Raw genomic sequence first — 144,179 nt, 5'->3', positions numbered from 1 at the left:
TGTCATTTTTCCCTAGTTGCTTTTAATAATTTGTCTTTGTCTTTAATTCTGATCTGTTTGATTACTATGTGTCTTGGCCTGTTTTCCTTGGGTTTATCCTGCCTGTGACTCTCTGCACTTCCTGGACTTGTGTGGCTATTTCCATTCCCACATTAGCGAAGTTTTCGTCTAAAGTCACTTCAAATATTTTCTCAGTCCTTTTTCTCTCTCTTCTCTTCCTGGGACCCCGTAATGTGAATGTTGGTGCATTTAATGTTGTCCCAGATGTCTCTTAGGCGGTCTTCATTTCTTTTCATTCTTTTTTCTTTATTCTGTTCTGTGGCAGTGAATTCCACCATTTTGTTCTCCAGGTAGTTTATCGGTTCTTCTGTCTCAGTTATTTTGCTATTGATTCCTTCTAGTGCATTTTTCATTTCAGTTATTGTATTATCCATCTCTGCTTGTTTGTCCTTTAATTCTTCTAGGTCTTTGTTAAACATTTCTTGCATCTTCTCAATCTCTGCCCCCATTCTTTTTCCGAGGTCCTGGATCATCTTCACTATCATTATTCTAAATTCTTTTTTTCTGGAAGGTTGCCTATCTCCACTTCATTTAATTGTTTTTCTGGGGTTTTATCTTGTTCCTTCATCTGGTACATAGTCCTCTCCCTTTTCATTTTGTCTGTCTTTCTGTGAATGTGGTTTTGGTTACACAGGCTGCAGGATTGTAATTCTTCTTGCTTTTGCTCTCTGCCCTCTGGTGGATGAGGCTATCAAAGAGGCTTGTACAAGCTTCTTCATGGGAAGGACTGGTGTTGGTTAAAGCCATGTGTTACTCTGGTGGGCAGAGCTCAGTAGAACAGTCTGCTTGTCTGCTGATGGGTGGAGTTGAGTTCCCTCCCTATTGGTGTTTGGCCTGAGGTGACCCAGCATTGGAGGCTACAGGCTCTTTGGTGGGGCTAATGGTGGACTCCAGGAGGGCTCATGCCAAAGAGTGTTTCCCAGAACTTCTGCTGCCAGTGTCCTTGTCCCCACAGTGAGCCACAGACAACCCCACCTCTGCAGAAGATCCTCCAACACTTGCAGGTAGGTCTGGTTCAGCCTCCTATGGGGTCACTGCTCTTTACCCTGGGTACTGATGCACATGGTACTTTGTGTGTGCCTTCCAACAGTGGAGCCTCTGTTTCCCCAAGTCCTGTCAAAGTCCTGCAATCAAATCCTGCTAGCTTTCAAAATCTGATTCTCTTGGAATTCCTCCTCCTGTTGCCGGACCCGTAGGTTGGGAAGCCTGATGTGGGGCTCAGAACCTTCACTCCAGTGGGTGGACTTCTGTGGTATAATTGTTCTCCAGTTTGTAGTCACCCACCCAGTGGTTATAGGATTTGATTTTATTGTGACTGTATCCCTCCTACCGTCTCATTGCGGCTTCTCCTTTGTCTTTGGATGTGGAGTACATTTTCTGGTGAGTTCCAGTGTCTTCCTGTGGATGAGTGTTCAGCAGCTAGTTGTCATTCCAGTGTTCTTGCAAGAGGGATTGAGTGCACATCCTTCTACTCTGCAATCTTCTAACAGCTGTTTTAAAGTGGCTACTTGTGAAGTTCCTCTTATAAAGGATTTTGTACTGGTCATATTTTAAGTAAAGAGAAAAATAATCAAGCAATTCCTAAGTGGACATTGAGCAAAAATATCCAGAATTAAAAAAAAAAAAACCTGTCAATTTCTTGTATATCTTTGACCCTCATTAAATTACAAGATATTCCATGTAACAGAATTAGTACGTAAGTTGTGCCCTACTGTAAACTGTGAGTGGAGAGTTAATGGTTCCATGAGAAAATGCTCTGACTCTAAAATATTTGTAATTTTATTGTTTACTCTTCACCTCTGATATAATGGAAAGAGAAATCAAAGATAATAAAAGACAACTATTCTCATAAAAATGATATATGCATGTGTTTATCACTAATATTTCAAGACTGGATGAGATACTATCTTGCTCCAAGGTTTAGTGACTTCAGAAATGTCAACATGGCTGCCACACTGTGAGACATATTTGCTATTAATTCTGATGTGTTATATTGTGGAGGTGTACTGGGGATAAGTCTGACTGGCTAATTAAAACTTTATTCTGTGTAAAAGTAAAAAAAAAAAACACTCTTCATTCTTTTATGTTGTTTTCTGACACTGTGTAGATAACTTCAGACACTAATTTGAACTGCCAATATATATATATATATTTTTTCAATGCAACTCAAGAAAAAGATAAAATTTTGCTTTGAATATGACATTTATATGCCAGTCCTTGATTTAGATATGCAGAGGTAGCAAGACCTGTTAGCTGAAAGTAGCAACCCAGCATATTTCTAAACATGATGTCCCATTTATGTTCAAAATGATGTGGATGGAATCAATTAGGATAAACAAGTGAGTTCCAAGACATACTTTTAAAAAGCTGCAGAGTTGCTTAGTAACCTGATGTAATACTTCATTTCCAAAGACAGCTGTAAGGCTGTCAGAGTAGGTAATGGAGCACTCAGAAATGAATCAAATCTCATGGGCTCTGTCAAGATCACACTCATATTAAATATGTTTGATGCCCCCCTCCACCATCAGAAGTTGTATATATATGCTCAGTAAAACATATAGCAGACGGTGATCAGGAAATATGACTTCAAGTTTGCTTTGACATAAAAATCTTGTTTATTTTCTTTACATGCATTGTGTTACCATAAATCACCAAGCCACATATCTACCAGTACTCACGTACATTCAAGTGTTTCACCCTGCAGGATAACTTGCTATATCCTTGGCTCCTCTCTGGCAGCACTTACTGCAGTCTGCACCTAAAATGCTCTGCGTTTGAGGATTTCACACAGGAAGTCACAAGCAGTGTTACTTTTCCTTCACATTGTCCTGACAGCAATATATCCACCCATGTAAATTATATTCTTACAGAGGGACTATACTTATTGAACACTTTGAATAATTTTACTATCTCCTCTGCAAATAAAACCAGGATCATACATACACATAAACTAAGCTGTAAATATAATATAACTTAAAAATTATTTATGCTCATAAAACATTTGAACCTAGGTCCTCTAACAGATGATATATTTTTGTTTTAACTTTCTAAACTCTTAATTCTCCATTTTAATTTGCCAAGATAAGAAAAAAATGTATATTGAGAAAATGCCAGAGTACCCTTCCTGAATTATAATAATTGGGATTTGAGAGTTCATAAGAAATAGAAAAAAAAAGGAAGGTAGAGATGCATTAAATGATTACCTTCATTGGTAAGAACTCATATGACAGGTCTTGATTTTCAAGTTAAAGATCTAAAGAGAAGAAAATTCCTATTATCTCCTCCTCAGAGTTAGCTGACACATAATCATTACATTATTAATTCTTGTATCATCTTTGTGAGATATATTGGGAACAATCATTTTTCTCATTTTTATAAGTAGATTTTATAAATTTTTAGTTATAAGCTAGCATGTGACTGAATCTTAGGAAAATCATAAAAAAATACATATAATATTTATTGGAGTAGTCTGTAAATAGATATTATAATCAATTATCTGATAATAACCATGAATATAATTAGTAAAAAAACAACAACAATAAAACAACTCTATTGATTTGTATGCAACATCCCTGACTGTGCTTGGGCCCATTTCCAACAGTTCCCACTACTTATGATTTAGGACTAGAAATGTAACAGTAATACAGCTTTCATTAAGTCACATGGAATGAGCATATAGGACGTTCCTCCTAAAAGTAATCCTTTAAAGAGGGGAGACAAAAAAGTGAGCGATCAAGAGTGAATCACAAATCACCAGTTTTCTCTAGGATTGTTGCCATATAATTCTTCTGTGATGAGAAAAAACATTTTTTGAGATGCTGCCTAGGTATTTTACAGTATGACAATTCTGCTCGTACCCAGAGTGTGAACATTTAGATAAGGACCCGAGTTTAGTATTCCTCCACAAGTTCCCACCTTGCTTTTCCTGGGCACCATGTAAAATGACCACTCAGTGTTGAGCTCTCCAAATAGTCGTAACCTGGAACCCAGGTGTCTCTTAAGTAACAGGTGGCTGCTCTCTATTTACTGCTGGCTAGTGACCTCAGACAGAAGGCTGCCCTCCCCTGGCTCATTACACCTCCCCTTCTGGGCTCTGTAAGTAATACACTTGTGACTTTACTTCCTTTGTGTGAGTGTATTGAAACTGCACCTTCAATCAAAACAGGTCCCAGGGTTTCCCCTTCCCCAAAGTGGGAGCTCCCTCTAGTGCTCAGGAAGTTACCTACTGTACCCCACCCCCACCCCCACCCCAAGCCCTGCATGTGGATTGTGCCTCCTTATTCAGCAGGTCATAATTTGCATAATCTGCATATTCTTAGCTTAACACACCAGCTCCAGGGTTTCACACACAGCTTCACACTACGATCATCCTTTAAAACAAGAAAAAGGCACTTTTAAAAATCAAGAGATGTAAAATAAGGCTTAATACTGATTTTATTTTTGTTTTCCTTTGAACATCAAAAAATGCATTAATATTGAGGTATTCATTACCAGCCACCCAAAAAGGATCAGGATCTAAGTGGTCCAACAGGCTAGAAATTATTGATTCTGATGTTATTATAGGCTCTAACAGTGATTTAAAAGCATACATCTTACTTACAAAGCAGAAATAGAGACACAGACATGGAGATCAAATGTATGGATGCCAAGGGGGAAAGGGAGGGGGTGGGATGAATTGGGAGAGTGGGATTGACATATATACATTACTGATACTATGTATAAAATAGATAACTAATGAGAACCTACTGTATAGCACAGGGAACTCTACTCAATGCTCTGTGGTGACCTAAATGGGAAGGAAACGCAAATAAGAGGGAATATATGTATAGTTATAGCCGATTCACTTTGCTGTACAGTAGAAACTAACACAACATTGTAAAGCAACTATACTCCAATAAAAATTAAAAAAAATATATATTGCAGTGTTAAACAGCTTATCAGTAAACCCTGCAAATAGCTAGTAATTTATGTATGATGGCTATTCCAAGCATTCAGTTTGATCCACTCTGGCCTCAGAGAATATATTCATGTAATCTGCAAGATCAGAATGAGGAGAAATTTCTCTATTGGTTACTCTCATAGAGCAGCACAAAAAAGAAACGCCATTTACCCATCTGGAAATACATAAGTGCCCTGTCATAAAGTGTGTACACATAATTTTCTGAGTCATGAGTTAAAGAATTGAATTGCTTTGTGATAATTAGACTTATAAAAATGAGTAAATAAGTTACTAGAATTGTTAAGTTTGAAGACCAGTTAGTTATTCAACTGGTGAAGGAAAACAAACTGATATCTGCTGTCCTTTGCAGTTTACAGATAGATGTTGTCTAAGCCCAGTCAAACAAGAGCAGATACAGACCTCGTTCATATTTATTTCCTCAAAAAATCCAATCACACCAGCCTTTTATGATTTTTTTCTGACAGAGATTAGAGGTTTTAATCCCACATTTTAGAGGGCATACATTTCCATATCTCTGGCAGATAATTATTTTTATCCAAATTTCTTTTTGGGGAAGACACTATCTCTTTCCTCCTCTGATTCTTCCATCATAAACTAAAACATATGTCCGGGATTTCCATAGAGCTGGAATTTGTTCTGGACTATTCAGCATGTAGACTGTATGAGAAGTTTTCATATAAGTAATAACTATTGCATTTACAGTGCACCTTACACTGTAACCATCACATAGATTATTTTCAGCCTCATATAAAGTACTCAAAGTTGACATTTTTTTAACCTATTTTACAAAGGCAGGGATCATAGCTCAGAGAGTTTAGTTGAGATTTCTAAATCCTCTGAGCTAGTAATTATGGAGGCAGAATCGTCACTCTTATTTGTCTGAAAGCAAATATGCATGTTCTTTCTTTGGTATCATGCTGCTTCTCTGAGGGGGCAAAAAAAAAAGGAAAGAAAAAGGCATCACTGATAAATGTACAAAGTGGGGGCAGAGGAGGGGAGCTGTCTTAATGTGTGCTATTTCTGATGAAAGAATAAAGCTAGGTCATTTCCATCATAAGTATCCATGTCATTTTACATCTGATTTGATACTCAGAATCCAACTCTGATACTTAAATGATATGAACTTGATTTTAATAAGCTACTGTTTTCTCATCTGTCAATGACAATGGCTTCTAAATCAAAGATCCCTGGTGAGAATTTGAAGAGATAATTAGCACAGTGCTTGGCAAAAAAAGTAAATGCTCATAGAATTTTAAACATGATTATGGTTATGCTTGCCTCTAGAATCTGCCACAACTGGATGTTTTGAAAAGCTCAGTGTGTTGCAAGTGACAAGAGCCTTGTTAGCCCCCAATAGTTATCTCTGCTTCACCCCACTTAAATATTTTTTTTTATCTGCCATATAGTCTACAAAGAAATGTGAGATTCAAGGAGGTTAAGTGACTTCTATAAAGTCATGAAAGTAGAGGATAATACTCTTCTAGAACCCAGATCTCTTGACTCACATGTCAGATCACACAGAAAATACTTTACAATCCCTACATTAATTCACTAATTATTTACCCTAAATTATGTGTTATGTGTGAAGGAAAACCTTGGATGAATCACTACATAAAAAAGAAAAGGTTATTTATCTGTTTAGAATAGTTGGTATGTATCAGAGGTTTTTTTTTTGAGAATTAAAGTACAAAGAAGAAACATACAATACAGCGGATCACAACTTTATGTACCTCTTCTTAAATCTTTTTTTTTGTCAGTACAAAAGTCTATTAAAGAAAAACCACAATAGGTAAGAAAGAAAAATTAAAGAACTTATATCCCATTAAAGTCAAATATTTCTGTGTATATAAGACTGTAAAAGAGGTGTTTATTCAATAATGCAAAAGAGGGAAATATAGCTTCAGTAACCATTTTAACATAAATTTCTCATATCTAGGCCCACAAAGGAATAATGTACCTAACATAATTGTATGACAATGTATTAGAAAACATAGGTGCTCAACTGACAAAGAATTAGTTGACTTAATATAAGGGCAGACTAGAAGGTGAGGTGAGGAAAAGAAGAACAATTCTCTACGCCTCTGCATTTTGGCAAATATTGCTTTATAAGGTACATTGCCCTAAAGTTATTTTGAGTTTGGGATTATCTAGAGGAGGTCATAGGAAAACTAAGTGAAGTTCAGGTTTGTGATAAATTTTGTCCAATGCCATACATACATATAAAAAGCAAAACATGATACATATTTTCTGTTAAAGTTTAATTTTTTGATTATAAGATCATTAATTATGCTAAGTAAATGAGAGGCATACTTGAAATGATTAGCAATGATTTTATTCCTAATATGTAGTCTCCATGGTGTCTTTCATCTCAAAAGTCATCAAATACTGATATTAGATAATGACATGTATGTTCTGTTTAGTCAGGCATTAATAAATAGGGCTAATGATGACATTCAAATATATCAACTTTGATTTGAATAAAATTATATAAATTTATATTTATTTTTAATGTTTACAATATCCATTAATGTCAAAGAGAGAGTGCACTGATTTCAATCTTGTCTAAACATGTAACTGTATGTTTATTTTTACTCTTCCATATGCAAACTTTTGTAAATTCAAAGCTGCATCTTGTCTTTTGATCTTCTAGAAAAAAAAAATTCAACTTTCTTTATCCCTCTTCCAAATCCTCACTTTAAGAATCTTGAGAATGTTAATTCCTATAAATGTACTATCCAAGTGTGTGTGTGGGAAAATGTCGGTTTTGCTTTTTACTTATTTTCTCTCCTCTCCTCTCCCCTTTCTTCTCCCTCCCTCTCTCCCTTTCCCTCTCTCTCCCTCTCTCCATATTACATGTGTTTGTACGTAAGGATTCCATATGTCTTCTTATTTTAAAAGGAGATTTTAATGACTTTTGAAATGAATAAATATTTTGTTATTTATTTATGGTAAGTATAAATTAATAATATAAATAAATATAAATTGTGCTATATAAAGCACCAAGTACAATTGGAAAAAAAATGCAGATGGTGCCATTTATTAACTTTGAAGTCCTCAATTAGGAAGGAAAATAAAGTGTTTTAAGGCCAGATTTGCAGAGAACCACCAAGTAGTAGATCTTGCCTTATAAAATGTTATTTAATTTAGTTACATGTCTATGCTTTTTTTTTTTTTTTGCGGTACGTGGGCCTCTCATTGTTGTGGCCTCTCTTGTTGCGAAGCACAGGCTCCGGATGCGCAGGCTCAGTGGCCATGGCTCACTGGCCCAGCCGCTCTGAGGCATGTGGGATCTTCCCGGACCGGAGCACGAACCCACGTCCTCTGCATTGGCAGGCGGACTCTCAACCACTGCACCACCAGGGAAGCCCATATCCATGCTTTTAAAACCTAGTGCTGCATATTTATGATTTCAACAAAATACAGAGTCGCAAAATTATTGGCTTTCTCTATTCTAATCACTGGTCATTGGTATGACTAACAAATTGTAAACAAACATGAAATTTGAATTGTTATAGATAATATTATGTCTATAATGCTAATGAACTGTGGATTATCAATATATCTGGTTATTATACTATTTAGTTAGTTTAGGAAAACTTTACCATTTTTTTATAACAGGGAATTTTCTAGATGATTTCTATTTGACCTATTAGACTTTTTGATATACCTCTAGCAATTTTGAAATAAATCTCCAAAGTTGTAAACTCTTTTTATTTCTTTCTATATTAAAGATTTAGAGCTTAACCTATGTTTATGATACATTTGTATAATTATAAAATTGTGTGTGTGTGTGTGTGTGTGTGTGTGCGTCAGGCCACTCACTATTAAGAAACTATTTCCTAATGCTTGCTGTCACATAGCTAATAAGATAAAAGGAAGAATTTATACTTAGGACTTCTGACATCTACTTTCAACTGGATGCTGTTATAGTCTATTTACTGTAACTACTCCTAGCTTACCACTTGTATTTGTTTATATGATGTCACTTTTATATATTGTGATTTTATATAGGCTACAACATTTAAAATGCTATTAACACAAAGTATCTCTAGAGTAAAATTTCCTACAGGAACTGAGTAAATTGCAAAGTTATCTGTTGTTCTTTTCCACAGTATGTAGTGTGTGTGTAAAACGGAACATACAGGCATACCTTGGAGATATTCCAGACCATCACAATAAAGTCAATATCATAATAGAGTGATTCACACAAATTTTTTGGTTTCTCAGTGCATATAAAAGTTATGTTTACACTACACTTTAGTCTATTAATTGTACAATAGAATTATGTCTAAAAGACAATGTACGCACCTTAATTACAAATACCTTAATGCTAAAAAATGCTAACCATCATCTGAGCCTTCAGTAAGTTGTAATATTTTTGCTGGTGGAGGGTCTTGTTAATGGCTGCTGACTCATCAGGGTGCTGGTTGCTGAAGGTGCGGCTAGCTGTGGCAATTTCTTAAAATAAGACAACAAGAAAGTTTAGTGCATTGATTCAGTCTTCCTTCCACAAATGATTTCTCTGTAGCATGCAATGCTGATCAATATCTTTTTACCTAGAGTAGAAATTCCCTTTATTCACCAGGAATAGATTCCCTCTAAAGAAACCACTTCCTTTGCTCATCCATAGGAAGCAACTCCTCATTCATTAAAGTTTTATCATGAGATTGCAACAATTCAGTCACATCTTCATGCTCAATTTCTAATTCTAGTTGATTTGCTATTACTACCATATCTACAGACAGTTACTTCTTTCACTGAAGTACTGAACCCCTCAAAGTCATCCACGAGGGTTGGGATCAACTTCTTCCAAACTCCTGTTTATGTTGATATATTGACTTCTTCCCATTAGTCATGAACATTCTTCATGACATCTAGAATGGTCAGTCTTTTCTAGAATGTTTTCAATTGACTTTGCCCAGGTTCATTAGAGGAATCTCTATCTACAGCATCCATAGCCTCACAAAATGTACTCCTTAAATAATAAGACTTGAAAATCAAAATTACTCCTTGATCCATGGGCTGCAGACTGGATGTTGTGTGAGCAGGCATAAAAACAACATAACTTTTATTGTACATCTCCATCAGAGCTCTTGGGTGATGAGGCATATTGTCAAAGAACAGTAATATTTTGAAAAGAATTTGTTTTTCTGAGCAGTTTTTCTCAGCAGTGAGCTTAAAATATTTCAATTAATCATGTTGTAAACAGATGTGGTATCATCCAGGCTTTATTATTCCATTTTTGGAACACAGAAAAGTAGACTTAGCATAATTTTTTAGAGCTGAAGGATTTGGGGAAAGGTAAATGAGCATTGGCTTCAAGTTAAAGTCACCAGCTGCATTAGCTTCTAACAAGAGAGGCAGTTTGTCCTTTGAAGATTTGAAGCCAGCATTGGCTTCTCCTCTCTAGCTATGAAAGTCTTAGGTGGCATCTTTTTTCCAATAAAAGGCTATTTTATCTACATTGGAAACCTGTTGTTTAGTTTAGCCATCTTCCTTCACTGTCTTAGCTAGATCTGGATAACTTGCTGCAGCTTCTACATGAGCGCATGCTGTTCCCCTGTCACTTTTTTGTTATAGAGACAGCTTCTTTCCTTAACCCTCATGAAACAACCTCTGTTAGCTTCAGACTTTTCTTTTTCAGCTTCCTCACCTACTCAGCTTTCACAGAATTGAAGACAGGCCATTACTCTGAATTAGATTTGGCTTAAGGGAATGTTGTGGCTGCTTTGATCTTTGATCCAGACTGCTCAAACTCTCGCTATATCAGCAATAAGGCTGTTTCACTTTCTAATGAATGTTGTCTTCCTTAGAGTAGCACTTTTAATTTTCTTCAAGAATTTTTCCTTTCCATTTACAGCTTGGCTAACTGTTTGATGCAAGAGGCCTAGCTTTTGGCCTATCTTGGCTTTCAACATGCCTTCTTCACTAAGCTTAACCATTTCCAGCTTTTGATTTTAAGTGAGAGACTTGCCACTCTTCCTTTCACTTGAACATTTAGAAGCCCTTATAGGGTTGTTAACTGCCTAATTGTAATATTGTTGTGTCTCAGGAAATAGGGAGGCCTGAGGAGAGGGAGAGAGATAAGGAAACAGCTGGTAAGTGGAGCTGTCAGAATACCCACAACATATAAGGATTAAGTTCACCATGTTATATGGGCACAGCTGGTGGAGCCCCAAAACAATCACAATAGCAACATCTGAGAACACTGATCACAAATTACATTCCAATTATAATAATAATGAAAAGTTTGAAATATTGCAAGGATTACCAGAAAGTGACACAGAGACACTAAGTGAGCAAATGCTGTTGGAAAAATGGTGCCAATAGACTTGTTCAGTGCAGGGTTGCTGCATACCTTCAATTTGTAAAAAACACAGTATCTGTGAGATGTAATAGAGGAAAGCACAATAAAACAAAACAAGGTATTCCTGTATATGGTTCTAATATAAATTTTTCTAAAAGTTAGTTTATTTATGAATTGTTGGTCCAAATCTCTTGGAGGAGTTTCCCAGTAGTAATGCAGATCATCAATTGAATCAGGGACTCATTTGTGGCCAGCAAATGAAACATCATTGTAGTCATTTACAAGTGTAAGAAAAAGGGATGATTTAGTATTAGATCACCATTATGAAACTTACCTCTGAAATTAGCATTGTCTTCCAACAATTGAAATATAATCAGAGATACTTGTCACGCAATGTCAAAAGTGGAAGGGACTCTCTCTCTACACCCAAGTATACCAGGTAGATTTTTTTCATCGTCAGTCTTTTTATTTCTATCACAGCACTTCATCCACCTTATAATATTTCTCCTCTTCCCCTTCCCTCTCTCTCTCTATTCCCTCCCCTTATTTCTTCCTTGTTTGTGTAATGACCACATATGTTTTATTTCTCTTATTAACTAGGAGCTAAGCACACATTTGCTGAACAAATAAACACTGACTGCATGACTATTGTGAAAGATTTTACCAACAAGGATAGTATCATATGTTAGATGTTTTTATTGTTAGAGAATTGGTAGTTTTGAATAAATTATTTACTTCTAGAATTATGGGGCACAGAAATTAATATTAGATCATTTGAGTGTGTTTATTTTTCTCAGCAGGTATCTTTATATATGAGAAAAGCAAATGCTAAGAGGAAATTGCAATATAAATATTCAAATCTATTTAGTAAAACCAATAAATAAAATTACAGGCAATTGATTTAGTTTTTTCATTAAAGCTAACTGAATAGAGAGAAAATTTTTTCTAATTGTAGTCTAACTTTTAAAATTTCAAAGTACAAATGAGAATAATTTGAAAAGCAATATGTTTATCCCATTATTCTTTTAATCATTGCATAATTTCATTTATTATTATTTACATTGACCATTGCTTCAGTATTTTCTATTTTCTACTCTTCAGAAATGTTGATAATAATTTTCTACTTTAACATCCAGATAAAAGGACACTTGACAAGTCAACCAATAGACGGCACTAACAATGGCATGTGCTTAAACACTGACAAGTTTGTTAAAAACTTGAGTTTTGTGGAAATGGATTTAGTTAGCTTTTAGTGAGTGTCATAATAACTGCAGTGTAATGCATGTCTTAAGTGAGCAGTTCATAGAATGTGTTCTAAAACTCATCCAGTTTCATTGGGAACCTGATAGGTTTTACTTCCACCTATACAGGTACAGTGACTCATTGGGAGCAGTGTAGGAAAAAAAAAAATCTTTGAGGATTCAGCCTTGAGTTTTCTGCTCATTGGAAGTCCCAATTGGGAACAAGACACATATGTAAGATTTATATTATGTCTTTCTATTTTAAAACCTAAGGTGACTTATACAGTACCTATTAGAACAAACAATATCCTTTGCAGGTTTAACCATAACTCTAAACAAAAGGGTAAGGATCAAGGAACTGACTTGCCTAAATTAGTCCATTGGAAAAAGATCAGTTGGTATTATGAAATATTATTGTGAGTGAAAGAAATAAACCAATGTAATTTAATAAACATTCGGGAAAGAATGTGGAGTAGCAGATCAACAGAATTTTGGCAGAGGTTTCTGAATGCCATTATGCTGTTACCCATGCCCTAGGCATGATTCACTGCCATTCTATAATATATATATGTATCAAATTGATGTTAAATGTCTTTCCAAGGGATACTTATTTAAAATTTGTATGTGTGATTTTGTACAAAATTTTACGTTTTGTGGTTACAGAGGAAAATATATTGTGAAAGTTGAGGCATCAAGTTCAGAGACCATTGGTTTAATTTTGAATAAAATATTGGCTCAATTTAGAATAAAGTAAACTAACTCACTTAAAATAGAGATTTTATAATTTGAACATTTTAAGTGTCTTATCCCTGAACATAGCGTGATATGTATTATCCAATAGAAAGCACATACATACATTTCACTTGCATACATTATCTTTGTTTTCCAGTTCAGAAATTTAAGGCAAAAGAAAAAATTATGAAAAAATGCACTTTATATATTATTTCCTTAGAAAGCTTCATTCATCTCTAATATCATCAACCATATTAGTATTCTAGATTTTATTGATTCCTCTTTGTTTTTGAAAGGGATTTTAAGAGAGCAGGTTAGTATTTCTTTCCTTAGAGTATGAGGGTTAATACATTTGACTTAATGGAAGACACAGCAAATTTTAAGGTAGCCCCAGCTTTCTCAGTTCTGATGATGATACCCAGCTAGAAATACAGAAATGAGTATTGATTGAGGAGAAAATTCCTTCCATCAATGAAAAGTAGTGTAGTTTATCCTTTTATTGCCCTAAATCACGAATAAAGTCCTTTATCTTGTTGACGCAGTTCCCCCTGCATCAAAATATATAAGTCTGGAGCCGGAGGAAATTGGGGCACGTAAGTGGAAAAGGGGAGCTATAACCTATGTCTTAAGAGCATGTTCTCTGTAGCTACAATACCTATAGCACAAATCTTGCTTCTACCAATGACTGACACCCTTTGCAAACTGCAAGCATCCTCTGTTCTTTAGTTTCCTGTATCTTTAAATAGAAATAATAACAGTAACTGCCTTTTAAGGTTGTTGTAAAACATGATATGTAATAATCTGTAACTTTGATCCTAGTTAATTACTATTATGTTCTTGATATTTTTTTCCCTAGCAAAATCTTTAATGTACATAGTTAGCATGATTTTGTACTCTGCGAAACTTGGACTTGCTCTGCTTTTATAAGGGACACTGAAAATTACAGTCTGTGACACCTTATTAGAGCTGGCAAAATGTAGACAGTATAATGTTCTCTGAGTCTATGGTAGTACTTTGTTTAGATGCTCAAACTGATGTTGTTTATATATTTAATTTTTTAATTAACTGACTAAAGCCTACATGTTAATTTTCAGGTAATATGGCCAGTATGGTCTTGAATTAGCTAAACCAATTTCCATCATGTACCTCTCATTTGACTGGGCAGAAATGGCCTGGGACTACAGTACTATTCACACATTTAAGTTAAATACATTCAGCCTGACTACAGATGTCGCAGGATCAATTATTCTTCCATAGCTTTAATTGGTACTTGGATTAACTAATTACTCCACCAGGTTGAGTTTTTACAAAGTGGGTGGATTTTACTTGCCTATTTTCTCCCTAGTGTTCACTGTAACAACATTATCATGTTAACGTACCATTTCATTATTGTCATGAGACAAATCCTATACACACAAAAAAATTACCAAACCTCACTCATTGGCTAACTTGTTTAATTCTCAGATGAGGTTTACACTGGTTCTTGAAGTTTGTTATGATGGAATTTGTCTTTTCCTAACATCATTGAACATCTTACCAGGAGCTAAAGGGGAAAAAATGGTGTGTAAGGGCAAATTAAAGGATACCTCAACATGAGGTACATACTTCCATAACTGGAAGGCTAAATTATCGATAACTGTGGAAGAAATAATGTTGGTCTTATAAGAGTTAATGAGCTACCATTGTATTTGCACAATAGTATGCAGGAAGATTGGCAAGATACTAAAATACATATACATAAGCAAGGATTGTGAGTTGTACTGGAAAATGCTTGCTAGCTTTTCATGTAACCTCTGAGTTCAGAAATGAATCAATAGTGTTTTTTTTTATAAAAGTTAATACTGTCTAGAGCAATGTGTGCAATAAAGAGTTAAAAGCAAAATTACAGAGACAGTACTTAAGACAGACCACTTTTTTGGGGTCAAAGGATGCTCAGAAGAGATGAAGGAGTAAGCACCATGGAGAAAATTTTGTTTCATTTTGTGAGGTTAAGGGCTAGGGTCGTTGCCCTAAAGCCTGAACTTTCTTACACTGAAAGAAGTGTTTCATATGGGGTTTAGAAAAAAAGAGAAGGGAAGAGTCTTCCACCAAAGAGAGAAGGGAAAATGAACAAACCAAGTTTGAAGAAACTCACTTTATAATAAGTACCATCTAGGTTGCGTTATGAAGCTGGCAAGGAGTTAATGAAGTTGAGGAAGTAGCATACATCCCTTCAGGCAGAGAGAATCCCATGGTGATGTAAAACAACATGGCACATTCAGGGGATGGCAAACCATTGTATGTGGTTTGAATTGTTCCCAAATAATACTCTTTTGTCTAAACTTTCTATTTAAAAACCCCAACTAACTAGATAGCATTTGTAATGGTAGGAACGGCATCCCAGTCAACCACAATGTTCATGCTTAGGCAAGAGGACCAGTCTCTGTATAAGTTAATTTAACCACACCACTTCTTAATGCAACAGATGTAGGTAACAACTTATTACAGAATTGTTACCCAAATCCAGATGGCTACTTACATATTCAACATAAATTTGTTACTTGGTTTAAAAGATATTTTATTTGTTGAGTTAAGCAGAGCTTTGAACATGATAATTGAAACAAAACTATACATGAAAATGTGTTTGTGAGAAAACATTCAGTTGAGGCTAATGTCTATCATCTTCTTGAAAACTCATTTTACATGAAGTAAAAGGAACAGCAGAAGAGAGTGACAGTGACATAAAATTATCAATAGTAGAGTTATGTAAAAAGAAAATAAATAGTGATGAAATGGAAAAAAAATGTGTGAACCCAAAAGGGTCAGGAATCTGGTTCAAAACAAGTAAATGTTTTTCAGTTTGAAAAGTACAGACAAGTAGACCTGAAAAAAAAAATCTGAAGCACATCAACTGGAAATATAACCCGCAAAACAGTAATGTCAAATGAATGTGGCTGTGCCTCACCATAAACGTACCTCCTGGCTGGTGTCTGCAGGTATTTCCTTTTAAAAATTTGCCTACAGGTAAGTTATTGAAATCATTGCAAATCAGAGCATGTCTTTCCTGTGGCACAAATTAAACTATACATGAACAGAGACAAAAGTAAGGACAAGAACACTTAGGGGGCAGAGAGAAAGCTTTCTGTGAATCCTATGTTAACACTGAGGTATGGCTCTAAATAGTTACATTTGATATGAAACAAAATTTCATTTAAAAAAATGCTGTGATGAATTATCTCAAAATAAATGTGTCTGTAAGGTGGTTTTATGCAAAACTGTGAATGATTTGGTTGAGTTTTATTAGTGCTATTAGTAGGTTAGAGAACGTGCTCATAATTTATACAGGGGGATTGTTCTCTGCAGGTGCATAGGGCCAGCCCCAGTTTATGCCTGATGTTCTGACCTCATCATTAATAGGCCCCTCCTTCATCTCAAAACCTCCCAGTTGTAGGGTCTAATTATGTGTGCAAGTGTGCGTGTTTAACCTCATTCATGCCAGTATCATCTCTACCATGTCTTCAGCTATAGATTTCTTCTGATTTCCTTGCTGTTTTGTCTCTAATCCCCAACTCTTTTAAAGCATAGTTTCAAATTTAGAGAGACAGGTTAAAGGTAATGAATGAGTAACCAGATGATAATCAACGTCCTCAGCCTTCTGGAGAATTTCTATCTCCTTGGTTTCTCTATTCCTGTAGTTTCTGGAAAATGTATTCAATAATCTACAATCTACCTAATTTTCTAGAGCACATGAGCAGCAAATACTATGTAAGAAATTATTTCTTGGCTACAAGCCACATTTCTCCATTTAGTTCTTTCTCTCTTACCTTCTCCTGTTCTTCAATTTTCAATAAATTTTGATCAGTGGCTCCTGAACCCTGACAGCTTGTAAATTGCTTGAAAATACCCTGTGCTTTATGTGAACACCAAATATGAATACTAAGCAATGCTGCTTCTAGAGTGCCTGTAAAACTCTAATAGCCAGCATCCAGATGTGCTAATAATCATGTAAGGTGCTTATTGATTTATAGAAACTTAACTAAGTATGGAGCACTATCTGAATTTAAAAAAGGGTCCCTGGGAATACTTGACTTTCTCATGTGGTGCTTAATAATGTTTGATGAGGTAGGCTGAATAGTGAGTTCTCTTGATTTCTTAGGCAGACCTATGAAAATATGTTTAGCATACAGAAAAAAAATCACCTTTAAGATATACAATCAAACTTCCAATCCATCCATACTTTTATATTCTCACACATTTTAACATAATTCTAGGTTGTTTAACAACTAGTCTTAACAAATGCAAAGACAAATTCCATAACAAGAAAGATTCCAGGTCACTGCATTTTCAAAGCAGTTTAGATAAATACTTTAGTGGAAATATTAATAGAGAAATGACAGACTATCATTGTTTTATCTGGGGTAATGGAAATTTTGCCAAGAAGAAAGAAATTGTTCAGGCAATTTCAAGAAGTGAAGACGTTACTTATATACAAATGACCTAAAGATGGAAAGATCAAGAGGTTATAGTGTTCCAACTTTTGAAAAAATTCAGCATCAATTGTCTATAAACTGCCTAGGTTTAGGTATGGATTTCAAAATTTAGCTATGTGAAAAATATCCATAATGTTGCATTCACCTCTATACATGCAGCATGCCACAGTGATGTTCCTCTAGGTCTGCCCCTGTGTCCACTGTGAGCTTAGTCCTTTGCATCCTATCCCTAGAGATGACCTGTGCATATACTTCTCACTGACAGCAGGAGAAGGAAACCATAAACCAGAGCACCTCAGTGCAGCAAACCCTTTGGACATATGTGCAAAGAATGATGTGCAGGATAAACTTAATTCTTTAGAAGAATAAATGAATGTATAAGGCCTTTTGTCAAGCCATAAAATTGTTTAAAAATAGCATTAGAGACTCACACTTATTTGGCATTAGAGACTCTCTTTTTTACATGGTTTCAGTTTATACTTAAGTTATACTTTGTAGGGAGGAAAGAGGAAGCCTAACTTCATTAGGAAACTCATTCATTTATTTAATCCTTTCATGGAGATTTGAATGAATATGCATTACCAAATTGATCTTTATGTCTTCAAAGTCACAACCTATATATGACCTACATTTTACAGGTGCTGAACATGTCAACTCTAAGTGTGCTCAGAGAATCTCTTGTAAATGTTTTAACCTTAGAAATATAGATTTTTAAAATATACTTCTATGACACTCTAGTACATATAATAACACACTAAGAGAGTCTCTTTGACTATGTTGGAACTACATTAATAATTTCATAATTTACGTTATGTAAACATTGACAGTCTAATAATGTATATACAAGTGGATGTTGCTCAGGCAGTCCTACGAAGAAAGGTCATACATAACAAGAACAAAAACAGAATCAATAATAACAACGTGATATTTATTAAGGAATTTCTCTGGACCAGACACCAGACTAAACAATGTACATACCTTCTTCCATTTAAACATCAGATTAGCTTGATACAAGTAGTATTATAATCTTTAGATTATAAATTTAAAATTTAGAGATAAAGCTATACATGAAAATTTAAAAATGAAGTTTTAAAAAAAGCTATGTAATTTGGCTGTTATAAGCTATAAAATGGCAGAATTATGTTTCTTGACTCGATGCTCATATTCTAAATGTGAGGTCAACAAACTTTTTGTGTAAAGGACTGGGTAATAAATGCTTTTGGACTATATGGTCTCTGTCATAAACTACTCAACTCTGCCCTACTCAACTCTAACCCTTGGTCAAGTGTAGGGTTAGTGTTAGGGTTAGTGTTAACAGTTAGGTTTAACTGTGAATCAATTCTGAATGTACATATAGACAATATGTAAATTAATGGGCATGCCCAAGTTCCAATAAAACTTTAATTAAAAGAAAAGGCAATGAATTGGCCAACCCCTCCTATAAATCATTGTGCCATATGGATTCCACTTTATACTATGATGAGAAAATGCAAAACAAAAAAAATCCATATTCTTGAACACACTAGTAGTTAATTTACTTAAAACTATGCCATAGTTATTTTAAAAGTGAATTTCAATTTAAATTATTTTATATAATGGCATCTTTCAAAGTGCTAGAATAGTAGGATAAATGTGTCATATAAACCAGATTCACGATTCCTAACCTGATGTGTATATTGACATGATTACATTTGTATTCCAAGTCTGTGATATTTTTATTACAACTAGTTTAATACTTATTTTAAAATTGCTTTAAAATTAAACATCTAAAGAATAATAAAACAAGGTTTTTATTTATTTAGCTTTGTGTAAATGGAACTGAGGATTATTCATTAAGGATTTTTAAGTGTGACATCAAAATCTCACTGCATTGTAGGGTAGCACAACATCAGAAATCAAGAGGATATGTAATTAATTTGTATTTTTGCTGCTATAATTATCTACATTATGTCTGACAAGATTAAACTGAGCTACAAAGACATAAGTGAGTTACTAAAACAATTGCATATTTAAACACATCTTTTTGTCATAACAAGTCCTAGCTGCACACAGTATGTTGAAAATTGCAAATCAGGCCAGGAAAAAAAAAATAGAACTTGAAGGCTACAAATAAATCAAATTATGTATAAAAAGGATGAAATAAATACACCCTGGACTTTTGACTCCAAAGCATCTTGTAAGTTGGTTTTCAGGTGGAAAACATAAAGCTGATGTGCCTCAAAATGTTTCTCTTGTCACAGCACATTCAGAGAAGGTGGCCAGGTATTGTCTTGTCAAAATGTAAAGGTGATAGAGAGCCACGTCTGATTCCAGTCTCATTAATATTGGAAAAGGTAGCAATGTGGTCTATGAGACCAATTATCTTTTTTTGTTTGTTTGTTTTGTTTTATTCTTATCTAAACAAGGGCCATAAGCCTGGAGTCCTGACAGATGGAAGTGGGCATGGCAGACCATGTGCTGCCTTCTACCTAGAAAATGACATGTGTCTTCTCCTCACATTCATTGATCAGATCAATTTGTGGGATCACACCCAACTTTAAAGAATCTGTTTGCAATCTTGCCATGCGTGAAAACTTAGGTTCAAAGCTTTCGCGAACTATGCTTGTGTTTACCACCACAACACCTGTCTTTACTGAATAATCTACTGTGTGCAAGATAGGGGAGTCAAAACTGTATATACATACTTTTTAAATGATTAATACAGCACAAACTCTTCCAACAAAGAGCATTTGGAAGAGTAAGGAAGATGAGCAGTACATAAAGTCATGATGGAAGCTAAGATGGGTAATATAGCAATATTTTTAAAATTCTATATACACTTAAAGAAGTATGTGCTGGTCATCTCAAAAATTGCAGGGAAGATTTATGAAAGATTTATTTTATGGAATGATTTTTACATTATATGTAGGAATTTGACATGTGATATTTGAAAGGGAAGAATTCTCTTCAAAATCTGGCCTGTAACAGGGAGGTAGCAAATAGCTGATTTTGGATGAAATATGTGGTGAGGGGGATAATTGACATAAGCCTTTGCCCTCATGCCATAAATAAATACCATGAATAAATGACAAAAAGTTGTTTATATCATAAATCATTAGTAAGTTACACATGCATCTCTCTCTCTTTCATGTATCATCATAAAGCCATCATCTGTACATCTCATGTATCATCATAAATCCTTTCAAGAAATAAAGTCTTTTCTTTAAAAAAAGTAATGGCTTCTAGGTCATTCAGATAGAAATTAGGATCTAGTGTTAATAGATATATGGCATTAAGCTATATAAGTTATACATGTGCTCTAAGTTTTATGTTTCTCACTTGAGTACTAGAAATATTAAAATACCTTTTTCAGGGAGGTTTGTGGGGGGAATTGTGTGAAAATATAAAATTCTTTGTACTCTACCTGCCATGTAATAAGCATTCCATAAATGGTAGCTATAATCATTAGCAAAGAGAAACATATACTTTGCTACAATTTATAGTATTGTGCACGTTTTAAGTACCTTCTAAATAAACAAATTTCCATAGGCCATTATAAAAAAGTTATTCTTATACTGAAGATTTATAATACTGTCTAAAAATATTTTTTTCTCTTTATCCCACTCTCTCTCTCCCTTTCCTTCTCTTTATTTGAGTGAATGGTTGACGGGAAAGATTCATATTTAACAGTTTTTTAATGGTAAATGACAACACGAGACTTTCATTGCCCTAATTTCATTTCATTTTATTTAAAAATTAGAATCATCCAATGAAGCACAATAATTATATTTATATTTACACATACGAAGGTAATTTTAGGAGTAAATTAGGGTCTCTTCTTTCACTTTATACTGTGGTTATTTATATTGAATCACTTATATTCCCAATTCTATATCACTTCAAGAACACAACAGGTGGTGATGTCTGTTTCTTTCCACTGACTTCCAAAAAATGCAGAGATGACCTGCAGGGAGCACCAGTCAGCACAGGCTACCCTGAAGAGCTGGGCTTCCTGGAGGCTAACTTGAGCATCAGAAAACAAAATAAATCAGAGAGTAAACTGACATTTACTGATTTCACTGTATGCACTTCTTGCTTGAATTATACTTAAAAAGGCCAATAAAGCTTTATTAATCCTAATATGTACAATCTGTAGATCTTAAGCGTTAAATAACTTTCCCAATTTCATGCATAATCAGTAAAATAAACCTCAGCTTTCAAGGTCTATCCTCTTTCTACTCTAAAAAAACTCTCTGTTTTCCTGAGTCTAAAGTATTTTTCCCTCAAAGTCTTACCTGAACACAATATTACTTGTTTTAAGATAATTTTTTAATGGAAAACAAAACACCAAAAAGGATATAAGGCACTAGGCAGTTTTTGTCCTTTCAAGTCTAAGTGTCTAAGTAGATCCAATCTACTTGCTCACATGCTGAGGAACAACATAGTGCTGCTCCTGGGTAGGAGAACTTTGTCTGCATCTTGGGTTGGTGGAGAGCAGAAATGTAACCTATTATGCATGGAATATATCCTTCAAAGTTTCTCTTCAAGGAGTTATAGTTTTGACTTTGCTAACACTGAATATCCATTACCATGTGCTTGTGCCGTCCTATCCACTTGGGCACAATCCATTTGCTAATCATTAAACATGAGCCTGGGGAAATTGAAAATAGTAACTTAAAATATCTTAATTTACTCCAGCCCTTGTTGTGATTCCCAGTTTCATTCTCATGTATGCCCAGGTTTTAACTCTACCTTGAGCTAGAATTGAGAATAGGAGTCTAGTTCTGTAGTTTCAATTCTCAGTACATGCCTTCCCCTCTAAACTTTTTCCCACTTCTGGTTCTTTCTGGTTGCTGTCCTGTCCATCTGTGACCCCCTAAATTGAAAAGTTGTATCAATGAGAGAAAAATCGGACAATGATCTTGCCTGTGTATACACAATGCCTTCACAGCACTGAAACTGAAATCTCCATCAGCAGTTAAGAGATCCCAAGACACAAATGATCTTGATAGAGGATTTTCCTTCCAACTATTCCCTCTAGATGGCATATTGCTTGCTTTCTCCTTAACACACACACACATACACACACACACACACACACCCCCCAAAGAACATCAAGTGTAATACGTTTAGAAAACAGCAATCAGATTGTCAAAGATGGCACAGATTTGTAAAACTTAGACTTATAATAAACACTATAAATATCTCATTGACTAATCTCTGGTGTCCACTGGACCCCAACTCTTTCCTCATCAATACCTTGTGATGTTACATATCACTTACTTGGATATCTATTTTTAAAAGAATGATGAAAAGTTTTACAAAAATTGTTGACCCAATATTTGTGATGTGTCATATTTACAGACTACATAATTCCAACACAGTGGCCTTTAGAATGCTGGCTACCTTCAAACCATCGACTTAGATGTTTTTCAATAGTTTCACTCTCTTCTAATACAAACTTAAACAAGTTTTTTTCCCACGCTGCCTGAGGGATCTTAGCTCCCCAACCAGGGATTGAACCTGGGCCCCGGCAGTGAAAGTGCCAAGTCCTAACCACTGGACTGCCAGGGAATTCCCCCAAACTTAAACATTTTAAATGCTTGGCTTTGAGACACTTTTTCCTGCTTATTTTTCCCTTCTACTCTATCTCCACTTCCTTGTGTGTGTATAGATATAGATAAACATACAGATATAAAATATTCACGTAGCAAGGGACGAATCTGAAAATAAAATAGCATAAATGGAACATGACTCCTTTTTAAAAATTATGGACAAAGTTTAAAAAACAGATAAACTTCAACCCCTATTATAAATATCATTTTTTATATTTCCAATATTTGTGGCTGGAATCCTTATTCAGGTAAACATATGAGTAAAGTCATAAAGTCCATGGCATTTAAAGCACTAAAGATAAAACTAGTTTAAATTCTAAAACTATTCTGAGTTCAATTTCAAACTTCATGGAGCTGCCATTGCAAATTTTCTATTGGAGAAAGTTTGATCACTAAAACATCTGTTAAAATAATGAGGAAGATTTAGAATTACTTAGAATTTTCTACCTAAATCCCCTTTTTGACATTGTTTTGAGCAAATGTTGCCACAGACACACACTGGGGGAGCATTGCCCTAAGTGTTCCAATACATAGCGACTAACGGTCTACACATTTTTGCAATCACTTTATAGATTGGCACATTCCACCAAGATAAATTAAGTGATTGCATTAAGAAAGACTATCTTAGTCCGTTTGGGGTGATATAACAAAACACCATAGACTGGTGGCTTGTAAGCAACAGAAATTCATTTCTGCAAATACCTTGCAGAACTGGGCTTAGAAGGTCTAGATTCAAGGTCTCAATCTGCAACTCTCTACTTTTGAAGTCTTGCAAACATCTTTTAACTTCTTTAATTCTTGGTATTCTCATTGGCAAATTTTTCATGTGTCTGAGTATGGTTACCTTATGCTCACTCTTTTTCATTCTTTGGCATCATTTCATCAAGGTACACAAGCCTTTCCTGGGGAAGAGAAATGAGAAAATTGGCATGTGAAACCTGTCCTAATTCTCTTAGTTCTCTTGAAAGCAGGCTAGAAAACAGACAATATATGCTCTGCTCTGCTTTCTGCCTTACAGGGAATGGCTGTCGCTCCTTGCATGAGTCAGTTTGACTAATTTTATGAAACCTAGTAATGCCCAGATATGAGCCTTATTCTTCAATATCATATTTTTCCAGTTATAAAGCTGTTGTTTTCTAGTCTTCATATACTGATCCTTTGTGTCTTGATCAGTGTAGAACTTTGAAAAGGAAAATGGTACTATTTATCAGAACATCTCAAACACTACAAACTGGTGATATAGTAGTAGTAACTTTTTTGAGTTTGTTATAAATATTTAAATATCTAAAGAGATAATGAACTAATTCACATTAAAGCACACGTATAATATAAAGCACTAAAAAAATACCAAAATTTTATCAGAATTATAATAAAATTTTCATTTACCTTCCTCTGGAAAATTAGAGATTAGGCCAAAAATAATATATTCTCCTTCCACTGAGAGGTGAGATTTATTTTCCTTCTTTTTGAATTTAGACTGATCTGTGAGTGTGCAATCAACAGAGGAAATAATGTTATGGCAGTTAGAGGTCAGAATTTTAAGAGGACTGGTAACTTCCAGTTTGATCTCAGGGATTCCCTAACCCAGCATGTTAGAAATATGAATATCCTGCTAAGAGATGACATGAAAAGCCCCTGATACTCCATGGGTGATGGGGACAGCTGAACCCAGTCTCCCAGCCATCTGTAATATCATGTCAGACATACATATGAGCAAGCTGTCTTGGATCCTCCAGCTCATCCCACCTGCTCTCTGAAGTCTGTCATGTAACTCCAGTTGACACCCAGAATTGCCCAGCAAAAATACAACCTAGATTCTGAAGCCACATAATAATATAGTGTAATAACTATTTTTAAGTCATATTTTTAGTATGTTATATTGTCATGGATGATCATGACATCTCTACAACACAGACAAAACTGAAGGCCATATGGATAATTGATGTGTGGCTGAAACAGACAACAAAAATCTTTCACAATTCAAAGGAAAGTGCCATGTCCAGAAAGTAAGATGATCTGGTAAGGCTTCAAGAATGTATTAGAATAATATGATGGTATATTTTGTAAAATTAGAAAACGGAAAATAAGCAAAATTGGCATAATCTAGTTATATAAAGAAAAACATTATATTGTATATATTTTCAGGTTTTATTTTTCTATGTAGACAACCCTTAACCTGGGGTTTTCATCACATTCTCTTTAGTAAACTTTTTATTTTACTTTTTCTTCTATAATATAAATAAACAATTTTTAGTGCTAATGTTATCATTATTTTATGCATTTAAATTTCATGCAATTTTTAATGGTTGTTAAATTTTCCATTATGTGACTATATGAAAAATTTATGTTTTAGTGATAAAATGTTACTGTAAGTAAGCAATGACAATGCCATAATTAATCTTCCCTCAAGCTTTTTCTATAAATCAAGACTATATTGACAGAAATGATATTATATATTCATAACATTTATCAAACACTTATGTTATGTATAACCCTGTGATGAGTAATTTAGATCTACTCTTTTATTTAATTTTCACAACAGAAAACAAAGTGTATAATATTATTTCTCTCTTTCATAGACAAGAAAAATAAGGACCAGAGAGATCTTTCATACAGTAAGAATTTTAACTAATGATGGAAGCCTACTAATATTTGACCTAAGGTCAGGAAAGATCAAAGTGTGTTTGGGAGATAACAAAGGAAGAAATTTAAATAGATTATAGAGGTTTCACGAAGGTGAGAAACAAGGCTAAAATATTAAGTTTTAGCCAAACTGTGGAGTCTTTTAAATATCAGGTTTAGTGAGTAGTGTAACAGCATTTGATGCTGAAGTTCTCTCCTAGGAGATTCAATTTTGATATCCTTATGGCTGGACAATCTCCAAGAGTTTACATTGGAGAAGGAATCTATGTCTTTCTCAAAATAGTATGTGAGGGAAACACAACTGGGTTTTCTGCTTGTGCTCTCTCAGTTGTCTGAGGGCACCAATGAAGAACGTGCCTTGGCATGATATATATAGGATAGAAATCAACAGCACATCACAATGAGTAATTTCCACAGCCCAAAAGGTCATTTGCTGACACCCAGTGATATAAGTCCTAAAAGTAAGACCAAGTATAATTTGCACCTTGATATGTAGGGAAAATCAGGTGGACTTGGAACAGTCTAACCACAAGCTCCCCTTCCTGCTCTGTTTCCACAGTTAAGTCCCCTAGCCAAACAAAATTCCTATCCATGGGAATCAAACACTGTTCATGCTTATCACTGAAAAGTGGGCTTCAGCTCCCTGCCTGCCCATGGAATTATGCAAACAAGCTAATTGTATCCACCCATGGGAACCAGAGGTCCCTGACTCTCTCGACACTCTCTTGTCCTTGATTTTTTACTCTGTTCCCAAGTGCAACCCCAGTGGGGCCCTTTGTAGCAATGTAGTGTTCTTGTCCCCGGGGCTGTGAGTATATGTGACTAAAAATATCAATCTCATCTGCCTAGTATCTGATGTCATGTATTTGGCCATCCCCATAATCATAGGATAGGAATCTATCTCTTACCAATGGGGTGAATGGGATTTGACACATCCATAGGCACTTAACAGCAAAACAGGAACTATCTATGAGTGTCTGAAAGGAAATAGTAAAGATGTATCTACCTCTCTGCATATACAGAAAAATAAAGCATGTTCTAGAGTTTCAGGGAGTGTGCTATCTATTTAAGGAAAAGTGAAATGTAATTAAATGAATAGATAAGCTAACAAAGTATTACTGTACAAAATTCCAAATATGTGGTCATAAACTCTAGCAACTGTTGCAACTATAAAATTAGATTTCAATTATTTTACAGAAGTAGTTATATAGAAAATTATAGAACACTGTTCATAATTATTGGACACTATCATTTAGAAACCAACTCTTTCGTGAAACTGAGGCTGGATTAAAGAGATGGTTAAGATCAGGATGAAAAGAGAGACTGCATTAAGAAGTATCTGCATTAGCAAGAAAAACAGAAAAGACAAATAATGATCAATTAGCCATGTATTATATGACATTATTGGCTCCATGCTGTGCCTTATACAAGTATTTAAAATACGTAAGAATAAATATACTGTTAAATATAATTAAAAATTTTTCATCAGCAAATTAAAAGAAAAGAAATATTATTAAAATCTTGCAAGAATCAAAAGCCAATGAACGAATGGAAGCTTCACTTTCAAGAACCACTAACTTTCTACCTAAACTTGTCCCCATATTGCTATGGAGTATACCATGATAGACTTCTCCTACTTGTAGAGATACTTCAGAACACACTTCTGTTCTTTGACTGATATGAAATATTTTATTTTAGATTATATTAGATGCCTATACTGTCCTCTACCTACGTCTAGACTATAAGATTTTTTTGGATGGGCCTTTGTTCAAAAGTGCATGTCATCTGATTAAAGACTCTTAAGATATAAAACCATTCAAACTCCCAATGACAATTATAAACAATACTCTTAAAACATATTCAAAAGTTCATTTATGAACTTTCTACTGTTTTGTCACTGTCATTAACAAGTCTGATTATCAATATCCTATCCATCCTATACTGTTTGATTAGGGGGATGTTTACCATCACTTGAGAAACCTTTTCTTATCATACTTACTAGGTATAGTCACTACCTTCTCCAAAATCTTATGGCTTTATTGTTTTCTCTATATTCATAGAACTTACAGATCATATCTTTTTTCCTCATATTTATTCAGGTATATAGTCTCTAACACAATTGTAAATTCCTTGAGTGCAGGAAATGTACTCTGTATAATTTTATAAAGTATGTTTCCACCAATTATTCATTAATTCATTATTTAATAGATCTTTATTGGAGTATAATTGCTTCACAATTATAATTGCTTCACCGTGTTAGCTTCTGTTGCACAACAAAGCGAATCAGCCATATGCATACACATGTCCCCATATCCCCTCCCTCTTGAGCCTCCTCGCATCCTCCCTATCCCACTCCTCAAGGTCATAGCAAAGCACTGAGCTGATCTCCCTGTGCTATGCTGCTGCTTCCCACCAGCCAACTGTTTTACATTCTGTAGTGTATATATGTGGCTGCTACTTTCACTTCACCCCAGCTTCACCCTCCCACCCCATGACATCAAGTACTTTCTCTATATCTACCTATTTATTCCTGCCCTGCAACTAGGTTCATCAGTACCATTTTTTTATATATATATTCCATATATATGTGTTAGCATACAGTATTTGTTTTTCTCTTTCTGACTTCCTTCACTCTGTATGGCAGACTCTGGGTCCATACGCCTCACTACAAATAACTCACTTTTGTTTCTTTTTATGGCTGAGTAATATTCCATTGTATATATGTGCCACATCTTTATACATCTGTTGATGGACATTTAGGTTGGTTCCATGTCCTGGCTATTGTAGATAGTAATGCAGTGAACATTCTGGTGCATGTCTCTCTTTTTTTTTTTTTTTTTACATCTTTATTGGAGTATAATTGCTTTACAATGGTGTGTTAGTTTCTGCTTTATAACAAAGTGAATCAGTTATACATATGCATATGTTCCCATACCTCTTCCCTCTCGCATCTCCCTCCCTCCCACCCTCCCTATCCCACCACTCTAGGTGGCCACAAAGCACCGAGCTGATCTCCCTGTGCCATGCAGCTGCTTCCCACTAGCTATCTATTTTGCATTTGGTAGTGTATATATGTCCATGCCACTCTCTCACTTTGTCACAGCTTACCCTTCCCCCTCCCCATATCCTCAAGTCCATAATGTAGTAGGTCTGTGTCTTTATTCCCATCTTACCCCTACGTTCTTCATGGCCTTTATTTTTTTCTTAGATTCCATATATATGTGTTAGCATACGGTATTTGTTTTTCTCTTTCTGACTTACTTCACTCTGTATGACAGACTCTAGGTCCATCCACCTCATTACAAATAGCTCAATTTCATTTCTTTTTATGGCTGAGTAATATTCCATTGTATATATGTGCCACATCTTCTTTATCCATTCATCTGATGATGGACACTTAGGTTGTTTCCATCTCCTGGCTATTGTAAATAGAGCTGCAATGAGCATTTTGGTACATGACTCCTTTTGAATTATGGTTTTCTTAGGGCATATGCCCAGTAGTGGGATTGCTGGGTCATATGGTAGTTCTATTTGTAGTTTTTTAAGGAAACACCACACTGTTTTCCATAGTGGTTGTATCAATTTACATTCCCACCAACAGTGAAGAATATTTCACCACACCCTTTCCAGCATTTATTGTTCAGAGCTTTTTTGATAATGACCAATCTGACCAGTATGAGGTGATACCTCACTGTAGTTTTGATTTGCATTTCTCTAATAATTAGTGACGTTGAGCATCTTTTCATATGCCTCTTGGCCATCTGTATATCTTCCTTGGTGAAATGTCTCTTTAGGTCTTCCACCCATTTTTAAACTGGATTTTTTGTTTATTTGATATTGAGCTCCATGAGCTGTTTGTATATTTTGGAAAGTAATCCTTTGTCTGTTGTTTCATTTACAAATATTTTCTGCCATTCTGAGGGCTGTCTTTTTGTGTTGTTTATGGTTTCCTTTGCTGTGCCCAAGCTTTTAAGTTTAATTAAATCCAATTTGTTTATATTTGTTTTTATTTCTGTTACTCTAGGAGGTGGCTCAAAAAAGATCTTGCTGTGGTTTATGTCAAAGAGTGTTTTTCCTATCTTTTCCTCTAAAAGTTTTTGGTGTCTGGTCTTACATTTAAGTCTTTAATGCATTTGGAGTTCATTTTCCTGTATGGTGTTAGGTAGTATTTCATTCTTTTACACATAGCTGTCTAGTTTTCCCAGCACCACTTATTGAAGAGGCTGTCTTTTCTCCATTGTATATTCTTGCCCCCTTTATCAAAGATAAGGTGACCATAGGTCCATGGGTTTATCTGTGGGCATTCTATCCTGTACTACTGATCTATATTTCTGTTTTGTGCTGGTATCATACTGTCTTGATTATTGTAGATTTGTGGTATAGTTTGAAGTCAGGGAACCTGATTCCTCCAATTACATTTTTCTTTCTCAAGATCCCTTTGGCTATTTGGGGTCTGTTGTGTTTCCATATGAATTGTAAGATTTTTTGTTCTAATCCTGTGAAGAATGCCATTGGTAGATTGATAGGGATTACACTGAATCTGTAGATTGTTTTCGGTAGTATAGTCATTTTCACAATATTGATTCTTCCAATCCAAGGACATGGTATATTTCTCCATCTGTTTATGTCATCTTTAATTTCTTTCATCAGTGTTTTATAGTTTTCTGAGTACAATCTTTCACCTCCTTAGGCAGGTTTGTTCCTAGTTATTTTACTCTTTTTGTTGCCGTGGTTAATGGGAGTGTTTCCTTAATTTCTCTTTCTGATTTTTCATTGTTGGTCTATAGGAATGCCAGAGATTTCTATATATTAATTTTGTATCCTGCAACCTTACCAAATTCATTGGTGAGCTCTAGAAGCTTTCTGGTGGTACCTTTAGGATTTTCTATGTATAGTATCATGTCATCAGCAAACAGTGAGTTTTAATTCTTATTTTCCAATTTGTATTCCTTTTATTTATTTTTCTTCTCTGATTGCTGTGGTTAGGATTTTGAAAACTATGTTGAATTATAGTGATGAGAGTAGATATCCTTGTCTTCTTCCTGATCGATCTTAGTGGAAATGTTTTCCATTTTTCAACATTGAGTATGATGCTTGCTGTGGGTTTGTCATATATGACCTTTATTATGTTGAGGTAGGTTCCCTCTATGCCCATTTTCAGGAGAGATTTTAAAATAAATGGGTGTTGAATTTTGTCAAAAGATTTTTTCTGCATCTATTGAGATGATCATATGGTTTTTAGTCCTTAATTTGTTAATGTGGTGTATCACATTGTTTGATTTGTGTTTATTGAAGTATCCTTGCATACCTGGGATAAATCCCACTTGATTATGGTGGATGATCCTTTTAATGTGCTATGGGATTCTCTTTGCTAGTAGTTTGTACAGGATTTTTGCATCAGTGTTCATCATTGATATGGGGCTATAATTTTCTTTTTTTGTGATATCTTTTTCTGGTTTTGCTAAAAGGGTGATGGTGGCTTCATAGAATGAATTTAGGAGTGTTTCTTCCTCTGCAATTTTTCGGAAGAGTTTGAGAAAGATCAGTGTTAGCTCTTCTCTAAATGTTTGATAGAATTTTCCTGTGAAGCCATCTGGTCCTGGACTTCTGTTTGTTGGAAGATTGTTAATTGTGGTTTCAATTTCATTACTTGTGATAGATCTGTTTATATTTTCTAATTCTTCCTGGTTCAGTCTTGGAAAATTGTACCTTTCCAAGAATTTGTCCATTTCTTAGTGGTTGTCCATTTTATTGGAATAGAGTTGTTTGTCATAGTCTCATAATTTTTTTGTATTTCTGCAGTGTCAGTTGTGATTTCTCCTTTTTCATTTCTAATTTTATTGATTTGCCTCCTCTCCCTTTTTTTCTTGATGAGTCTGGCTAAAGGTTTATCAATTTTGTTTGTCTTCTCAAAGAACCAGCTTTTAGTTTTATTGATCTTTGTTCTTTGTTTCTATTTCATTTATTTCTGTTCTGAACTTTATGATTTCTTTCCCTCTACTGACTTTGGGTTTTCTTTGTTCTTCTTTCTCTAGTTGTTTTAAGTGTAGAGTTACTTTGTTTATTTGAAATTTTTCTTGTTTCCTGAGGTGAGATTGAATTGCTATCAACTCCCCTCTTAGAACTGCTTTTGTTATGTCACATAGGTTTTGGGTTGTCATGTTTTCATTGTCTTTTGTTTCTATTTATTTTTTTTATTTCTCTTTGATTTCTTCAGTGATCTCTTAGTTATTTAGTTGCACACTCTGTAGCCTCCATGCATTTATGTTTTTTACACTTTTATTCCTGTAATTTATTTCTAATCTCATAGTGTTGTGGTCAGAAAAGATGCTTTATATGATTTCAATTTTCTTAAGTTTTCCAGGGCTTGATTTGTGACCCAAGATGAGATCTATCCTGGAGAATGTTCCATGTACGCTTGAGAATAAAGTGTATTCTGCCACTTTTGGGTGGAATGTTCTATAAATATCAATTAGATATATCTGGTTTATTGTGTCATATAAAGCTTGTGTTTCCTTATTTATTTTCTGTTTAGATGATCTGTCCATTGGTGTAAGTGGGGTGTTAAAGTCCCCTACTATTATTGTGTTACTGTCAATTTCCCCTTTCATGGTTGTAAGAATTTGCCTTATGAATTGAGGTACTCCATGTTGGGTGCATAAACATTTATAAATGCTATATCTTCTTCTTGAATTGATCCTTTGACCATTTTGTAGGGTTCCTACTTATCTCTTGTTACAGTCTTTATTTTAATGTCTATTTTATCTGATATGAGTATTGCTACTCCAGCTTTCTTTTGATTTCCATTTGCATGGAATATCTTTTTCCATCCCTTCACTTTCAGTCTGTATGTGTCCCTAGGTCTGAAGTGGGTCTCTTGTAGACAGCATATATATGGGTCTTGTTTATGTATCCATTCAGCCAGTCTGTGTCTTTTGGTTGGGGCATGTAATCCATTTACATTCAAGGTTATTATCAATATGTATGTTCCTATTACCATTTTCTTAATTGTTTTAGGTTTGTTTTTGTGGGTCTTTTCCTTCTCTTCTCTTTTCTGCTTAGAGAAGTTTCTTTAGCATTTGTTGTAAAGCTGGTTTGGTGGTGCTGAATTCTCTTAGCTTTTGCTTGTCTGAAAAGCTTTTGACTTCTGCCTCCAATCTGAATGAGATCCTTGCTGGGGAGAGTAATCTTGGTTGTAGGTTTACTCTTTCATCACTTTAAGTATATCCTGCCACTCCCTTCTGGGTTGAAGTGTTTCCACTGTAAAATCAGCTGATAACCTTATGGGGATTTCTTTGTATATTATTATTTTTTCCCTTGCTGCTTTTAATATTTTTTCTTTGAATTTAATTTTTGTAAGTTTGATTAATATGTGTCTTGGTCTGTTTTTCCTAGGGTTTATCCTGTACGGAATTCTCTGTGCTTCCTGGACATGGATGACTATTTCCTTTCCCATGTTAGGGAAGTTTTCAACTATAATCTCTTTAAATATATTCTCAGACCCTTTCTTTTTCTCTTCTTCTTCTGGGACCCCTATAATTCAAATGTTGGTGCATTTAGTGTTGCCCCAGAGGTCTCTGAGGTTGTCTTCAATTCTTTTCATTCTTTTTTCTTTATTTTGCTTCTCGGCTGTTATTTCCATCATTTTGTATTCCAGCTCACTTATTTGTTCTTGTGCCTCAGTTATTCTGTTATTGATTCCTTCTAGTGTATTTTTCATTTCAGTTATTGTGTTGTTCATCTGTTTGTTTGTTTTTTTGTTCTTTTAGATCTTTGTTAAACATTTCTTCTATTTTCTCAATCTGTGCCTCTATTCTTTTTCTGAGATTCTGAATCATCTTTACTATCATTACTCTGGATTCTTTTTGAGGTAGATTTCCTATTTCTTCTTCATTTATTTGGTCTTGAGGGTTTTTACCTTGCTCCTTCATCTGTGACATATTTTTTGCTCTCTCTTTTTTTTTTTATGAGTGAGATTGTGTTTCTGTTTTATTCGTTGTTTGATCTGAGGCTTCCAACACTAGAGTCTGTAGGCTATTGGGTAGAGATGGGTCTTGGTGCTGAGATGAGGACCTCTGTGAGAACTCACTCCAATGAATATTCCCTGGGGTCTGAGGTTTTCTGTTAGTCCAGTGGTTTAGACTTAGAACTCCCACTGCAGGAGCCTCCGTGCAACCCTGGGCTCATGAACCAAGATCTCTCAAGCTGCGTGGTGTGGCAAAAAAAAAGAAAGAAAAAATAAAAGAGAACAATAACAAAATAAAAAATAAAATTAGACTAGGAAACTAATAGATATGTTAGAAAGAATGTGAAAATAAAAAATTGATGAATCAACAACTGGAAGGTATATCAGTATCATAATAGTAAAAAAGAGGAGGAGGGAAAAGAAAAAAACTGGTGGTGGGGGGAAATGCCTTGGCTATAGGGGGCCTAAGCAAAAGCAAGGTTTGGGTGGTAGGTGGGACCCATGATCAGGACCCATGGCCTGGAAAACGCCCTGGGGGCTGTGGGGGCTGTGGCTTAAGCTCAAAGAACAGAAGGGCCCAGGCATGCCCCCCACCCCTGGTCCCAGAGGGCAGGGGACCTCACCTGGGAGCCCAGCAGCCTTCCTGTCCTCCAGTGGGTGGGGCAAGTGCCCTTGTCTCCACTCCTGCTCCTCCAGTCTGGGGTCTGGGAGGAAACCTCCTGCCTGCCTCTCCCGATCTCCCTGGCCTCCCTCCTATGCCTCCAAGGACCCATGTGGCCTGGAGGGGGATTTGGAGGACAGTGGATTGGCCTGGGAGCTCAGCAGGCTCCCCATGCCCAAGTGGGCAGGGCAATCAACATCCTCTCCTCACTCACTCCTTCAAGAGGGCCCCTCCTGCCTGCCTCTCCTGTTCTCCTCTCAGCCTCCTTTCTGTGCCCCCAAGGACCCACATGACCTGGAGGGCTTTTGGAGGGCTGGGGATTGGCCTGGGAGTTCAGCAGGCTCCCTGTGCCCAAGTGGGCCAGGCAATCACCCTCTGCTCTTCTCCTGCTCTTCCCAGAGAGTCCCTCCCAACTGCTTCTCCTGATCTTCCCCAGCCTCAAGTGTGGCGATCCTGTCTGGCCTCCATTTCTCCCCCCTCATTTCCCCTACATCTTACCAGTTCACTCTGGGGTTCCTCCCATCTCCTTACATGTCAGAGTCCCCCACCAGCAGATGGCAGGTGCCCTAGTTGTGGGAACACACTAACTCCACATCTTCCCACATCATCATCTTGACTCCACCCTCCTATTCATTAATTCATTATATCAATCAGCAAACAAAAAGTAGAGTAAAGTATAAAGTATAAAGCAAAAGTTAGCCAACATATTCAGAGCAGTAACTCCTTGCTAACATTTAGAAATTTTTAGCACACCTCTCTAAAGATTTGATAAGAAGAATTATCTCATAAAAAGAGGGTACAAATTATTTTCAAATGAACATGGCATATTTACCAAAATTGGTTCAAGGCTGGTATATTAAACAAGATTTGATGATTATCAATGGATGAGCATTATTTAGAGAGCATTCAATAGCTCAAAAGGAATTGAGCACTCAAGGACAATAAAGGTAAATCAATGACAATAAATGCAAAAACTACAAAAATAATAACCTCTTTCCACTTGGAATTTACCAGTATGTTTTTTAAGAAACCAGGGAATAAGAATATTACATTGAAAATATCAAAATTACATTTTGAATATCAGTGGAAATATTTTGAACTGAATGATATTGAAGGGAGGCATATAAAGATTTGTGGGATGAGGCTTACAGCATGAAAAAAAAGAGAACTTTTAGAGTTTTAAATGAATAGGTTAGAAAAGCTGAAAACAGAATATCTGAGGTTTCACTTAAAAACAAACTCCATAAAGTGAAAGGAAGGAAACAATTAAAAAATAATAGATAGAAGTTAAACGTGCAATAGATGAACTCGATTAATGTAAATTGATTGTACAATAAAGAAAATGATCAAAACTAAATGTTAGTTCTCTAAAAATATTACTAAAATTATAAAACCATAACAAGAGTAATCAAGGAAAAAATACAAGTCACCAATATCAGTAATAAAAAAACAGGGAGTATGAAGGTTTTAGTTACATGAAGTATGAATAATATTCAGGGAAAAAACAAAAGATGCCCAGGAATGTGTTATCAATATTTAGAATATTACAGAGGGCTCATTGAAAGATCTATAAGCGAGTGGAGAAATGAGGGGATAATCAATACAAATGTAGAGATGAGAGGAATTATTTATGATCAGAGAAACCTCCACAAAGGAAAATATTAGATAATTACATCATAGAATGTTGAGTGCTCTAATAGAAAAATAAATGTAATGCTGGGGGCAGGGGGCAAGTACAGAAAATGGTATCTAAGGCCAGCTTAAATGTTACTTATACCATAAGACAACCTTCCTCCCATCTAAGCTCCTAACATATTAATTTGAATATCTCAAGGTCTTATCAGTCATTCATTTACACATTTTTATCTCTGAATTCCATAGGAAAGTTCCTGATTTCTCTTTTAATTGCTATTTCACTGTCAGCGTCTAACACTAATAAAATATTAACATATATTTATTTTTGAATGACCACATATTCTAAACTCTGTGGAGAGTATGATAATGATTAATCTAAAACTTAATTAATTCCAATACTGTTACTAGCTTAGTGATCAGCAAAATGAACATAGGCAACACATATTTGTAAATAAATGAATAAATAAATGATTCAGGAAATTTATTTCTCTATATGGGAGATGAGTCACATTTCCAAAGAGTTATCTCACTGAATAAAACTTTGAAAAAAGCAGAGGATGAGATTTTTAAATATTAGAAAACTGCATATTAATTTTATTTTTAATTTTTTGAGAGATTGCACAGTTCATTTGAAGACTTCATGGAAGTATGAATACACACTTGTTTTCCATGTGAGTGTGGATATTAAGCTGTGCAAACTTATGGATGCAAAACCATGATGTGATTGTTGATATTTCAGCATTTTGAATTAAATTACTGCATGGATAGTGTATATCAATTATTGTTTTCCAAAATGGCAGACAATGTATATTCACAAGTAATTTACAACACAGTTTGAAAAAATATTCTTAAAACTTACTTCAACTTTGAAGAATGGAGGTGTGAGTGATGAATAATGTTTCATATTTCTTTCTTCATTTTCCCTGTTATATTTAGGAAAGTGTCTATCATGGTTTTTCATAGTATATGCATGTTCTTTGACTATAAAATTAATGCATATTTATTATAGAAAATACAGAAATGCAGAAGTAAAAGATTAAATCCACCCATGTTTTCACCAACAAGGAGATAAACAGAAAACTGGGTTATGTTTTATTTTATTGATACATAATTCCATTCATTTTGTGCATAAACGTGCTTATGTATTTTTCTGCAGAAAAAATATAATGTATACATTGCTTTTTTGATTTATCAATATTTGATTAACATCTTTCCATTATTTTAAATAATCTTCAAGGAAATAATTTTTTTCTCATTAAAAATAACCCCTGTGTTCATCCTTATAATTCTATCTTTGTGCATTTCTGTAGTGATTTTATTAAAATTAATTCAGAAACATGGAATTAGAAGGTTCAAGATTTGGAATGAATAGTCTGATATATTTCCATGCACAAATAAAGTATTTGTACAAATTACATTACTATTAATCATATGGGCTTGATGCTGAAGGATAAAGGAAATATATACTATATTGAACTTATACTTGTTTGTGTATTTTGTTGGCTATTGGTATAAATTATTTATTCATATCATATAACATATTTAACTATCAGGAAGGAATGGTGCTGTTTATATTCTTCTGAGGGGTTATAGAAAAGAGTTTATGTTAGTGTGAGTCCTATAAGAAGCATATTCCAAAACAGGATTAGATGGATTAGAGATTTAGTGGGGAAATACCTGTGAGGGGAAAAAAGCTGAGAGGGAGTCAGAGGAGGTAATAAAAGCTGTCCGATAGAAATGCTGGGCTGAGCTTCTGGAAAAGACAGAGAAATCTATGGTAGGGGAAGCTGGACTTTGATGATTTTACTTGAGCTTGGGTATCATTGAACAGAATTAATTGAGCTGAATTGAGATCGAGAGTTGGGGAAATGAGTTCTCATTCTGGTTTTGTTGTTACATTTTTAGTGTCTTAGACAAGTCACTCTATTTATGTAAAATTCATTTATTCATCTTTCAAATGTCAATGATGCAATTTATCAGTAGCACCTATTTCACAGAGATGGGTAAATTAATGACATACAAGTATTTGGCAAATGATGTCAGGGTACTGTCAAGGAAGGAAAATTTTCTCTCTACCACTCTTGGTTCTTTTGTCTGGCTTTAATAATTAAATTGACACAAGGCAGATTAGCAGGAGGAAAAAATAATAATTTCATACTCACAGAGGTCTCATAATGTCGAACCCAAGAAACGACCAAAGTAGGCTGTTTTTATACATTTTATACAATGAAACAATACGTTTATGAAGAACTAATGAGACAAACAGGCTTGGGTACTTATTAGTGAAGAAACCAAGCAGAGTTTGTTTACACACCTCTTTGGCCCTTAATTCCCTATCTCTTGTATAAGAATGTCTCTCTACCTCCTGGTGCAAGAAAGGAGATATATTTCCTGATTTCAGGGGAACAGAGAAGAGGGTCAGAGTTTCCATGTGGCTGCTTCTCCAGTACTGTTAATTCAAAACAATCAATATGCCACCTTGTCATATTTTGGGTCACCTACCCTGAGCCTCATCAATACCTATGTAAATGCAAAATATTATTTTTGCAGGTTTTTACATGCAGTAGTCACTTGAAGAGTACATTTGACTAAAATGATAGCTAATTCCTGCTAACTAAATCCTCCAAACTCCCTGAGGTTATAGGAATATCACACACTGAAGAACCAGAAGTCAGAGATGTTCTTATCTAAAGAGCCTTTCAGTAATGGAAAAAAAAAAAATAAAGTAAAGATAGGTTGATGGTGGAAAAAGAGAAAGAAAAAGTAGTACCAGTTCATTTCTAACCATCTTTGAGTCCTGAAATGTTTATTCCCAGTTGGAGTACAAAACTTCATAGAAATGTAGAATAGAGGAGGTATATGAGCCCTGTGTAGTCAAAGATTTGTATTAACATCCCGTCATAAGCGACTGAAACTGGAATTCTGGTAACTCTATTTTTTAAATGTAGCTTTAGTATTTGTTGTCCAAAATATAAGATTATCGATTTTTTGAGGAGAAAAGAAAAAACAATTTACAAGAGTTATTCTGTGAGATTCTTTCTATTTAAACACATAAAGCCTTCATAATTGCCAAAGAGAGAGAGAGAGAGAGAGAGAGAGAGAAAGAGAGAGAGAGAGAGAGAGAAAGAGAGAGAGAGAGAGGCTAGTCTTATTCATTACTCATAGATTTTTAAATTTATCATCTTTAATCATTTGGGTCCAAAATTTTAAAGTAAAATTGTTCCAATGATTGTTCTCTGAATTATAAATCAATTCATCTTGCTCTTAAGTGCAAATGTTTTTTTAATAAGATTTATGGAATGATAGTGATGATGGCATTTTGTGACATAAAAGACCACTTTTTACACTCTCAAAAAAAATATTGGCTCTTCCAAATGGAAAAGTCATTTGTTGTTGCTTTTGTTGACAACTATTTATGTTTTTACTTTTGCAACATATTTAATTCACATTTTTTGAATGAATCTTGAATGGTTAATCATAATTGAAGAACATACCTGGCCATTTCAAATTTTATCATTTCCTCCATTTTGTAGCACAATTTTCTCTGCTGTTGAATGAATATCGAAAAAAAAATAAACTTACATTTGTTGTTCATTATATATAATCTCCTTCTGACTCTTTGTTTTTTTATACCTGAAAAACTGCAGTACAACATAAGTGAGTAACACAATGCTTGGCTTATGAAACTGGATCATTACTTATGTTGGCTTTGTGATATTCTAAAAAATAATTTGTGAATTTTAAAAATTTGTTTGTGTAGAAATCAAAACAAATTTGTGTAGGAGAGGAAGGATGATAAGAATAGTTCAGAGAGATATTCTGAGTCATATTTTGAGCTGCTCTCTGGTAGTCTGAGGTCGAGGTCTGAGGTACAACCACATTCAGAGACTATATTATCAAATAGTAAGTAGGAGGAAAGTATTTTCATTGTTGTCAAAAATGGAGATATTTAAAACTCCTTGATAAAATATTAATTATTTTCTAAGCTCTTTTCGTTATGAAGGTAGAAGTATAACCTGAAGTAGCTAAATTATCAAAGGGAATCTATTGGCCCATATGAATTAACCAAAGAAGGTCAATGATGTCTCTGGCCTTGTGAACCACTGGACTAGCAGATAGAGTATATTTAGGATTTCCTATTTAGTTACTCCATTATATTAGCGTTAGATTTTACTTTTTAGTGATGACTGGAAATATGGCAATGGAAGTGGTTGCCAGCTCTTTTAGGTTTTTTTCTTAGCAGTTTCATGAGCAGAAATTGAAAACAGCTTCTCTTCTCACATAGAGATTAGGCATTAACAAGGGAGATCCTCTTCACCTATCACAGGCCCATTGACCAATCATAGATCTAAGGAACTGACATATTCTGACTGATAATGCTCAGGATGTATAACATGACCAATCCATTGACCAACAGGGCAGGTGAGTCTTTTATCATAAGAACATGTGGAGGCAGACCACAGTCATGGCCAGTAAAGATGGTGTACCCAGGAAGCTACTCTAAATTATGTCTACTGAAATCTCACACCAAATAACTTCCATGCTTTTACTCCTCAATTGATTAGAACAAACGCATTTTAAAAATAATTCTTCTAAAAATTAAGTAAATACAGTATCTTTAATTGAAAAGTTGCTATATATACACACCAAAAATTTCAAACAATATAAGATGATTTTTAAAAAGTATAGAATCCACCCACACCAAACCTCCAGTTGTCTCCCAAAGGGATTTGATAGTGGTTTGTTTAATCTTCCACAAATTATTCATTCAATAATATCTCTCTGGACTTGTGAAGCACAGAGAAATTTACATATTAATCCGTACTCACCAACAGTATTGTTATTACTGTTATCATCATTGCTGTTATTATTTACAACTATTATTATTTATTCCACTGCTTTTAAGCACCAAAATTTTCCTAATCATTTCTTGAATAATAATTGTGGGAAGCAGAATAATGTCCAAAAGTTGTCCAAGTCCTAATTGCTATAACCTAAGAATGAAGAAGACAGACACACAAAAGTAAACACCAGTGAATTGATATCCTGAGAGAGATGCAGACAGCTATTGCTGGCTTTGAAGGTGAATAAAGAGGACTATGGGCCAAAATATGTGGGCAGCCTCCAGAAGATGGAAAAGGCAAACAGATTCTCACCTAAAGCCTTGAGATACATTGCTGATGCCTTGATTTTGGCCAGTGTGACCCACTTTGGATTTCTGACAGGCACAAGAAAATATGACTGTGTGTTAAGTCACTAAATTCATGGTAATTTGTTACAGCAGAAATAGGAAACTAAAACAATAGATTTTTGTGGGTTTTATTTTGTTTTTAAGAGCTATTTCTCAAGTACTCAAATCATATTATTACCATTTCTTTACTAAACTTCTCATGCATACCTGAAATCAAATACTTTTATGGTATACAAAGCATTTTTTGGTGTGGTCCCAATCTATTTATCAGGCTGTCTTTAAATATTCCATCCTTCTTTTCTTAATTCATTCTTCTGCTCACTTTCATCAAACGTGTCATGCTGCTTTCACTTTTACACATTTATTCTTTCTGCCTGGAATGTTTTTCCACCCATTTTGCACTCAATGCACTCTCCCCACACGACTCAGCTCAAATGGCACAGTCTCAGAGATGTCCCCTTGAATGCATATCTCTATGCATATTTTTTCCATAATACATATTTGTATATATATTGGGTAATTTTATATTTGATTATATCATACTATATTTAAAATGCAGTTGTTGTTTCTGGAAATATGCTGATTTCTACTCCAAAATTTTGCACTTTCTCTTACCTCTACTGAAGTTCTCCTCTTCTGGATACTTATTAGCCACTTAATATGTTATATGTTGTGCTCTGTATGATGATATATAATACATATTTATTTTATTGTTCCATAGCCCACAGCAAAATTGTACATTCTTTCTTACCCTGGATAAAATCTTGGGAAAAATCATATAATTTTACAATTTTTAAATCATTTTAATTTTTTAAATTAAATATCAAATTCAAACTACTATAGGAACTTCTACTCAATTCAAAGCTCCACTCCCAGCTGGATGTACCTTAGACTCTGAGTCACTATGGAGAATGGGAAGGGGCTGTATGTTTGATTTCTTTTCTGTTTTAAATTCTGACACATCCTATCCTCAGTATTTGCCCTTTTCAGTCTTGCCAAGGGTGAACTGAGGGAGAGGGAGAGGACATAAAAGAAATAAAATAATTTTTGCATTTGTTGTTGTTATAATCTGGCTTTGATACCTCCTGGGATTACCAGACTTCAAGATAGGACAGGAGGAGCTTCAACATGGTGGAAGAGTAAAACGCGGAAATCACCTTCCTCCCCACAAATACACCAGAAATACATCTACATGTGGAACAACTCCTACAGAACACCTACTGAATGCTAGCAGAAGACCTCAGACCTCCCAAAAGGCAAGAAACTCCCCGCGTACCTGGGTAGGGCAAAAGAAAAAAGAAAAAACAGAGACAAAGAATAGGGACGGGACCTGCACCAGTGAGAGGGAGCTGTGAAGGAGGAAATGTTTCCATACACTAAGAAGCCCCTTGGCGGGCGGAGACTGCGGGTGGCGGAGCGGGGAGCTTCGGAACCACGGAGGAGAGCACAGCCACAGGGGTGCGGAGAGCAAAGTGGAGAGACTCCCACACAGAGGATCGGTGTTGACCAGCACTCACCAGCCCGAGAGGCTTGCCTGCTCACCCGCCGGGGTGGGCGGGGGCTGGGAGCTGAGGCTCTGGCTTCAGTCGGACCCCAGGGTTGGAGTTGGCGGCATGAACACAGCCTGAAGGGTGCTAGTGCGCCATGGCTAGCTGGGAGGGAGTCCGGGAAAACGTCTGGAGCTGCCGAAGAGGCAAGAGACTTTTTCATCCCTCTTTGTTTCCTGGTGCGCGAGGAGAGGGATTAAGAGCGCTGCTTAAAGGAGCTCCAGAGATGGGCATGAGTGGCGGCTATCAGCGCGGACCCCACAGACGGGCATGAAACACTAAGGCTGCTGCTGCAGCCACCAAGAAATCTGGGTGCCAGCACAGTTCACTATCCATACCTCCCCTCCTGGGAGCCTGTGCAGCCTGCTACTGCCAGGGTCCCGTGATCCAGGGACAACTTCCCCGGGAGATCGTACGGCGCGCCTCAGGCTGGTGCAATGTCACGCAGGCCTCTGCCGCTGCAGGCTTGCCCCTCATCCGTACCCCTCCCTCCCCCCGGCCTGAGTGAGTCAGAGCCCCCTAAACAGCTGCTCCTTTAACCCTGTCCAGTCTGAGCGAAGAACAGATGCCCTCAGGCGACCTACATGCAGAGGCAGGTCCAAATCCAAAGTTGAACCCCAGGAGCTATGCAAACAAAGAAGAGAAAGGGAAATTTCTTCCAGCAGCCTCAGGAGCAGCAGATTAAATCTCCACAATCAACTTGATGTACCCTGCATCTGTGGAATACCTGAATAGACAATGAATCATCCCAAATTGAGGATGTGGACTTTGGGAACAAAGATATATATATATATATATATATATATTTTTCCCACTTTTTCTCTTTTTGTGAGTGTGTATGTGTATGCTTCTGTGTGGGATTTTGTCTGTATAGCTTTGCTATTACCATTTATCCTAGGGTTCTGTCTGTCTGTTTTTGTTTTTTATTTTACTTTAAAAATTTTTTTCTTAATAATTATTTTTTATTTTAATAACTTTATTTTATTTTATCTTCTTTCTTCCTTTCCTTCTTTCTATTTTTTCTTCCTTTTATTCTGAGCCATGTGGATGAAAGGCTCTTGGTGCTCCAGCCAGGCATCAGGGCTGTGCCTCTGAGGTGTGAGAGCCAAGTTCAAGACACTGGTCCACAACAGACCTCCCAGCTCCACATGATATCAAACGGTGAAAATCTCCCAGAGATCTCCATCTCAATGTCAAGACCCAGCTTCACTCAAAGACCAGCAAGCTACAGTGCTGGACACCCTATACCAAACAACTAGCAAGACAGGAACACACACCCATCCATTAGCAGAGAGGCTGCCTAAAATCATAATAAGGCCACAGACCCCCCAAAACACACCACCAGATGTGGACCTGCCAACCAGAAAGACAAGATCCAGCCTCATCCACCAGAACACAGGCACTAGCCCCTCCACCAGGAAGCCTACACAACTCACTGAACCAACCTTAGGCACTGGAGGCAGACACCAAAAACAATGGAAATGACGAACCTGCAGCGTGCAAAAAGGAGACCGCAAAAACAGAAAGTTAAGCAAAACGAAAAGACAGAAAAACACACAGCAGATGAAGGAGCAAGGCAAAAGCCCACCAGGCATAACAAACGAAGAGGAAATAGGCAGTTTACCTGAAAAAGAATTCAGAATAATGATAGTAAAGATGATCCAAAATCTTGGAAATAGAATAAATGCAAGAAACTTTTAATAAGGATCTAGAAGATCTAAAGAGCAAACAAACAATGATGAACAACACAATAAATGAAATTAAAAATTCTCTAGCAGGGATCAAGAGCAGAATAACTGAGGCAGGGGAACAGATAAGTGACCTGGAAGATAAAATAGTGGAAATAACTACTGCAGAGCAGAATAAAGAAAAAAGAAAGAAAAGAACTGAGGATAGTCTCAGAGACCTCTGGGACAACATTAAATGCACCAACATTCACATTATAAGGGCACCAGAAGAAGAAGAAGAGAAAAAGAAAGGGACTAAGAAAATATTTAATGAGATTATAGCTGAAAATTCCCCAAATATGGGAAAGGAAATATTTAATCAAGTCCAGGAAGCACAGAGAGTCCGCTACAGGAAAAATCCAAGGAGAAACACGCCAAGACACATATTAATCAAACTATCAAATGTTAAATACAATACGGTATTTGTCTTTTTCTTTCTGACTTACTTCACTCAGAAAGAAAAAGACAAATATCGTATGCTAACACATATATATGGAATTTAAGGAAAAAAAATGTCATGAAGAACCTAGGGGTAAGGCAGGAATAAAGACGCAGACCTCCTAGAGAACGGACTTGAGGTTATGGGGAGGGGGAAGGGTGAGCTGTGACAGGGCGAGAGAGAGTCATGGACATATACACACTAACAAACGTAGTAAGGTAGATAGCTAGTTGGAAGCAGCTGCATGGCACAGGGATATTGGCTTGGTGCTTTGTGACAGCCTGGAGGGGTGGGATAGGGAGGGTGGGAGGGAGGGAGATGCATGAGGGAAGAGATATGGGAACATATGTATATGTATAACTGATTCACTTTGTTATAAAGCAGAAACTAACACACCATTGTAAAGCAATTATACCCCAATAAAGATGTTAAAAAAATGTTAAATACAAAGAAGAAATATTAAAGGCAGCGAGGGAAAAACAACAAATAAACAGAAGGGAATCCCCGTAAGGTTAACAGCTGATCTTTCATCAGAAACTCTGCAAGCCAGTAGGAAGTGGCAGGACATATTTAAAGTGATGAAGGAGAAAATCCTACAACCAAGATTACTCTACCCAGCAAGGATCTCATTCAGATTTGACGGAGAAATTAAAACCTTCACAGACAAGCAAAACCTAAGAGAATTCAGCACCACGAAACCAGCTTTACAACAAATGCTAAAGGAACTTCTCTAGGCAGGAAACACAAGAGAAGGAAAAGACCTAAAATATTAAACCCAAAACAATTAAGAAAATGGTAATAGGAACATACAAACCAATAATTACCTTAAATGTATTTGGATTAAATGTTTCAACCAAAAGACATAGACTGGCTGAATGGATACAAAAACAAAACCCATATATGTGTTTTCTACAAGAGACCCACTTCAGACCTAGGGACACATGCAGACTGAAAGTAAGGGGATGGAAAAAGATATTCCATGCAAATAGAAATCAAAAGAAAACTGGAATAACAATTCTCCTATCAGACAAAATAGACTTTAAAACGAAGACTATTAGAAGAGACAAAGAAGTACACTACATAATGATCAAGGAATTGATCCAAGAAGAAGGTATAACAATTGTAAATATTTATGCACCCAACATAGGAGCACCTCAATACATAAGGTAAATACTAACAGCCATAAAAGGGGAAATCGACAGTGACACAATCATAGTAGGGGACTTTAACACCCTACTTTCACCAATGGACATATTATCCAAAATGAAAATAAATAAGGAAACACAAGCTTTAAATGATACATTAAAAAAGATGGACTTAATTGATATTTATAGGACATTCCATCCAAAAACAACAGAATACACATTCTTCTCAAGTGCTCATGGAACATTCTCCAGGACAGATCATATCTTGGCTCACAAATCAAGAATTGGTAAATTTAAGAAAATTGAAATTGTATCAGGTATCTTTTCCGACCACAATGCTATGAGACTAGATATCAATTACAGGAAAAAATCTGTAAGAAATACAAACATATGGAAGCTAAACAACACACTACTTAATAACAAAGAGACCACTGAATAAATCAAAGAGGAAATCAAAAAATACCTAGAAACAAATGACAATGAAAACAAAACGACCCAAAACCTATGGGATTCAGCAAAAACAGTTCTAAGAGAGAAGTTTATAGCAGTACAAGCCTACCTTAAGAAACAAGGAACATCTCAAATAAACAACCTAATTTTATACTTAAAGCAATTAGAGAAAGAAGAACAAAAAACCCCAAACTTAGCAGAAGGAAAGAAATTATAAAGATCAGATCAGAAATAAATGAAAAAAAAATGAAGGAAACGATAGCAATGATCAATAAATCTAAAATCTGGTTCTTTGAGAAGATAAACAAAATTGATAAACCATTATCCAGAGAAAAAAGGGAGAAGATTCAAATCAATAGAATTAGAAATGAAAAAGGAGAAGTAATAACTGACACTGCAGAAATAAAAAGGATCATTAGAGATTACTAAAAGCAACTATATGTCAATAAAATGGACAACCTGGAAGAAATCGACAAATTCTTAGAAATGAACAACATTCTGAGACTGAAACAGGAAGAAATAGAAAATATGAACAGACCAATCACAAGCACTGAAATTGAAACTGTGATTAAAAATCTTCCATCAAACAAAAGCCCAGAACAAGATAGCTTCGCAGGAGAATTTTATCAAACATTTACAGAGGAGCTAACAACTCTCCTTCTCAAACTCTTCCAAAATGTAACAAGACGAACACGCCCAAATTCATTCTAAGAGGCCACCATCACTCTGATACCAAAACCTTACAAAGATGTCACAAAGAAAGAAAACTACTGACCAATATCACTAATGAACGTAGATGAAAAACTCCTCAACACAATACTAGCAAACAAAATTCAAGAACACATTAAAAGGATCATACACTATGATCAAGTGGGGTTTATCCCAGGAATGCAAGGATTCTTCAATATATGCAAATCAATCAACGTGATACTCCATATTAACAAATTGAAGGAGAAAAACCATGTGATCATCCCAATAGATGCAGAGAAAGCTTTTGACAAAATTCAACACTGATTTATGATAAAAACCCTCCAGAAAGTAGGCATAGAGGGAAATTTCCTCAACATAATAAAGGCCATATATGACAAACCCACAACCAACATCACCCTCAATGTTTAAAAACTGAAACCACTTCCACTAAGATCAGGAACAAGACAAGGTTGCCCACTCTCACCACTATTATTTAACATAGTTTTGGAAGTTTTACCCACAGCAATCAAAGAAAAAGAAATAAAAGGAATCCAAATAGCAAAGGAAGAAGTAAAACTGGCACTGTTTGCAGATGACATGATACTATATATACAGAGAATCCTAAAGATGTTACCAGAAAACTGCTAAAGCTAATCAATGAATTTGGTAAAGTAGCAAGATACAAAATTAATGCACAGAAATCTGTTGCATTCCTATACACTAATGACGAAAAAATCTGAAAGTGAAATTAAGAAAACACTCCCATTTACCATTGCAACAAAAAGAATAAAATATCTAGGAATAAACCTACCTAACGAGACAAAAGACCTGTATGCAGAAAATTATATGACACTGTTGAAAGAAATTAAAGATGATACAAAAAGATGGAGAGATATACCATGTTCTTGGATTGGAAGAATCAACATTGTGAAAAAGACTCTACTACCCAAAGCAATCTAGAGATTCAATGCAATCCCTATCAAACTACAAATGGCATTTTTCACAGAACTAGAAAAAAAAATTCACAATTTGCATGGAAACAAAAAAGACGCTGAATAGCCAAAGCAATTTTGAGAAAGAGAAACAGAGCTGGAAGAATCAGGCTCGCTGACTTCAGACTATACTAAAAAGCTACAGTAATCAGGACAGCATGGTACTGGCACAAAAACAGAAATATAGATCAAGGGAACAAGATATAAAGCCCAGAGATAAACCCACGCACATATGGTGACCTTATCTTTGATAAAGGAGGCAAGAATATACAGTGGAGAAAGGACAGCCTTTTCAATAAATGGTGCTGGGAAAACTGGACAGCTACACATAAAACAATGAAATGAGAACACTCCCTAATACCGTACACAAAAATAAACTCAAAATGGATTAAAGACCTAAATGTAATGCCAGACACCATCAAAGTCTTAGAGGAAAACATAGGCAGAACACTCTATGACAAATCACAGCAAGATCCTTTTTGACCCACCTCCTAGAGAAATGGAAATAAAAACAAAAATTAAAAATGGGACCTAATGAAATTTCAAAGCTTTTGTATAGCAAAGGAAACCATAAAAATGACGAAAAGACACCTCTCAGAATGGGATAAAATATTTGCAAATGAAGCAACTGACAAAGGATTAATCTCCAAAACATACAAGCAACTCATGCAGCTCAATATCAAAAAAACAAAAAACCCAATCCAAAAATGGGCAGAAGACCTAAATAGACATTTCTCCAAAGAAGACATACAGATTGCCAACAAACACATGAAAGCATGATCAACATCATTAATCATTAGAGAAATTCAAATCAGAACTACAATGAGATATCATCTCACACGAGTCAGAATGGTTGTCATCAAAAAATATACAAACAATAAATGCTGGAGAGGGTGTGGAGAAAAGGGAACTCTTTTGCACTGTCAGTGGGAATGTAAATTGATACAGCCACTATGGAGAACAGTATGGAGGTTCCTTGAAAAACTCAAAATAGTACTACCATATGACCCAGCAATCCCACTACTGGCCATATACCCTTAGAAAACCATCATTCAAAAAGAGTCATGTACCAAAATGTTCATTGCAGCTCTATTTACAATATCCAGGACATGGAAATCACCTAAGTGTCCATCAACAGATGAATGGATAAGGAAGATGTGGCACATATATACAGTGGAATATTACTCAATCATAAAAAGGAACAAAATTAAGTTATTTGTAGTTAGGTGGATGGACCTAGAGATTGTCATCCAGAGTGAAGTAAGTCTGAAAGAGAAAAACAAATAGTGTATACTAACACATATATATGGAATAAAAACAAAAACAAAAACAAAAACAAAAAACAATGGGAGGGGGAAGGGTAAGCTGGGACAAAGTGAGAGAGTGGCATGGACATATATACACTACCAAATGTAAAATAGATAGCTAGTGGGAAGAAGCCACATGACACAGGGAGATCAGCTCAGTGCTTTGTGACCACCTAGAGGGGTGGGATAGGGAGGGTGGGAGGGAGGGAGATGCAAGAGGGTAGACTTATGGGGACATATGTATATGTATAACTGATTCACTTTGTTATAAAGCAGAAACTAAGACACCAAAGATGTTAAAATAAATAAATAAATAAAATGATAGGACATGTTCTTTCACAATACATTTTTATTAATTCTTCAATGATCCCCTGTCTCTGGGAATCTCCCAGCTGTACACACAGGGGAGAGAGGAGATCCTAATCCAGCAAATACTTTGCCTGCAAACCGTGTATCCTGTGATTTTATTTTATTTTATTTTATTTTTTTCCAAAAGGACGATATCCTGTCCAAACCTTGTCTGCATGGAAATTTATCCAACTGGTGAGTATACAATTTTCTAATTTGAGAAAAAAAAATAAATCAAAATAAAAAAAGCCTCACTAGGTTGAAACCACCTAGGAGCTTTCAACTGCAGTTTCTCTGACGTTGGCAATGTGTCTCCTGCCTAACCTCTGAGGCCTGTCATATCAGGTCCAACTATGCTAGTGATCTAATCCTCTGTTGGAGACGCTTTCCTCCAGTTGGATGTCTAAAGCATAGGAGTCATCAAAATGACTCAAATCCCATTCAATTTTCAGGATACACATCCAGGTTACAGGAAACACATCCTGTTTCTCCAATGCCGCCTGTATCTTTGTTATGCCATCTGTATGCCTATCTAAATCCAGTTGTCTTTCACTGATTCTAATCTAAATTTACCCCATTATGTTATGTACTACTAAAAAATGTTGTTCATTGATTAAACAGGACAGTATAATGAAAAATAATTTCCCATGAAATAACAATTTAGGCTCTTATGATAGTCCTAGTAATGGTCAAAAGAACATATTTAAAGTTCAAAAGTAATACTATTAGAAATTTTGTGTTTAATATAAATGTTGGAGTGATTCTGCTCTCTATGAATTCACAAAAATTTAAACTGTTTATTAATTTTATAATAAGAATCTACATAATTATTAGTCATTAATAACACTAAAGCAGCAACTATAATTCATTGATCATCATTTAGTGAGAGATGATTTGGGGTACTTTGCTATATTATGCTTTTTTAGCCTCACAACAGTTCCATAATATAAGTCTTATTGTCAATATTAAACCAATGTGGAAATGGGCCTTCAAATTGCTTACATAACATGCCAAAATATACATATAACTCAGAAGAAAATATAACCCAACAGCAAGTATGGCTGATTCTAATGACCATACCATGGTCCTAGAAAATATTTTACAGTCTTAAAAACAGAATTTTTCCAGATTATTTATTTTTGCATGCCACAAGATTCTGTTGTCTAACTTTTAATTTTAACTACAAGTGTGAGTTTTATTACCTTTCTTCTGGATTCAAGTTGTAAGTATGCTTTATATCAGCCAGGAATTTTAATCAGTCCCAAATATAGTATAGGAATCATAGGAAAATAGTGATGAAAATTTTAAAAACATGATTTTATCTTATAGATGCATTAAATATAAATTTAGAAATAATTTTTGCTTACAGAAAGTATTCATATAGATCCTCTATGGGTAAAAAATTGGCTATGATTTCAGATGTATAGTCATATATTAGATGCTTTTATAGTTGTCAATCTGTCCTTGTCTGGTTTTAATATCAAGGCAATACTGTCATCATATAGTTTCCTAATTTTTAAGGTTTAATTAAATAATTTGGCTCCCCAGTTACTAGTTCCTCTAGAAGAATTTACATACAGTTGATTTGTTACTTCTGTGTTTAGTGCAAAACATCTGTAAAATCATCTGTGGCTGTGTGTGGGCAAAATCACACAAAGAAGCATACACATACACACTCATAAAAAGAGAAAAAGGAAAAAAAAATGTAAAAATAAATAAATAAATAATAAAAATGAAAAAAATTAAATAAAAACTAAATTATAAAGGAAGAGAGCAACTAAACCAATAAACACATCCACCAATGATAATAAGCACTAAAAACTAAACTAAGATAAACATAAACCAGAAACAAATTAGATGCAGAAGGTAAATTCCAAGTCTACAACTGCTCCCAAAGTACATTGCCTCAATTTTGGGAACATTCGCTGTCTATTCAGGTTCTCTTCAGATGCATAGTTTATCAAGTTGATTGTGGGGATTTAATCTGCTGCTTCTGAGGCTGCACAGAGAAATTTCCCTTTCTCTTCTTTGTTTGCACAGCTCCTGGTGTTCAGCTTTGGTTTTGGCCCTGCCTCTGCATGTATGTCACTCTCAGGAGTCTGTTCCCCACCCAGATAGGAGGGATTAAGCAGCAGCTGATTAGGACTCTCTTGCTCACTCAGGATGTGGAGAGGGAGGGGTACAGTAGTCATAATTGGAATGTGGGGCGAGCATGAGGTGGCAGAGCGTGGTGTGACATTGCAACAGCCTGAGGCACGCTATGTGTTCTCCCAAGGATGTTGTCCCTTGATCTCAGGACCCTGGCAGGGGCATGCTGCACAAGCTCCCAGGGGCGTGTGGACCCTGGCAGTGTCATGCTGCACAAGCTCCCAGGGGCGTGTGGGTAGTGACCTGTGCTTGCACACAGGATTCTTGGTGGCAGCGGCAGCAGCATTGGCAGTTCATGCCTGTCGCTGGGGTCCAAGCTGATAGCTGTGGTTTGTGCCCATCTTTGGAGCTCACTTATGTAGTGCTCTGCCTTCTGTGGCCACATGGGGAATGAATTCCCTCTCCTCACGCACCCCGAAATAATGGTTTCTTGCTGCTTTGGCAGGTCCAGACATTTTCCCAGACTCCCTCTGGGCTAGCTGTGGCACATTAGCCCCTTTCAGTCGGTCTTCATGCAGCCAACCCCAGTCCCCTCCCTGGGGTCTGACTTCCAAAGCCTGAACCTTGGCTCCCAGACCCCACCTGCCCCAGTGGGTGAGCAGACAAGCGTCTCAGGTTGGTAAGTGCTGGTCAGTACCAACCCTCTGTGTAGGAATCTCTCCACTTTGCCCTCTGCATTCCTGTTGCTGCACTCTCCTCTGTGACTCCAAAGCTTCCCCACGCCCATCCCCCATCTCCACCAGTAAAGGGGCTTCCTAGTGTGTGGAAAGCTTTCCTCCTTCACAGATCCCTCCCAGAGGTGCAGGTCCTGTCCCTATTCTTTTGTCTCTGTTTTTTCTTTTTCGCTTTTGCCCTACCCAGGTACATGGGGATTTTCTTGCCTTTTGGGAAGTCTGAGGTCTTCTGCCAGCATTCTGTAGGTGTCCTGTAGGAATTGTTCCACATGTAGATGTAGTTTTGATGTATTTGTGGGAAAGAAGGTGATCTCCACCTCTTACTCCTCTGCCATCTTGAAAGACGACCCCTCGATAATTTTTTACAACATGAAAACACTAGTGTAATCTCCACCCATATTAATAAATAGAACTTGAGATTCCTTATGGAAGCATCCCTTGTACTCCATCCCAATCACTACTCCTCAAAGAAAGTAATTAATTAAAGATGCTTATATTTATTTTAAAAAGAGAGAAAATAATTTACAGAGAAGGTCTCAAATAATTTATTATATTATGGAAATAGGTTTTTACAACTACCTATGATAATTCCTTGTTTTGTTAGCAACATGTATTAAAAGTTAACTCATTAATATTGTTGATTAATAATTTTGAGCCCTGACTAGGAAATTTTAGTTATTTCAAATATTATAAGTATCTGTGTGTGCTCTGGTTTTTCCTACAATGGGTTCCCATACCTTTGAGAAATTTTGATAACATGCAAAGTCAATTTAACTTCAATTCATTTCACATTTTAAAAGTGCTTACTTTATGTCAGGTTCTGAACTCTGTTTTGGAAATTAGCAATATAAATAATGTCACTATCCTAAGAAGAATAGTTTGCTTAAAATTCTTACTTTGTCTACTGCCAAAAAAATAGCATTCTGTAACCAGCTGAAAGTTAACTATCTAATTAGACATTTAAAAAAATTTTTCTAGTATCTGTGGATAACCATGTTCTTTTCAGGTTTAACCCCAGCAACATGTCTCATACATCTTTACTCCCATAATCTCTATTCAGTTGTCTTACTGATCTCTTCTTCTTTATAGTGTCTATTTCTTTATATTGCAGATGCATGCATAAAGATCTTTTCAGTTGGTTATATGGTTTTAGCATCACCATCCAATCATTTTTATATAAAACACTTACTTTTCCACCCTGTGATTAAGTTCTGATTGTTCGAGATTGAGAGTGGAAGAAGGATAATGGGAATGGTGGGGCCCTTAACAGACTCTCAGTGTTGTAAGCTTTGGGTACAACTTGTGAACTTGAAAAGATTTCCCAGTCAAGTCCTTCTATTACACACACACCTACTGCACAATCAAATCCTCCAGAAACATATTTTCTCAGTTATCATTGAGGCAAAGAATGCATCCATGTTAAATGATTTAGTTATTTAGTTATAACAATTTCATGATTAAGATAAATGCACCCATGCAAACTCTCTGTTTGCGCTCTCATTTTGGTTCATTATAGACTAAGTTGATGATTATAATGAATGGAAATAGGCCCATTAAGGTAATAACCCACAAGTACATCAAGTATGGTATAGCTTCATGTCATACAAAACTAAGAATTTGTACAAAAAGTCAGAACCTTCTAAGATAGATAGCTCAATATGTTAAAACAGATGACTATTTTCTGGCTCTTCAAAAACAGATACAAAAACCAAATTATTAAAATGGACATAATCAGAAGATACTTATTTATGGTACAAGGCTATGGGCATTCTTCCTTATGTTTTTTTTTTTTTTTTTTAATTTGACAGTTTCCTACATTACCTCATTCACTGACTCACCCATGACTTAAATGTAGATTCAATAAATAAATGCATGTCTTGTGCCTGAGGTACAGAAGGTAGAGTGTGTGTTAACACATTTTGAGATGGGAAAGATTCTATGGCATAGAAATTAAAAGTCTTTATTGAATTCAACCATAAGAGAGTGTTTTTGTCCCCTTAACTGTGAAATAATAAGAAAAAGTTCTGAAATCTGGTAAATTGTTTCCAACAGAAACCTTGAAAATTAACTAATATAAAATACCTTCAACTGAATAAATACTGCATATGTGAAAAAACCCTGTAAGTTCTTGACAGACATATCCAAGTGTTTGGAATGACATAGTTAAGCTATTTTGTTCAGGGATATTGACATCTGTCAATTGACAGTTTAAATTTAGAGGGATAACTTGATCATATAGTAGCAGTACAGTTTAAATAGAAGGATTTACAACCAGAGACAGGAAGCTAAATTAGGAGACAAATCAATTCAATAAAACAAATATGTGTTAAGATTGGTGCAATATTCTTGGTGATGGATCATGAGAACCTAAACTATGACCGTTTTCCGTGGACATAGAGAGGTTAAGGATGGAAGGGTGATAGTTCATATGTGTTTAAGAAAAAAAAACATCAAAACATTATGAAAGTTTGCGTGTCAATTAGAAGGATAGATGAGAGTGAAGAATAAAACTTTTTTCCTAGATATTTAAATTAGATCATCAAGTGAATGTATTAACTAAAGTATAATAAAGGTTTTGGGAAAAGGGTTAATTTTATGTATATTGAATTTGAAATACAGAAAATACAAATGGAATTTCAAATAAAAAGTTAGAAGAGCCTAAATATCAGAAGATAATTTTTATATGGAAATAAAAATTTACCAAAAATTAATTTAAAATTCAATATTGGCATATAAAGTAAAATATTATGGCTACAGGGGAAAGTGCAGTTGAGCAGATATGACTAAGGACAATTGAGTAACACCAACAATTTCCTATGGGAGTACAGAGAAAATTTGAAATGGGCACTTAGAATATTTTTGTTAAAAATGTAGATAAAAATGTAGGAGAATATAGGGGCATGGAAGCTAATGGAGGCAAGTTTCAAGGAGAAAGAATGGATGAAAATGACAAATACATCAAAAACTTCAGCTGTGATTAGAACTGAATAGGGAACTGGTAATTATTAATGACCTTCAGAAGGACATTCACAATAATAGGTTGGGTAGGAAAGGACCCATTTGAGAAGTCTGGCTCTGAGTGGAAGTAAAAAGAGGTACAAAAGGCACATACCATAGTAGGTGCAGATCACACAGGTTTTATTAATTTATTTTTTAGGAAAATATTAAGATAACAACAGTTGTGGAGTCCAGAAGTATGTCATTGGAACATGAGCCAGAGGAGGTCATAAGTTCTGATCATAAAGATTTCAGGACAAGTTTTTTCCTCAGAGAAGACTCAGATGTCTGATAAGACAAGACAGTGGGAAATAAATCTGCAAGAGTTCATTTATACTGCACTGGGAACATTTATAAGGTTCAATAAATATTCATGGATGGATGAATGGCATCCATAGAGATAGAATGTATCTATGTGACAAAGAGGGGATCAATGGAAAAGAATATATAGCCTTCAGATTAATATAATTCTAAATATTGCTGAGATGTTCTTCTAATGCCATGAAGCAGTTTCTCTCCATGGTATTGAAAGAGCGTTCTAAGGATGCTGTCCCCAGTGATGTGGGGCTGCAGACCCAGAAATACAAAGGGCTCTAAACTCTCACTTTCTCTTTACCCAGAGACCTCCTCCGTGTGCTGAGGTTTTCTTTAAGGAATTTTTAAAAGAAAATAAACACAAATTAATAATAAGCTCATAAACCACTCTAAATTTGGTCCTATAGTTTTTAATCATGTTACCTCTTATGGGTTGAATTTGGATTTGTGATTTTTGTTCCTTATAGCAGTCTCCATGGCCATGCCTCAATGGAGTAGTGGCAATTTTATTAACTATATAAAACTATACAATGTGTGTAAATTAATCAAAACTCACATAGATATGTGTACAAGCAAACTCCTGACTTTGTCTAATCTAGAATAATTTAAAGTCTTTTGTAACCATTGTTAACATTTGTAGTATCATTTTTAAATTGGCAAAAATATATTAAATTGAATGCAGTTGTATCTTATAAAACACATTGAGATATGTAGTGTCAACTATTATAACCACTCACATTTAACAGATAAGGAAACTCTGATTGAAAGAAATTAATTTGCTGGATGAAGAAAGAAATAACAGAAAAAAAATTGGGATCAAAATTAGGCATGACATGGAAAATCTTATGTGCTTCTGCCCTATAGCATCCTGCCTTGGACAGCTCATACAGGTGGTAACACAAATGCATGTATTGAAAAGAATGTGTCTTAAATTCTGATATCCCTTCATTTTCTCTACCTCCTAGGATATGTTATGCAGAATTTCTCTTAACCTTATTTTTTCTTTGTATTCTCATTTTTGCTCTAATTCACCCATTTTATTTCTGCTGCTAAATCCTGACTCCTTCTCCTGATCAATTCAAGGAGGACCAACCCACAGTGTTCTCTCTTCTATATCTAAACCCCTTTCAATTCTGGCAGGTCTAACCATGTGTTCCTTTACTCACGCTTTTCAGTGCTCTCCCAATGCCCTCTGGATCAAAAACCAGCATCTAACTATGGTGCACAAAGTTGTATGCAGCCTCTCAGCCCCACTCAAACATGACCTATATCTTCAAGCTTACTGTTTTGTGTTCTAAATCTCGTTGCTTGTTCTAACTCTTTCCTCTTCATGTCTGAGTTGTATCTTCACTCTCAATGTTTATGAAACAGCTTTGATACTCAGTGTCAAATTAGACAACTTTTCTTTCTGTTACCTGGTGAATAGCAGTTGTTTCTGATTGTCCACGTTATTGCTAGATATGGTCAATTCAATACCCATTCTTTTTCTACATTTTTATTCACTCTTGAACTGATTGTATATGTGAATGCTTATTACATATTTTCATGCTTTTTTGCTACCCTTGTTTTAAGCTTCCTAACTATAGATGTAATATCTGTCTTATATATATATATAGCAGATATTAAAGAATATTTGCCATCAGAGCACAATGTCACAGACATCAAAAACATAGTATTTATAACAAAATAAGAAATACAGAATATAAATATAATAGTTTTAAATTATAGTTTGTGAGTTGATACAAAAATTTTAAATGCATTGGAAATTATGAAATAAGAGAAAACATTTTAAGTGTTTTTAGTGTATCTAGAAATTATCTTTTGATTGCCTCCAGTTAATATGTTGAGTATTGTTATTACTGTCAAAATCATGAGGAAATTTATGTAATGACAATGTATTACATTTTATCCTTTGGAGCTCACAATGCAGAAACACTCTGTCTAATAATTTATTTAATGAGGAGAGTACTTTGTTTTCCAGGTGTGTGTTACTTAGATAGCTAATTACATGGTTGAAAACCAAAGTAAAATATTTGCTGAATAACTGGCAGTGAAGAGAATGAAAATAAAGAGAAAGTTTCTAGGGATCTGTTTACACATGTATATAAGAACTAAAAGTGACATCCGAGTGTTCAACCACATTTTTCTCTCAAAGATCTTAAAATTCTTTCAACACATGTAAAATATACGAGAAGGCCACTCTAGTTATTCTATACTTCTAGCACTCCCAGAGGTTTTAAAGATAGAATGAGTATGAAAACAGAGAAGTCATTTTGAAAAGAATGATCTCAGAAAATATGACAAATATCAAGAAATGCCTTTATCAGTTAGCCATTCCTGTCTGGGTACACATAACTTGCATATTTATATTTTCACTTACCAAACATTACATCTTCATGTGGTACATTTCTAATACTTATTATAAAGGTAAAATGAAACTTTTGGTTACTCTACATCCAGTCACTCTCACTTTAGTTAGAAGATGACTTCCCTAAGCCAAACCTTGTTCATATAAGTTTCTCACTGGGAGTGGAGGTGGGGAGAGAAAGGAACTTGTAGAATAAAAATTAAATACAGAAGTTAATTTTTTCCCTTAGCAAGAATTAAGTCCACAGAAATAAAATATTTCCAGAATAGGTCTCCCTGAATAGAAGAATGAGATTAGGTTCTTCCTTCATATTTCAAGTAATAATAACTAAAACATTTAAGGTTAATTTTATTAATTATAGGATATATCAGGTTTCTGATGACTTTCATGAGGACAAAATTTGGGAAAATAACTATGCAAATAATTTGCAGTTCAAAAATCCTTCTACAGAAATCATAAATAAAGTCAAATTTTAAAAAGTCAATATTTCCTCCATTAGTACATATGGAAATTGCTTTAATGAATCATTAGGTTCCTACCACTGGTTATTGGTTTGTTTGTTTGCCTTTTTAATATTGTGATCATTCTAGAGTTTTATAGCTTTCTATTTAAACTGACTAATTGATGATACACTGTTATTTTTTTAAATGTTAAAAAACATGTTAAGAAAGGCAATCACCATATATCATATATCTAATTAGAGACAATATTTTTCATATCACACAAACTTCTCCCTCCCTCTTCTCTTTCTCTGTGTATCCCTCCCTCTCACTCTCTCTTCTCTGTCTGTATATGGTTGGAGGTTAGAAGCATCTGGGAATAAGTTGGTAGAAGTAGATTATTTTGTAAAATATTAGAATTCACTAATAACCATGTCTTTTTGACTCAGAAATATGTACTTAATACCTTACATAGCTACATCCTTTGATATGTAGATATGTAAGAGGAATACGTGTGTGAGCTAAATGTTAAGTTTTAACTTAGGAGAGGAAATAGAGCAGAAAGAATTGAAGTCTCTGGAAAAAAGCTGTCTTTTGCTTTAAATATACACAAAAACAAGCCTGAACTAATCATGAGTGGTTAAATCAGCCACTGCCATTGTCATGATTAACTGTCATTAAAGCCATCACTGAAATGAATGAGCTCCTAGTTAAAAGGGACACTATTTTCTTTCTGTTAAATGACAAGAAAAAAAATTAATCTTAAATGATATGTTTCCCTATTCCTAAGTGCAAACTAGCACATTTACAAAATATTTTATTGCTAAACTAATTGTTACTACACTAAACAATGTTTGGAGACAGAATGTTTTCATTATTCCCTACACTTTCCATTTCCCTTTCTATCTTTCTCTTTTCATATTTTATCTTTTGCTCATTTGGGATCTTCACTGTGTATCATTTATAAATATATCCACCTCATTGGTTTCAAAATGCCTTTCTTTTCTCCATTTGTTTTTCAATTGGAATGTATAATAGAAACAAATCTTTCATATAAGACACACACTTCTGGTGTTTTGAAATCTTTATTAAATTTTCATCTTATCAAAGAGACCAAGGAGCCCAACAGTGTGTTTTCTTTTAAATGGTATTTGTCATAGTAATTTGGGGATGCACAGATTTTACTATTATGCCAAACATTTATATTTTTTATATCTAAAATTACTGTGTTAGATTGCTTTTTCCTGACTACACTTTCTTAAAACCTTTTCAATAGTGAATGAATATTATGTTAATAGATTTATTAAATATTAGAGGAAAAAAAGAACACTTAAAGGTAAATTATTTACTAACTTCTTACTTTAATTTATTGTGGAATGCCACTGCCTCCACTATAACCCCAAAGACTTCTTCCTCAACTACTGCCAAGCTAACTATTCAATACATTTTGTGGTAGCGCTGGTTCCTAGCCAGTCATATAGGTGTGTGTGTGTGTATTTTTAATTAGTTATTTTTTTGTATATATATATATATTTTTAATATCTTTATTAGAGTATAATTGCTTTAAAATGGTGTGTTAGTTTCTGTTGTATAACAATGTGAATCAGCTATATGTGTACATATACCTCCTTATCCCCCCCCTCTTCTTGCATCTCCCTAACACCCTCCCTATCCCACACCTCTAGGTGGTCACAAAGCACTGAGCTGATCTTCCTGTTCTATGCAGCTGCTTCCCACTAGTTATCTATTTTACATTTGCTAGTGTATATATGTCAGTGCTACTCTCTCACTTCATCCCGGCTTACTCTTCCCGCTCCCCGTGTCCTCAAGTTCATTCTCTACATCAGCATCTTTATTCCTGTCCTGCCCCTAGGTTCATCAGAACCATTTTTATTTTTTTTTAGATTCCATATATATGTGTTAGCATACAGTATTTGTATTTCTCTTTCTGACTTAATTCACTCTGTATGACAGTATCTATGTACATTTACCTCACTACAAAAAACTCATTTCGTTTCTTTTCAAGGCTGAATAATATTCCATTCCAACAGCTTTTGCTGCATCCCACAGGTTTTGGGTCATCGTGTTTTCATTGTCATTTGTTTCCAGTTGTGTTTTGATTTCCTCTTTGATTTCTTCAATGATCCCTTAGTTATTTAGTAGTGTATTGTTTAACCTCCATGTGTTTGTATTTTTTACAGTTTTTCTTCCTGTAAATGATACCTAGCCTCATAGCTTTGTGGTTGGAAAAGATACTGATACGATTTCAATTTTTTTAAAATTTACCAAGGCTTGATTTGTGAGCCAAGATATGGTCTATCCTGGAGAATGTTCCATGAGCACTTGAGAAGAAAGTGTATTCTGTTGTTTTTGGATGGAATGTCCTATAAATATCTATTAAGTCCATCTTGTTTAATGTGTCATTTAAAGCTTGCATTTCCTTATTTATTTTCATTTTGGATGATCTGTCCATTGGTGAAAGTGGGGTGTTAAAGTCCCCTTCTATTATTGTGTTACTGTCGATTTCCCCTTTTATGGCTGTTAGCATTTGCTTTATGTATTGAGGTGTCCCTATGCTGGGTACATAGATATTTACTATTGTGATATCTTCTTCTTGGATTGCTCCCTTGATCATTATGTGGTGTCCTTTTTTGTCTCTTGCAATAGCCTTTATTTTAAAGATTATTTTATCTGATATGAGAATTCCTACTCCAGCTTTCTTTTAAGTTCCATTTGCATGGAATATCTTTTTCCATCCCCTCACTTTCAGTGTGTATGTGTCCCTAGGTCTGAAGTGGATCTCTTGTAGACAGCATGTATACAGGTCTTGTTTATGTATGCAGTCAGCCAGTCTGTGTCTTTTGGTTGGAGCATTTAATCCATTTACATTTAAGGTAGTTATCAATATGTATGTTCCTATTACCATTTTCTTAATTGTTTTGGGTTTGTTTTTGCAGGTCTTTTCCTTCTTTGTGTTTCCTGCCTAGAGAAGTCCCTTTAGCATTTGTTGTAAAGCTGGTTTGGTTGTGCTGAATTCTCTTAGCTTTTGCTTGTCTGTAAATGTTTTAATTTCTCTGTTGAATCTGAATGAGATCCTTGCTGGCTAGAGTAATCTTGATTGTAGGTTTTTCCCTTTCATCACTTTAAATATGTCCTGCCACTCCCTTCTGGCTTGAAGAGTTTCTGCTGAAAAATCAGCTGTTAACTTTATAGGGATTCACTTGTGTGTTATTTGTTGTTTTTCCCTTACTGCTTTTAATATTTTTTCTTTGTATTTAATTTTTGATAGTTTGATTAATACGTGTCTTGATGTGTTTCTCCTTGGATTTATCCTGTATGGGGCTTTCTGCACTTCCTGGACTTGATTGACTATTTCCTTTCCCATGTTAGGGAAGTTTTCAACTATAATCTCTTCAAATATTTTCTCCGACCATTTCTTTTTCTCCTCTGCTTTTGGGACACCTACAATTCAAATGTTGGTATATTTAACGTTGTTCCAGAAGTCTCTGAGACTGTCTTCAATTCTTTTCATTCTTTTTTTCTTTATTCTGCTCTGCAGCAGTTATTTCCACTATTTTATCTTTCAGGTCATTTATCCGTTCTTCGGCCTCAGTTATTCTGCTATTGATTCCTTCTAGAGTGTTTTTAATTTCATTTATTGTTTTGTTCATCATTGTTTGTTAGCTCTTTAGTTCTTCTAGGTCGTTATTAAGCATTTTTTGTATTTTTGCATTCTATTTCCAAGATTTTGGATCATCTTTACTGTCATTACTCTGAATTATTTTTCAGGTAGACTGTCTATTTCCTTTTCATTTGTTTGGTCTGGTGGATTTTTACCTTGCTCTTTCATCTGCTGCATACTTCTCTGTCTTCTCATTTGGCTTAACTAACTGTGTTTGGGGTCTCCTTTTCACAGGCTGCAGGTTTGTAGTTCCCATGTTTTTTGGTGTCTCCCCACAGTGGGTAAGGTTGTTTCAGTGGGTTGTGTAGGCTTCCTGGTGGAGGGAACTGTGTTCTGTTTGGTTGGGCTGGATCTTGTCTTTCTGGTGGGCAAGGCTGTGTCTGGTGGTGTGTTTTGTGGTGTCTGTGAACTTAGTATGAATTAGGAAGCCTCTCTGCTAATGGATGGGGCTGTATTCCTGTCTTGCTAGTTGTTTGGCATGGGGAGTCCAGCACTGGAGCTTGCTGGCAGTTGCACGGAGCCGAGTCTTAGCCTTGAGATGGAGATCTCTGGGTGAGCTCTCACCAATTGATATTATGTGGTGTTGGGAGGTCTCTGGTGGTCCAATGTCCTGAACTTGGCTTTCCCACTTCAGAGGCTCAGGCTTGACCCCAGGCCAGAGGACAAAGACCCCATCAGCCACATGGCTCAGAAGAAAAGGAAGAAAAAAAGAAAGAAAAAAATTAAAATAAATAAAATAATTAAAAGAAAACAAATTTAAAAGTTATTAAAATAAAGTGTAATAATATAAAAAGAGAGGGCAACCAAACCAATAAACAAATCTACCAATGATAAAAAATGCCACCAATGATAACAAGTGCTAAAAACTATACTAACATAAACATAAAAATCAGAAATAAGTCAGTTGCAGACAGCAAACCCCATGTCTACAGTTGCTCCCAAAGTCCACCACTTCAAATTTGGGTTGACTCATTGTCTATTCAGGTATATCTCATTGTCTATTCAGGTATATCTATTCAGGTATTCCACAGATGCAGTGTTCCTCAAGGTGATTGTGGGGATTTAATCTCCTGCTCTGGAGGCTGCACTGAGAAATTTTCTTTTCTCTTCTTTGTTTACACAGCTCCTGTGCTTCACCTTTGGTTTTGGCCACCTCTTCATGTATGTTGCCCTCAGGCTTCTGACTCCACTCAGACAGGACATGGTTAAAGCAGTGGTTGATTAGGGGGCTCTGGCTCACTCTTGCAGGGGCAAAGAGAGGGGTATGGTTGTTATAATTGGAATGCAGTGTGAACCCAGCGTGACTTTACAACAGTCTGAGGTGCACCTTGTGTTCTCCTGGGGAAGTTGTCCTCAGATCACGGGAACCTGTCAGTGGCGGGCTGCAGAGGCTCCCAAGGTGGAGTGTGAGTAGTGACCTGTGCTTGCACATAGGATTCTTGGTTGCTGCAGCAGCAACATTAACGGTTCATGTTGTCTCTGTTGTCCGAGCTGATAGCCGCAGCTCGCGCCTGTGTCTGGAGCTTGTTTAGGCGATGCTCTGCCTTCTGTGGGCAGATAGGGAAGGAATCCCCTCTCCTCATGCACCCAGAAACAATGGTGTCTTGCCTCTTATTCACTTTTTCCTGGACTCCCTCCTGGTTAGCTGTGGCACAATAGCCCTTTCAGCCTGTGTTCACGGAGCCAATCTCAGTCCTCTCCCTGGGATCTGATCTCCAAAGCTGGAGCCTCAGCTCCCAGGCCCCACCCGCCCCTGTGGGTGAACAGACAAGCCTCTCAGGCTGGTGAGTGCTGGTGGGCACCGATCCTCTATGTGGGAATCTCTCTGCTTTGCTCTCTGAACCCCTGTTGCTGTGCTCTCCTCCATGGCTACATACATTCCCCCCCACCCTCCCCCTGTCTCTGACAGTGAAGGTGCTTCCTAGTGCATGGGAACTTTTCCTCTTTCACAGCTCCCTCCCAGAGGTGCAGGTCCTGTCCCTATTCTTTTGTCTCTCTTTTTTCTTTTGCCCTACCCAGGTACATGGGGATTTTCTTGCCCTTTGGGAAGTCTGAGGTCTTCTGCCAACATTCAGTAGGTGTTCCGTAAGAGTTGTTCCACACGTAGATGTATTTTTGATGTATTTGTGGGGAAGAAGGTGATCTCCACGTCTTACTCCTCTGCCATCTTGAAGGTCACCCCCATCTATACTTTTTTGATTCAGAGTTTGGGTCAATGATCCTTCCTACTTAAATATCTTTTATTTATTTCATTCTTTTTTGACATTTTATTTTATGGAAATATTACATTATTTGACTTTTTACTATATCTTATCACATTTATACTTAACTCTCTAGATTTTTAAAATTATTTTAATTTTGAGAACAGTAAATTAAATTCCTAGGTTTTGAATTTATTGGATACCATCTTAGGACCAATTTTCTTCACTGAGTTTGGAATTTCTCTCTCTCTCTTTATTTATGGGATCTTAGATTTTCTGACTTTATTTTTTTTCCTGTCACCTTTGGGGTCCTGTCTAGTATTAGGTCAGACAATGGCATCTCAGAATATCAGACAATTTTATTAGGGCAATCAGAGATATAGCAACCAAATCTTGGTTCAAATCTTACCTCTGATATACAACTGTGTTCTCTACTTCCTCTCATATAAGATGCAACACTAATATTCTGTAGTAGCTTTTTTGTTAACCTCCATATAAAAGCAGGAGGATGCCAAATCAAAACCCTAATAAGTAAAAAAAATGGAACACCTTTAATCTCATTACCTATATGAGCCAAACTCCCAATTTTCTTGGCTAATTCTGAGTCAATAGGATATATATTTTCACCCAGGCTCACCACTTTGTGTTTTTGCTTTTTGTTTTTCCTTCTTCTTCATTTGTTATTAAAGCTATGACTTTTCAATATTTTTTATTGTAATATCTCATTGTTTTATTTTATCTATCATTGCTATGTGTTTAGAACCAAGGAAAGGCTTTAAAGCATGAAATTCAACACCATCTTGACTGAAATAATATTAATGATATTTTTTACAGTAAGTTGAGAATAAAGCATTTTAATTAATAGAGGCCTTTTACTTGGAGAGGTGAGGTAGATTGCATTTTCTTTGTTATCTTATGGTCCTCAAAATACAGTTTAGTTTCCTAATTAGTAGGTCAAATTTAGCTTGGAGGAAAAAAAAGAGAACAGAATAGCTAATACTTTCCTAAGAATCTCAATTTGTGCTATATCCAATGGGTCACTCTCATTTTCTATTTTAATATTTGCCAACATTTTTCAAGCTGGGTAATGAGTTTGCCAATTTCTATTGTAGATTTGAAACTGTTATTGCTGATCACCCAAGGAAGAGCTACTCCTTTGTCTTTGTTTCATGAATTATATTGAACATCCATCAGATCAAGCACTTTTGGCCTCTGCTAAAATCAGCTGGATTTGAACTGGCCACTAGGAAAGGTTTTGTTTCTAATTATCAAAGATCTTTGTCATTCTGTTCCTCAGAGACTTAATTTTCTTATTTTATCTACACTCTTGTCATTTTCTAATCACAGTTCTGGCATTAAAAAAAGTTTTACTTTCAAAAGTCAGGAATTGAAGCAAAAAGTAAGTTTTTTTCTCTTACTTGATCTTTCTGAAAATGCCTTAAGTCTTATGAACAATATACTTATGATTTAATTATGATATCTATCTATCTATCCATCATCTATCTGTCTATTTATCCCATTTACACTTTTGTTTTGTCATTAGGCAAAGAGAATATAGCAGGTTGCAATATACCTTGAATTTGTAAACTTATTAGGTTAATTAGCACTAGCATAAAATGTTAGTTAAATTAGTTACAGCAGTCATACTGTAGTCAGAGTCTAAACAAATGTAAGTCATACTACAATGGGTGAAAGTCAACTCCAAATCTTAATGTAATACATTTTGATCTAGGCTTAAGCACTAAGCAACTTTCTCTCATGGTCTAAAGGAATCTTAAGATCTAGAAACAAAGCCAGGTAAAATTTCTAATTTTCTATTCTTTACATTAAATAAACATATGAATCTTGGATCTCATTACTCTTCAATAATTAATGTTAATCCATAGCTACCCAACCTGAGATAGAGAATGAGCATTTGTCACATTTCTTTAAACAGTCATCTTAGGCTTTCAGAGTGGAAAATAGAGGTGATGATGACAGATAGTGGTGGAGGGGACTCTCCCAGATATGAGTACATCTGAACATCACACATAGTAGAGAATAGTGAAAGAAAAAAAAAGGAAAAAAGGAAAAAAAAAAGAAAAAAAAAAAAAGGAAAGCAAGCTGGACCTTCTTGGGAGGAACTTGACATCCCCTTACACATAGACCTTACCACACCACAAAGGTTATCCCACATTAGCTGAAATCTCCATCCCTGGGCTTATTGCCCAGTACAACCTAATTCATGTCTGTCTTTCACTTTATAATGCAAGTTCTTGAAAGGAAAAGCTGCACTGTCTCTTCAATTGGTCAATCTGCCATACCAAACACCATGCCAGGCTAATAGGAAGTGATAAGTGCATACTAGTTAAATGCTTGAATGAATGACTAGTTATCCAGCTATCTAACAACTTTAAAAAAAACATTCTACCCTCTTAACTCACTTTTGTACATTTATACTTTGGAAAAATAAGACAATAATATATACCCTCATAAGATACTGTCTTGCCATTGTATGATTACTTTTAGCAATATAGTGCAAATTGTTTTAAAGTTGTTTTCAAAAGCTTTGGTAATGGCCAGATGTTTCCTTGGTTTTTCAATTATCTCCTTAAAGTCAAAAGTATTCACCTCTTCATTTGCTGTATAGTACTTGATAAGTTCTAAAAAAATTGCATTTATATGAATTGATTAATGTGGAATATATATAGTCAACAAAGACTCAAAAAAATATATATATATTTTTTCTTTTTTTGCAGTACGTGGGCCTCTGACTGTTGCCGCCTCTCCGGTTGCAGAGCACAGGCTCCAGACACGCAGGCCCAGTGGCCATGGGTCAAGGGCCCAGCCGCTCCGCGGCATGTGGGATCTTCCTGGACCGGGGCATGAACCCGTGTCCCCTGCATTGGCAGGTGGACTCTCAACCACTGTGCCACCAGGGAAGCCCTCAAAAATATTTTTAAAAAGAAGTTGTTTCCTAGTTACCTTTATTTTATCTTACATTGAATACTTTCATCTTCAATTATTTGGCAGAGTAGTTAAAATCAGGAGTTCATTCTTTGCAAACTGGTATATCCTAACAGCACACTTACTTCTTTGAAATTAGTTGCTGCTAATAAATACATGTAAAAAAAGAAAGAATGACTAGTTGGACATATTTCGATATCAGGATCTTTTATTAACTCTATAGTTCTATCAATACTACTCTGGTATATAGTTTAGGAAATGCTTCTGATTGTGTATCCTTGCTTCATAGAAATTTATCAAAAGAAAAAAAAAGGTAAATCAACTCAGACTTCCTTGTAATGATTTTCTAGTGAGACTCAGGCAATGTAAAGAATTTCACAAGGTTCTTCAAAATTCTAAGGTGGTGAAAACCAGATTGTTGTCAATTTGTGGCTGAATATTTACAATAACTAGCATATCAGATTGTTGTCAGAATCACTAAAATGTAGAATTATATTTATTGCTACTTTTACACTTTACAGTGCTTTAAAGTCATCATGTACTGTACATTTGTACCACACTTTTAGGAACTTGAGTTTAATTTTATTATTTTATAAAATTTGAGAATTTATAGCTCTGACTTTATTTTAGTACTATTTTGTTATAAGCCTTGTACATAATTTTATAAAAGATTTACTCCTACAGAAATCCTCAACCTGGATTTCAAATTTTGTGGAGAGCAGTTAGGCTCTAACAAGTGTAGAAGGACAGATGCAATAGAAGGGGTAATAGAGTGAATGTGTACTGCATATAATTCAAAATGAATGCCTCTTTGAAGAGTGCTGTGTTTGAGCCAATCTGCACACTAAGACAAGGCAGAGTTCACTCAAAGACAGAAGAGGAAAGTACTTGAGTGAGCTATTTCATTCAAGTCCAATTGGTTGAATTCACATGACAAATAAAAGGGAACTTTGGGGGGCTTCTGATAATCAGATGGGAGAGAAGCAAAAGTTGTCCTAAGAAACTGCTAAAAGGATTGCTGAAGTGATGATTAGTCAATAATTAGGTGAGTTGATTTACCTGGATGAACAGATTATGATCTGACAGGCCCAGTTTATATCCTCCAAGAAATATTACTTTTCTGTGATTTTTCAACACTTGAATACACTCTATTGAAGGACATTGGAACTGTTTTTGGGAAACAGAAACATTTAAAGTAAAAATCTACAGAGGGAAACTCATCTGACATTAAATATAAATAGAAAGCCTTAATTTAGTCATTTGCTATGGCAATGTTAATTAAAGATAACATATGCTTAGATCATAATCTTTGAATGTTACTCAAATATGACACATATAGGCAAGGATTAATGATTATTTTGCACAAATAATTCATAATTCCTCAGGTTTCTGTAGTAATATTATTGATCTTTAGATTCAGATTACATGACAAATATTTATTTTTGCAAACATACTAGCAGGACATCTGGCCAGGTTGATATTTACCCAGGATGCTTCTGTGGGGCTGTATCAGCTGAGGATGGTTGGAATCCATTCTGATTTGTTGATGCCTAGATGACATTGTTCAATATTTGAAATCACCACTACACCAAACAATGTTAGGGAGAGATTGAAAGCTCATATAAGCTCAATGAAAGTTTGAAAAATTGTAGATATGTCAAAATCCAAGTTAAGGCTGAGTACATTTGGTCTGTGGAAGCATATTATATCCACAGGCTACATTTTGATTTTGGTGTTTACCCCATTCCTTCCCACTTAGAATAAAATATAACTTGACAGATCTATCTAAATAAATTGACTCGGGAATCTCTTTCTCAATCATTTGTCTTTTTTCTTATTCTCTGTCAGTGGAATGGCCACTTTTGGATATTATATCTTTATTACTAATCAAATATCATTTACTTAATAGGTAATATTACAAAAAGTGTATTTTAATCAGAATCCTCATTAATTGAATTAACATTAAAGTTTGCTTTCCCCGGTATTCTGTAAAAGAAACAGTAGTTCGTTTCATTTGAACATTTTCTTTGAAAAATAATAACATATAAAAATGAAAAATCTTATTATACAATAAAAACTCAATTAAGTTTTACAATGCAAATATGCCCATAGAACAAACATCCAGATTAATATGTAAAACTAGCACTAACACATACTAACACTCTGGAAGTCCCCCCTTGTGGTCCATCCCAGTTATTACGCACACTGCAGAGGTGCAGACTATTCTGATTTCTATCACCATTGGTTCATTTTGTTTATTTATGAACATTCTATAGAGGGTAATTCCACATTTTCCCATTATGTCACTCATTCTTCTATGATACTCACCACTATTAATTCAGGTAGTTTATTCTATTTCATTGCTGTATAATATTCTGCTATATACACACACACTGTTTTATTTATTCCTTCTGTTATTGATGAATATTTGAGGTGTTCTCAATTTTTTTAACATTTAACAACAATGATTGTTGTCATTGTTTTTAGCCCCTTAGCAGCAGTTTCTTTCTTTCTTTCTCCCTTTCTTTCTTTCTTTCTTTCTTTCTTTCTTTCTTTCTTTCTTTCTCTTTCTTTTCTTTTTCCTTTTTCGTTTTCTTTTTCTTTTTTTTTCTTGACAACATCTTACCCTGGAAATATACACATTGGAAACATCAATTCATTCAAACAGAAGTTAGGTACAGAATACCATAACAAGTGTGGTTTTCTGAAGTTCACTTTTATCTAAGATGTTTTGTTTGAAGTCTTATCTTCCTTGGTGACCATGTATACAATTTTGATTTCCCTGTCCCAGTGAGATTATAACAAAGTCTAGAGTGTTGGTTTGTGTTGTCTTTCTGCATTTTGCACTCTATGCCTGTAACTGAGAAGAAACAAATGCCAAGTGGTGAAATAATCCTAGGATAGATCACATCTTTGATATCTCTATTTTAATACTACACTTCAAGCTGACTCTGCTAAATTTTAATTGTGGGGGGTTGCATAGCTTTCAGTTTTGCAAGAAAAGTTAATCACAGTTCGGTTGTTGTCACTATTTTCAACCATCATGGATGTCATGAAATTTCAATATAAAAATAGCAACTCTATTCATTCCATATAAATCCATTGTTTCAATGTTAATCACTCCATATTGTCTGAAAAATGAGCTCTCTAATAGTAAAATCACACCAGGAAGACATAAATCATAAGATTTTAAACTATTTTTCAAATAGATATGGAAAATCTAGTTCCATTAAAAGGAGATCTCTACTTTTAAACATTTTATTTTGAAATAACTTCAGATTTTTAGAAAATATTTATATCCTCAGTATACCCTTTATACAGAGTCCCCATATGCTAGCATTGTTTTCTGTTTGCTTTACTGTTTCTTGTAGATATTATCTTTGAATCATTTGAGAGTAAGTTACATATATGATGTTACTTTACATCTAAGTACTTCAATATATGTCTCTTAAACACAAGGGAAATCCTCTTCTGTAACCAGAAGCCAATGATCAAAATCAGGAAAGTATCAAAAATTAGTACTATTTTCTAATCTATAGATCTTATTAACATTTTTCTTATTGGCCCAATAATGTCTGTTCTTTACAGAAGAAAAAAATGTTTCTGGTTTTACATCCAATTCAAAGTTACAGGTCGCATGTAGTTCTCACATTACTTTAGTTATATTTAATTTGGAATATTTCCACAGTCTGTCTTTCGTGACCTTGACATTTGTGAAGAGTGCAGGACATTTGTTTTGAAGAATGCCTTTCAATTGGAAAAGTATGTTTGCTTCTGAAGAGAATCATATTATGAAATTTTAGCAATAATACCATAAAAGTTATGCTAATTTTTTCAGTGTATCATCCATAGCAGGAATAATATGCTGCTCCATACACCCCTTCCAGGCAATACTAGCTTCTGTGATCAGTTTAAGTAGTATCTGACAAGTGATTTCACAGTAAAGTTATTGTTTTACTTTTTGTAATTAGTAAGCACCTTGAAGGGAGAGATTTTGACACCATGTAAATATCATATTATTCTTCAAATTCTCACTTAGTAGTTTTAGTGTTAACTGATGAATCTTGCCTGAATTTATTATTATTGTAATGGTTGTCAAATGCCAATTTTTCTCAACCTATCATTTATAGTAAATTTCTTAGCATTCTACTCTAAGGGTGATTTATTTATTTGTTTTTGTCAGTATGGACATGTGCATTATGATATTCTATCTATCTATGTTATATCTATCTATCTATCTATAGATAGATATCTATCTATCTATATTTATATAGATGTCTATATCTATATCTATCTATCTATCTATCTATCTATATCTATCTATGTTATAACCTGTTACAATATTCATTTTCATGCTCTAGTCCTTGTTAGGCAATGTTGATTTTTTTTTAATATGGCTTGTTAACATTTTATTAATGCTTTTACCTTTAATTCATAAATGATATTATGGGATCATTTACCTTTTGTATACTTTTTTATCAGAGTTACATGCCAAGATATGCTTGCTTCATGAAAATAATCTTTGAATCCTTCAATATTCTGTATTCTTATATTAGTTAGGGTTCTCTAGAGCAACAGAACTGATAGGGTGTGTAAATATAGAGAAAGAGATTTGTTATAAAGAATTGGCTCGACTGATTATGAATGCTGATGAATATCAAGATGAGGAGGATGAGTCAGCAAACTAGGGACCCAGGAGAGCTGATGGTATAGTTCCAGTCCAAAAGCTGGCAGGTTCCAGATAAAGTAAAATCTGATGTTTCAGCAGGAAAATTGCCAGGGTTCAAGAGCAGTCAGGAAAGAATTATTATCTTACTTATGGAGGGTCAACCCTTTTGTTCTATTTAAGCCTTCAAGGCCCTCCTACATTAAGGAAGACAACCTGCTTTACTCCATCTCCCCATTTAAATATTAATCTCATCCAAAAACATCCTCATAGAAACAACCAGAACAATCTTTGACCAAATTTCTGGAACTCCATAGCCTAGTCAAGTTGACATATATACCCACCACAACTCTGAAAAAAAATTTGAAGACTTTTTAAATTCCAATTTTAAACCATTTGGCTTGGTGTTTTTTGTGCTATAGTTTATTAAAAAGTTCTCCATCTCCACTACAGATATTTGCTTCTTGGAACTTTATATTTCTAATCAGGTAAACTCAATTTCTCTAATATATTATCCATTTTATCGAGATTTTATGATATATGAAAAATGCTTTTTAATTAAAAAAATCCTAATTCCACACTTATTTCCCTTAATTACATGTTATTTTGTTAATTGTACTTTTCCTTTCTTCATTTTGATGTAATTAACAAAGTCTTTATCTACTTTATTTAATCACTTTTTAAAAAAATTCAGGATATTGAATTATTAATTATTTCTTAGGAGGTTTCTATTCTCTATGACATTGATTTTTATTTTATCTTTATATTTCCCTTCTTTCTCTTTCTGGTTTGCTGTTGTTTTTATTATTTTCTTAGCTTATTGAGATGGGAATTTAGTTCAAATATTTTTATTTTTAAATTTTTATAAAAATGTTAGTAAATAATTCATATCTGAACACTTTTTCAAATAATTTAATTATATACTAAAATATGTGGTTTTGTTATTCTGAAAGATGATAATTTCAGTTATCTTTTACCTAAGAGGTTTAAAAAATGTTTTTAATTTTATTTTTTCAGGTTCAATCTTTTGGCTGTTTTTTCTGCTTTTCTATAATATTCCTTTTTAAGTTTTTATTCTACTCTGTTCTTCCTAAGGCACTTTTAAACCAAGTCTTCATTTTTTTTATGATTTTCTTTTTGTCATCTATTTATTGATATTTAATAACTTCAATTCTAATTTTTCTTCTACCTTTTCGAGTTCTGTGTTTAGTGCCTGTTTTAAATATTAATGTTTTATCATATCAACATATTCTTTTGTGAGTATAATTTAGATGTGCAACACCTTCTGTCGGTTTGATAAATCAAATTTCTTTACTAAATTCTTTTTTGGCGTGGTGGAATGATGGGGAAGATATTGAATGCCTTTTGATTTCTTATGTCATTTTTAATTTTCTTTTTTTGGAAAGACTCATTTTTTCTTCTCTCTCTCTTCTTGTCACAGTGCAAATTTTATGCTTTTGACATTTTTTTGCCTTACAGTTATAGTAAGTTATAGTATGTTTAGTTTTATTTTCTCTTCATTTTTAACTTTCTCTAAAAATGACTTGGAAAATTTTGAATTAAACAGACACCATTCTCCTCAAGAATCCTTAAGGAAAAAACAGTTTGTTTTATTTTTATTTGTTCTCTTTTGTTCTACTGAAATTTTCATATCATGACAAAAATCCCACAACCCAGGAAGACATATTCTATCCTAACTCTGGAGGAAAGTAACGTACTAATACTTCTCTTATACCACTACTCTCCACTTGAAAGATTATATCTTTACTTTCATATGCTGAACATCAATGAATATATCCATAATTAAATTAAGAAAGAATGAGGGACAGATGAAATATTTGCAGAAGATGAGTGCAGGCTTTATATTATTAGGAAGTAAGGAAATCATAGGCATCTTCAGCCTTCCAAATATTTTTTTGAAAATGATTTTACAAAGGCATACACTAATGATGGATTTGAAATTTTGAATGTTTAAAATACTTCTGAAATGTGTCTTCAGTTATAAATATAAATACATATATATTTCTACACAAAAGAAGGTATTTTGAAGCAGTTTGTACCCAGAGGAAACATGGAGAAATTCAGTTTTTAACAGGCATAAACAAATTATGGAAGAATCAGTATTTGTTAAAGATAGATACAAAAGTTTAAAAGAAATTTAAACAAAACAGAATAAACCATGGTAATGGTCCATAAAGAACTGGGACTTGTTCATCTGTACCATTTCTCTACATTCCACATATATGTGTTAATATATGATTTTATTTTCTCTTTCTGACTTACTTCACTCTGTATGACAATCTCTAGGTACATCCACGTCTCTAACAAATGACCCAATTTCGTTCCTTTTTATGGCTGAGTAATAGTCCATTGTATATATGTACCACATTTTTTATCCATTCATCTGTCAAAGGAGATCTATGTTGCTCCCATGACCTGGCTATTGTAAATAGAGCTACAGTGAAGGTTGGGGTGCATGTGTCTTTTTGAATTATGTTTTTCTCTGGGTATATGCCAAGAAGTGGTATTGCTGGGTCATATGGCAGTTCTAATTTTAGTTTTCTTAAGGAACCTCCATACTGTTCTCCATAGTGACTGTATCAATTTACATTCCTACCAACAGTGCAAGAGGGTTCCCTTTTCTCCACACCTTCTCCAGCATTTATTGTTTCTAGATTTTTTTGATGATGGCCATTATAACCGGTGTGAGGTGATACCTCATTGTCATTTTGATTTTCACTTCTCTAATAATTAGTGATGTTGAGCATCTTTTCATGTGCCTCTTGGCCATCTGTATGTCTTCATTGGAGAAATGTCTGTTTAGGTCTTCTGCCCATTTTTGGATTGAGTTGTTTGTTTTTTTGATATTGAGCTGCATGAGCTGCTTGTAAATTTTGGAGATTAATCCTTTTTCCATTGATTCGTTTGCAAATATTTTCTCCCATTCTGAGGGTTGTCTTTTCATCTTGTTTATAGTTTCCTTTGCTGTGCAAAACTTTTAAGTTTCATTAGGTCTCATTTGTTTATTTTGGTTTTATTCCCATTACTCTAGGAGGCGGGTCAAAAAGGATCTTGCTGTGATTTATGTCAAAGAATGTTCTTCCTATGTGTTTTCCTCTAAGAGTTTGATAGTGTCTGGCCTTATATTTAGGTTTTTAATCCATTTTGAGTTTATTTTTGTGTATGGTGTTAGGGAGTATTCTACTTTCATTCTTTTACATGTAGCTGTCTGGTTTTCCCAGCACCATTTATTGAAGAGACTGTCTTTTCTCCATTGTATATCCTTGCCCCCTTTGTTTAGTTGACCATAGGTGCATGGGTTTATCTTTGGTTTGCAAGGCAGAAATGAGACACAGATGTAGAAAACAAATGTATGGACACCAAGGGGGGAAAGTAGGGGGGTGGGGGGTGGGATGAATTGGGAGATTGGGATTGACATATATACACTAATATGTATAAAATCAATAACTAATAAGAACCTGCTGTGGGCTTCCCTGATGGTGCGGTGGTTAAGAATCTGCCTGTCAATGCAGGGTACACGGGTTCAAGCCCTGGTCTAGGATGATCTCATATGTCACGGAGCAACTAAGTCCATGAGCCACAACTGCTAAGCCTGCTCTCTAGAGCTCATGAGCTGCAACTACTGAGCATGCATGCCACAATTACTGAAGCCCAAGTGCCTAGAGCCCATGCTATGCAACAAGAGAAACCAGTGCAATGAGAAGCCCACACACTGCAATGAAGAGTAACCCCCACTCGCTGCAACTAGAGAAAGCTCGTGCACAGCAATGAAGACCCAACAGCCACAAAAAAAGAAAGATAGCACAAAGAGCTCTACTTCAATTTGCTGTACAGTAGAAACTAAAACAACATTGTAAAACAACTATACCCCAATTAAAAAAAAAAAAACACCTCTGCCCCAATATAAAATTACATTTTTTTAATAAATAATAAATATAAAAATTTTAAAAGGATAAATAACCATCAAGTACCTACTATAAAGCACAGGGAAATCTGCTCAATATTATGTGATAAGCTGTATGAAAAAAAGATCTAAAAAAGAATGAATATATGTATATGTATAACTAAATCACTTTGCTGTACACCTGAAACTAACACAACATTGTAAATCAACTATACTCTGATAAAATTAAAATATTAAAAAAAAAGAAGACCTAGTAGTGGTGAAATGACTATTGAAGTAAAAACAAAGACATGGTAAATTGATATTTTAGTCCAGATAGAAAAACATTAATAGGAATATCCATTTAGATTTTTCATATTTTTATTTTACACCCATTGTGTTTCATGTATTTTATTAGGCACATGGACTGTAGTTTTCATTCTCACAATGATCATCATGAACTCTATCAAAATTTGTTACACAATGAAGACATGTATTAAGTTAATTTGGGGCTTCCCTGGTGGCGCAGTGGTTGAGAGTCCGCCTGCCGATGCAGGGGACACGGGTTCGTGCTCCGGTCCGGGAAGATCCCACATGTCGCGGAGAAGCTGGGCCCGTGAGCCATGGCCACTGAGCCTGCGCTCCACAATGGGAGAGATCACAACAGTGAGAGGCCCGCGTACCACAAAAAAAAAAAAAAAAATGTTAATTTGAATGCACTAAGTGGTTTAGATATGAATACAAAATATAGCACTTTGTTCTGAATTCACTAGGAGGAAATGTGGTTAAAGCTACTATATATATTTCAGTTGTTTAGTTCATGCCCCTTGGCATTTTATTTCAGGGAACTGTTTTTTGTTTTTGTTTTTCTATGTAGAGGATATCTTTTAAAAAGAGTAAAATAGCATCTTTATGATCAGTCTTGTTTTTTTTATTTCTTCCCTTGTTTTTATCATTTACATAAAGAAATTTCCCATGAATCTTTACATATGACTCTAATTCAGGGACTAGATCGATATGCAGTAAAATTTTATCACAAAAAGTAATAAAATATAAAATAATAAAATATAATTATGTTTACCATGACTAATTTTAAGATAGGACAAAAATATTTAACTTCTATAAATTTACCATATAAATAACATTTTGACATTTTACAAAATCTCATAATTTATATTTCTATGGTCAATATTAAGTTTTAATAGAGTTTTTAAGCTGAAGTAATTATTTTTCAGTTTTATTTAAAAATATCAGGAGATATCTACACAAGTTTTGATTTCTAAAAACTATTATGACTGAAATTTGCTTGGTTTCTCTTAGCAGGATTTTCTTATTCTTTTTTCTTCCTTTTTTTTTTTTTTAATAATAGCTGAAGACTGAATAAAGAACTGCTCATAAGATTAACAAAGGAGTTGAGCATTCAAGGGAGGAATTTGCATTTTTAGAAAAGTCATTTCTTGATATACCCTCTGCCATGTTACAGGAGAGAAATACCTAAGGTGAATTAAATATTCATGGATCATAATTTGCCACATACTAGTTACCTGCTTTTGCAGGATAGTAAAACTAATTTGCCCCATCTTTAGTAATTATGGTCTCTTGCTATTCATTGTAAAAAGCTTTCCTGATCCAAATGTACAATCAGCAACCATATATTTTCTTACTCAAAAATCCTATTTTTTCTTAACATTATGAGAATTATATTAAGATATTAAGTGTTTGCATATCTTTCTATAGAGAATAATTGGAGAGTTTTTAAAAGAGAAAATAATCTTTCTGGGTGGTTGTAATACAGTCCAGACTGGAGGCAGAGCATAGAAGAAAGAGTGTGCTGACATTTCTTTGACCTCTATGATCAGAACAGCTGCCTAAAGGGTCCTGATTTTTTTTCATCCATTTTTATAATTGCATATGACTTTGATACAAAGTATAACTATGCTCAAAGGCCAAGCTTCATTTGAGAAAAATTATAGACCTGTACTGCTGAATGCATAGAGACTGAGTTCATAAATGCAATTTAGCAAATTCTTTTTAAGTGGGGCATTTTTGATATGGTCCCTAAGGGTATTGGAATCTTCTACCAGGTAAAAATATATGTCAAGAGGCTCTGAAATAAGCCTACTCTTGCAGTTGTTAAAATTTGAATGAGAGTTGAAATGAGGTGAATATAGTAATAGAGATATAGAAAAGTTGGGAAAGAACTAGCTTCCCTGGAGATTCCATATTGACTTTCCATATGACTTAAAAATCTGATGGGTCTGCAGTTATGAGAAAGGGCCCTTAGGGACAAAACTTCCCTGTCTTAGCAGGGTTTGTGTTTTGATGGATTTAACTGGGACAACTTCTAAATACTATGTGAAACTAGGTTGAAACTAATGGGTATTAGCTATAGTTATTTTAGTTTAATACACTTCTATGCTTTTTTCAGGGGTAGCAGGGGGCAAGGTTGTCAAAATACTTCACAGCAGTGTTAGACTATCTCAGATTTATAGTTTTATCAGTTGTATTTCTGAATTCCCTCATTATGTCAAGATGTTAAGAAAATCAATAATGAAAGAATGTAAACAAGGTTAAGCAGTTTTCTATAGATTTGATATCAAGCATTTCAAAAATGTCTTTTTGCTTTTATTGGAGAAATTTATGTAGTTCATTTAATTCAAAGCAGAAATACAATAAAAATAGAATTATTCTCTCAAATCATATGTCAGAGTGAATGAGCATCTTTAAATAATAAGGTCAGAATTATAGGTAACATTAAAGTGAAGTCTGTTTACTGGAGGGTAGATAATTTATGGCAACAAGGACCTGATTCCACATTGTTACAGGTTGTTTCTGTCTAAAATTATAAATATACAGTTGATCCATTTCATTGTTGTCATTTTAGCTCATGGATATTTTGTTTCAAAATTCTACCTTCATTATGAATAGGTAGATAGATATATAGAGAGATAGAGATGTATATAAATACGTATGTATACATACATTTGCACACATATTATCTCATATTTTTTCTGAAGAATGTTATTTCCTTGCAACTGGTTTTTCATATTTCATATGTTATTTATTTTTGTGGCATCTTTATATATTCATGATTTATTTCCATCTCCATTATTCATATTTGAAACATGAGTTTCACACAGATGGAATTGTGTGTAAGTTTAATTGGACATCACTTTTCTCCACCTAAGAGAAATATTCAACTGGAGAGTATTTACCATTTGGTCTTACATTGGCTCCATGGCTCCAAGGCAGGCAGACTCTTGGAATAATGACTTGCCTGTGTCTGCCCCCTTGGTGTTCATAAACAAGGAGAAGAGGGAGCATCTGTTATTAATGTGTGTTCCAATTTTTGCTGCTCCAAATAAGGCATTTAAGTTTTGTATCTCAGGCTGTGCTCCTGACCATCAAGGAGTGTGTGTTTTCGGATCTCTCTGAGGACAAGTCTGACATCTTATAAGCTTCACCTCACATATAGTTCTTTGGGTTTCTACTCCTTTTTTTGTTTTTAATTTTTTCATTCTTTGTTTCCTTTTAAATATGGCATTTGGAATTTTAAATCACTTGCAGTTTCATAAAAAAAAATTATTTACTTAAAAAAATTTTCAGCCATTTTGGGGAAAGGGACAGTGGAGGAAGTGGGCCTCAGCTTCCGATGACCATTGCTCAGCACTGTGGCCTGTTCAGATGTGGGGTAGGATGTCTTCCTTAAAAAAAAAAATGATAATAATAATAATAAATTTTTCTTCTTGTTACTGTACAATTGGCAGGAAAAGAGTTGTGTCAATTTAATACCATAATCCTAAAATGAGAAAGGATAATTTATATATATTTAAAATACAGAGTTGAATTTTATGTAAATATATATATTCAATATGTATGTCATAAAGATTAGACAAAAAGTTTTCATCTATTAAAAGGCTTTAATTGTAAAGTCACATTCCTTGATAATAACTCAGCAAAGTTTAAAAGTAATAATAACAATTTAAGAAGACATATGCAATAATAACAATAAAAAGTATCTTCTTAAATAAAAATTGGATCAATAGAAAAGATATTATTTATTTGATACTGGGTTTACAACCTAGGGAAAGGGATAAACACATAATTTATTTTAAAAAGGAAACATATGACAGTGAATTCTTGAAAAGAGATATAAATGAAATGTTTCTGAGACAGAGAGAAATTGACTATTTTGAGTGAAAAAGCTAGAATGAGCATCCACCAAAATGTGCCATTTGAACTGGTTTAGAATAATGAACTGGATTTCCAAGGTTGAGAAAGCATACAAGAAAATAAAATATGAAATTTTGCCTGACTTCTCTTTTAAAAAATTTAAGCCATATGAAAAATAAAACAATATTCTTATCTCTAAATAAAATTGTGTGAAGTTACCTTACTATGTGTTTTAAATGTTAGCCTAAAGTTTTACCAAACCATATAAGCAGCACTGGTGGCCTTTGAAGGCAGAACTCAAGATGTGGTCAGAGCTGCGTTATGTTCTGCAGGCTCTAAGGAAGAATTGTCTTTCAAATATTTTAGTTGTTCACTGAATTCAGTTGTGTGGTCCCAATTTCCTTGCTGGTTGTTAGCAACTAGACAGTCTTTGTTCATAAAGACTGCCCCGATTCCTTCTAGTGTTTTCCATATGGCAAAGTGGGGGGGAGTCCTTCCCAGTCTTTGCATCCCTCTGACTTTCCCTGCTTCCACATGTTTTCAGTACTCTAACAGAGAAAATCATTGCTTCTAAGTTTGAGCCCAACTGGAAAATCCAGCATAATTTCTCTGTTTTAAAGTCTCTAATCTCATTTTACCTGCAAAGCTCTTTCTGCCATGTCATGTAATGTATTCCCAGGTTCCAGGGACATCTTCCTGGGTAGGGAAATGAGGAAGCCTTCTACAATGCAATTTTTATGCATTTATCCAGCTTTAATATTTACTCTCACTTTTCATTAGTCAGTGTTATAAGGCAACAGTACCCTCAGATCCCAACTCCATGGCTTCTCTCTACATTAAAGAAATAATTTGAAAATTATGGCAATAAGGTAGCATGAAATAAAATTAATTATATAATTGCATATTTTAAAATATCTTATAGACATTCTACAATATATCCAGATCAATATTTTTGAACTAAATGTATTCATTTACAATTTATCCATGCCCCAATCTCCCACAGCCCCCCCATGCCTCCCTCACATACACACACACTGGATTTTATGTAAAGTGCTAATGTCTTCAAAGAAGCATTTCCTCAGAGGCTACACATCAGCATGCACCACTTATTTCCAAACACACTACGTTTAAAAGCTGAATTAACTGATTGCCTAGCTGGCTGCTTTCCTAAAGTTCGCGCGATTCAATTTAATGATCAATTTTACTTAATCTTATGAAATGTCTCTAATGTCATTCATCCATATAATTTATATAAGTAATTATTTCTAAATATTTTATGGAAAAAAATAGCCCTTCCCAGAGTGTGCGTTCAATAAGCTTTCTCTCTCCAACACTTATGCAATTAAAGATAGTGTGGCACAGAATAATGAGCTGCTCACCACATCCACTTCTTTTGAGGTATTAAGCTAAACTAAATTGTCTACTTGCTGTTGCACTTAACTTTAGCTATTTGTGCCTGAGATCTAACAAAATGATGTGGGCCCACATCCAAAACTTGATACTATGCTCTTTCCATTTCTGGGTCTTGATGCAAACCAGCTTGATGAACACGGAAGCCACATGATGAAGTTGGAGGAACCACCAAATAGAAGTTCCCTGACATTTTTAATCACTGCTTATAGCAGACCATTCACTCACTGGCCATGCCCCACCTGTTTTACACTTTACAAGAGAAGCATATTATTGAATGACTGAGAATTTATGGTTTATCTGTTGTAGCAAGTATCATTGCACTGATTCGTACTGATAATGTGTTAATAAAAGAAGTTCATTCTTGTCCAGTTAATGAACCTACATCCTTGAACACAGCTAAAACATAGTGTCTAAAGTATATAAGACTACATTAGACCTGATACCTGTTATGTTTAGCTTGAACCAAATCACCTGTATGTTAGTGGTAGCTCTTCCTTCTATGGCTTGGTCAACATGAATAGAGGACCCTGTCTTCATTCTGTGGCAAGTTTAACCTTCCCCCAAAGGGATCACACTCACATACTTCATGTCAGTAGTTTTACTGAGGTCCTGAAATTCTTCTTCTCTTTCTCCTAAGAGATGTTTCTTGGGGAAAATACTTCCTCCAATAATTTAAAGAACTGACTGAGATCCAGAAGAACTGGATTAAGCCACTATGATGTAAACCATTCCTTCAGGTACTGGTTATTCCATGAGAGGATTCAAAATCAGGGGGAAAAATCAGAGCACCACACACTGTTTGCTCTTCACACAGAAGAGCAATTTCAGTAATTAATACTTTTTAAAAATGGATAATAAATAAGCAAAAAATATTTCAACACACCATGATTCAAAATGTTTAAAGGAATTCATAACTTTAAACAATACAGAAAGGTTTACAAATAATTTTCATGCTCTATTATTCACAATTCAGGACAAGATATGTAATATAATTTAAAACAGTGAAGAAAAGGGCAATTGTGGAAAAATTGGCACAAATGAGGGAAAAAATAAGATGTAGGGAGAAGCAAAGTGATGGGTATAGTATGAGCTGCAACCCTGAAAAAGAATAATCAAAATGATTGGCAAACAGAGTAAAAGCAAATGTTGGACAATGAAGATGTGGAATTGATAACTGAGTTAGAAAATAACCTAAATATAGAGAAAGGAAGCTCATTGAAATTGTAGATAAAATGTACTCAAGGTAACTGTTTCTTGTCACAGCTGATTTTCATTTGGACTGCAGACTTCAAAGTAATTTACCACAAATTATCATTATAAAAGAGCCAAGATCAGACTAATTCTTATCCATATGTCTTCAACTACTATTTTTAATTTAAAAAATTCTACAAAATCTCTACACTGAACTACCTACTAGTGTAGAAATCGTTCTTGAATTTTGCTCATCATCAAAGACATGCTTCTTTATCTTCACCCTGTACCCATGGAGCCATTGTACTTGTTTTAGGGGCATTACTTCATTTCAAATCATTCATATATTCTGTGACTTGTAGGTGTGAGGGAACATTGGAAAATCCCTCTTACACATTTCCCTTAAAACAACCAAGAAAATAAAGAAACTCATATTTTAGGAAATTATACTTTCATGTGCTTTGCATAATATTGTGTAAAAGTTGTTAAATAGCCATTACCCTGAGCTGTTTCTGAAGGAGGGATTTTTTTTTTAATGGCATTCCCAGGATGTATTGAATGTCCTCATCTCTGTGCATTTGATAATCTGTTTTTAGAAGAGACTCCAAACAGAAAGTAACTTAGAAAATCTTTAAAATACCCCACATTTTATTGCAGTTCAAAATGAAGTTTCAAAGTAAAGACAGTACAGGTTAAGACTAGAGCCTCAGATGAGAACAGAGAACTGAGGCCGTGATCACTCCCGATAGAGTTCTGCAGGAGCATAAGAGAAGGAAAAGGAGACTTTCATATAAATCAATGGATAAAAGCTCCATTCTTAAAGACTCTAATTTTAGATAATAATAAGCAAATATTAAAACTTGCCCCGTAAGATGAAAAAATAGTTTCAAGAATGGGACGAAAACAGAACTTTCAGAAACATGTTGATATCTAATAAAAAATAATCTTCCCTTGCCTTTCCCTTAGTGTAATTCCATTAGATCATTTGGAAATTAAAATTAGAACCCATAATAAAAACTTTATTGATTGGAAATTTTGTCATTGATACAACTACACAGAATACATTTTACATAGTCCTGCTAACAAGATGTGGGTTGAGGTATTCACATCAAACTATTCTGAGATCTTTATATAGCTCACAGTTAAAAAGTATGTATGTGACTGATTATTTCATCTATTCAATTTTTTATTAAATAGTTACTCTCATTTATGTATTTATTTATTCCTTTGTACATAATACACAAAAGCTCTTCAGCCAGTCTTGCAAAGCCTTCTCCTTGACATTCACATTTCACACATATAAAATCAATACCCATTTTTTATCATATTCAAAAGTCAAACTTCCCAAGAATTTTAAATTTTACTTAGAATTTAATGTTCAAAGTCAGTCATTATTCCAGTGTTAACTGTTATGTTTGGTAAAAGACAAGTAATTTGAAATCAAATGAGGAGATTTAAGGCAATACCTGAAATATCCAATTATATGGAAACATTTACATTCTGATATACCAAAAATATACCTTGAAACCAATACAAGCATCTTGTAAAATTCTGTCTTGTACCCAACTAAAAGTATAGATGGGTATTTCTTAGACAGGAGCATATACAATTTAAAATAATTTACTATTAAATTAATTTCAGCATTATTTCAAAATAAAAATTTACCATGATCAAGTAATTGAATATTCAGATAAAAACTTATGCAATAATATATCTCATATCTATAGGTTAAGTTGTTTTAATTTGTATCATTGTCTGTAAAGAGGTTGAATGATTCCTCAACTTATAGGTCAAGATAAAATGTATTCATGTATATAGCTTATTTTCTATAAAGTTTAAATTTCTACATAAATAAATCAGTTACATACATTTAATTTATATTCCATCCTTCCATAATACATATTTTTGAAAGTTCCCACTATCAAGAACATTTAAGAATTTAACTAATAATACTTCATCATCACTTACTGTGCAATATCAACATTTAATAGTTTTATTTTTGTTTCTTTTTTTATGATAAATCTCAGCAAAAGGGTCACCTTTAAGATTTTCCAGCTCACAAAGAAGAAGAGTGAAAGTGCTTAAGAAATAAGCAGAGATCATGGGTTCCTTTCTGTTAAATTAATCATCAGTGAATGTATTTCTGATAGCTAAAAAAGGTCAAGAGAATCAGAGGGAAATTTAAAAATATTCAAAGCTAAAATAAAAGCTGTTGATTTTTCCCCTTTAAAAATTGCAGTTACATTTTTGTCACAATCTTTTATTATATTTAAGAGCAGAAATTAGCAGCATTTGCATTAGCTGAATAGTATACTACAAATTTGACATTGATAAGAATTTTTATGAAGAATAATAGTATTCAGTTGGGTCTTTCTTTTTCTTTCTTCTTGTGCCTTCTGCCTTCTATTCTTCATTTGAATAAGGATTTGAGGTCTATGAATATTTCCATGGGAACATAGTTCCTTCAGGTAAACCTGCTTTCTAAAGTATATGGACCTCTCAGGATATACAACATAGTTTCTATTAAGTGTTCAAGTCACTCAGGACTTTTATTTTACCTCTTCTCACACTACATTTTCTCCCTTGGAAATCTCATTCACTACCCGGTATTCCAATTAGTTTCTACATACAGCTATCTCTGAAATGTATATTTTAGCCATAGGCATTTCTACCAGCTTCCAACACTTACATAAGATATATCCATTTCAATGTCTGATAGAAGTTTCAAACTTAGGATCCATGTATTTAAATAATTATTTTCTAATAAAACTCTATTCTTCATCTATTGTTCCCTATTTCAATACTATTGTATCAGTTAATGATGACTGTGTAACAAGCCACTCTGAAACCTAGTGTCTTAAAACACTTGTGAGTCTGCTGATTAGCTGGGCAGTCCTCTCTTACTCTTTCACCTCCCAAATACAGATTTTCAGTAATTACTGGGGGTTCAGATTAATCCTGCAGTCACAGTTTTCATCATGTTTGACCAAAGGGGCATTATTTTTCTAATGCATCAGGGTAATTAACTTCTACATAATCTCTGATTTCATCTTTTGGCCATCTCCAGCTATTCTCAAATGCCATAGATCTCGCTAAAAATGTAATACTGCTTATGACATTACTCTACTAAAAATCTTTGTAGTCATTCTCATGCTTTTTGGATAAACTATAAAATGCTTGAGGTTTGACAGTCTTCATTACCCAAAATGATTGGGAATATTTCTTGCTAAACTCTTCTATTTTCTTTGTTGAGTCTAATAACTATAGAATCACATGCTCTGTTTTCTCTGCCTGTAGTGTTTTATATTACCTCCATTTAATCTTTAAACTCCAAACTTATTCAACTTAGGAATTTTTAGTTTTATCTTAAACATAATTTTCTCAAGGAAGATTTCTTTTCAAATATTGTGGTCACATACTCATCCCAGTTACAGATGAATTAAATTTTTCTGAGACTGTTAATATATTACCAAAATGTCCTATGTTTCTATTTCAATGTGTTAATTACAATGGCAATTTTGAATTTCATTCCTGTATTGTCTTCTACTCCATCGATGTTCAGTAAAACTTTCTGTAGTGATGGAAATATTCTATAATCTTGGCTGTCCAAAACAGCAGATACTAGCCACAAGTTATTGCAGAGCCCTTGATATAATCATATAGTATGACCAATGAAATGGGTTACTAGTCATATTTTATTTTGATTAATTTAATTTTAAATAGCCACATGAGCTAGTGGCTAATGTATAGCACAGTTCTAGATTATTAGCTTTTGTGGGTGGAATTCAAATATATATGTTAATAGCTGTATTGCCACACTATCATAGTACCTGGTTAATATTTACTGAATGTACAAATGTAATGAAACCTTTTTATGCCCTCAAAATGTCTGAAAGGACATGTAGGTACAGTCCATTATTTAAAAGAATACAGTCTTTCCTGTATATTATAATGAATACATTTTAAATTCCCTCTAATGGCCTTTCTTAATATATAGAGTCAGTATTATTTAGACCATCAAATATCTCTATTTCCTTTTTTTTGTTTGTTTATTTTATATTCCTCAGTCTTTTTCTCCCCACCCACCACCTCTTCTCACCTTGAATCCTTGATCTGTACTGTTCATGATATAGATTGTCAAGACTGGAAAGATATTTTCCTTGCCTCCATTTTGAAGAATTCTTTTGAATCTTTGCAGAAAATAGCTCTTTGTGTTTTCTCTTGGAATGCAAGTTTAGGTTTTTCTCTAAGAAAATTAAAGCATATTATTGGCAATATTGATAGAGTTTGTAGCATAATTTTGAAGTATTTTATGCTAAAGACAGACACTTTCACATTAGGTCAGTATGAGAAGAAAGTAAGGAAATGTAGTGGGTGTTATGTGGAAAACAAAGGCAAAAGATAAATGTTCGTCCTGACTTCTTCACACTGTATGTGATAGTATCATGGAACATTAGAATTTAAAGTGTAATTAGAATTTAAAGTGTAAAGACTGATATTTTACTTTTAGAATGAAAAACATTTTTTCAGCTAAATGTATACATATAGTATAAACACCAAATATATAGTCACTATAAACAGCTAATCTGATAAGTGCCAGGGGAGTATCTGGTAAACTGATCATCCCCTCACACCACCCAAATAAAACGGTATTCAACTTCAAAACCTAGGGCTTGTGGAACACAATTCAAAAACACTAACCTAGAACACCATCCTCATTTAATAAGTTAAGAAATAGAAGTGATTTGCCCAAATCAGTATATTAGAACCAGATCTAAGATTAGCTAGCCCCTGTTCTTCTGACTCCTAATGCAATCTCTTTTGTTCAACTTGGTGTATTTTCTTTCATGTCTTGTACTTCCCCTATTAAAAATAGCTTGCCTATTCCCATTTTTATACAAAATATGCAGAAAGATAAAGGGAAGAAATATTTGATGTAATGCTGCTATATTGGAAATCTTTAAATAAAAAAGAAGTCCCTTCCATTTTTGTAGATTGGGTATTTCACCCTAGTCACTCTGCTTCCTGATTTTCCTTTGACTATTCTTTTTAAATATTGTATTTTTTATATTTTTTTGGCAATGGGTTTTTCATATGTCTCTCCTCCTCAATGCCAAATGTATAGTCATGAAAGTAAGACCCCTTTGTTTTGATGACTGTGGATTCCTGCCATCTTATTAGAGCCTCTGGTTCATAGTTATTGATCAGTAGATTAGAGTTAGAGAGATTGAGTTGAAAAATGTTCTCAGAGGTAAGGAGATTGGAAAGTAAAATTTGAGAGCTGCCTTATAAATCAAAACAGGAAGAGGGTAGATGAAATAACCTCCAATTTGAAAAAAAAAAAAAAGGAGAGGTGATACACATTCCATTTTCTTGGGTATCATAAAATTGGCAAGAATGGTAGAAGATTTGGTTCATTTGTTCAAAATAATTAATAAACAAGTAGAGCTGAAAGGGTGCTCGTTTTTTTGACTAATGGAGAGTCTCCTATAAGAACATTCTCAGCAGTGAAAAGTAGAAAACTATATTTTTTAAACTGGAGAGAGAAGGAAATAGAGATTTTCTATTGAATAGTAAGGGAGAGAGGAATTCTAAATTGTAAATCATGTAGTGAAGACTATATAGTATATAGCAGACATATTTTGTTTGTTCTGCATCTCTTGAGGCATTGAGTGTGATGGTAAACTATGGAATAGTAGAAAAAAATCATGATACCAAAAGTAATTTGAATGAAATAGATGAAAAACATAGAGAACAAAGTAAATTTTTAGTTTAGTAATTACAGAATATGTATGCTATTTATGAAAAGAACACGGATGAATACTCATAGTAATACATCTTTTTAACCAGAAGGGAAGTGCCCTGGTCAGCTGGGGCTGCTATAACAAAACACCATAAGGTGGATGGATTAAATAATAAACATTTATTTCTCACAGTTCTGGAGGTTGGGAAGTCTAAGATCAAGGTGCCAGCAGATTTGGTATCTGGTGAAAGCCAACTTTCTGGTTTACAAACGGTCAAATTCTTGCTCTGGTTCTTATATTGCAGAGAAAGAGAGAGCATTGGGCTTTTTATCTTATAAAAGGACACTAATCCCATCATGGGACCTCTGCCTGCCTGAATTCATCTAAACCGAATTACTTTTCAAAGACCCCAACTCGAAATACCCTATATTGGAGGTTAGGGTTTCAACACACAGATTTTAGGGGGACACAAACTTTTGGTCCAAAGCACGGAAAAAATCTTATCTTTATTCTTTGTCTGATGATCCTGTGTCTTCATAAGTCCCTATCTAGTACACATGAAGTCTCATTTTGTATTAGCTGAGGACTAGTGAAAGACACTAGAAAATCTGGTAGTGGTTTTCTTCTCTCATTTTAATTTAGACGTTCTTAGCTTGTTTCAGAACAAAAATGTATCAGAGGAAGTACTTCAATTAGTTTGGACAAATCATTTTCCCAGAAACTTGGAAAAGTAAAACTGGTTCAAAATTTGCAATGTTTAATGACCATCATTGGTATACTTGAGAGAACTAATGTACATTCTGGGAAATACGGAGACTTCTGGGAAGCATATATGAATTGAAGGGAATAAATTTTCCATTTGTAGATAGAACTGTCATGTAGTGAGGTCATAGGAAGGAGCTTTCACCCACTCTCTTACCAATTCTGTTTATTTGTGTAATTAAATAGAAATATATTTATTGATTTCCCTCCAAGATGAGTTTGAAGTTTAGATATTCAGTATTCACAATCAATAGAGGAGAAAGTTGATTACTTTGAAATAGACAACATTGTGTTTTTCAAATATGTTACTGTGAGCATTTATGGCTCACAAGTCCTAGTTCACATCATATTTATCAACTTCATCAAGATTTTGAAGGATGTAATGCTCTTATTATTTTAGCAATACATTCTGATGACCCAATTTTAGTCTGCATATAAAGTCAGGCAAAGGAAATATATTATTAAATAGCTCATATTCTCACTGTTATCTCTTATTACTATTTATAAATGTTTAATTTCTAACAAGGGGGGATTAATCAACATAGTTAATATAAACACATCTCAGCATGCAGTCTTACCATTTCCCAAATGATTAGATAAAATTAAGAAATTATAAATAACCCTTCTTTACTGACAATGTGACAGAAATAGGACTCTAATTCATTTCAATCTAGTTATTTCTAACATCTGTAGCTTTCACAGCTATCAGTCTGCTTTCTTGCTTTCTTCCCTTTTGCACCCTGTGAAATGGCCATGCCTGGAAATGAAAAATGGCCCTGGAAGGATATGTGTCCATTAGAGAATGACCAGAGACAGTCAAGGGAGTAGAGTGAGATGGTGAGGAATTCAGCTGCTGGAATTCGTAAAGCAAGGTGATTTGCCATAGATAGTAGTGCAGGTAAACTATACCAGAATGGTTGAAAAGACATCAAAACACAGCTTGGTGCTATAATAAAGGGATAAAAAACCTAGGAGAAGACATTATAGGTATCCAGGAAGACTCCAGTTTTCATTCGGAATATCTACCATGCTACAGAACATTTTCTGTAACAGAAAAAGGTTTTGGTAACTGTGTAACAGAGTTACACAATTCAGCTCATGAGACTGGCATTAAAAGAAGTCATGAGAGGGCTTCCCTGGTGGCGCAGTGGTTGAGAATCTGCCTACTAATGCAGGGGACACGGGTTCGAGCCCTGGTGTGGGAGGATCCCACGTGCCACGGAGAAACTAGGCCCGTGAGCCACAACTACTGAGCCTGCGCGTCTGGAGCCTGTGCTCTGCAGAAAGAGAGGCCGCGATAGTGACAGGCCCATGCACCGCGATGAAGAGTGGCCCCCGCTTGCCACAACTGGAGAGGGCCCTCGCACAGAAACGAAGACACAACACAGCAAAAATAAATTAATTAATTAATAGACTCCTACCCCCAACATCTTCTAAAAAAAACAAAAACAAAAAGAAGTCATGAGAACACCAATATTAGAAGAAATAAACACCCAAGACAAGCAACCATTCAGGGACTCAGGTTCAAGTTACCTAAAGCAGTGTTTAATTTGGGAGCAACATTATCCACAAAAGGACCACCTTGATGTGCAGAGACAATCAAAGAGAATTAGACTCATTGTTATTAAATTGTTTAATCACTCCTGGTTTCCAATTACAGTAAACCATCAACTTTCTCATTTTATGACTGGAGCTATTCCTGAACAAAAGTCATCAATTATAATAGCTTAGGTGCATCCCATTCATGTATTTTACCTCTGGCAGTAGTTGTATTTAAAAAACTTTCTACAGTAGGATTGTTTCCTCTAAATTTATCATCCCTGAAAAGCCAAATGTATCAAAGCATGTGTTTTATTTAATCACTTATTGTCAAAAATATAGTCATTGTACAGTATATATGATTTCCTCCACCAGTTTCTGGCCATAGAAACAAACTCCTGTTATCAACTATTATAGAACAATGGAACTGAGTTATACATATTCGTGTTTTGTTACTGTGATCTACAGTTTACATTTAAAATATTTATCGTGGGGCTTCCCTGGTGGCGCAGTGGTTGAGAGTCCGCCTGCCGATGCAGGGGACGCATGTTCATGCCCCGGTCCGGGAGGATCCCACATGCCGCGGAGCGACTGGGCCCGTGAGCCATGGCCGCTGAGCCTGCACGTCCAGAGCCTGTGCTCTGCAACGGAAGAGGCCACAACAGTGAGAGGTCCGCGTACCGCAAAAGAAAGAAAGAAAGAAAGAAAATATTTATTGTGCAAATCAATTGTATATTATTGCTTTCCATTAGAGAACAGCTTTACAATTTAAGTTAAAAACAACAACAACAGGACACAATAAAACTTGAATACAGAAACTATATATAGTCATCAGTGGTAAATCTACCTATGTATAATACCCACACCATGAGGGATGACTTTTCCAATAATCAAACAGGTGAGAACAGAGGTTTCCTGCTTTCTTCACAATGTGTTTAGATTTTGAAGGAACCTGCCTGAGAGTATGAATATATGTGTGCTGGTAGCTGGTGGTCAAATATTGCTTATTAACTAGACCTACCATGTGTACCACAAACTTTCTTAAGATTAGAAATGCATTTGAGGAATCCATGCTATAATCAAAAATCATATGATGATATTATTTTCCCTTTATCACACAGAATGAGCAAACACTTTAATTCAGCCGCTTTTTAGTGGTTGATACACAGGGTATTCATTGCATTAGGATGGGTAATAATTGTCATTAGTCCTTCATAGCTAAGGTAAAACATTATTCCTTCATTTATAAAGCAAAAAATGTAAGGTGCCTTTGTTGTTTTTACAAAAGTGTCAGTTTTCAAAATTTAATACATTCTTCAAAGGCCTTTTTTAGTCTTCATGTCTTCTGAAACTATTTCCACTAGCATAAAAATTTGCTCCTCAAACAAGTTAGTAAAGAAGGGAGTATTAATATATTAGAATGAAAAGGAAAACTAATCCAACAAAAATTATTTGTTAGTATAATTTGTTTGTATAGCACCATAAAAACTTGTCTCTGGAATGTATGGACTATAAAATAGTGGTTTGGATAAAGGGCTATGCAAATAAGAATATGGAATTTCTAATTGTATGAAAGCAAATATTATATTCATGATGTATATAACTTATTTGAAGAAAGGAATTAAAATATCTGTGTTCAATATGAAAATGAACTTTCGTGTTAAGTGCCAGGAATTAATTTTATGGAAAGTATTCTTTAAAAATCAACTGAACTAGAATTTAAGTGTCTGGAAAAACAATATTTTAAATGTATAGAATTATCCCTAAAAAATGAGTGTCTTTGATGTCTGAAATTTTACTGTTTAGAACAGAAGACTTAACAACTTTAAAATTATTTAAATATTACAGACTAATAACGCTGCTATCAGCTGGAAGTTCATCCTATAAAACTAAGTGTAAATATCAAGAAAATTATACATTGATTGATATATACCATAACCCTTGACTATTAATAACTCTAAAAATTTTCAATTTTGACCATTTTTACATGACACTTGTCTTATTTTATACTGTTGTTCACTTTTACAGATTCAACTCATGTAGAAAGAAGACAAATAGTACCTGTGTGATTAGTTTAAAATATTTAAATCAGTTTTCATCTAGTAAAAATAACAATTTTATGTCTGTGTGTATTAATTATTCCTTTCTATTTTCACCAAATATTAGAAGAAAGAGATGCACTCAAGAAATAGTGTAACAGTTTTCAAGCAGTTATTAAAATTAGAGAGAGAGAGAGAGAGATTAATTCCAAGATGACGTCAATGTAGCCACACTGAGTTGAAACAGAGGAGCACTAAAGGAAGGAAATAATGTAGGCTTCAAAATGATATTGTTATGCCTTCAATATTTTTATGTGGCAATTGGATCTGCCTGAAAACAAATAGAACAATGTTTATGGCACTGCTGGTGGAATTGTGTAGCCAGAGAAACCATGGGTCTACTTTGAAAGAGCCTGTGACAATAAAACAGCTGCCAAACTCCCCAACACATACTAACAGAAAACAAGCTATTGATACATAAATCACTCAGCCCCCAAGGAGGATGTGCTCAAGAATGACCACTTTAGATGTGGTCATGGAGAACAGGGAACAAAGAAGAACTGCCCAATGGGTGAGCTTCCCAGGGATCAACAGACATGAAATTCCTCCTGGAGAGCAGAATCAGAGTCTGAAAAAGGAATGTCTCCAATTGCCAGGACAAAGGTTTCGCCACCACATGGACCAGTAACTGCTTTATAACTCCAATTCTTCTCTTTTCCAAACTCCAAAATTTCCAAATGTCTTATTGTGAGTATCCTGCCCTGCAACTCATTAAAATGAATTTTAAAAATAAATAAAATAACAATTTTAGATACAATGATATTTTTAAATTATGCTAATGGAAATTTTATGCAGTACTTTTCTATTTATAGTATGAGTAGTAGTATAATTACTGCTACCACTATTAATAACTGATGTTTATTGAAATTTAATCATATACCAGACACTGTTCTTAGTGCTTAAACAGATTGTCTGGTTCCTCACAACAATTTATGAATATACTGTGGTTATTTCTATTGTACAAATGAGGTGAAGTCACATAGACCTGGAGAGTAGCTGACATGAGTGTACCCAGGCAATACAGTTCCAGAGCCTACATTTTTGTTAGTGACACTGTCCTACTAGAAATGACCTCAAGCAGTTTGTACAAGTGAAACATATTTCAACAAATAATTTAATGATGTTATTTATGCTAACCAAATATAAGTTTCATTTAAAAATATTTTATAATTAATATTTCTGCCTACAGTATAAGACATATTGAAATGTGTGCATAATGATTTTATGACCTCTATATGGATTCACTGAAATGCCTCCCTTAATATGTATTACATCATACTATCTCAAACTATATACCTCTTTATTTATTTATACTATGGTATTATAGAAAACACATAGGCAATCAAAACAATCAAAGTGTATTTCTAAATAAAAATTTATGTATTTTTATTAGTTATAATTTTATCATATATAATTTTATATACATAATGTTATATATTATATATGATATATATTGTATAAAACAGAAAACATAGATAATCAAAAGAATCAAAAGTGAATAATATATACATGTACCTAATTAACAAATAATTTCAATACAGTCTATATAAATTGCTCATTTAATTCTCAACCTAGTCATTAATTTTTAATAATGTTTAAAAGAAATTCATTCCCTTAAGATATTTAATATATCATATGAATATACTTAATTTCAATTTCGATCTTCTTGTGAGACTGTTTTACTCAGAAGTCTCAGAAGTCCTATTAACTCAGAAACTATGTAAACAACTAACTGAAGAACTCTCAAGAAATTCTTGAGGTATAACAAAAGTGTGTTCAAGATTAGTAGATCTCAAATATAAAGATGTGGTTCTCAATCCAGAAACAACAAAATATACTGTTTTTCAATAATTTGAAATCACTCACCAAGAAAATCAATCAAATAATTATTCAGGTGTGAAAAAATAATAAGGTTTTAACATGATTCTAACCAGCAAGCATTCATTGTCCACCTACTTAAAACCAAAGTCAAATACAATCCCATTAATCATGCATTATTATCAAAAAATTAATTTATTCATTTTACCTGAGACAATGAATATTCAGCAAAAGTAAGTTATTTGCTGTATGGTTAATTTAGGCTAGATTATCTCACTCTAAACCGTATTCACCTAATCTTTGTGCCTAATGACTATATTCTTGCTCTTAAACTTTATTTAGCCTCATAAATTTGGGGTCCAGCTTATGAAATATGGATATACTCTACAGAGAGAGCAAAGTTTGAATTGCCATGTTAACTCTACTGACTTCACCTCTCCTGAGACTGAGATATCAAATATGGCTTTATCTGAGCATGTTAATTTGTGGGCACATGTGGCTGTTGGGTACAGAGGAAAAAGGAATGCCTGGTACTGAAACATCCAAAAGACCATTAACCTGGCAAAGCTCCCATCAGCCTACAATGCTCTACAGTTTGAGCTCACCTATTCAGGTGACACTGACAGGAACCATTAGATACCTAAGTGAAATACATATTCATCATGTATCAAAAAACCCTCATAGAGGAAATTACCCTGGTTAAGAAACTCTTGGTTGTCAGTATAATTGCTGCTGGCTCCTATTAGTGATGAGAGTAGCAACTTCTGACAGAAAGAAAATAGGACATCTGGTATCTTTTCTTTTTCAAAAAATTTTATAATTGATCGTTATGATTACTAGAGAATATTACAGGTAATATTTTAAGAGATAAACTCAATAAGTTTATTTCTCTTGTCAAAGCCAAATCCCAATAAAGAATATTTTATTCTACTCACCTAATTATCTAATAATATTTGTGATTGAATATATTTTTCACTTGATTCTTGAAAGAAAGACAACTACACTTTTGACACAAACAAAAATTCACGAAAGGCAACTAAACAGAAATAGAAACATTCACACAACTGATTCACTGTTGCTGACATTTACTGTCTAAGGTAAGGTCTATGAAAGAAAAACATTCAAATTCCATATTAGGTCGTATTATGTGTCCCGCTTCTGCAATGAGCACAATGTTCCCAAGGCTATATTCTGGCTTTTGAAGCTACACTAATAATAGAAAGAAGAGGTGAAACTATTTTTGAGTGTCTAGAGTTAGTAGACTTAATGACTACCCAGTTGGAAGGCTTTGAGGCAGTTTCTGGCTGAACACTTCAAAGCATGAATCTTCTTATTTTCAGTCCAAAGAAGATATCTTTCTCTAAAGGAAATATAAGAAATAATTTAGCCCAATATATGTATTTAAAACTCCAAAATAGGAGAACACCAATGAATAATAACATTGAATTAATATTGTTAAGATGTCCATGTTACTCAAAGCAATCTATAGATTCAAATCAATCATTTAAAACAATTCCAGTGGAATTTTTTTCACAAAAACAATTCTGAAATTGGTATCAAGTGCCAAAGATGCCAAATAGACAAAGCAATCTTGAGAAAGAACAGCAAAGCTGGAGGTATAATACTTCCTGATTTCAAAGTGCATTATAAAGTTATAGTAATCAAAACACTATTGTACTGGCACAAAAACAGACACATAGATCAATGGAGCAGAATAGAGAATCCAGTAATAAACCCATTAATATATATGGTCAACTAATTTTTGACAAAAGAGCCAAGACTATAATGAGGAAAGAATAGTCTCTTCAATAAATGGTGTTGAGAAAACTGGACAGAGACATGCAAAAGAATGAAACTAGACCTCTATCTGACACCATACACAAAAATCAACTCAAAATGGATTAGAGGGGCTTCCCTGGTGGCACAGTGGTTGAGAGTCCGCCTGCCAATGTGGGGAAGATCCCACATGCTGAGTGAGCCATGGCCACTGAGCCTGCACATCCGGAGCCTGTGCTCTATGACAGGAGAGGCCACAGCAGTGAGAGGCCTGCGTACCACAAAAAAAAAAAAAAAAAAAAAATGGATTAAAGAAAAATTTAAGACCTGAAGTCAAAGAAGTCCTAGAAGAAAACAGGGGAAAAGCTTCTTGATATTGGTTTTGGCAACAATTGTTTTGGCTATGACACCAAAAGCACAGACAACAAAAACAAAAATGTACAAATAGGATTGCATGAAAGTAAAACACTTCAGCACGGCCAAGAAAATAATCAATAAAATAAAAAGGCAACCTACAGAATGAAAGAAAATATTTGCAAATCATATATCTGATAAGGGGTTAATATTCAAAATATATAAAGAACTCACGCAACTCAATAGTAAAAAACAAACCATCTGTTTAAAATTGAGCAGAGAAACTGAATAGACCTGTTTCCAAAGTCATGCAAATAGCCAACAGAGACATGAAAAAGTGCTCAACTTCACTAATGGTCAGGGAAATTGAAATCCATACCACAATGAGATATCACCTCACATCTGTTAGAATACTTATCATCACAAAGAAAGGATAACAAGTATTGGTAAGTATGCAAAGAAGAAATCCTTATGCACTCTTAATGGAAATGTAAATTTCTTCAGCCACTATGTAAAGCAGTATGAAGCTTCCTCAAAAAAGTGAAAATAAAACTACCATATGATCCATCAATTACACTTCTGGGTATATACCCAAAGGAAATGAAAACAGGATATCAATGAGGGATCTGTATTTCAATGTTTAGTGCAGCATTATTCACAATAGCCAGGATATGGAAGCAACCTAAGTGTACATCAGCAGATGCACAGATAAAGAATATGTAGGATATAGATATATATGTCCAGAAATATTCCATACATATATCCACATACATATGGAATGGAAATATGTATACACACACACACACACACACACACACACACACACGTTATATAACTTTCCCAAGGTCACACAACTTTTAAGAGATCAAACCAGGTTGCAAAGTCACTCTTAGTTAAAACAAAACAAAACACAACAACAGCCAACAACAAAATAAAGATATTCATTATGGGTATACACATGTTTATTCACGTTTTTTTTTTCTGGAAGCCCTACCCAATGCTATCAAATGGGAATAAAAATCTAACATATATAAGGAACTTCTATAACTCAATAGCAAAAACAAAAATAAACCAAGTTAAAAATGGGCAAAGGGACTAAATAAACATTTGTATATACAAATGGTCACCAGGTATACCAAAGGTGCTCAACATTACTAAGCATCAGGGAAATGCAAATCAAAACCCCAATAAGATATCACCTCCACCTAAATGCCCATGAATGAATGAAAGGATAAAGATAGTGTGGTATAAACATACAATGGAGTATTATTCAACCTTAAAACAAATAAGGAAATGCTGCCTTTTGCAACACAGACGAACCTGGAGGACGGTATGCTAAGTCAAATAACAGAACAAATACTACATACACCACTTATATAATGAATCTAAAATAGTCAAACTCATAGAAGCAGAGAGCGTAATGGTGATTTCCAAGGGCTGGGAAGCTGAAAAACAGGAAGGTATTAGTCAAAGAATACAAAGTTTCAGTTATACAAGATGAATAACTCCTGAAAATTTACATTACAGATTAGCGACTATAGTTAAAAATGCTGTATTATATACTTACATAAAAGCAAACAGATAAGGTTCTCTTTTGACATACTGTTTAAAAGGGCTTAAGTAGTTCAATCAATTATAATTTACCCCTATAAACAAGAAATTGATTTTTTTTCATTTAAAGTATTGGGGAAAAAACAAAATGCTTGAACCAAGTATTTTAATTTAAACACACAGTTATAATTACTGAAAGTGAGAGAAGGTAAGTCAGATTAAGGTGACACTTTTCTTTAGTCAGTTTTTCCTTATCAAGTGTTCTGACATTTACATATTTCTAAAAATAATTTTTGAGGATAACACTACATAAATCACTCTCTGAGGCTATCACAGTCTTGTATCGATGAGTACATTCAACCATGATTTGCTATTTTTTTTTCTGGTACAAGGTTTTGCAAAGAGAATGTCATTATTTTACTGATCAATTCACCAAAATATAAGAGAGAGCTATTTTTTAATTAATTTTTATTGGAGTATAGTTGCTTTACAATGTTGTGTTAGTTTCTGCTGTACAGCAAAGTGAATCAGCTATATGTATACATATTTCCCCTCTTTTTTGGATTTTCTTCTGATTTAGATCACCACAGAGCATTTAGCAGAGTTTCCTGAGCTATGCAGTAAGTTCTCATTATCTATTTTATTCATAGTATCAATAGTGTATATATGTCACTCCCAATCTCCCAACTTATCCACCCCCCACCTTCCCCCTCAGTATCTGTACATTTGTTCTCTACGTCTGTGTCTCTATTACTGCTTTGCAAATAAGATAATCTATACCATTTTTCTAGATTCCACATATATGCATTAATATACAATATTTGTTTTTCTCTTTCTGATTCCACTCTGTATGACAGTCTGTAGGTCCATCCACGGAGACAGCTATTTTTTAATGTTATAAAGACAAATCTAGCACTTAAGTTATTTCATTAGAAAGTGATAATATCTAACAAGATTATATAAGTTACTGAGTACTGGCTGTTATCTAGGTACTATGTTATACATGAAGTATTTAATCCTCAGAACAGTCTTGCTAATTTTTTATTATTATTTAATGGAGAAATTATCAGATACTAAATGCAAGAATGAGTGTTGCTTTTATGATTGTATTTATTAATCTACTAAGAGAGTTACAGTTCGGCTCTTTGTTCTGTTTATTAGTATATGGTGATGATTGTTGGTTTTAATTGAGGCAATATTTATATAGCACAAGATTTCCACAAAATAAAATTTACTTACAGTTAAGTGCACAAGATTTAATTGTGAGTTCGGTGAGTTTTAACATACATACCCAGGTGGCCACTGCCTCAATCAAAATATAAACTATTTTCATCACCTCAGAAAGTTCTTTATACTCCTATCTAGTCAAACTCACTTTAACCTCAGGAGAAACACTTTTCTGATATCTATCTCCATAATTTAGTTTTACCTATTTAGAAGCAAGAAAAATGAAATCACATAGTACATGCTCTTTTGTGTCTGTTTTGTATTCATCCATGTGTTGCATAAATTATTAGTGCTCTTTTTCTTTAGTATTCCATTTTTGAGTGTGCTAAAATGTGTTTACTTACTTTTTGCTGGTACACATTTGAATTATTTCCAGTTTGGGACTGAATAAAACTGCTATGAACATTTGCACAAAAGTCTTTGTGTGGACATATGTTTTATTTTGGGTAAATAACTAAAACTGGAATTGCTATATGATATAATATGTTTAACTTTATAAGTGATCTCATATCCTTTTAGAAAGTTGTTATATAATTTAATACTCCCATGAGCAATATGTCATTTCATTTATTCCATATCCTCACTGACATTTGGAATATTCATTGTTTTTAATTTTAGACATCTGAGTTTGTTTAAAAGGTGACACATTGTGGTTTAAATTGCATTTTCCTTATGATTAATGATGATGAACATCTTTTAACATAAATTCTAGCCATTTCTGTATTTTCAATTGTGAACATCCTTTTAAATAAATGGTAAAAATAATCAGACAAGGACTGAGGTTAAATTGTTTTTACTAATATTTTAACTACCTACAATATGACCTTATGCTTCTTAGTCCTGTAATTTGTTTTTGTTGACAGTAGTGTTAGTTCATTAAATATGTCTGATAATCCTCACCACGTTTATCGATAAGATAATGGTCTTCTTTTGAATTCTTGTACCTTTAATACTTGCCCCTTGATCACATATATTGCCAAAAGACCAAATATGGAAATTAAAATTCTTACAAATTTCTATAAATGTATACAAGTAGAATACAATTAAGAAATGATACAACATTGAGATCTTAAGTTGGAAAAATACTTTTAGAAAGTTACAGATAATTGAAGGAAGAATAACATAAAAAAAACAATAAAAAAATAATGAAGAGGTATATTTTCTCTGATTCAGCTGGAGAGATGTTTTAGTTCTGCTCTTTTCTTTTTTCACAATAAAAGCAAAATTCAATGCATATGGTCTGTTGGTATAGCACCTTCAGTATTGTTTAACATTTGAAAATTTTTATTCATACATAAGAAAGATCACCAAACATTTTGCATGTAGGATTTGGCCTGGTGCCATTTAAGAAAAGCTTTAAAAACTTTTAATTGCTGCGCTTTAAATTTTGGATGCCACGTTAGTGTCAATGTAATGGGAAGCAGAGCTGACAATCCTCTTATCTAAACAAGGGCATGAGATCCATCCAGGGGATGTGACAGATCAGTGGTTAGCAATGTTCTACCAGACAGGATATTTTAGCACATGACACTGTATTGTCTACTAATTATGGAATAACTCAAGGTAGAGGTTTGTGCTGATAACCAGGAACCAGAGTCAGTGGAAAACTAATTGCAGGGTCAGAACTGAACATTTGGAGGTGGTAACGATGTCCTGATTTATTAACTCAGACAAGACCACAGTGAGAAAGGATCAATCATGCTATTTAGCAGATAAATTATATCCCTGATTTCGCAAAGGAAAGAAAGAATATAGTCTACGTGTATGTTATAAACAAAGACAAACCTCATTTATTCTACTGAATCACAAATGAAATAGTTTCTTCAGGGCTTCCCTGGTGGCGCAGTGGTTGAGAATCTGCCTGCTAATGCAGGGGACACAGGTTCGAGCCCTGGTCTGGGAAGATCCCACATGCCGCGGAGCGACTGCGCCCGTGAGCCACAACTACTGAGCCTGCGCATCTGGAGCCTGTGCTCCACAACAAGAGAGGCCACGGCAGTGAGGGGCCCACGCACTGTGATGAAGAGTGGCCCCCGCTTGCCACAACTAGAGAAAGCCCTCGCACAGAAAAGAAGTCCCAACGCAGCCAAAATAAATAAATAAATAAATTAATTAAAAGAGGGCTTCCCTGGTGGCGCAGTCGTTGAGAGTCCGCCTGCCGATGCAGGGGACACGGGTTCGTGCCCCGGTCTGGGAAGATCCCACATGCCATGGAGCGGCTGGGCCCGTGAGCCATGGCCGCTGAGCCTGTGCGTCCGGAGCCTGTGCTCCGCAAGGGGAGAGGTCACAGCAGTGAGAGGCCCGCGTACCGCAAAAAAAAAAAAAAAAAAAAAAAAAAAAAAAGAAGGCTCAACATTTAAAAAAAAAAATAGTTACTTCAATTTTGTATTTTAAAACAGAATATATGGTACAGAATAAAAGGATACTATTTTCAAAAATATGCATGTCTTGAGTGATTAGTGAAATGTTGTAAAACTTAAGGAAAAATCTTAAGAGAAAAGTGATAACTTTTTAATGAAAGTTTTGGAGAGAATATCTTATTTTATTATTATAAATTCAAACTATATTAGATAATATTCCTCAACTCCAGTATTAGCATTAGAGTTTTGTTGTGATGCTTGAGTCATAGGTGGAAAAGTCACCTTCTTGTTACTATATGTAAGAAGTATATGTGCCTCATTCTTTTTGAATGATATTATATGCTAGATTAACAAAAGTGTAGCACGGCCCAGAGGCAGTTTACCGACTGTGGTTAGTAACACCCATATTGAGATCTTTAATGAAATGTATACATTTCATTAAATGTATGAAATGTATACATTTAACAAAGCGAGACAAAAATGACTGCACTTTCAAACTTTATTCAGAAACTGAGAGAGCTAAGAATATTTTAAAAGAAAAAAAGGAGGAAAATAAGTTTCCAAGGTATGAGAATGGTGAGTTTTTTCAAGTATTTAACAACAAAAAAAACTGTCATGAGGGCTTCCTTGGTGGCGCAGTGGTTGAGAGTCCGCCTGCCGATGCAGGGGACACGGGTTCGTGCCCCGGTCTGGGAAGATGCCACATGCCGTGGAGCGGCTAGGCCAGTGAGCCATGGCCGCTGAGCTTGTGCGTCTGGAGCCTGTGCTCCACAACGGGAGAGGCCACAACAGTGAGAGGCCTGCATACAGCAAAAAAACAAAAAAATCAAACAAAAAACTGTCATGAGTATCATCACTAGATCAATTCAATAGTTTTGAGAGGATGGAATAAGTATGGAATCCCTAACCTCCAATGTGACTCTATTTAGAGAGAGGGACTTTTAAGATGTAATTAGGGTTAAATGAGGTCATAAGGATGGGGTCCTAATCCAATATGACTGGTGTTCTTATAAGAAAAAGAAGAGACACCAGGGATGCACACACACAGAGGAAAGGCCATGTAAGGATAAAGTGAGAAGGCAGCAGTCTGCAAGCCAAGGAAAAAGACCTCAGGAGAAGCCAAACCTACCAACACATTAATCTTGGACTTTCATCCTTTAGAACTGTGAGAAAATAAATTTCTTTTGTTTAAGTCACCCAGTCTGTGACATTTTGTTATGGCAACTCTAGCAAACTAATGCATCTACATAAAACATAGCAATTGTTTATTCAGACATGCAAAACTGCATGTTTGAAATATTGTTGCTGGCTTGAGAGTCTTTGGAAAATGGACAAGGCACAGGGATAAATCCTAGAATTTATTCTTAGTAATGGGTATAGAGAGCTTAATTCTAAAATATGTGCATTGGATTCACTGTAAGTAAATGACATATAGAACAGGTTGAACACATTAAGCTGTCCTGTCTGATTTATTTGCTGAAGTTATTAGTAAACTTATGAAAGTTACTTATTTGGACTCTGCTAATTCATAGCTAACTCTTCTAACATTTAGCTTACTACAATTAATTTAGAATCAGTTGCCAGAAATTTGACTATAAATGTTTAAAAGTAATTTAAATTTTCTTAATTCTAAAGAGCAATTGAAATCTATTGAAATAGTATATATATATGCATATTATATTTATGATACTTTTATCTATTACAACTTATATTTATCTAATAGTTGTCATAACATCAAAAGCATTTACTGAATAAGGTATAAAATCTAGTGCCTGCTCAAATACTCAAATAATTAATTCTTCAATAATGCTAAGGGAATATGTAAGGAAATAGAAGACTATTAGCCAGTTAATATCTTATTTTTGCTTTCACTTGTAATTTACCTTATTGATTGTACCTGAAATATATTTAGGCTTGTTTTGGTATAGTTTTAATATATGTGTGTTTATAAATATAGATTTAATTAACAATCCATATATACTTGTGTGAATATAAAAGCATCAGTTAGTCTTAAACTGATGCCAAAATAATGAATGAGAGGATGGGTTCTTTGTTATCAGCCTGGTGGCTCATTGCCAAACATATATTCCCTAAGCACATTTCAAATATTTTTTACAGTTGTTCATAATGAAAGAGGTCACAAGCCTTGGTCTTAGAATTCAGTAAACACCTTTCTCAGGACATTACATAATATCGCAGTAAAGAATTTGTTTTTCTAGGAAAGAAAGAGCATTATGAGTGTGAGAGTACCTTTTATCCTACCCTCATCCTACTTTTCCCAGCATCCTGGTCTCTCATAGATATGCCCAGACACAGCAGGAACAATCAAACCCATAGGTAGAGAACTATCAAGGTCCCCAGGTTCGCAATCACCACTAGCAGTTGTCTAGTTGTTTACACATCCATGGAGCAGTGACTACCCCAGTGTTCTGTCTAGCTGAGGATTTAGTTTGATATTCAGGTATCTCCTAGCAAATGGCAGGATATATTGTAGACATTTTGCCAAATATACTTTTAGCCAGTGATACCTTGGGGCCTCTTTGAAATCCTTGTAGGAAATAATTAAAATCCTCTAGTTTTCCTATAACACATTTTGATGAATGAAGAGAAGCCACAGTGCATGTGAGTCCTGATCACATATTTTATTCTATATGAGACTTTCGGTTATATGTTTCTGGTGAACTTCAGAAGTCCTAGACTCCCAAAAGTTCTTGCAGAGTCTCACTGAATCATGGTTTTACAACAAGATGTAACAAAACACGAAGTTCCTCCCTAAAACTCACTGCACTGTAACCCCCATTTGAATTCCCTGTTTTATTCAGTGCCTGAACCAGTTCTTCCCCATGTAAGCACTGCATTGACTCTTCCAAAAATCTCACCCCTAATTCACAATTAGGGACTTTCCTTAATACCCTTGTCTTACCTGAAAAAAATGTAAAATTTAAAGGAAATAAAAGGCTTCTTTCTGCTCAGAGTTCACTACCTAAGTTATACTCTGTAACAATTCACAGTTCGGTAACTTTAGGAATACAAATTAGTACAAAAATCTTAATCATTAGACAAATATAGTCCTACTTTTCATCGTATTCTCTGCTAGGCTATGTGCTGAGACATTTTCTTACCCTTTGCAATGTTTTAATGATAAAATGGAAAACTATTTTATGTTAACAGTATGAATTTACTGAGTAGTATACACATAATTGAATGTAAAGGGGAAAAAATAAGGGAGAAAAAAGCTAAACTTTAACAGATTAAGGAAGACTACATTTAAATTGATGGTGAATGGAGGAAGATGGATTCCTAAAATTTAAAAAAAAGATAATGTTACATATGTTTTATAAAAGTATTTATAAAATATTACCCATGTAGCAACATAGATATGAAAACCACTCCATCACAAACCCCACTCCACCAATAAGCTTTATGTGAGAACTTCACTGAAAATTCAATGCAAAATATATAAGTGAAAGGAAACCAGATAATATCTATACCTTTTAAAATAAAAAGCTATACTAACCTTAAAAAAGCAAGTTTTGTCATCTTTAATTGATATATTTTGTACTAATCAAACAATTATGTTGAAAATATAGGATGTCACATAGGTACCAAATTGGCCAATATATGTTTTGGGATGGAATTTTATATTAGCTAGCAAAGATGACTTATGCTAGAAATGTATTGATATTTAAAAGGAGGAGGATTGGTAATGCTGAGTTCTGTTTTGTTTGTGTGTATGTGTGTGCATTTCCTTTCTTTGACACATTTTTCAAATGTGACTATGGTCAGCCCTGTAGGTGTCTTTCTATGAGTCCCAGAATGTGGAGAAGGGAGAACACCACGTGGAAACAGAAGCAGATATTATAATGATGTGTCTACAAGCTAAGGAACACTAAGGATTGCTGACAACCGATAGAAGCTGGGAGGGAGTCATGGAACAGATCAAACATTTATTGAATGAGATCACAAAAATAATATTAAAACTGATTAGATTTGTTAAGGGAAATCCATCACTCCTTACTGAACATAAACAGGGGGTATATTTATACTGATGTGGAATTATATCTCTCATGCCTAATACTAGTTTCTACTTTATACCACCAAACTGACCTCACTTGAGAATCTAAATGCTACTGACAGATTTAAGAAGGCAGAATTAGGGTGGTAGGCTTGGGGAGAGGTATAGACAAACAAAAAACTGTTAAAAGAATGGCTCAGGGACATGGCAGGGTAGCACAGGTCCTCTGGAGTCCTGTTAGACTCTTCAGTACAGAAGAATGAGGTCCAAAGGAGAAGGCTTTCACTTTCCGCCTTTCTACTTTCCTACTGAATTTCAATGTCAATGGATTGTTTTACATGTTTAAGTCAATATGGGTTATCTGAATAAATGATGAAATTAGGTGCCATTGTTGTTACTTTCACATTTATTATAGTAAACAGAATAATAAGTTGATTTTTTGAAAGAAATGAATAAAGAGGATGAACCAACACCATGGAAAGAGGAATAGAATCATCTCTCTTCTCATCCCCATCCACTGCCCATCCCAGATAGTATTTATAAATGAGTGAAAATCTTCCCAGTTCATTCTTCTGTAGACTGAAAAGGAAAGTGCACACACCTAAGCTTCTGTACAAAATGTATGTTTACCAGTAAGATTTGTGTAAGCTGGGGCAGAGGACACAAACCTAGCTGCGCATCTTAGTATTGTCACTGTGAATAAGAATATCTGTTGTTGGTATATGAGCCTGTGTTTTAAAAAACCTTTCCTGTATTGGGGCTATAGTTGGATCCCACTTAGGCAACCACTCTTCCAGTGATGCCTAGTACTTCCTCTTCCCATTCTGCATTCTGATGCAACAACTCTTCAAGTAAATTCGTAATCATATCATTATATGTTGAATAATTAATAAAAGAAAAAACATAAGTGAACCATGAACAATTGTTGGATTAACTCAGAAATTAATGAACTACTTAATTTTGAATAATGGTATCATTTATTAAACTTAACTTAGTATCTGATACATGTGCCACACACTCTGTTAGGTGATTATATATATATATATATATATACTAGTTAAGTACTCATAACAATACTATAAATTGGATATTATCATATTAATTTAATTTGTTATGATGCTGTGTGGCTTATAAGTAGAAGAACCTGGATGTGGCTCCAAACCAAGTATTTATTTTTTTATTTGCTGTAATAGTTTATTAAAAGTCAAACAATAATCAACAAGGCTGGATTTAGAGATCAATTTCTTTCACTTAAAATTTAGCATTCTACTAAATTTGTCTTCATATTGACTGGTTTGCCAGTGCAATACATTGAGAGCAAAAAAGACCTTCCAATAGAAAATAAAAATTAATCTCACCTCTGAATAAAACAAAGAATCTCATTTGCATGGATACTTATGTAATGATGACATAACCTCTGTTCCCAAACTGGCTATGTTAATGATGTGTGTCAGTATGAATTCTTTTTCAAATCCATAGTTACATGAAGCTAGTTTAATGACATACATCAGTCTGGAACCTCATGGAAGCTGTAATTGTACCCTAACTTTCTGCTTTTTTAACTGAAAGGAAGTGTTGTACTCATTCCAAAAATATATCCAATTTGACATGAGGACTCTACTATCCTTCACAAAGGTCTTATGACTTAAAAATTACTCTGGCTTCACTGTAAAATATAAAAAGTTAAATTTTCAATAAATACACACTAATGAATATAATACAACTTTCTATAAATTTTTCCCATAGTATTATCTTAATTACTTCATTATAAATTTAATGTTGTAAGAAGAGATCAAAAGGCAAGCAAATCAATTTGTCACAGAATTATACAAAAGAACTGCTCACAAGAAGTGTTCAGAGTATGTACCCCAATTGAGACAAATTTTGTATGCTTTCAAATGTCTACAGTCTTGTATAATTTTAAATTTCAGAATAATAGTTTTAAACAACTGAAAGTCCTCCAATTTCTTTTGACTTTCAAAGACTAGCAATATCTGAATAACATATAGAAGTATTTTCTGCTAAGGTATTGAAGTGTTAACAGTATAATACAATATTCATTAGCAATGTGTTGATTACTGATATAGATTATTGTCAGCCATATATCTGCTTTTCCCAATCAGATTAATAAATAGAAATTTATTTCATGAAATGTATATTTCATGAAAATAAAATGAAGAAACACTTTGCCAAGAGGAAAACTTCATGAGCCAGATACTTGACTGAAAAATTAATTTGAAGAGAACCATTAATAATGCAAACCTAGCAATGTGTCACCTGAAATCTTTCCATAACATGTTTGTTCCCACAATACTAGCTTTCTGTATGCTCCTCTGATTTTGACCTTGGCATGCAATTATGCCACTGTTTATGCCATCCAAAATTTCTTGAAGGGTGGAGCAAATAGATAAAAAATTGTGAATGAAAGACAAAAAACAGCAGTAAAAATACTCAGAGACTACATAAAAAGAGGCAAAGAAAATAAACTGCTCAACATAATAAAAATGAAATCTTACTAGTGCAGTAGTCACTTTGCTTCTCTCTTTTATACACCCATCAAGACAGGTGTTTTTATTTCTAAAAGAGTTTATTACCCTCATAACGTAATTTTTTCTGCTAGAAAAAATAAAAATAAAATAAACTATGTGTCATTACTTTCAATCTCATTTGTTTCTCCATGTTACATTTAAGAAAATGAAAACACATTAAAATGCTCACATATCAACTTCACCAGTTAGGTTATTTCTAGCTGGATTATGCCTAAGGTAGTGCAATATATTAAATCAATTGAGGCAAGAAAATGTATTTTGTAAATGCAATGAAAAATATTCAGCGTATCTTCTGCACTTATTCTTACATTACTCTATAATGAATATGTGCTCTTGGAATCCTTTTTAAATAAACGATATAAGTAATGTGAAGGAAAATAATGAAGTATATTATTAATGAAACTATCTCTATAATTTAGTAATTGTGAAACTTAAAACAACTATTCTGTTTTGTGATATTTTAAGTTACCAGAACACCAAATTTGCTTTGTACATTAATAATGGTGTCTTTTTCTATTTTTTCTTATATATGTTTGAACCCTTGATACATCAGGCTTTATATTTGGATAATACATTTTAGAGTTCAAGGGAGCTAATAAACTACATGCTTGTCTTCACTGAAGTTCAGAACTTTTTGCAACATATAAATGATGAATTAAACAGATGGATATGAAATATCAGCTTAAGTATATGTAAGGTTAGTTTGGAGAATGTGGCTTAATCTTTGGCCACTTTTTTTTTTTTTTTTTTTTTTTGCGGTATGCGGGCCTCTCACTGTCGTGGCCTCTCCCGTTGCGGAGCACAGGCTCCGGACGTGCAGGCTCAGTGGCCATGGCTCATGGGCCTAGCCGCTCCATGGCATGTGGGATCTTCCCAGACTGGGACACGAACCCGCGTCCCCTGCATCAGCAGGCGGACTCTCAACCACTGCACCACCAGGGAAGCCCTTTGGCCACTTTTAGGCTTCCAATATCTCTCCTGACTTGAACTTGCTCCCCCAAACTGGATATTTCCTTTTTGAGGACTATAACTTGTCTCTATGAGCATTCTCTGCAGAGAGATTGATCCAAAAGAGAATCTAGATGGATAGAACAAGGAATGTTCCGTCCATCATCCAGAAAAGCAACCACAAAAGATTAAAAACTTCTGCCATCAACCTTTCCTGCTTTCTTTCTTATAAAATTTAAGCTTAATAAATACACTTTGGATCAACCAGGTGTGGATGATGTTAGGGTTTATTATATCTGAAGTTTATTATAATTATCAGAATTCGTGGACTGATCTTCTAATAGCAAACACCAATACTGTCTACTCTGTGCCCCCTCCTGAGTACACTGCCCACTCTCTGAGCACATGTAATAGACTGGCTGAAGAGGAATAAAGGGATGATTTTTGTTTGTTACTTTGCATTGGTTTAGCCTCTAAACCCTGTCTAAGCCTAGAGTTATTATTCCAGAGGTTAAAGAAAAAACTGAAAAGTCACTTTCTTGGACCAAATCTTTGAGATATTGTAGGATAAGCAACACCTACATGAGAACTACATGTCAGAGAGAGGTGATTTTTCCATTTGTGGACAGAATATATATAGGTTATTACATTAAGGATTCTGAGACCAGCCTACATTGACACTTGGGGTGTTCAAACTATATATGTATCATCATGTATCACCCTCAACCAAGGCACTGATGCTCTCAACATGGGCTCTGGCCTCAGCAGATATGGTGTGGTAGCAGACACAAAACAGCAATCAGAAAGCAAATATCAACACAAGAGACTGTGAGGAAACCTATGATACAGAAATTTGTGAACTCATCCATTGTATCTACTGGAGGCAATACCTTTTAGAGATGGAAAAATGGTGTAGGGGTAGATAGGAGTAATATGGAAACAAGTGATGTGTGTATCTCTGAGAACAGATGTCAGAAAACTATGACCCATGGACCAAATCTGGCCTTCCTCCTGTTTTTTGTAAATAGTGTTAATTGGAACACAGCCACACACATTTGTTTATGTATTTTCTGTGGACAGTTTAATGTTATAACAGCAGAGTTATTCAGCTGTGATGGCAAAGAATACAATATTTACTACCTGACATTTTATGGAAAAATTTTGCTAATCCCTGATCTGGAGGGTAACCCGTGAAAGAGCTGGGCAACATTATGTATTGATTTAATTCAGTGTCTGCTATAGTTTATACAAGACAAGCACCAGAATGGTTTTTATTTTCAAAAAAGTTTATATAAAGCATGTTTGAAGAGTGGAGAATTACAGAGGAGTATATCAGAATTATCTATGCACCTAACAATGAATTTAATTCAAAAACCTCTCCAGAAGAAAGCCAGTCTGCAAATATGTGTTAAATATCTCGTCAGCTCCATGCCCGGCCTTAGCCACAAGTGTGACAGTAGTAAAACAGTCAAGTATTATTCATGTTTCAATATAGCTTTCATCCAAGGGAAAACAGAAGAAAATAAACACCATAATAATTTACATTTACATAGAGGTAGGTTCAGAGTACGAAATGTAAAATGTAATAATCTGAGAAGGGAGGAAACATTGGGTCTACTGGACCTAATTCACCACCTGGGACCGCACCCACTGAACCCTCCTGGATCCTAGCCAACCTTCAGATGTAGAAGGGAAACATATATGCTAATTTGTGCATGCTGCTGATTGTGTGGTGGTTTATTACCCACAGTTATTGTGGTAATACCTGACCATTACACATCACATTTAGATCAACATATAAAATCCTTCTATGTCTTACAAAGCCTTATGTACTCTATTCTTAGTTATCTTCCCAGCACTATCACATGTGACTTCACTTTTTGTTCATTATACTCCAGTTACACTGGTATGCTTCCTGCCCCTTGGTTAAGTCAAACATCTTTCTGACTCAAAGCCCTAATTAAGTCTTTGTGGAATGTTTTTTCTCTATGTATCTTTCTGTCTCTTTCTTACCTCATTCGTATATGACAATACATCTCACTGCTATAATATGTTAATCTTTCTTCTTAGTCCTTTTACCTATATGATATTTTATTATGCCTTTTATTATTTAATTTTTTATTCATTGTCTCTTCCACTCGAATTTAACACTATAAGGACAAAGACTTTTATTTGTTTTGTTTTCTTCTTTACCTCAGGGATATTGAATAGTACCTAAAAATTTTGTAGTTATTCAATACCACATTTGTTGAATGAATAAATAAAATTTAACTGACTCATTTTGCTGTACATCTGAAACTAACAGAGCATTGTAAATCAACTATACTCCAATAAAAATTTTTAAAAATAATAATAATAAATAAATAAATAAATTCAGTAAGATCACTGGTGGTCTTTAGATACTATTATGGCTCTCATTCTGTCATAAAGAATATATATATATATATATATATGCACACATACATTATGTATGCATATATAATTTACATCTATATAATTTTCATTCATTTTCTACAAAATTTATAAAGTTTGATACATAGTGAGCTTGCTTTTACTGTCCTAGATTTAAAGGCAATAATTTACGGCCATGCTTGAGATTAAAGAAACGCAGGGAAAAAGTCCATGTAACTTATATTCAGAAATGTTTGGGGTGGAGGTCTGGAGTCTGTGCAATTATGCAAAATAGGTTATTGGTTGGGACTTCCCTGGCGGTCCAGTGGTTAAGACTCTGCGCTTCCACCCACTGCAGGGTTTTGGATTGGACCCTGGTCCAGGAACTAAGATCCCCCATGTCACATGGCATGGCCAAGAAAAAAAAAAAGAGGTTTTTTTGTTATTAAAGAGTAACTCCAAAACACTAGTAAGTACAACTACACACACATAAATATATATACATATAAAATGTGCCTGCTGTGAAAAATGTAAGAAATAGATTTGTTAGGAAGCAATAGCTTGTGGTCTAAAAGAGGATGGTCTTCTTGAAGCCCTTTAATCTCCATTCAAATATAGTATAAAGATATAACAAGTTTGTAAACCTAATAGATGTTTTAAGAGAGATAGAGTAGAAGACCTAGGGAAGCAGTGAACAAAAAATAATTTCAAAGGAAATATAAAGATTTTGGAAACAGCCTAGAAAATGAATAGGAATTATATTTTTAAAAAATCCTAAATGCTGCAGAGGAAAACTTTTTAAGTAAATAGAAATAAACTAAACATGATTTTTACAGTTCTCCAAACATCTTGGTTTAGTAATGGAGATGATATCACAACATTTTAGAAGACTATAGTTAGCTGCATTATTTTTTCCAATATTGGACCTGCCTTTTATTTTGGGGCAGTGTTTTATTCATAGATTATCAGATTTTAATATGCATTAGATGTCAAGATAAATATTTACAAGTTTTGGAAGGAAGGGGATTGACAGAAAATGATAGTTAATAATTAGCTAATATGGAAAGAAATAAAAGCCCTTTTTAATATCTACTTAACTTTATACCCTCATAAATTCCACAGCACTGTGGCTTCATTACTGGAGCAGTTTGTGATTGGCTGTCTCTGTGACTGATCCACAGGGCCTTGGCTTTGATACTATAGGGATTCAAAATAGACCAAGCTGTGCTCACTTCGGCAGCACATATACTAAAAAATAGATCAAGCTGACTGGGCCAGTGAAACTTATTGACCACACTGCTGTTCCTTCATCCATTTGCTTCAGGCATATAAACATAGTTCACGCCTGTATGACCCAAACACTGGATTGTAGCAAGGTCGATTCACTGTTTTCACCTATCATAATGACTGATTTGGACTGTCACACAGTCAATGTGATTGATTATATAAAAGCTGGCTAACAAACCTCAAAGTTGCATTTCCATAGCTGCTCTCATCACGGCATAAAAACAGAGTTGTTTTATATCTCTCCAGAGCAACATTTGAAAAGGAGTTTTGTAAATCACCTTGTTCATTCTAATGCAGATGTCCAAACCAGATCTTTCTCCCTTTATCTACCATCACAACTTTCTAAGTACCACTGACACTACCATGTTTAAGGCATTGAAATGGTTGCAGTTGCCATAAGTCCTTACATTGAGTTTATGCTCAGGATTCATAAAATAGACCACTTTTTCCAAGAAATGCTATGTGGGCCTTTGCCACCTTTTGGCTGACTACACTTTCTGTTCCTACAATATGATGCTACCATGTTTGCATATCAACAAGGATGTAATAGTTTGTTATTACTGATTACTCTTTCCACTGATCACAATCCTAAAATTCTAGTTTAGGGCTCAAGTATACCCATATTAAATAAACAAATGAAAAAGAAACTATTATATGAAAGATATTAACTTCCAGGGACACCATAGGCAATGACTAATAATTACTTAGGAAAGAATTTTAAAGAAAATATTCTCAAATTTTAAGATAGAAGTCTCTTAGTTCATATATATAAAACCAGGTTATTTTGGGGGGGAATTCAATGATCTTAAATCATACGGCCAAATTTTATTTTCATCAGACTTGCTAGCTCCCATCCCATTAAAATGTGAAGCAGATTAAAACATGTTTGCACTCAAAGAATTACATACTCCTATTCTAATAATGCAACCTCAAGGAATTTTCTTCATTTTCATATGGTAAAGATAAATGATGTGGGCCTATGGGAGCAGTCTAGACACATTTTTGTAAAACGCTAATTGTTAAAGTCTCATGTTTGGAAATTTTTTAAAACTTTATTTTTTTCAGAATACTTTATATTTAGAATACAATTGAAAAAGAGGTATAGAGAATTTCCATATACTCCCAACCACACTAATGCACAGCCTCCCCCTTTATCTACATTACTACCCAGAATGGTAATTTCATTTTTTTTAAACCAAGGACAAACCTACATTGACACATCGTAATCACCCAAAGTTCATAGTTAGGGTTTACTCTTGGTGTTATACATTCTATACATTTGGACAAATGTACAATGATAGATATTCACCATTATAGTATCATACAGAGTATTTTCACTGTCCTAAAAATCCTCTGTGCTCTGCCTATTCATCTCCTTCCCCCCAACACCCACACCACTGAACTTTTTATTATCTCCACAGTTTTGCTTTTTCCAGAATGTTGTATAGTTGGAATAAAACAGTATGTAGCATTTTCAGATTGTCTTCTCCCACCTAGTAATATGCATTTAAGATTGCTCCATATCTTTTTATGCCTTGATAGTTCATTTAATTTTAGCATTGTATAAGATTCTATTTTCTGGATGTACCTCACATTATTCATTCACTTACTGAATGAAGTTCAGTTGCTACCAAATTTTGACCATTAAGAATAAAGCGGCTATAAATTTATACGTGCAGGTTTTGTATAATTTCAATCCTTTTGGGTTAATATCAAGGATCACAATTGCTGGATCATATAGTAAGAGTATGTTTAGTTTTATGTTTATGTTTAGAAACTGCTAAATGTTTTCCAAAGTGACTCTACAATTTTGTATCCCCATCAGCAATGTATGAGACTTCCTGTTGTTCCACTTCCTTATCAGCATTTGGTGTTGTCAGTTTCTGGATTTTGGCCAGTATAATAGGTGTGTAGTGGTATCATATTGTTATTTTAATTTGCATTTTCCCGACTACATATGATATGGGACATATTTTTATATGTTTATTTTCCCTTTGTATAATCTTCTTTGGTAAAGTGTCTGTTAAGATGTTTACCCCATTTTTTAATCAGGTTACTTGTTTTCTTATTATTGAGTTCTAAGAGTTCTTTGTATATTTTGGAAAATAAACCTTTATTCACTGAGTCTTTTGCAAATAATTTCTCCCAGTCTGTGGCTGATCTTCTCATTTTCTTGACACTGCCTTTCGAAGCAGATATTTAAAATTGTTTTAAAGTCCAGCTTATCAATTATTTCTTTAATGGATTGTATCATTAGTATTGTATCTAAAATGACATTATCATACCCATGGTCATACATAAGTATATCATATATACATAAGCATACATAATCAAACACATTGTTGCTCTTATTATTTTGAACAAACTGTTATCTGTTAGATCAATTAAGAATAAGAAATATGAAATTTTACTTTTACTTATTTCTTCTTCAATGCTCTTTTTTCCTTAATGTAGATCTGAGTTTTTTACCTCAGATATTTTCCTTCTCTCTAAAAAACTTTTATCATTTCTTGCAAGGAAGGTCTGCTGACAATCAATTCTCTCAATTTATGTTATTTTGAAAAGTCTTTATTTCTCCTTCAATTTTGAAAGCTAATTTCACAAAGTACAGAATTCTAGGTTGGTGCTTATTATTTTTCAAAACTTAGAATGTTTCCCTCCACTCTTTAGCTGGCATGGTTTCTGAGAAGTCCAATGTATTTCTTATCTTTGTTTCTCTATATGTAAGGTTTATTTTTTTTTCTGGCTTTTTTTTGAATTTCCTTTATTTTCTATAGTTGGAAAATGATATGCCTAGATGTAGTTTTTTGTTTTTGTTTTTTTTCCTCATTTATTCTGCTTGGTATTGTTTGAGATTCCTGGACTTGGTTTGTTCCTTTCTTTCTTTCTTCCCCTTTGGATATTCCCATGTATATTACAAATTTTGTAGTTGTTCCACAGTTTTTGAATATTCCCTTTTGTGTTTTTATCAGTCTTTTTCTTTTTACCTTTGGGAGTTTTGGGTTTGTGGTTGTCTTTGTTTTGTTTGTTTTATGATTCTATTGATATATCCTCTAACTTGGAGATTTTTTCCTCACTGGTGTCCAGTCTACTAGTAAGCTCATCAAAGGTATTTTTCAATTCTGTTACAGTGATTTTAATCTCTAGCACTTCTTTTTGGTTCTTTCTTAGCATTTCCATTCCTCTGCTTACATGCCCATTATTGCATGCTGTCTACTTTATCCATTACAGTCCTTAGCATATTAATCATAGTTGTTTTAAATTCACAGTCTGATAATTCTAACATTTCTACATGTCCGGTTTTGGTATTTGCTTGATCTCTTTAAATTGTTTTCTTGTCTTTTGGTATGTAATTTTTTCTTTATATCTACACATGATGTATGAGGTAAGAGAAACTGCTGCAAATAAGCCTTTGGTAATGTGATAGTAAGATGTGGGGAGAGGGGAAGCATTCTATAATCCTACAATTAGGTCTTAATCTTTCAGTGAGCCAGTGCCTCTGGACTGTAAATTTCACAAGTATTTTTCAGGGTTTTTTCCTCCCATTAGTTGGGACAGAAAAGCTAGAGTGGGCTGAAGTAGGGTATTTTCCTTCTCCCATGTAAAAGACTAGAGTTGACGGGAGTTAGGTGTTTCCCTTCTCCTAAATCAGTTAGGCTCTGATAATACCCCAGCAGGTTAGTCTCTAGTGGACTAGTTTCTCCTGAGGGCATGCCTGTTTAAGTAGAATAGAGTAATCTGAAGTATTTCAAAATGTTTCCTTTTCCCCTCCGCATACTGAAAGCCTGAGGGAATTTTTTCTGATATTTATTGTGGGACTCTAATGGACTTCATGGAGGTAAATCTTACAAAACTGTGGGGACCTTACTATGAATGCGTTTTCCTGGAGTTTTTAACACTCAGACTTGTATACATTGAGCCCCCAGCTGCTCGCCAACCACATTTCAGGTTTTCCAATTCCAGCACTGATTCCTCTGGAGATTTCCATTTGTGAGCCTCTGTTCTGGTAAGTGGTTATTCTCTGTTTTCACCTGTCAGTCTCCCCAATCTTGAGGGCAGTGGTTTGCCCTCTGTCCTCCCCTTTCTGTCTCCTTTTTCTCTCTTCTTGGTTTGCCCAAGAAGATTTGTTACATTAGAGTCTGTTCAGCTTTTCATTTGTTAAAATGGAGTGGTGATTCTAAGATCCTAACATGCAGAACCAGAAACTGAGGTCTACATTATTTTTTAAATACAGTGAAAGACACAAGATATGAAAGTATTAATCTTTTATCTTTTCTTATATTTAATAACAATATCTTGAGAAATTGCTTAGAGTACTCGCCATGGATATAAAATGTACACTTTCATAACGCTGAAGAAATAGCAGCAAATATCATTTCATTGGGCATTTAAAACACCTACTTATATTGATAAATAACTTAAAGTGCAGAAATAAAACTAATATTTTTTTAAAGTTTCACAAATTACCTTTTCTCAGCAAAAATAATTTCCTGTTATCTTTATTGGTAGTCCACTTACATTTGTTAGTCCTCTGAGAAGCAAGGTTATAGTTTGCTTCTTTGAGGGACAAGATTGATAATTAACATATAATAATTGTTTATAAAATTACACACACATACCCACTAATTTTATGTGTGTGCTGTTAAAAATTGAAGTTATGGATAATGTTCATCCCAGCATTTAGTACAGACACTTGAATAGAAAAAGAAACAACCACAACATGAACTTCAAGATAAAACTCTTACTGTGGCTAAATTTTCTAACATTCCTACTCTAAAGTAAATGCATTTAATTTCTAATTCCTAAGAATTCTATGCTCCAAGTTAATTTATATAAGACTAAAATAACTAGTTTTTATTAAGTGTTTCGTATATGCCATGCACAATCCACAATTATCTATTTAATGACACTTATCATTACATAATTATTTCATACACTACATAGAATTTAAGTTCCATAAGGACAGAAGCTATGTGTCTCCTCCAACATTCACCTCAGTACATGGTACATAATATATGTTACATAAATGCATAAATGTCACTAATAGATAAACGGATAAAGAAGAAACATTTTTCTAATCCTATAAAAAGCATAGTAAATGTATATTTTGTTTTCTATTTTACATTACATATTGATGGAGAGACTTAAAATGGGCTTGACTAATGCCATTTAGCCAAAAGACCTTGGTCTGTTATATTCCAAATCTACATCTCTCTTCTTTATTGTGGTTCTAAAACTCAAATGACTATAAGGTCCATAATATGTCCAAGAAGTTAATTAGCTCAAGCTCATTGTTGCCACAAACAAATTTGGCTAATATTCCTACATTTCCCTATTTTACAAGAGAAGGTGAAAATCACCTTTTAAGCTTTTTGCAGATTTTAAGCTTTCTGTAGATTTAAATGCCAATTTTTAGTAAGAAAATAAATATACTAATAATATGACCATTAGTGCAATAAGACTTGTAGATCTAGATTTGGGAATTACAAATGTGTAGTCAATATTGGATCCATGACTGTAGATAGGCCATACTGGGGGAGAAAATAGAGTGAGAATCAAAGAAACATCTTCAAGAAGAATCACAAATTAAAGGATGACAGGGAAGGAGAAGCCCAACTGGAGAAGTATCTGGGTGAGTATGAAATCATGGTATCATAGAAACTGAAGAAATAGAATGATTCAAACTCAGTGGTCAACATTGCTAAATAAAATAGATGGTTCGAGGGAAAATAAAAAATTGATTATGCAAACAAGAGGTTGTTAAACATATTCAAAACAGTTTCACTAATGTTAAGTGGAAGTTGCTTTGTAGCAAGTTGGGAGGTAATCTGAGATAAAGAACCGGGGAATGTGCATAGAGAGACTATTAGAAGCTTTGCTGTAAATTTGAGAAAAATAATAGTTTGGGAGAACTTCTTGTGGATACTGACGTCTTTATTTGCTTGTTTTGTTAAGTTTTGGATGAAAAAAAGTATTTAAATGCTGATGGTAAGAAGCCTTTGAAATGAAAACATGCAATTTTAGTTGAGAGTGGAGGTCATAGAGGAGCCTCCAGAGAATGCGGTAGGTTACACCTCAAACACTTGTAGAAGAGTAGTCCAAAGCAGAAGAAATGACACATTTCCTATCATTGTAAGATGACTCTGAAATACAAGATAGACTTTTCATCTAGGACTATGTGTAAAATGTCTATGACAAGAAATTCAGTCTTTCTAAGATACTCACAAACATCTTTCCCGTTGCGGAGCACAGGCTCCAGACGTGCAGGCTCAGCAGCTATGGCTCACGGGCCCAGCCGCTCCGCAGCACGTGGGATGCTCCCGGACTTGGTCACGAACCCGCGTCCCCTGCATCGGCAGGCGGACTCTCAACCACTGCGCCACCAGGGAAGCGCCCTTGCAAACATCTTAAACATTTGTACCTTTGACAAAGTCATCAGTATCTTTCAAATTTATTTCTAGGTTTAGGGTTAAAAACAGAAAGTATTTTGTATGTAAGTAATTTACCAATGTTTATCTAAAATCAGATGGAAAAATAAATGTAGCAATGCTCCAACATGGCACTTTTTATTGATTATATCTAGAAATATTGGCTAGGCTGTTTACTTCTCCCCTGCCCCTTTTCCAGCTCTGGATTAAAATCCTGTTGATTCAAGGTACCTAATCCATAGTTTGAAAAAAAAAATTTGGAAACTATTGTCTGATTAGTTATTTGAGATTGTCCAATTTCTGTTGAATTTCTGAAATACAATTTACTATAAACAAATATTTTCAAGGAGAAAATGAGTGTGTTTGCCTTTTAGTTAAGCTGTCACATGTGTAATATGAGCTCTGTGTGTTTCTAGTAAAGAAAATTGAGGTTAGAAGATCATTATGCTCCTTTTACTGCTTTTATTATCCCAAAATTGGCAAAATTATTCACCACAATTTCACTTTTTCCTTAAAACTCTAGCAATAGAATTTGATTTTGTTATTGTGAATTTCTGATAAGTCAAAAAAATACTGTGAGTAAAAATAGCATTTTCAGTTATTTTATATAAATCTGAAAGGATTATTTCTCAGATTCTTCAAAGTCATGGGTGTCTGGCTTGATCTGTAAAAATCAGTCCTCTGTTTTTACTGTAAACAAAACTAGATGCAGCTGTAACACTGGTATGATATCATGGGTTAACTGAAAATTTAAAGTTACTTGTAAATTAAACTTTGACAATGACTTATAAGTTTCTTCATTAATGTCTATTTAAGGATTCACTTTCCAAAAGGGCTAAAAGTCAAGTAAAATAAAATGAACATCTTTGAGTGATGGCTGTTCACCTTGCGTGCTGAGATAGAACAAGAATAAATGACTTGATTTCTACTATTAGGTATTAGGAAAACTTTCCAGGTAATGATATACTGTAGTTGCTAAAAAGATGATTGTTACTTTAAAGAAATAAAGAGTTTGTAGGAGATAGGGAGCTGTTTTTTTATTACCTCATTTATTTGGTCTTGAATATATATATTGACTATGCTTAAATATTTATTCTAACATGGATGTACCCTACCTTCACAAATATATTGTAAAATGTTTGAGGTCAGTTATATTTTTAAGTTCCTAATAATCTACCTGATGCTTTTAACATAGTATATCAAAATAGTATTTGTTGACAAATAGTTAAAGATTGAGAAAATATATTTCAAGGTACATACATTTTCTTCTAACCAAACATTTTCTTTCTTTTCTCTCTCTCTCTTTTTTTGTTTTGGTGAGATGTGTAACTCTTTTGTTTTTTCTTTTGTAAAGACCTAGACTTAGATCCATTCATGTCTCCTGAGACATTAAAATTTGTCCTAAGCAAAATTAGTAGTGGCAACCTTAGTATTGATAGTTTTCACTTACCAAGGACCCAACGATGTTCACCCTGAAGATTGTTCTACACAAATCTTTTAAAACAGACTATTTTCTCAAATGCCTGTGTCTGTGTTTGAATTAGGGTTCAAACTAAATAATGATATCACTAAATTACAAAGCACATTTTTTTTCAAACAAACTAAAAGAAGATATATATTGTAGGTATGCAATAAGCAGACATGTCAAAATAAATATCAAAGCATAACTAGGGGGCTTCCCTAGTGGCGCAGTGGTTGAGAGTCTGCCTGCCGATGCAGGGGACACGGGTTCGTGCCCCGGTCCGGGAAGATCCCACATGCCGCAGAGCGGCTGGGCCTGTGAGCCATGGCCGCTGAGCCTGTGCGTCCGGAGCCTGTGCTCCGCAATGGGAGAGGCCACAACAGTGAGAGGCCCGCGTACCACTAAGAAAGAAAAAAACAAACAAACAAAACAAAGCACAACTAGGGCTTACAGATATAAATTATTTTTTAAAAAAATCAGGTAGGCAAGTAAGAGGTAATACCATTATTAACATAGGATAAGGAGATCTTTGATATGATTTCCCTTCCTGAAGCCCCTAAAAAACCTGCCACATATTAATGAACCTCCCCACTCCTTTAAGAGATAATTGTTAAAAAGAGTAAAATAATAAATAATGATTTAACCAGTATTCTCAAACCCATAGTAAAAAGTAAATATATATCCTTTTTCTCAAAGATACACTTAAAATAAATAAATGCAACATTTACTGCTGTACAATTAGTATGTTTACCAGTGTTTAAACTTTTACCAGAGGACTAAACTAATGCACATCTGTAGGATCAGAATGATACCTGAATAACATCTATGCAAAAGGACTAAATCACCACAGCCACTCCCAATTCCTTTTTTTTTTTTTTTTTTTTTGCGGTACGCGGGCCTCTCACTGCTGTGGCCTCTCCCGTTGCGGAGCACAGGCTCCGGACGCGCAGGCTCAGCGGCCATGGCTCACGGGCCTAGCCGCTCCACGGCATGTGGGATCTTCCTGGACCGGGGCACGAACCCATGTGCCCTGCATCGGCAGGCGGACTCTCAACCATTGCGCCACCAGGGAAGCCCCGAATTCCTTTTTAACAGATATAAAATGTGGGCAAATAGACATGTACTGTCATTTCAAGCAGAGGATCCAGAGATGCTCAGATATGAAGGGGGAAAAGAAGGCTTAAACCAATGTAGTGATATATGAATATTGAGTAAGAGACTGGAAGAACATCTTTATTGGATGATGTTTAAGTTTCTGTCCCAAACTCACTGTCTCACTGATTACTTTATATAAACCAAAATTAAACCTACCTCAAGAAAGTGTTGAAAACTACCCTTGATTTAGTCTGACACCTAAAATATATTTTTTATACAATGAGCACCACATATACACATAGAATATCTCATGGTAAAAATAACACATAAATATTGTCCATAAATTGGCAACATATTGAAAATTTTTATTATAGATGGTTTTGTGGCGCTCCAGAGAAATGAACAAGAAAACAAATACTAACCATGGAATCTGAAAGTAGAGTATGAATTCATGTAAGTACCTAAACAAATATAAAATAAACAGATGGCAAAACACAACCTTGAAAAAAGAGACAGGAAGATTGCAATAACTGTTTGAAATAGCAACAACTTCCTCATCTCTACTTTACCTTTTTCATACTAAGGTGGTAGTAACTGGTATTTATTGAGTGTGCACTTCCAATATGTCAGGAAATGTTCTAGACATTTAAACCATACAACAAATACATTAACTATGCAATATTATTATACCTAGTTTGAGATACAGAAACTGAAGTCTAGAAAATTTGAGTAATTTGTCTAAGGTTGCACAACCTGTAAGTCTTACTTCCAGTAAAGAGAACTCCATTAAAATGATTAAAGAAACAAAAACAAAGAAAGAAACCAACTAAAACATGAAAACTCTGGCATGCTGACTAGTTTTTCCAAGAAGAAAAGGTATAAAATTTAATTGACAGGAATCATGGGAAGGCATCTGGAGTCAGGAGTTTGATCCTCTTTTTCTAAAACCCACTCCTTACCCCCACCACCTTTGGCCTCTCCATCAGCTTTGAGTAAAACAGAACTGTTTTCATTGCAACCTTAACTTTGTTTGACAGGCAGAGTAAGAAGCTCCAATCACTCAGGTTAATCTTTATCCTTTGTACTCTAATCACCTTAGGCTCAGTAAATCCCATCCTTGCCCTAAATAGTTGTGAGGTGTCTCCCACCCCTCCTCCATATAGTAATTGTTCAATTATTATTTTCTGAATAAATTAATGAATAACAGAATAAATGAATGAGAAACATGTGATGTAATGGCAACTTATGAACAAATTTAGTATTTTTTTAATGTTTGAAAATATAACACATCTCATCCACATTCATATTAAAAACAAAGAAGTCAGAATATGAGTAAATACATAAAATAATAATAGTACAAATCACAACAATTATAAAATGTTATTTCCAGTCTATGGATAATAAAGATGAGAGAGAAAGAAAGTGACAATGAGAGAGAGAGGATCACTTATCTATTTTATATAGAGTAGTGTGTATCTGTTAAACCCAAATTACCAATTTATCTCTCCCTCTCCTTTCCCCTTTGGTGACCATAAGTTTAGTTTCTATGTCTGTGAGTCTTTTTCTGTTTTGTAAATAAGTTCATTTGTATTATTTTTTTTAGATTCCACATATAAGTGATATCACATGATATTTGTCTTTGTCTGATTTACTTCACTTAGTATGATAATCTCTTAGACAAGACATGGAAGCCTAAATGTCCATCGATAGATGAATGGATAAAGAAGATGTAGAACATATATCCAATGGAATATTACTCAGCCATAAAAAAGAAAACAATATCTTTATTAATTCATTTATTCAAATAAAATCAATTAAAATAAAAATATTTGAAATGTTTATCACTACTACTGATATTATTATTCACTATATGTAACATTTTGACAGTGCTTTTCGAAAAAGTAATGTAAATTAAATCAGGATGAAATTAAATCAATATTGCACTATGATCCTTTCTTAATCACATCTCATGCCCAAACTCTCTAATGAAAAACTGGGATCCAGAGTAGAGTAAAAATCCCCTAACAAATGATTCAAATAGTTCACAACTATTGACTATATGGAAAGTATCAAACAGCTAGGCTCTATGTAATAGTAACAGAAGCATAGATTTCACAATCAAGTGTTCTGGTTTCAAATTCTTGTTTTACAAGAGGACAAAAGACAACTTGATGAGGTTCTGTGATGATTAAATTAGTTGGTGCATATGAGAAGCTGACTGATAATGAATTTTACCCCAGAAAAAATTCTCTACTTCAGATCTCCTTGTTTTCCTCATTATATCATCCCCTATGGTGACAATCTCCCTGCCTGGTGAAACTGGTGATAATGATGGAAATCTGTGGTTAGACCCTTCTATGCATCAGGAAAATTTTGGTAATGAAGTTTGAATGTGATGCATTCGTATACAAACAAAGCGATGGACAAGGGATTACTCTCCAAAATATACAAACAGCTCATGTAGCTCAATACCAAAACAACACACAACCCAAACAAAAAATGGGCAGAAGATCTAAATAGACATTTCTCCAAAGGAGACATACAGATGGTAAAGAGGTAAAAATGGTAAAGATGAAAAGATGCTCAACATCACTAATTATTAGAGAAATGCAAATCAAAACTATTATGAGGTCTCACCTCACACTAGTCATAATGGCCATCATCAAAAAATCTACAAACAATAAATTCTGGAGAGGGTGTGGAGAAAAGGGAACCCTACTACACTGTTGGTGGGAATGTAAATTGGTTGAGCCACTATGGAGAACTGTATGCCTTAAAAAAACTAAAAATAGAGCTACCATATGATCCAGCAGCCCTGCTTCTGGGCAAATATCTGAAGAAAACCATAATTCAAACAGATACATGCACCCCAATGTTCATTGCAGCACTATTTACAATAGCCAGGGCATGGAAGCAACCTAAAGGTCCATCAACAGAGGAATGGATAGAGAAGATGTGGTACATATATACAATGGAATATTACTCAGCCATAAAAAGGAATGAAATTTGGTCATTTGCAGAGATGTGGATGGACCTAGAGATTGTCATACTGAGTGAAGTAAGTCAGACAGAGAAATACAAATTTCATATGATATCACTTATATGTGTAATATAAAGAAACAGTACAAATGAACCTATTTACAAAACAGAAGTTGAGTCACAGATATAGAAAAGAAACTTGTGGTTACCAGGGAGGAAAAGGGGGGAAGGATAAACTGGGAGATTGGGATTGACACTTACACACTACTATATATAGAATAGGTAACTAATAAGAACCTACAGAATAGCACAGGGAACTCTATTCAATATGCTGTAATGACCTATATGGGAATAGAATCTAAAAAAGAGTGGATATATGTGTATATAAAACTGACTCACTTTACTGTACAGCAGAAGTTAACACAACATTGTAAATCAAATATATTCCACTAAAAAAGAAAAAAATGCAGCCAGAAGAAAACACACACACACACACACACACACACACACACACATTATGCACCTAAGAGCAAAGAATAACAGCAGATTTACATACAATTTCATAAACCTGAGAAGACAGTAGAGCAACATCTTTAAAGTATTGAATAAAAAAAAAAGAAAATTGTCAACCTAGAGGTCTGTACCCACAGAAAAGAGTTTTCAAAAATTAAGAAATTATAATGAGATTTTAGACATACAAAAGCTGAGGAATTCGTCACCAGCCTATTCTCATTTCAGGAAATGTAAAAGAACTCCTTCAGACAGAAGAATGATAATTGGTAGAAATAGAGATGAACAGAAAAACAGAAAGAAAATGTAACTATATGGATTTTTAATTTCCAAATGTCTTTAAAAAGATAATGCTCTCTAAACATAACAAAATGCATTAATTTTATTAAACAAAAATGATAGCAATTTAGTTTGGGTTTTTTAACATATGTAAAAATGTATGATGGCAGTAAACAAAAGGATAGAGGAGAGAAATGGAAGTGTATTAAAGTATGTTATTATAGTATAAGTGAAGTATTACAATATCACATGAATATGGACCATAAATTAAAGATTAACACTATAAGCCCCAAAGTAATTAGTAAAATAAAAAACCAAGAGTTATAGCTATCAACAAAAGGAGATAAAACAGAGTTTATTTTAATAAAATAGAAATCATAACACATGTTAAAAATTGTGGGATTCTGATATTGCAGTACTTAGCAAGAGATTTGTTGTATTAAAAAGATATATAATAAAAGAAGAATGGACTCAAATCACGCTGCTTCTCTTTTAAGAAACAGCAGAATAAATGAAACCCAAACAACTAAGTAAAAACAAAAAATAATACTAAAGATCATAGTGGAACTCAATAAAATAGAAACAAAACAAAATTCAATAAAATAGAAACAAAAAAATTCAATAAAACCAAAAGTTCATTCTTTAAGAAGTTATCAAATTGATACCTTAGTCAAAATGACCAGAAAACAATGAGTTACCATTTTCTGAACTGAGAGAGGTACAATCACTATAAATCCTATAGATATTAATAAGATAATAGGGGGGATATTATGAATGACTTTAGGCTAATATATTTGACAAGTTAGAAGAAATGGGCAAATTCCTTGAAAGACACATACTACCAAAGCTCACTTAAGAAGAAATTAATAACATGAATAAAACTATATTAAAATTAAATTAAATTAATTGAATTTGTACTTAAAGTCCTCCCTACAAACACATCTCTAAACCCATATGACATCACTGGTGAATTGCACAAAATTTTTACAAAGAGGCCCAAATGAAATGAGGTGTTTAACCAGGCGACTCTGGGGAAGGACATTACAGGAAGAGGAATAGATAACACAGAAGCTCTGAGTTAGAAAAATGCATTGCCATATTAGGTAACAGTTTCAAACATCTTTCTTTCTTTGGTTCTGCTTATCTCATGAAACTATCTCCTCTGGTACAGGATGGTTTCCTCAATGGATATTTTGCCTTTAACCTGTCTGCATTATGAGAAGTCATGACAATATGGATATTACAGGAAGAACTGCAATGTTTCTCAATTTTTTCTCACTAGATTTCAAGCTTCTATGATACCTGAAACACAGTATGGCAAGGGAGATGTTAATAGTCTACCTGAATGGAGAAATGAAGGGATAATATTCTTCCTTGTCAACTGGTTCTTCAGAATTGTTGACCCTAAGACACAGATTCAAAAGTCTTTTCTCTTGTGAGATACACCAAAGAAGAAATGAACTTGAAAACTAGGAGAAAATATGTCTTTTATAGTACTTGTATTAGCTTGATACAAGGTTGAAGTGGTCCCTTATTTATTCTGAAATCTAATACACACGATAGTGGGGTAGTAATCACTGAACATTCCCATATGTTGGGAATAAGAGATATGGTGGGGAGCTGTGTGCTAAAGTAGCATCTGTATTCTGCAGAATGCCAGCCCTTTCTCTGTGTGTTGTATTCTTGCCACTGCCAATGCTGCATACTGCTTCAGTGTCAGTCTGATCATTTTTATCTTTTTATAAAAATTTTTATTGGAGTATAGTTGATTTACAATGTTGTGTTAATTTCTGCTGTACAGCAAAGTGAACCAGTTATATGTACACATATATCCACTTTTTTTTAGGTTCTTTTCCCATATAGGCCATTACAGAGTATTGAGTAGAGTTCCCTGTGCTATACAGTGGGTCCTTATTATTTATCTATTTTATGTAGAGTAGTGTGATCACTTTTATCTTCATCAGCATTATTGCTTGTGACCTTGAAGCCTAACCATAACTTTCACCTCACTCCTAATACTGGAATTTAGAAATACTTAGAAGAACTGGAGTAATGCCAAACACTGTCTACTTGAAAGAAGGTAGAGGACTTTGAAATTCTCTTCTAAATCACTGTCATATTCTGATTCCACAAATATACAATCTAGACTGCATTTTAACTTCAATCACCATTTTTTTCCTCTAAATAAAATTTCTTTTTTTTTCTATCTTGCAGTTTTAGGCATTGTATTGATCAGAAAAGTGGCAATTTTTTTATTCAAAAAATCTTCATATTAAACAAACAAACAAACAAAACAATATAGTGTAAGTGATGTCTAAATAGAACTGGTTTCTCTTCTATTTGTAAAAATGAATTAAAACTCAGGCTATTTTGTGGGCTAGGAAACTACGATATGCTTGCAACTGCAAGCAAGGGGTAAAGTAAATGAATAAAGCTTTATATTGTTTTTCTGAACTCCCTTTTCTATATTGGCTTCATTAATATGATCAGTACACCTGGCTGCTTGATCCTCACACAAATGATAAAGAGCTAAGGTTTTGCCAAAGCCCTTAGATATAGATTTCCTACATCCTGTGCCTTTGGCTAAAGGGAAATAATAGTTAAACAAATCCAATTGGCAGCGGCAGTCAAGTATTCTACTCTTTGAGGACAGATCTAACTAGCAGCTGTATCAGTATTGGCATACTAAGCTTCTGGAATATCCTTGTGAATCCTTCTTTTCATTCAAGTCCTAATAGGCAACAACATTCAAATGCATTTGTAAAAATAATGATAGTCTTCTGAAAACCTCCGGCATAAGTTATTAAAATTGTAATAGGGCCTACAGTTACATATCCAGGAGTTAAACATGTGCATTTATTGATTAAATGCAAACATTTCCCCTCCAAATGTGACTAAAAGCAATGCCAATTTGATTGATGAATACTTTACCATAAATCTAAGCACAGGCTCAGAAAGAGCACTAAAAGAATAAAATGCAAAGTGACTGGTTCTTGGATACCAAGATGCAGAAAGCAAATAATCACAGAATACATATGTTGGTAAATTTCAAGTAATACATTTCAATAATGGCCACAGAAAATGACCATGAGTTTGTAATTGGGGCAGTCCAATTTACGTTGGGGACAAAATCACTGCTCACATTTTCTTGTCAAGTAAGGATAAAAACAACAGTATTCTGCTTCAACAAAATGATATTTCTGAAGTCAAGGGTGATTTAGACTCTGAGACACCACTGTATCACTATCAGTGCAAATAAGGTTTCTGTTCTAGCTCAAATCCCTCCTATGGGGACCCACCAAACACCACTTTTTGTTTAATTTGTCAATCTACACCAACAATATAATGCAGAAACTAAAATGCAACTGGTTTAGCTTTACAATTATTTTTCTATGTATTTTTTCTTTATTAGTCAAAATACTTATAATTGTGATATAAGCATTAATAAAAGATTCAAGGTAAAATAGTTATTTTACATTTTTACTAAATTATTTGTTGTTTCTGAATTATTTCAATTATCTAACAGTGGTCAAAATATTGTTTTGTTCCCAAACAATATACTCTACATTTATTAGGTAACAATAAAAACAATCATTAGTATTATTAATTTATTAGTAAAATTTCTGTAAATATTATCTCTATCATGTGTTTTAAACACTAGTCATTTATAAATACACCTATAAATATATTTTCTTTTCAATTAGAAAACTTATATAGCATAAATTCCAAATATTAAATCATTAAAATGCTCATTTGATTTTTTTCCATGTAGATGCCCTTGATACATTCTCCTTTGATTGGAATCTAATTGGAAGTAATCTATATGGTGAGAAGAAAAGAATCACAAAATGAAAATATAAATCATTGAGATTGAAATTAGACTTTTCTAGCATTTCCCACCAAAATATAAGAAATATATCCATTTTGTGGAGGTGTAAACTGCATTAATGAGAGATGTCAGAAATTAGTTACTACTTTAAGGCATATGTTAAACATGGTTGAAGAGAAATCCTAATAATTTTTAAAACCCTACCTGTTACATTCTTAGAGGAGACTGTCCTGCCAAGTTATGGGACAATTTTGCTTTGTTAATTAATACATATTGAATCCAATTCAATAATACATAATTCCTGTTAAAATATACTTGTGATATTTGCCATGATAAATAATAATTAATTTTATAGTGCATAGCTCTTCATATATTTCAGAGAAATGAGTCATAATGTTCAAGTTCTACTAGTCCTGATTATTTAACCATTTACAAAATTCTATCAGTGTTTTGACCATCCTGTCTAGAAATAATAAAACTTAACTAATGTTGGACATTCCTAAAGCTGTTGTCTGAGAACTTTATTTATTAAATAGGTATTTTATAATACATTTAGAATTTTAAATACTATAATTTCTAAAAAGTCTGTATTGGTATAGTGATGTACCTCCTCCACATGTTTCTGATTTAAAATCTGAAACTACTCTAAAACTGTATTTCAATAGCAATTTTTAGGATAACATATGCATACAGAGACAGAAATGTGGAAAGGCAATCTTCTTAGTAGAAAATCACTTTATAATTATATTGCAAACACAAGATAAATGTATATATCTTTTAAAATTTTGTCCATGATATTTTCATCTGTTCTTGCATTCATGATTTCATTGTCAGTTATTTCCTGTTTCATGCCATATATCTTCCTTTCTTGTCTCATTTCTTTCCTTCTTCTTAGCATATTGACTCTTGTAAAGCAAATAGGTAATTTCTCTAATTATTGAGTGCATGCTTTTTAATTTTATCTCTGTTCCTCCTCCCTTAATTCACAGAGAGTGCCAGTTATAAAATTATTGCCTCTCAGCTACAAATTTATACTTCCTTGCCTGCTCTGTGAAAATGGAGCTTGGCCCTATAAATATTTGGTTTTTGCTAAATGGAACAACGGTAATCTTTGTCAGTTGCAAGCAGAAGGGGCTTATTTTCTTGTTCTGCTGTGCTCCTCATCATCAGCTGCCACAGTTACCTGGCTTCTCCAGTGTCTGGTTCCTGCAGTGTGTGCAGTTTTCTGGGACTAGGCTTCTAAAATATAGGCAAGTTCCTTAGTTCCAGGCTTCTTTCTGTAGCACTGGTGGCTTCTGATAGGCAGCCTCCTACAGTGCATTGGTTTCTCCAGTGCCAGGCTCCTTCATTGTGTGAACATTGCCAGAACCCAGTTTCTACAGTGCACACGGCCTCTCTAGTGCCAGACTCCTGCAGTATCTGGCAGCTACCAGCCGTCAGGTGCCATAACTTTTTCATAGACTCCCCCTCCAATGTCTCCTAGACAAATACCTCTGGTGAGACACCTTGTCAGGAACAATTTTTCCCAGCATCTAGAGAATATAGATTTCCAGCCAATTCCACCAGTGCAACACCACAGTGACTTCTCTGCCATTCAGTGAGACACAGATGGGCACTCCTCATTGGGAACTCTATCTCAGCTCCAGGATTAGTGGCTTTATATCCACTATTCTTATATACTTTAGATTTCTCTTACTGGCCAATACATTTTACTGTCTGTTATAGTGACTGTTTTTTATATCAAACTTTCTCCATGCAAATAATCACGAGGTTGCTCTTTCCTTACTGGACCCTGGTTGATACAATAGTCAAACTTTCCAAATGCACAGTAAATACTTTGCTTATTTCTATTTCTACAATTGTATTTGAGAAAGTTACTCTCACCACTTTGCTTAAACTGATATTTTGTTTATTCATTCATTCATTCATTTACTTAGTATTTACATTTATTCAGTATTTGCAATGCAAGAGGCACTATGCTGATGGATGTGTAAACCAATTGCATTTAACACAAATTCAGCAATGAATCACAGAGAATTAAAGAGAAGCACAACCTAGTTCAGAAAAGACCTAACAGAAAAAAAATTAGTGTATTTGTACTACTCAATAATTTACCCATTTTAAAGTTCCTTCAAAAGGACACATGTATGCATATGTAAAATGTATTGAGCTGTAGAGCTAAGATTTGTGCATGTTAACATGTGTAAGTTATGCCTCAATTAAAAAAAATAAGAAATAATAATAAAGGGGAAAAAGAAATAATAATAAAGGGAGGGGAAGGACACTTGTAAGTAGATAGAAAGAGTAAGAAAAAGTATTACATACAAGTTTTTTTTAAAAAAAGAAAGAAAAATTGCTATGTATCAAATTGTGATCATTTCATCATACTCCAGACTCCCCGTAGAGAAAAAATTATATCCCTCATAAAAAAGACTAAAGCCATATGAAAACACACCCAAGGCAGGTGATAACTTTAAAATACAGACACTGGGACTCCGGAGTTAGAGTACTATCTAGTGCTCTAGAAATTAAACAAAAAACAAAACACCAATTCATGTGAGATCACATGGTTGACTAAAACATATTCTACATGTAGTGATTTTGTTTCATTTTAATTTAGATCATCAGTACTTTATTTGAACGTTAACTTCTCTAAAACTCATCAAAGGAGCACCTGTAAAGTGGGAAATTAACAGGTACATTGCTGTCTTTCTACCTCTAGGTAGTAGAGATATCTAGATCTAGATGGATCGATCTATCTACCTATCTATCCATCTATCTACCTATCTAAAACAAAGAAACTGAGACACACTGCAAAAATCATCTGAGCCCTTCCCAGTTGTACTATAGCAGCCTTTCATGTCTTACTGTACCTTTTAAACTTCTAGACATCTATTTTTTAACAGAAGTAGTCCATTCCCCCTCAAGCAGTTCTGTCAACAAATATATTAAATGCTTTTATGTCTGGCAAAATATTGTATTCTGGATTGTCAAAGATGAATAATATAAGTTCTATCTGTTATTTTTTCTTAAAGAAGTTATACTCTAATGAAGACTTTCACTGTATTTAGGCAAAACCTCAAAGAGTAATCTCCCAAATGGAAAAAGGAAATAAAAGGTATCCCAGGTAGAACAGATAGAGGAAATAGTGCATGCAAACATTTGAGGATATAAAATGGCAAACAAAAACTACACAGAGTGAATGCAGAGAGAATAAGTAGTTTAATGATCCTTAAGAGATGCAAGAGGACCTATGGAAAATTCATTTGGAGAAGTTAGCAGGGACAGATTTTGAAGGACTTTATGTCATGTCTAATTTAAAAGTTAGGGCATAATCCTGTGACTATGGATCTTAATTTTTATGACAGTTAAGCCAACTTGGAGAGCCCTATTATTATGTAGTGATCCATTAAAAGTAAATACTGTGATTAATCAGAAAAATAATTTTATAATTATTAAACCTTTTCTGAGGATAAAAGCAGTCTTTGAGTATAATACAAACTGATAATTACTTATGTGTTTAATTTTTGGTAAACCAATTAGTCTTAAATAACAAGATTACTATAGGTGCCTACGATGCCTAAATGTAGCGAAACTGCAAAGGAATAAAATATAAAATAGATATGTGAGCTACTTCTTGCTTAAAATAACTTTTTTAAAAGTAGGATAAAGGAATGAAATAGCCCTTATGTTACTCTACAGATTATAAAGTAGTTCTTGAACATCACTTAATCCTCTCTCAATCAGTGCCTTGAATTTAGTAAAACAATTTGAGAAAGTTTATGCTGGGACTTAACCTACATCTAATCATAGTTCACCTTATCAAATGCCTTTTAAATTACTTCAGTGCGTATTTGAGACTCTAATTCTCAGTACAGAATTGTCAAATGCTAATTATTATTTTGTCCTTATCACACAGAGACAGCATATATTCTTCAAAAAGGGAGACTTTCAGGGAAGTAGATATGATTCAGTTCTAAAACAGTTGAGGAAGGCTAATGCAGGCATTTTCTTTTTAATTGTTATCACTTGTAAAATGGACAATAAAATTTTATGCTTTTCAAATCATGCAAGTAAAATATGGAACACTATGTCATAAATAAATCATACTAGTTTTTTCAGTGTTATCAAACATAATGACATTGAGCCTTAACATTATGAAATCACTACATTCAGCAGTAGCTAGGAACCAAGTATATAGATAGCAATTGTCTGCCTTCAAAGGACTTACAGTAAAAGATATTCAAGTGTTAATTACAATAAAAAAAAGTCATAATTATTACACATTTTGTATAGACTTCATGGAAGACTTCACAAACAAACCATACCTTGAAGTATAGAAACACAGATGATGAGAATTGTGTGAGCCAAGCCAAGGATGTGGAAAACAAAACTGTTTTTGTTTTTGTTTTTTAAGAGATATTTACTTTTGACTGAAATAGAAAACGGTATAAAAGAAAAGACTGGAACTTTGACACAGCAAATAATCTTGTATATTAGAAAAATGTATTTTTACTTTGTTCAGTAGGATAAAAAATAAAAAGAGCCAGAAAATGCCAGTGAGAAGAAAGTTGTAATGTCCAAACAACGCTTTACAAAGATTGATATTCAACAATTTGAAGATATACAAGACCATGGAGACCATGAAGGCAGTTTGGTTTATGTGGGTGATATAAATCTATGTAAAGTTTCAGGAAAGACTTAGGATAGCCCCAAAAAATATGGTTATGAGAACTAAAAGCACAGAAAAATATGATACGCATTTTAAGAAAAGAATCTTGATGACTTAATGACTGCCTATTTTCAGGGAAGAAGGAAATGTCAACAGAAACTAACACATTTCAGTTTGAATGTGAAGAGTGTTAACAAATTGAGTACAGAAAAATGGAGAATGACCCCATTTGGAATAACCTTTGAAAGCACAATTGGTGCATTAGATGATTAAATTAAGAATAATTTTCAGCGGGAGGGTGAAATGCTACAAAAGCCCAAGGAAAGGAATATTTTTAAAAAGTCAACAGTGACCATTTTGGAATGAATACTTCCTCCTATATATTACAGGGAGCAAAACAAACAAACAAAAATGGTGGACATTATATATATTTTTTTACTTTAAGTAGTTTATATAACTTGAGTATTAACTTATTACTGTATATTAATGGCCTAATAACCTGAATGTCACTTGTCATCTTTATGTGATATACAATAGCCTGCAGATTTTCTCCCTGACAATCCAATTATAAACTATAAACTATAAACTATCCAATTATAAATGGCAGATGAAAATACTTTCAGAGCCACTTAAAACTGAGTTTAACATGGAACTATGGAGGTATCTCTTCAGTGCAGCACCTCTTAAATAATATTCATTTTAATAGAGGAGCTAAAACAAATTTAGGTGAGTCCTTATGTCACTTGGCAATCAGAAATACACAATAAGTATGGACAACTAGCTACTTGATTAAAATTAAGGTAATTATAAAAACAAAGCATTAAACTAAAGTTGGTATTACTGATAATTAAAATTAAGTGTAAAATCAAATAATAATAATATATACATTAGTATAAACTAAGCTATCCTAATAGCTGTAAAGTAAAACCCTCAGATTTTAGTGGCTTAAGACAATAAAAACTTATTTTGCACCCATGTAGAGACTGCTAGGTGCTCTAGTGGTGACTCAGAGATACAGGATGCTTTGTTTCTATGGCTCCACCCTACCAACTACAGCAATAACAGGGCAGAGGAAGGAAGTAGAGGATCTCACACCACCGATTAAATGCTTCCACAAGGAAGTGACTCATGTCTGTTTACAGCTCATGGGAGAACTTGTGGAATACCCCAGCCCTATGACAAAATATAAGGAAAGGACTGTCATCCTTGTCAATTAGAGGGAAGGAGCATCAGATTTCATCGAGAATAATTCATATTTGCCAAAAATATAATACTGAAAAGTACTAAAGAATCATTCTAATAGCACACTATTAGCAGTTAGTTCATTTATTTTCTTTCTGTGAGTATCACTTATGTAAAAGATTATTTTTCCCCAAAGATTATCTGGAATATTGCATTCAGAGTTTCTGATCACCATGTACCTTCTGTAATGAGAATTCCTGCCAAAGCAAAGAAACATACTATGTAGAGGGTCTTCAACATCTTATTAACCATTATTTTGGAAATATTAAAATAGTTTACAAGTTTTCATTACTTCATTGCACAACTCTTAGACTGCTTTACAAGTATTTCATTGGGAACTTATATATATGTGTGAGAGGTTAGTTTTATTTGTGTGTGTGTGTGTGTGTGTGTGTGTTTGTGTGTGTGTGTGTATGACTGATCTTTTCACTTTCTTGCTTAGATGACTTTAATATCAACTTAATGCTCTTGGGTTAAAGTTTATAAAATTTAACAGTTTTTTCACACTCATCATAATCTGGTCCCTACACGTGTTTTATTCTTAGCCAATTCTCCCTCTTCCTTATTATGTTCTGATCACATTAACCTTCTCTTTGAATGTGCCAAACACCTTTCATCTCAAGATCCTCATGGATCTTCTCTTCTTAACAATTCCTTCTTCCATAAATTTGCTCAGTCAACTTGTACTGAATATTTACTTTTCAGATTAAACCATTTGATATTCTTTCATTCAGAAGGTTTTCATCTTGACTCAATCTACCTTGCCTCAAAAGATATTGATATTCCTATATATTGTTAAAAGAATGGAGATTTTTCCACTATTAAATGTCTTTACCTGTTTCATATTTACAATTTTTCTGTATTCAAACTCCATGAAAGTTAAGATATGATTACTGCTACATCTCTAATGTCTATCAGAGTGGCCATTCCATAAATAATAACATTTTTATAAAGGAAAAAATAAAAATATTTAAGTTGCATATTAGTTTCTCTAATATATCACATAAATTTCATTCTTTTTTTAACATCTTTATTGGAGTATAATTGCTTTACAATGGTGTGTTATTTCTGCTTTATAACAAAGTGAATCAGTTATACATATACATATGTTCCCATATCTCTTCTCTCTTGCATCTCTCGCTCCCACCCTCCTTATCATTCTTTAAATGTGAATCAAGTTAATATACTGGGGTTTTTTTTCTCTCACATTTACAAGATAAATATAATTTCCTCTCACTGATGTGTTTAGAAAGGTAAAACATGTCTTTGAAATATGAATAAGTAAAACAATCCTAACTGCCTTGTTTAGGCAATGTGTTTGGATGTTTATACATACATACCTGTACAATACTTAGAGAGAAGAAGAGAAGGGGGAGAGGGAGGAGAAGCAGGAGGAGAAGACAGCAAAGAAGACATTTCTGATGATGAAGAAGCAGCAGCCATTGCCAGGTGACATTATATCTGTGTGCAATCAAAAGGACATTCAAATCAGAAAAGACTCAATTTCCTCAAGATTCAGGGCAGGAAGTAAGCTTACAATTGAATGTTCTCACTTGCAATATGTAGTATTCTGCCTACTTCCTTTGACTGTGGCCACAGGGCAGACTTCTTTTGGATATCTAGCACTGACTGGACTCCCAGAATTGGCTCTCAGCCCTGGTCTATCTTGTTGGTCTGTGGAATACTCCTCTGAGAGATCTTATTCGGAAATGTAAGCACTCTAGTGAGTATGACAGCACTAAGATTTTCAGGTATGACAACAATGTATGCAGTTATAAAACTGTACTTCCCAAAATCTTTCCTAGAGTAAGAAGGTAATTGCCAAAATTTCAAGTGTCTGGAATTTCTACTTGAAGTGGAAATGTGGAACATACTTGGGAACACTTGGAACCAGAACAAGAAGAACCATAGAAAACCATAAGAATGTAGAGTAAACCATTAAGTAACAGACTTGGGATCAGATGGAGTCAGAGACCAAATATCATGATAGAGCAGTTTGTTAGGTTGAGTGTATTAGTTTTCTATTGCTGCCATAAAAATTACTGCTAATTCCATGTCTTAAAACAAGAGAAGATTATTATCCCACAGTTCTATAGGTCAGAATATGGTAGGATCTCTTGGTTTCTCTGCTTAGAGTCTCACAAGACCAAAATCAAGGTATCAGCAGAGCCAGGTCCTTGTCTAGAGGCTCTGGAGGATAATTCACTTTAGGCTTATTCAGACTGTTGGCTGAATCCAGATTCATGCAATTGTAGATCTTGCTCACTTGCTGGTTCTAGGCCTGTGGGTCATTCTCAGTTACTAGAGGCTGCCTGCATTCCCTGGCACATGGCCTTCTTCATCTTCAAAGCCAACAATGGCAGATGAAGTCTCTCCCATACTTCAAATCATTCCCGCTTCTTCTTCTACCACATCAGTCTGAATAGCTGGAGAAATAGTTTTACTTTTAATGCTCCATGCAATTAGATTTATACCAATCTGGTTAATCCAAGATACTTTTCCCCCCTCAAGGTCTGTGATCTTAATCACATCTATAAATTCCCTTTTGCCATGTAATCTAAATATATTCACAACTTCCGGGGAGTAGGATGTGGCTATTTGGGGGAGGCCTTTATTAGCCTTCATTGGACTAATAGAATTGGGCAACCATACATTCATTCTTTTGAGATCAAGAGTGAAAAGAGGATCAGAAATGCAGTCAAAATAAACCATGAATGAGTTGTGCTAAAACTGAAAAATTTTCTTTTACCAATACAAGTGTACCAAGATCAGATGCCCAGAGTTTTAGTGAAATGCTCTTATTTAAACATATGATTGAGAGATTTCCAAAAAATAAGATGTTTCTGAAAGACAAATGAATTACCAGAAAAAATCTAATCCTTCCTACTTTTCCTGGCCACAATTATTATATACGACATAATATGGTCAAACGCTGGCCCTTAGTGCAGACATGTGGAATGTACATTCTGGAGCAACTTCCTTAATAATATTAAGGTTTATTAAGAACTAGAATGAATTTATGCTACTTATTTAAAGTTGCATGAGATAACTGAGTTACACTGGATGTTTTTTAAACTTTTATTTCTCGATTTCTCTTTTATCTCAGTGAAATGACAATGGAGATATATTTACTTGATATATTTAGGGACTGGAGAATTTCGTGCTGACTTCACTCCAAGCATTAGCTCAAAAGGCACCTTAGAGTTCTTTAAGGGAAATCCTGACCTAATGAATCTTTCCTTAATGACAGAAAACATGATAAAGCCTTGAATTTTGCCAAACACAGGGGTTGTTTCTGCTTGGCTTTTTGTGGTAAATCTGGTATTCCTCATTACAAAAGGAGGTAGTAAATGAAGATTCTTTGTCAGTGCATGCAACGTCCAACTACCTATACATCCATTTTGGCACTGATATTGCTGTATTCTCCACTTGTCTATTTTAGGGAGTTCATAAACACAGCTTGACTTGTTTATTAGAGTTCGAAAACCTGGCAAAGTACATCACTGCAGCTCTTTTTCATCTGCTGTGTTGACATGAAGATCAGTGACCCTTTTTGAATGATCGAAATTTTGACAGCTTAATTTCTATGTCATGAGTTGCTAAGGTAACACTATTTTTGTGAATTCCACCGTATAAATGCTTAAGAAATGTCTTCCATTTTTAGTATTGAAACTAATTTAATGTTAAAGTTAAAAGACTTATTTCTTGGTTCACTTTGCATTCACTGAGGAAACTCAATCTACTTGTTGGCTATTGCCCTCTTCCATGGAATATCTGATTCAACCTGGACAAAAAAGGGACTTAAAATACAATGACATTACCTGCAAAGGAAATAAGGTATCTCAAAAGGGACTTAAAATACAATGACATTACCTGCAAAGGAAATAAGGTATCTCAAATAAGAAAATAAAGCAATATCTTTTTAATAGCTGGATTCAGCTTTTGAGATGAGCTGACAAAAGTACAGTTTACAAGGCTACCTTTAGATTTGAGAGTTTGCATTTTTATATTCAGAGTGTGGTATAGCTCTCAATTTATATTTGCATATACTCAAATCATTTCCAGAGAAAGCAGATTTTTCATTTTTCAGTGCTGTTTAACAAATTACCACAAACTTAGCTACTTAGCACCCATTTATTATCTCACAGTTTCTATAGGTCGGAAATCCACACATGGCTGAATTGAGCTGTCCACTCAGGGTCTCACGAGGCTGAAAGCAAGGTGTCATCTGAGTAACCTTCTTTTCTGGAGCTCATGGTCCTCTTTGAAATTCAAATTATTTTTGGCAGAATCCCACTTGTTGTGCTTGTTTAACCATTCTCCTGCTGTCTGTTGGACAGGAACCACTTTCAGCTCCAAGAGGCCACCTGCAGTTCTTAGTCACTTGCCCCCTACACAGGCCATCTCAACTGCCAATGTCTGACTTCAGAAATGGCCCACTTGATCAAATCAAGCTCAGTGGGATCATCTCCTTTGATTAAATCAAAGTCCACAGGATCACAGGAGTGATATCTCCATATTCACAGGTTCTGCCAGAACTCAGGAAGATGGGGTTATACAAGGATTATACAGCAGAGGGCAGGAATCATGGGGGGCATCTTAAGATCCTCTCTACCAAAAGTAGATTGTGTACATTCAAATACAGAATATTGCTATTCATAAGATAAATAATTCCAAGCCCATTCTGGTGATTGGTTGAAGCCATTTTAAAAGATAAAATCCTGGAATTTTTGCATTTGCAGAAGTCCTTATTGTGATTTCCTATTGTGAGTCTTTATATTCATAAAATAGAAAATAATATTCTGGCACAAATGCCAGAAAATATTAATATTTAAATAACTGTAATAGTGACATCTTTACAACTATATAATACATATAAAATAATTTGGTACATTTAAAAGAATTACTTCATACAATTCTGGACTTTCAAAATATAAAAAGTTCTAAGAAAAATTTCAATTTCCAGGAAAACATTTGAATTCCTAAAAAGTATATATCATATGAAACAGAAATATAAAATAAGTACGCAACTTGAGAAATATACACTGAGTACAAGCCATTTCAAGAATTTGATAGAAATTAGGTGCCTTGCTGGAGAAGAAAAATTGGTTAGACATGTTAATCCAGGGAGATTTATGAGATGACAGTAAACATCATATGAGAAATTAATCACCTGTTACAAGCAGTCAGCAACATTATCCTGAGGATTCAGAATGGAATTATGTCACATATCAAATCTGCAAGTAAGCTACCCATCAATTCAAAGTACTCAAATGGACTGCAAAGCCAATCGTAAAAAATATTAAAATAAACAACAACAACACAAATATCTCTACAAATCTCTCCTATATAGGAAAAGGAAGGAAATGCCTTTGGTCAAAATATGATGGAAACTACAATATCACATAAATGAAACCAATAATATATAAATAATTTTACATAAAGCATATAAATATGTTTCTTAAAACTGTATAAATGTATGTAGATAGTGAGGAATCCATAGAACAATTACAGAAATTTGTAGATTATTATGTTGTTAAAATCCAGCATCTAGATATTGAAAACTGAATTTCTTTTCTACTGTTTCAAAGATTTTTCTTTTCCTGTGTTCTAATATTTTCAAATATAATTGCTGTCTACTTAATCATAGTCAATACAACATTCTACCTCCACCATTAGAACACATCAAAGTATCTTGATTTCAGTTCACAAAAATGTCTTGAATCTATTTTTGTCTTCTGTGTTCACTGTAATTTTCCATTGGTTCTTTACAAATTATGGGCATCAGATAAAACTATTGAAAATTTTAATATATACACAATCAGTTCCCTCATCTTAAAATTCTGTTTCAGAAAGTGTGGATTGGAGCCCAAACATCTATCTTTTCTAAAAGCTTCAGATGTTATACTAATGAGGCTTTTTGGTGAAAACTATTATTGGTTTTCTCGCTTTCACTATTGATATATAGTCCTAAATGGCTTTCTTTTTAATAATTTATTTCCTCATTACCCATACATCATCTATAAGTTTCTCAGAATACCCAACCTTAAAAATCATTGTCATATTAATTCTCCATTTGCACATTTCTATATTACCCCGTCCTTAGATGATAAAGTTAGAACTCGTAAGTATGGTGCCTAGATTTATCAAAATGTATTGTTGCTGGTCTCATCTTGCACCAATTATAGCCTTTCTTCCAGTAGTATTGAATTCTCATTACTTACTGGCATGATATACATTTTCACACTCCTGTGACTTTTTTTATACTTTTGTATAAGTTGTTCCCATTCCCAAAATATTATCTGCCACTTTTTCTGTCCATGAAAATTTCTATTCATCCTTTAAGAGGTGGCTTATGTGTTATCTCCTCTGTGAAATCTTATCTTACTTGTCCTTAATTAGTTTATTACCTCTCTGTGGTGCCCCAAGTTTTCTTCATCTTTTAATTAAGTATATATATTATAACAAGTTTGTCTTACACCAAACTTCCACTTATTCAAAAATAGAAGCCATGTCTTTTTCATCTTTGTGCTAGCCATGCTCCATATAATTTCATACAGATCAAGACACACAAGACTTTCCTCAATACATATTTGTTGGATGGATAGAGAATCAATAAATAGATGTGCATGTCTGTATCAGTGGGAAGAATCTATTTTTTTTCACCGAATTTTCCCAGGTATATTTTGATAGAGTTGAAATGATGGTAATGAAATTATGATAATTTGATTAAGTATAAAAAATACTATTTGTCCCTAAATTAGTTGTGGAAGTATATGTGTGGACCTTTATCAATTTGTCTGAAGTGATAAATATGAAAAGCCCTAATGTAAAGTAAAAAAGTGACCAGGCCATGTGCTTTGACTTAAAAGTATCATTTTAATTCACCTCTACATTTTGTCAGGAGCACAGCTGGGTTGAGAGAGGAAGCTGAGATACCAAGTATCAGAGTAGCTGATTAAAGCATCAGGCCAAAAACGAAAGAGGTAAGCCTTCAATCACTTACTGTAACTCTGTAAGCAAGAGGTTAAAACCCAAGAAACCACCAACTCCCACTCTTCCATGTTCCCCCATGGAACAGCACACCAGTAGAGGGTCAGGTAGATCAGCACAGATATGGATGTCCTCTTACTATTGAGGGAGCCCCAATCAAAAGGCGGTGAGAGTTTTATGGACCCTGGGGTTGGGGTAAGGGCAAGGAGGAAGGGCTAGGAGTGGCAACTACTGAGTATTGAGTCAGAGTGGAAAAAGTTGTCCTCAATGTTTTCCCTCCTCCCTCTCTGCAAAGGAGGAGGCCTCAGCAGAGGATCCTGGAAGACCTCTGGCCAAGGCCTCAGATAAAAGGAATGAAGGAATGAATCTGAGCTAAAAATTCAAATATGCAAAACAGCAAGACCTGCCAGGGGTCCCTGACTGCAGTATATTGGATGTGCACTGTCTGGTGAGAAAGGGCAGCTTTCCCTCTTGAGGCCTGCCAGGTAAAGCCTTTGTGATCTCCTATAATCTGAGCTAAAAAATCACATAATATTTTGGCCTGGAGCTGGACTCCTCACATTTGACAGGAAATTAAGTGATAAATACATGCATTTGGTATGAAATAGAAAGCAGCAAAAAGTATTTAGCAGCAAATTCATGTTTCATATGATAAATGTGATCTTCCATTAATTAATTACGTCCATTTGCATCATAACTTACATAAATCTCCAGCTGGTAGAAATCTAGAGGGGACTGAGGAATGAAGCAGAATCATTGCATGAGAAAAATGCTGTCCAGCAGGATACTTGACCAGAACCAGAAATCAGCACAATGACCAAATAAAAAATAAACCTGACTACCTTACTTGTGAAGGATGTTATAGGTTTGTAACATCATACAACAAATATTAAAAGGAGATTTCCTATGTGTCAGAGACACAGTCTCTGATTTCACAGACTGTAAATGAGGCCCCATGAGGACAAAAAATTTTATAGGTTAGGAGTATTGCAAAACTGAGTTTCATTCTTAGGTAAAAAAATAGGTGTAGCACAGAAAAGAGAAATCT

Source organism: Globicephala melas, chromosome 5 (assembly GCF_963455315.2).
Source record: "Globicephala melas chromosome 5, mGloMel1.2, whole genome shotgun sequence".
In the NCBI taxonomy this organism is placed as follows: Eukaryota; Metazoa; Chordata; class Mammalia; order Artiodactyla; family Delphinidae; genus Globicephala; species Globicephala melas.
The sequence above is the reverse complement of the archived record's forward strand: the minus strand, read 5'-3'. Positions refer to the sequence as shown.